Below are 144,179 nucleotides of genomic sequence, written 5' to 3'. Positions count from 1 at the left end.
GAGGAGGATGCAGGTCATTTCTTCTTTGATAAACTAACTGAAGGTACTATAATGGCGCATTTCCACTACACGGTCGGCCTCGGCCACACTCGGTACGGCTCGGTACGGCTTGGCCGCGTTGGGCCTTAACAGGGCCGACTCACTTCATGCTGCGCTTCCATTACAGTTTAGGAACTGGGGTAGTTACTATAGTAACGCAGTGTAGGCGGAGCCGTGACGTCATCTTCAATGAGAAATCCAGAAACACAACACAGCCGTTAGCTGTGAGCACTCAGAGCTCACAGCTCCTTATATATGTTCAGAAACTCGACAAAAGTTAAACAAGTACACACCACAGACTGCCTGTGTCATGGTGAATACAGTCGCTGCTTTATTTATGTCTGTATAGGCCGTTGTTGTGAGTGTGGACGGTCAGAGCATATACTGCGTTAGCTTAGCCAATCTCCATCTAGAAAAACACGAATTTTAAAAGGTTTTTCGCCTGCCGTCTGTCTGCAGACTTGACAAAGCATTAATTCATGGTTTTTTACTAACCGGTATCAGTATGTTGTTACTTCGGCATCATTTTGAAACGTGTATTACAATTAAATCACGGTCAAATATGTCCATCTTGTTGTAGTTCTAGCCCTCTTGCCAGCGCTCCTCTCTCTAGTTTAGCATACTCAGCCCGACTCAGCCCTGTTTGTTGGCCCCGATAGAACCACAATTTTCTAGGGCCAGAAAAGAGGGGAAAAAGTGGCCGCGCCGGAACGAGGCCTAGTGGAAGCACAACCAAAAAAGGGGACGGCACGACACGGCACGCTTAAAGCGAGCTACGCGCTGCAATGGAAATGCGGTACTATTGTCATGTTATAATTGGTAGCAGTTGTGGAGCAATCTGAATATTTAAAGAAGTACTTGAAAGAAAATCTCCTCTAAGCGTTATGGAGGATGGCTTTCATTAAAAAATCTGCAAGTTGCTACTGATAAAGTCACAATTTGTCCTAAAAATAATGCTGTTGTTCTTTCAAATCAAGAAAGGGAAGTTTAAACAGCACAGGGTTTCACTTATCTGTCTGTCTTCCGGCAGTTGTGAAGTTTCCTACAGCTTCACCTCTATTATAGCATTGATTTGAAAGAGAAAATGTGGACAAACTGTTGTCACGGAAAAAGGAGACGTGCGGTATGAAGTAAAAGCCTCAGGTAACTCTCTGCAAATGCCTGCCAACCACAGTGACGCAAATGCTTTAACACCGTACCATTTACAGAGGGAGGTAAAAAAAAAACACTTTAGAGAAAAAATTCAGCAGAGATTGAGTCATTACAAAACACTTTTGTCTGTCTTTCTCACCAGATGTGCAGTTTAAATGAAATTATTCTTAATTATAGGACTATTATGGCAAAACCAAGCACCCTACCTTCAGAAATATAGTGAATGATTGAAGATTAACTTCAGGCAATAATAAGAAACCGTAAATCCTGCAGAAGCTTTTACAAGAAAGCTGACCTCTCTTAAAAGTGTGTACATTCTGACACGTCTATCATTGTTTAACTCTGTCTTATATATTTTGTTCTATTTCCAAACAGTTTGAGCCAAGGCCGTAACCATGGAGTCAACATTGGGGGGGGACCAAACATTTAATTTACATTTTTTTACATCAGTTAGGCTATATATTGGGGGGGGGGGGACATTTTGAATTGTGTCCCCCAATGTATATGGTAAATTCGGCCTTGAGCCTCCTATCAGACAAAGGGTCTGCTAAAGAGGGTAAAGCGGTGGGATTTTCGGTGAGGCAGATGGAGGAATAGGGGATGAGGAGGATCAGTGGTGGGAAGACTACTCTCCTCTGTCTTTCTGTTTGTTCAGCGTGTTTGCTACTCTGCTCGCTGCAATGAGAGAAATCACACAGTCTCGTTGTCGTCCATCTCAGGCACTCAAGGAATGACTGCCGAGCTGAGGGTTCAAGACTTAATGTGCCTTTAACAGCCGTGTTAATGGTGGTATTGGGGCTTGTTAATAATCACTTCTCTCTCTCTCTATAACCAGACATTTATTTTCTTTACCGAATCAACAGTTCCTGCTCCTCAATGTTTAGTTATTCTGCTTTAATATGCTTGAGTTGCACATATACAATGCCAGGATCAACGTTAAAAATACAAACTTTCCACATGTTCAAAAGTCAAGATGACGGAGCATTTTAACTAGCTTTGAAAAAGTTGTTTCACCTTATTGTTCTTGGTATGCAGTGAAAATGTCCTCAGTGCACCGTGTAACTTGAACATAATATGTTATGAAGCGATGATGTACCTGCATTGTTAGTTGACAGGTGCGGCCTGAAAGAATCCACCAACATTGCGTCATAGCGGCGTTTTGAGATGGTTTCACTAGCTTGCAGCTGGAGGGTTTACATACATGTGAACTATACTGTACTTTTTTCCACCTGTGTAACTTGTGTATTTGTATATGAAAACCTCAGTTTTTTTAAGTTATAGAATCTGGAAGTCTGTTTTTTTTTGGCATGGCTGTCCATTGAGCATTATGACATAGTTTCATTTTCAAACACTGCTCTTATGTTTAGATATGCTGCCATGGTGTCTTGCAAACTTCCTTATTCCTTTATTTCCATTTTCACAAATGTTGCAGAAACGCCTGATCTTGTCTCTTTCACACAGTGGCAGCTTTGTGAAAATCATCTCACATACACTGACATTTCAATAAATTTTGTTTACAACGCTAGGCAATGCAAATGCCATCTATATAAAGAAGAATTTGTTTCACACATAATAGTCACTGTGGTAACCATTTTCCATTAAAGGCCAGGGGCTAAACAACAGGGCATTATTCGTACGCCAAACCGCTGCATTAGGGAGTGACGCAGCAGAATAAACAAACAAAATAAAATCGACATGATGAATAACAGCACTGATTAGGGACCCCTGGACAAAGTACGCCAGCTCCATATTTGAGCACTAATAGAATAATTGGAGATGACTCATATGATGAATAAAAAAAAAACCTGAACAAGCTTGATGGCAGCCTAAGAGAAGAGATAGCAGAAACACTTCAATCAAAGTAATGAATTTCTGCTGCTCCTGTGCCACAAAGGGTGCAATCAATGTTTTATCCAGATGTTATTAACGTAATTAACATGGATGATGTCTGCAGGCTGTCAAATATATGTCATCATGATGAAGTTGAACAAGAACAGGATTTTGTAGGTGTCCAGCTGCCATTATTCGACTGCAATAATGCCAGGAAAATAAGTACATTTTAACTTTAACGGTGACTTTAGGGAATCAGTACGAACATTTTGGGAGATACACTTACTCAATTTCTTGCAGTTGAATGAGGAGATCGAAACCACTCTTGTGTATGTACAATACATATAAGGCTACAGTAAGTTAGCTTAGCCAATAAACTATCAGGAAAAAGAACCCTTACATCTTTGCTTTAAGTTAATTTGATTTATTTTGTGTATTGAATAAACAAATGAGACATAACTTAGTGAGCTTTAGAGGGGATGGTAGGCTGATTTTGTTGCCTTCAAAGAGATTCAGACTAGCTATGCTACTGTTGTTAAAAGGAGCGATGAATACAGTGGATGAAACTTCAAAAACGTGAAGATCCAAGGAAAAAGATACACTGAAGTCTCACAAGCGACAATATTTCTTTCATCCTAAGCTCCAAAAACACACCTGAAATCACTCTTATCACCATAGGTGCCAACAAAGAGAGATTGAAACATAGATTGTAACTTTAACTACATTTCAACAGAAAAGAAAGTGAAGAATCATTGTCTTTAACAAGCTTAAGCTTCATCACAGACACATTTAAACACTGATATCAGGCACGCCCCCCCTCGAGAGTTCACCCTCTGTAGGTGGGTTCAACCTGGACTCGCATGAAACTCACCGAGCTCTCTGGAGACTGGAGACACAATTGCATGCTCTCCGACCTTCGATACTGCATCAAAATAGGTTTTCCCAGAAAGAGTCATCGCTGTGTGGGGGGGGGGGGGGTGGGGGTTGGGGAGACAGACAAACATCATCATGTTACTGGCTGGGAAACTTGCTGGTTAAATGGATGTTCTTGTAAAACTTTTTTCAAACCAAGATAAGGGAGAAGCTATATAAGTTGAGGTGCACTGAGGTCAAATTCAAAGTCCACATTAAGACTTATAGATTATTGAACGCTGTGTTTACCTGTGACTGATTTCTCATAGTTCTTCCCGAGGGTGACCAGGTGCCTCAGGCCTGGGTTGAACTGCTCCATCACATTCTGGGACAAAGAGAAAAGATCAAAGATTATTGAGAAAAGCGACAACACTCCTATCTATTTCCTGATCTCAATTAATACTGTAATCTCACAAACATCTCGAATTTCCTTTACAAAAAATAAACTTATACAACTATTTTTGAAGGAGTGGGCGGGTGAAACAAGTGTTTGTGCTGTCGCTCTATAAATATCGACATGTGAGAGAACAATAAAACGTTTAATCCTTAACTTGACCCCTCAAGTATGTATGCTTTTATAACTCAAAAGAGCGAAGTCCCACACAAAGTTGCAGCTATTTGCAGCATGAACCTCATAACTCTCCTCTCCCTTAACCCCCCCCTTTACTCTCTATTGAAAGTCCTCAACAATCAAGTGCTGTTAGCCTCCCTGTCTCTATTCCCCTGGCACGCCCTCAATGGAACAATGAAGGGGGCAGGTATGACTTTACATGAAGAAAAGGAGAGAGGAGGAAGAGAGAGAGAAATGGAAACAGGTTCCTTGTTTTATTTTCTCGGTCTCTCCCAGTGGCACACTGTACAGATACACAAACACACACACACACACTTTGCATTGCTAATCCAGGAAGGATATGTCACTCCAAAAAGTAATATCCAACTGTAATTCTACAGCTATTTTTGAAATTAAAGGAGCCCAAAAACATGAAATAACCGTTTAACTTCTTTTTTGGGGGGGGATTTGAAGACATGTTAATCTTACTGGAGACGGAAACACACACCCAGACACACTCTCACCTGCTGATCACATGAGAGTAAGAGTGTGTCTACGAGTAAATCGAGTAAATCCAGATTAATCCCATGATCAAACGACCATTGATCCAATCACTTCATGTCCATTGACAAGCTAGAGTAGGTCGATTGATGAGATAAACTCTTTTCATTCATCACATTCAGACAGACAGGAGACGGGCAGTGACTGTATGCTTTGTTTTATAGAATAGAATAGAATTGGGAGGGATGAAACCCTCTTTTAATGGTCACACATGCAGAGCACACAGCACACACAGTGACATTTGGCCTCTGCATTTAACCCATCCTAGTACCAGGAGTCTAGTACTAGGAGCAGTGGGCAGCTATTGTACAGCGCCCGGGGAGCAATGGGAGTGAGGGGGGAAGGGGGGTGTCCGGTGCCTTGCTCAAGGGCACCACGGCAGGGCAGGAGGTGAACTGGGACCTCTCCAAGTAGCAGTCCACACTCCACATTTTTAGGTCTGGTCGGGGACTTGACCAAGCCCCTACTGACTGAGCCACTGCCGGACACAATCACAATTATGATTTACAATTTAAAATATGACCCTTCACTTGTTGTTAGACTATAAAACTGTTATCAGATTACAAACGTATCCATTGTACGCAACAACAGGAAGTTTGAGTTGCTCGATCGGGTATTTTTGTGTGTGTTTATGATACAAAGCATGATAAATGAGAAGAAAGCCAATACAATTCACCCAAAAACAAGAACTGTCTACAGTCTTGTCATTTCTGTAATTTAAGACCGGGATTCATATGTCACACATCTGAATCACAATGACATCTATTTTCCCCACTTAGCATTCATTACCTTGCACATATCCTATTTTGAACATTTCTGCACAGTGACAGCTCTGTTAAAACTGCACTGCTGTATCAATTTAAATTTTGTCATACCAAAGAGATTTTATTTTTCTGTAACCTGTCATATTCTTGTTGTATTTACCTGATGGTATATCTGTATTTCTTGTCAATATTTCTTATTACTTAAATGTTTTTTTAACAGCTCTATTTGCTGCTTTTTAAAGACTTAATTCATCTTACTGTGTTTAAGTATGCACCATGGTACAGCAAAGAAACATTCCTTGTAAATGTAAACCTCAGTGGTGTTCAGTAATGAAGTACATGTACTCAAGTATAGTTAAGTACAATTTTGAGGTACTTTGAGGTAATTTATAGGTAAATAGTGTACTTTTACTCCACAATATAGTACCTTTAGTAACCTTGCAGATTTAGATCAATGATATCAACACATAAACGTGAATTCAATTCACAATCAATTGAAATTAGTTCCACCTTTACCAGCTTTGATAAACACATCAATACATCAATAATTAACCAAAACCATATAATTCTGAAATGGGCCAATCTGCATAATGAGTACTTTTATTTTTGGTACTCAAAGTATATTTTGATAGCAATACGTTTGCACTTTTACTTGAGTAACATTTTGATTGCAGGACTTTTACTTGTGACAGAGTATTCCTACACTCTGGTATTTCTACTTTTACTTAAGTACAATATTTGAGTACTTCTCCCACCTCTGGTAAACATACTTTGCAATAAACCTGATTCTGATTCTGATCCCCAACCAAAGATCTATCTATCTATCGATTAGTTCTCCTTATATTTGTTTTTAAAGTCTTACCTTGTAAGTATTCTCTGTGAGTTTGCTCACATCATCCGGAGCGCGAGACATGGTGGCAGGTTGTCGGTGAAATAAAAAAAAGGAAAACAAATATAAAATAGTTTATTTGTAGTAATCCAGGTGTTCACTCCGAAAAATAAATCCCACAGCAGCCGGTCCTGCTCCGTGCATGCGGGAGAGAGACGCTGAGCGGCCGGGGACAGACGGACTGACTGACGGACTGACACACCGGAGAGACTTCCCCGCGAGGAGGAGGAGCGCGAGGGAGGGCCCCGTGACGTCACGATAGGTGTTATACAGATTAATCTCCCTGTGTGATAATAAATGCTCAAATAAATACATTACAAATCGCAAAGTGTAACTCAGCCCTCAGGGAGATTCTTCTCGGCTTCACTTCACGTATTTGAATTGATATTGAATATTCGTGTAAAGAAAAACAGCACAAACGAAGCAACTTCAGGATGAGTAGATTGTTTACAATTATTAACTAATTTCATTTTAGGGAAAAATTCACATTCACATTAATAAATGGACTGACTCTAAACCTTCACATCTTTACTTAGAATTACAACAATATGGCACCACTATTCAAAATACTATAAATAAGAAGGCAATCAAAACCAAATGTGTATTTGATCAATATTTTTACTTGATATGAAATAAAAATGTTGATAATTGTTTCAAAACCAAGCATTGATATTCACTGCTAAATCAAGCCAAAAGAGGGCGCTGTAATACAAATGCTACAGTGAGTTTTTTTAATGCAAAGGGAGTTGTGTATTCAGAGCCTTTATTTCAGTAAAGTAGAAGTACTAACATTAAAACTAATCCTTTCAAGAAATTAAAAGCAAACATTATGTAAGCATTCATAATAAAATAACTAATTATGAAGAAGGCTTCAATATATTTTAGGTGTAATATAATAAAAATAATAATAAAAATAATAAAAAAAAAATAATAATGAAATAAATAAAATAGAATAATAGTAAAATACATAATACAATCATAAAAACTTGAACAAACATGTATAAAGACATTTAATATTTAAAAATGTTTTTACTAAAAGTGACAAAATAAAGAAATAAAAATAAGAATTAATATTTTTGATATGAAACCCAAAAAAAAAATGGAATTAACAAATGTTTTGCAAAAAAATAATAATAAAGATTCTCTGTTAAGAGCACACACAAAGGTACAGGACTTTTTATGTTTTCACTTCCTTTATTATCTTTGTGAGATGAGGAGGCGTGTGGCGCAGTGGGTTAATGCACTGATCTTCAAATCAGAGGATAGCAAGTTCGAGTCCCACTGCAGTCAGCATGTCGTTGTGTCCCTGAGACACTTCACCCCAAATTGCTCCTGTGGGGATTGCCCACAGTATTGAGTATGTAAGTCGCTTTGGATAAAAGCGTCTAACAAGTGACATGTAATGTAATAAAGGAAGTGATAAAGGCCATTTAAAAAAGTGGTAGGGATATGTCCCCAGTGTAAATGACCCCTATGACCCCAGTGTCTCAGACAAATAACTGTTATATATCACCGTTATTTATTTTAAGCAATAGTCACAATAATTGTTCACTTGGAACCACATGCTTTTTGGGTCATTCTTAAGTTGTTAGCACCACCATGTGGATGTCAATGTACTTCCAGTGTGAAATCAGTTTTTTTTTCAGTTTAATTTTTGTTTTCCAAGAAAGAAAACTGGTATAATCTGCCCTACATCACTGACGGGAATGTGACCCAGGCCACAGTAGCGTCTCAGAAGCTGATTGTTGTTGCAGAGCCACATGATTGAAACGCATGGTGGCGATTTCAAGCCTTTTACAGCAGCTCATCTGCATCTGAATGTCACAGGCAGTCAGAAGGTGCCACATTTCCCTCCCCATGTTCACACACTGTGCTCTCAGGATTAACTTTACTTCTACTTGAGGTCCTCCTGAGGACCAGCAGATATGGACAGGTAAATCTAAACCTCCCTTAAGTCATACATTTGATAATTTAGATCTCTTTTTAAACTTTGTTTGCTTGCAGAAATGTTGCTTGGATCCTGATGCTCCTTCCTCTGGTCGCCCTGGGTGAGGCAGAGATATCAGACCCTCTGACAGATTTGGGTAGGTTATCCATTTCCACTTTTCTAACATGCTTTATGGCTTCAGAACTAAGAAAATCTTTCTACTTTTTAACAGAAAACATTGCTGGGAAGCTGGTTTTCTATCAGATGGAGGGAAATGCCACCTATGTGAGGGACACAGGAGAACTGGCTTCAGATATTCAAACTGAAACCATGTTCGAACTCTATGATCCCCGGAAGAATTTAAGCAGTGCAAAGTTCACCTACACCTGGGACTTAGGGAACGGGTACGAGGACTTGTCATATTTGAAGGATAAACAAAGATTTAGGATGCTTTTCTTTGACTTGTATTCCTTCTTTTGATGCAGAGAGGTGATCCAGGGCACTGAGCCGGTTGTGCGCTATAATTACTCTGAATCTGGAAACTACACTCTGCGGCTGAAAGTGGGAGTTAAAGGGACCAAACTTGCACCTCTATTAACAGATGTCTACTCCACAGATGTCCAAGTGCTCGGTAAGTAGTTTTAAAATGTAGTTTATGTGCAGTTTACCTTGTTTAAAACTTCATACGTTACTTTATTTCCTTGATAAAATGATAAAATGATGAGGTAAAGTCTTAATGAGGCAGGTTACCTCTTGATATGAATCCTTACAAATCCCTAAAAGATTTGATCTGTAAAATGATCCCACAAACTGTCATTAGAAAGGACTCATGGACTCTTGGTGGTTTAGAGCTCATTGCAATGCTTTATGTTGACATTTACTGTATGTGTTATGTATTTAAGATAAGATAAGATGGAGTCATTATATAAATTGCTAATGTATGGAATGACGTGTGTTAGTTGTTTTTGCAAACCAAATTGCCCCTCTCAGACATTCAAGCCACTCTAATGAGTTTTTCAGTCTTAAATGACCTGTCAAAGTGTATTTATATGCAAAGTTGAGCCTTAATAAACCAAGAAAGTGATGAAATTATTAATATCTGAAATAAATGTGTAGATGCCATCAAAAACATCGAGATGAAGGGGCCGTCAGATTACGAGGTGTCGCAGAACACCAGTTTGGCTTTTCATGTTGATGGAAGGTAAGCTGCATTTTGTTTTGTGTGTGTGTGTGAAAGTGTGTGTGTGCTGTACTGCGATCAAACACAGGTTATCCTTTGAATTTGACATATGCCACACACCAATATGATCAATGCTTTTTAAAAGTTACAGTGACAAGGACAAGGAAGAAGATGAGTCTTGTGTATTTTCTCTTATTTCTTTCAAATTAAACCTATACAATTCAATTTAACTTTCCTCCCTGCCTGCAACATAATGACATCACTATGTAACACTCACGCTTCCTTTGGCTTGCGCTCCAACACATTGTATGTGATCTGTGATAGGCTAAGGGGCGGGACATCTCTAGGCAGTTAACCAATTACAACAGAGCCAGAGCAGACTGGGCTCTGGTTTCAGACAGAGGGTGAAAAGAGGTGCTGCAGCACAGGCAGTATGAGAAAAATAAAGAGCTTTTTGAACATTAAAGCATGGAGGCATGTCACATTAGAGACACTACAATGATATGAACCTGAAAATGAGCATAAATGGGCCCCTTTAAACATTATGACCCCTCTCTGTGTGCATCTCTGTGTGTTTAGTCCTCCCTTGTGGGTGTGCTGGCGCTTCCTGCCCAACTGCGTGCCGGACGTGGCTGGGGGCTGCACGCTGACCATGCTGTATGGAAACACGCTGCGCCTGAACCACACCTTCACCTCCGCAGGAGTCCACTGTCTGGACATCAGCGTCCGCAACGAAATCAGCAAGCTGCAGACCTCCTTCAGCATTTATGTCAAGAGAAACAGTGAGTGGAGAAACACACAAAAACAAACACACACACAGCAGGGGGATAAGGCTAACAAGCCAATTTGCATAACAAAAGCATAAAAGAAGACAGGGAAGGTTGGCAAGAAAAAAAACAGTCAGGGGAAAATGCAGATGAATGCTTTCTTGACAGTATATTAATGATGTAACACTCCAGTGATCATTATAAGTGAACATGCTTTTTTTTAAGGCTATAAAATTACTTCAGGGTTATGAAACCGTTCCAACATTTATTAGATAATGTCAAAAGTTCATGGTCATGAAGTTACACAACAAAACTAAGGCTCTCAGTTTGTCAAGATTCATCTTTTACATATTTTTATAAACATATTTTCTTCCAGTCAAGTTTAATTAAGAGGTTGGCTCTTAACTAAACTTGTCTGAAAGAAAATATGTCTTTCTAACATCCTCTGATAATCCAAAAATATATAGAAAAGTCTTGAGAAAGTAAAGTAACATTTAACAACAGCCAAACATCCATTGACCAATTCCTACTTAACTCGTGCAAGGTTAATAATGGCTCAGAGTGACACCCAAGGTCTCATGGCTGTCAGTATTGTAAAAACATGTTGTTGTATGCATACACGTAATATATACTTATATATTCTGCATTATCACAATACATATGATAAAAGAAAGAGTAGCTGGGTTTTGTGTCATGAGGTGCTTCAGATAAAATGTGGTGTTGAGCTGCGTTAGTTCCACGGGCGCAGAGGGAACAGGAAATTGAGGAATCGGGACACCACATGTCTGCTGTGATCAATCGATTTACCTCTGATGTTATCAAACTGAAACTCATACAGTAATAACCAGCTTTTAGAGTCAGAGTATTATTAGGATGGCATTTGGACATTCAGGACTTGGTGTTACAGGCTTCTGTTCCTGTGGCATTACAAACTGAGTGCTATACTAAACAAGGTCATACTTCAATAGAGAAAGTTATAAGGCAGGTCCAAGATCACTTCTCTCTCCATGTCATGTGTGACACTGTATGTGACATCAATAATTACATTACACACTTAAAGGTGGGGTATGTAATTTATTTCAGAAACACTTTTTGTTATATTCCATGGAATGCTCTTAACATCCCGATAGCAATGAATATATTAAATGCTTTGACAATAAATACATTAAAAAAAAAATTCATCTGTGGAAGCCGTAGCGCTGTAAAAAGCACGACCAATCATCTGAGCCAGCCCGGCTAAAATAACTGGATGGCCTACCTGCCTGTCAGCCTTCCATCTCGTGCGCAAACTTATCTCGTGCCCTCATTGGTCATGTGCGCGTTCGTGTGTGTTGGAGGAGGGGCTCTGTAAGGAAGTCTGAAGGAAGAGGCAGATTTTTTCGGCTGCGTACTTTCAAATTCTAGCGCACTCGAGCTGGTTTCTCCAAAATGACATACCCCACCTTTAATTTCACATGAGCTTTTTTCAAATCAAACCTTACATGTAAAACAACCAAACTAAATGAAGTGTTTTATAACAATGAGTTAAATAAGTATTTAATCAGTGAGAATGAGTACTCTGTGAATCCGTGAAAGGTGGGGCAAACAGAAGAAGAATTTCTCCATTCTTTTTTTAATGTAATAAATTAGGAAAATCATAAATTCAATAGTTTTTTCCCTCAGCCTTCCCTCAGACAATTTAAAGGGAATTGAAGAGATTCTCCAGGCAGAATAAATCAGAATTGTGTTTCTTCCTTTACTCTCATGGATTCTGTTTAATAGTTTTCTGATCAAAATGTTTCAATAAGACTTTGTACAATGCTGTTTCACTGTGACTTTGATAAATGATCACGCTCTCAACAACATGTTCTTTGTTCTGTGTGAATTGCAGATAACGCCCACATGTTCTTCATCCTGTCATGTGCTGCCATTCTCCTCGCTACCTTCTCCTTCATCGCCGTCAACGCCTGCCGCCCTCGTCGTCAAAACAGAACACAGGTACTGTACACAACATCTCACAATGACGACTAACTTTGTTTAAAGTATTCTTTTGTATTTCAGTATCTCTTTTATTTCCCATGGGTTTAAAGTGGTAAGAAGTGGTGACTGAGAGCTCAAAGAAAGACGTGAACACACTAAATCTAGTGTGATAATATCGTATTAAACTGGATTCATAATGCTAATAATTATCATAACCTTTATTTATAGGCTACAGCACATTTCAAACACAGGCACTGTTTAAGATGTTTTCCATTAACAACAGAACATATTTCAAACACACAGGGAGTTAAATTACCCAATGAAACACAGAGAGTAACCAATCAAAATGTAAAAAACTAAAAAAGAAATCAAATCACATAAAAGCAATTACTTGTTACTTCTGAAGTGGATTTTTATAATTTTAGTTAAGTAATGTAAAAAGTTATGTGCATATATTTTCCTTATTTGATGGATATACTGTAATCCAAACCTTCCTAAAGATTTGTAGTGTTTGCACTTTAATGCAGTTTATAACCACAAGGAGGCTGTCTATACCCAGAAATAAATCAGACCTGAGCAACAGATTGTGTGTGGCACAGAAATAAGTTTTGCATCTAAAATCAATTTTGACACACATGTTACATAATTTCTCTGGACCTATGTGATTTTTGCAGATTGCTACTTCCAGTAATGCTGTGTTTCTGAAGAACGACGACTCTGAAGGTCACAGCAGGATCTTCTTTAACTTCAACGCACAGAGGGGAGAGAAGGAGCCGCTCCTCCTGCAGTTGGGAGCTCCCTACTCCTCTTAACCCTCACATACTGCAGATATATGCACATAGGTATTTGGCAGCAGCAAATGCACAATCACACATTACATAACCATTCTCATCTCACCATGTATAAAGCAACTGCACAACATACACCTAATGTACTTGTCTAAATACGGTTTAGTCATCCTAGTGAAGAAGTTGTTCACATGCCTTCTGTATTTGCTATAAACTAAATGGTGATCGATGAATGAGTCACAGAGCTTGGGCTGACATTCACATGTACTCATAATAAATTAATAGCACAATTGCAGGTCATGATTAAGCAATGAGTGTTGATTAAAGCGTGCTGTGAATGCATCATTGATTTATATTTTATTTATATTGGTGTATACATTTGAGCCTTGCTTTGCATTCCAGTAAAAGAACATAATGTTACATTTTCTTCAAGTTCTCTTTCTTGCACTGCTTAATAGCAATAGCTCACGACAGGCCGTGGTATATGGTCATTATATCACAGTTAAGGGGCGTGGTTCAGCCCGACGCGACGGTTAACAAGTGTGGCAATATGAAAGAAAAATACACACTCTAATTTAAATAGTTTTTATTAGTAAATAATGATGTTCAAAATAAAATAGTCCCTCCGTTGCCTTCTGCACAAAACATGCAATGTGGTTGCTATGCAACAACACTAACAGCTAGCGAACATATTAGACAGAGAGCGTTGATCGATTATTTGACTATTTATTTACATTCATTTGTATGTTGCCGTTTATTGTGCACCCACTGAAAAACTGTCCAGCATCAGTAGAATGGCTTACGAGGTTACTTGTATAGGTTGAGGTTGTACTAGGCTGTTGGTTGGCGTAGCGAGAATATTGCTCCACTTTCTCCGGTCCACGAGATTCAGCTTCCAGTAGCTCTGGAGAGAGCTTTCGCACCTGTGGCCACTAACGGTCATCATTTCTCTGCTTTGTTTCAAGACCCGCATCAGAAAGCTTTTGAATGGTGCTACTTTTCCAGTTGGTCTATACCTGCTCTTCACGTAGCTCTGCATTTCGTCGTTTGGGTGCTTTTTTTTCCTGGAGATAGGCACTGGCACTGCTCAATCCACTCCTCCATAGTAAGGCCACTCCGGAGGTCGAAGTTAACCTTAAATGTTTCCATCTTAAGCTTTGTTAGTTAGTTAGTTTGGTAACGGACGTAATGTAACAGTTGTAACGGTTGTAGCTTTTCTCAGACGTGGAGGGAAACATGACTATGTGAAAAGTAACTACAATTCTACCCGTGATATACGCTCATTATATCACAGCTAAGAACCAATCAGATTGCTTGATTTGACTTGTTTTATAAATAAAAAATACAATATGATAGGTTTTGATCTCTGATCAACAGGGGTGCCAAACTCAAGGCCCGGGGGCCAAATCCGGCCCGCGACTTCATTTTCTGTGGCCCCACAAGAGCTCTGAAAGAATATAATATGTTTATTATACGGTTACATGGCGATTTACAGAAGCACGTTGCCCATAAACTACATGTCCCACAATGCATCTCAAATTGGACTTTTTTCTCAGAATTGGACTTTTTTTCTTCAAAATATACTTTTTTTCGAAGTCACGCCCATCTACTTCCGGTCCATGGGACCTTATTTCGGAAAAATAATGTATTGAAGTCAATGGAGAGAGAAAACTTATCTTTCGATCCCGTTTGAATTGTGCCATGAATTACACATATGATGTTTGTCAATCTTAAAAAATAATTTCCATGTCAAAAAAGTCACAGTTTGTCGTAAAACTGTTGAAATATAAGACTATGAAAAATATGCAACTAGAAAGACTACAAATCCCAGAGTCGCGTAAGTGATGTCACAATTGTTTTCCTCCACTAATATAGAGATAGCTAAGATAAGATAACGCCATATAGATATAATCTATCTATATGGCGCTGGCTAAGATAAGATAACTTTAACAAGATGCCTGTGTGCTTAGTACCAGGTTGTTATCATACCAGCAATGGGTCTTGCTCGTTCTTTTGCTTCCCGTCTGATGAAAGGACCAGGAGTGGCTTGATCAAGTTAGCTACCTAGCTAGTAGCTAGCACGTTAGTTAGCATTACAGCCTTGTCATTTTTATTAGCCTTAACATGAAGTAACATTAAGTAACCCAAAATGTTAAACAGTAAGAGTAGTAGTCATATTTCGTGAACCCTTTGAAGAGTACTGTCACACCGGTGTGGTCATTCTATAATACACAATTTAAGCCCGGGGGAGAAATGCTAACGCTAACGCTAACGATCTTCTTTACTTCATGCTATCTGCACAAATGGTTGACATTAAACATTAAAACGACCAGGCAGTTCAGAGAGAATCAAAGGAAGGCAGGCAGGCAGCTTTGAATGACATTCTTCAGGACGTGTTTCATTGTGGTGATAGTGAGGGCAGTCAATCGTTTTGTTGACAAGACAGTAGTGACGGCCATCTTGGTGACGTGTGTTGTTGACCAGAGATGTAGTTCATTGAGCGTTTCACACAAACAAATGTGTTACTTCACAGTTTTACAACACATTTTTTTTTTTTTGACTTGCAAAATTATCTTTTAAATTGACAAACATCATATGTGTAATTCGTGGCACAATTCAAACGGGATTGAAAGATAATCTTTCTCTCTCCATTGACTTCAATACATAATTTTTCCGAAATAAGGTCCCATGGAGGTCCACCGGAAGGGGAGGGACTTCGCCACTCTATAGAGTGGCGAAGTCCCTCCCACTTACTTCCGAGGTATGGGACCTTATTTCGGAAAAATTATGCATTGAAGTCAATGGGGAGAGAAAACTTATCTTTCGATCCCGTTTGAATTGTGCCATGAATTACACATATAATGTTTGTCAATCTTAAAAAATCATTTCCATGTCAAAAAAGTCACAGTTTGTCATAAAACTGTTGAAATATAAGACTATGAAAAATACGTAACTAGAAAGACTACAAATCCCAGAGTCGCGTAAGTGATGTCACAATTGTTTACCTCCACCATTCAGATACCTAAAATCAGCGCAATATAGATATAATCTATCTATATGGCGCTGGCTAAGATAAGATAACTTTAACAAGATGCCTGTGTGCTTAGTACCAGGTTGTTATTATACCAGCAATGGGTCTTGCTCGTTCTTTTGCTTCCCGTCTGATGAAACGACCAGGAGTGGCTTGATCAAGTTAGCTACCTAGCTAGTAGCTAGCACGTTAGTTAGCATTACAGCCTTGTCATTTTTATTAGCCTTAACATGAAGTAACATTAAGTAACCCAAAATGTTAAACAGTAAGAGTAGTAGTCATATTTCGTGAACCCTTTGAATAGTACTGTCACCGGTGTGATCATTCTATAATACACCATTTAATTCCGGGGGAGAAATGCTAATGCTAACGTTAGCATCGGCGATCTTTTCTACTTCATGCTATCTGCACAAATGGTTGACATTAAACATTAAAACGACCAGGCAGTTCAGAGAGAATCAAAGGAAGGCAGGCAGGCAGCTTTGCATGACATTCTTCAGGACGTGTTTCATTGTGGTGATAGTCAATCGTTTGTTGACAAGACAGTAGTGACGGCCATCTTGGTGACGTGTGTTGTTGACCAGAGATGTAGTTCATTTAGCGTTTCACACAAACAAATGTGTTACTTCACAGTTTTACGACACATTTTTTTTTTTTTGACTTGCAAAATTATCTTTTAAATTGACAAACATCATATGTGTAATTCGTGGCACAATTCAAACGGGATCGAAAGATAATCTTTCTCTCTCCATTGACTTCAATACATAATTTTTCCGAAATAAGGTCCCATGGGGCTCAACCGGAAGGGGAGGGACTTCGCCACTCTATTGCCGTTCGAAAGCGCTGGAGACGCTGTAGTACATATGCCAGGCCTCTAGATGGTGCTGTTCTCACAGAATCTGCCCTTGCAAAAACAGAGCTAAATAATTGTCAAATTGAGCAAAATGAGGCATGGCTAAAATGCATGATCTGTTTGGTATTTTGAAAAAAAAAAAGTATAAATATGCCTTATATAGGTATGGTCCTACACTATATTATTCAAATATAGCATGATAGGTCCACTTTAAGTATATACAGTCATTGTAACAAGTTGTACCAAAACACACTAAATTACTTGTAGTTAAGTAAAAAAATCAGTGGAAAAGTAAAATATGTTACCTGTGCGTGGCGCTAAAAAAACAAATCATGGGATAAACAGTCATTAAACCATGAATGTTTGTACAAAATGTCATGGCAATCAATCCAATAGTCGTCTTAATATTTTTATTCCAACCAAAATAATATTTCCACCCATAAAGCCACTCCTTCCACACCAGGCTCTTTAAAATGAGTAATGTTTAGACTGGTGTAAACTGTATAATACAAAGATGAAGAATGAAGACAAAACAAGTTGGAGTATGAGATAGATAATGAGTCATGGTTGGCACTAATTCAAATGCTAATTGTTGACTGAGAAAACATAAGCGTGTTGAAGTTGAATACAATTGAACTCAAAGTGAGTCATTGTATATAACAGCGTCACACAAAGACAAACCTTGAATCTCTTAAACTGTGCTGGCATCACTCAGATTATTTTCATCCTGATGGTGTTTAATGATAGCTCGTCCTCTGAGAGAGATGTCACAACATTATAAATTGAGAGTCTGTTGATGAATGCCATCTGTCACACACATTGTGGGGAGCGGCAGGTGTTGAGATGAAGACACCACTTAAATCAGACGTGAGACCTTGAGCTAAAACACTGCTGTGGTTAAGGTCAGTCACGTCCACTGTTTTTAGAAGAAGCTTATTTAACGTACCTGGCTTTTAAACTCTGGTACATTTCCTCACAACTACTGAAGCTGTGTGAAATTCAGAAAGCGCAAATCTAAAAATACATGCTGCGTGCATCTCCTCTCACTTGTGGGTAGTTGTTAAAATGAAAGTCAGACACATAACTTAGAGAAATTCAAGTAGATAGAATAGAATAGAATATACTATAATCCTTTATTGTCATTATACAGGTACAATGAGATGAGTAGAGCTACTCCTTTTTTTAAGGTACCATCAAAAATACAAAAACCAACACGAGACGTACAACATTCAGGAGGAGACAACATACAAACAACACGCATTCATACTTCAATATTCAGATAATGTTAAAGACTTACAAAAGTGTCTAATGTACCAGCTTCTTTTTTCGGGGTTGTTGTTGGTCTCACTCGGTGCAAAAGCAGGACAATCTTAGATAATGTTGCCCATATATATAAACCCCCAGCATTTCCCTCAACATACTCAAAAGTTAAAACAGCGTGGCTTTCTGATTAGAAATGTCTTACCTTGAATACTAAAACATAACGGCAGTATTTAAAGCAACGATTACAAGCAGACACTTCCGACACTAGCTACATTTCCATTAATTTTCAGTTGTGTTTCTGGGATCCTGATCAAGGTAAATTGTATGCATTTTTTACTATAAGCTCACCTTTAGTCTCCACCAACTATGTGGCTCTTAAGCTACTAAATGCTACATCACGCTCGTTGCTATCTGTGTCAGTCTGCAGTTTGATGCTGAGCAGGTAGAGTGCAGAGGATTTTTTAAAGCTTATTCGGTAAAAACAGGAGCCTGCTGTGTTCAAAGACAACTCAAATTTGCGGAGCAGTAAACCAAAACAACACGCTGAAGGACGCTTAAGTGCCACATAGAGCTGAGAGGAAGAGTTGGTTCATAACTCTTTTCTCATTGCACACATTGTTAATATGAAAACATTGATTAGTGCAGCTTTAAAGGATCAGTTTGTAGGATTTAGGGGGATAAATGGAATAAAGAAATGCATTAATTATATAAATCAATCAGATGAGCTCACTGAAAGTTAATGGTCAGCAACAACAAAACCTTACTCCTTTCTCCAGAGACCCACAGTGTAATCTTTTTTATTAAATAAATGAAGTTAATGTCACAAGTTATTTTCCTTATATAATTTAACATAGGAGAGGTACATTTGAACCAAAGAATATTAGTGTTGGGAAAATACTGAATGTACTCTAATATCAGAGTAGCACATGATAACAAAGGCCCTACGTAGCTGTGTACATAACCGGATGTATGATTACCTAGAAGAGCGTCAGGACTGTTTTAGGCATATGATAGCTATGTGATTAACATGATGATTCAGCCTCTATGGAGATAGACATATGACTGCATGTTTATTGCTTACGCAGGCCTTAGCTAATCTGAACTAAACATAGAATACTGCTTTGAACTGGTATTCCTCCATCTTGTGACTGTGTAAAAAGTCCAAATTTTGAGAGAAAGTCCGAATTTTGAGAGAAACTCTGAATTTTGAGAGAAAGTCAGAATTTTTTGATTTTGAGAAAAAAGTCAGGATTTTGAGAAAAAAGTCAGAATTTTGAGAGAAAGTCAACATTTTGAGAGAAAGTCAACATTTTGAGAGAAAGTCAGAATTTTGAGATTTTTAGAAAAAGTCAGAATTTTGAGATTTTCAGAAAAAAGCCAACATTTTCAGAAAAAACTCAGTATTTTGTACATGACAGGATGTATGACTACTTAGAAGAACCGGTATTCCTCCATCTTGTGACTGTGTAACTCCCTCTCTTGTATATCAGCATGCGAAGGACACTGTTCAGGAACTAGTTGTACCAAATGCTCTGTATGTGATGACTACTTCCATTCTTGAGAGGATAATAAATACATGGATCCTGAGATTGAAGACCAAGCCGGTGACGAGGGATATTTTTCTAACAATTAGGTTTCTAAACAAAAGGTCGTGTAGGAAGAGCTTATTTTTATTTTGCATTTTTGTTAATAAAGTTCAAATGTTAATGTCAAACATCAGTATATGCGCTAATGCTAGTAGTTTGTTTTATTCTCTAAAGTTCCCATGTGATGAATTTTTTCAGAGTTGTATTTGCACCCGGGAAATATCATTGTTCACTATAGTTGCCCGGGTACAAATAGCATTGTTGACTATAGTCACCTGGGTTCAAATAGCCTTGTTCACTATACTGTAGTTACCCGGGTGCAAATAGCATTGTTGACTATAGTCACCTGGGTTCAAATAGCCTTGTTCACTATAGTTACCCGGGTGCAAATAGCATCAATATTGAAAGATACGTTTTATACTTTTACATTTCAATTTTATTCTACAAATGCAAAACAAATGTATCTCCTTTAAACTGGCCTTAATGATCTTCAATATATATATACGATAGTCATATAGAAACAGTATATGAACACTTCTTTACACATTTTATTTCACTGTTCAGTTTTGAGTTCACAGGCTTATCCTGCCTGGACACCTTATTTAATTAATCTGGATTGAAGTGATGCCATTCATTTATGTTTTTGAAAATAGTCACTGCTTGAGGTGTATCCGGAGCAGAGTGAACTTGGCAAGAGCTGCTTTGCCTTGAGGGAGTATGTAAGTGATGTAACCCCTGACCTTTTGACCTCTCTTATCTGTTTAGTGTTGCTAATGCCACGGAGCACACCTGTTGTTTTCTTGACCAAAGCCACTTGAGCCTAAAGATCAGCCTGTGTCATTAAATCATGTCCTCCCTGTCACCAGCTTGACTAATACGGCTAACAAGAAACAAATGTATTTTAAACTGGTGTTGATCCAACAACAAACAAGAGTAACTGAATGCTTAAATAATGGATTACAGAAAGTATACTGATTAGCAGGATATCTAAGGGGCCTGGCAGATGAAGAAAACACGATTTTGTGAATTTATTTTGCAGTCATTTCCTTTATTTCCCACATTTACGTTTATTGGCAAAGCATATGGTTTTCAACACTTAGAAAACATTTGATGGCACTTAAGTCTGCATGAGAAGGCCACATGACAAGATCGACAATGCCTTACATTACTACAAATAGAGAGTACATTAAAAAACTATATTTGTTCTTGACAGATACCCTTGACAACGGACAGTGACACTACACAAGTACATTTATAATACATTATTGAGAGTGTGATTGGTCTAACGTGTTACACTTTCTGTCAACGAAAAATCACAAGTAAAGTTATATCACAACAATGACATATTTTTACAACATGATTCACCATTTAAACAGGTTTCATTCAGAAGAAAAGAAGGCAAGACAAAAAGCACTGTGATAGACTCCCTAGTATCACCGGTATCCGTATCCAAGAATAAAGCTTTACCAACAAGGTGAATTTTTTACTTACATGAAGGCTGCAAAATCAAAAGTAGTGCTTCTAGCATACAATAACTCTATTGCACAGAACTACAAGCTACGTGCACGTAACAGGTAAAGTGCCATATTTGAATCTCCCTAACATGTCAGGGTAATAGGTTTGATTGGTGTTGGCTTTAAGCCCATTCCCTAGTTAAGGAATAGACATAACATTAGCCAGACCCTTGATCTTTCCTCCCTTCACTCGCATGCTGCACGCAACATCAACTCACATGTCAGCGGCCAACAGTCTGGACCCTGTAGTAGTAGCGTGCGTCTGAGCAGGACTAGAGTGGATTTTCATTACTCCAAAGCTGCAGTGTGTGGGCGTCTGCGAGGGGATGAAGATGTACAGTAAGTGATGTCTTAGCACCAACACCTGAGGGGAACTTCAACCTTAGAGGTGGGTGTTTTGAAGGGTTTAAGTGCTTCTCAAATATCTTTCCTTGCAGAGTAAGAAACAAGAACATTTTCACACGCTGATATTCAACGTAAAGCCCACGAACTGCCAAGCAGACAATGAAAAAAATGCTGAATGGATGGAAACACTTGCACTAAAAAAACTGAAACGTTGACTTTAATTCAATGTATTATAACAACACATTTCACATAACTGTATTAGGTTAGTTGAAAGCAATTATATTAAAGGTCCCCTATTATACTGTTTTTCATCAATATATTATAGGTCTCAGATATATACAAAACATGTCTCTGAAGTGTTTGGCTCCAAACACCGAACAGATCATTGCAGCATCCCATAATCCCCTCTGTTTCAGCCCTGTTTCCAAAGTGCTGATTCTCTGTCTGTTACTTTAGATGAAAATAAGGAGACCCTCCCCACGCCCCTCTGAGAGAGATTTGGTTACAAAGAACACAATGGTGCTCTAGGAGGAGATTCAGGTGATAAGGTGGGGGGGTTACCTTGGTTGGTGATTGGCTAATGGTTACACAAGCCAAAAAAATCGTTATGACATCATAAAGTGACCAAAATCTGATCAGCTCATTTTCAGACAGGTTTTTATATAAATGGATCAGGACAAAAAGAGAGAGAATCTTTTTTCCTGAAACTTTCAGAGTCTCTTTCCACATGTTGATGTAGAAGAGACATGAAGAAGTGGATTTTGCATAATAGGTGACCTTTAAGTTTAACCTAAAAAATAAATTGTAATTCATATTATTGCTTTCAACTAACCTAATACAGTTATGTGAAATCTGTTGACATAACACATTTACATAAAGTCAACGGTTCAGTTTTTTAAGTGTATCTAAAGTGAGGCACGACAGTTTTTAAGCTTTAGGCAGGCGCTCCTGACACGTCTCCATGGGCCGCTTGAACGCTCCCCTCCCAAACACTTCCACGTTGGATGCTAGCCAGGAGATCACGTTCCCGGGGATGTAAGAGCTGCAGTTGGCCATCGACTGGATCTCCACCGGCTTCAGGACGCGGTCCCAAATGTTCACCTGACTCAGCTCGCCCACGAAGGCCTGTCCGGCATCGAAGCGCCCGCCCACCACGTCCTGTAAGAGCAATAAACAGCGGGATGGTAATTAAAAAGAAGCATTATGAACAATGTAATCAAACGTTAGGAGGAAGTACTTGGTGGGAATATTGGTGGACAAGACATTAAACATTTAATTGAGGTGTTTCTGTTCAATGCCATAAATAATGAAGCACATAACACTGCGTGCAAATGTGTGAAAATGTCTGTAAATCTTTAATATGCCACTGATAGGGTTTTAATTAGGATTTGTTTAGGAAACCAAAGAGTTTATATTTGTTTTATAGTCCTTATTTGTGGAAATATACTACAATGCTTGTTTAATTGTCCATATGCCACTCCATACACACAATGGTCCATCTGATATGTGATCAAATCCCAGCTATACATACGATCATTAGGTACTATTAAAATATAGAAGCCACCAGTATACAGTGTGTATATTGTACAGTCATCTGAGCCCCTTTTCCCCCTTATTACACCTCATTACCATGTTCACCATCTATCATAGTTAGTGCTAAAAAGTAAGTAAGAATGAGGTTGTTGTAGATAGCATTCGTGTTTTTGGTTTTCGGTCATAAACCAGTGTTGAACACATTTGACGTGACGATGTCTCTACATAGAAAGGTGAGAGGAGCATCAAAGTCACAATAGTTTATCCTGAGGGGAACATGAATGTCAGGACCAAAATTCACACATCAATCATTTCAATACTTGTACAGATATGTACCTTCAAATCCCAAATGTCATCCTCATATTGGCACTCAAAGAAAATGTCAAAGGATCAATATACAGCATATCATCTGGGAACCATGAATATCTTTAGACAAATGGATGGAAATCAATCTTTGTTGAGATATTTGTAATTAATAATTAAGATAGATAACTTCATAACTGCCAGGGAATCAACACGTCATTACGGTTCATCCTCTGGGGAACATGAATGTGTGCACAAAATTCAGTTAGACCATTATTAACATATTTCAGTGTAAACTAAAGTGGTCGACCATGAGAACAAAATGACTGTTCCTAGAGACGCTAATATGGCTAAAAACACATTCAAATGTTCCATGTTTCATACAAAAATATGATTTGTTGCTTTTCACTTGTTGTTTTGTATTGGACAAGATGATCATAATACTAAGAATACGTAATGTAATATAATTGACCTTGTTTATTAGCGAGTGTTGACTCTCTGTGTCTAATTACTGACAGTGTAACCGTGAGAGAACACTACCATCTGATCTTGCTTACGCACAGCACACACACAGTTTCATTGGTACCAATATGTCTAGTGACCTTCCCCTGAACCAAGTGTGTGTCTATTGTGTTGAAGCTTGTTGAAACCAGCTCTAACCCGAAAATAATGTAACATTTTATTTCCAATTCAGGACAAATGCTCTTAGCCTTTCTTTGCAGAAATCACAAGGTTGAGCTGTTTTTCTTTAAAATAAAGTGTAACAAATGTGAACTTGTTGCCCAGTCGCTGCAGAAATCTTCTGATTGTGCTCGGTCCCTCTGCAGAGGCTTTGTTATTTGCTATTTTCTCTAACAAATATGGAAAGACATTTTGTTTAAATGACAGATTTCCATCGAAGTTGCAGTAAACTACTAGGTAATGTACTGAAGTAAAAGAAAAGAGGTACTTGTACTTGAATATTTTCACATTATGCTACTTTATACTTTTACTACATTTTGTAGGCAAATGTTTCCAATTCCAAATATAAATCTACTAATATATTATCATATATTATTATAGGTTTAGCTACCCAGTAGTATATCAACTAATTTAAATAATACCCACTTTTACCAAGTGCAACATTAATGCATCAATAATTATAATAAAATCATTATCAAAAACGAAATACATGGTGTTTTGTTTCTGCATAGTGAGTCATTTTACTTTTGGTACTTAGGTACTTGAATGCAGGACTTTGACTTTAGTTTTTTTTTAGACTGTGTTATTGCTACTTACTTTTGTCATGCAACTTGAACATGTCATATAATAATAAGGGTTTCAAACATTGGTTTAATTTCCACAGAAGGTTTCTCATTCTTTTAATAATGCGCAGATTGGTCAGCATCAATGGGCAATGATAGGCTTTATTTTTTTACTATTATCTTGGTAATTGTTTTGTCATGATAACCTTACCTGCCACCATCTTATTTCTGCTTCAGGTGACGTTGATATTCCATCTGCAGTTTGCAAAGGTGTTCTAAAAAATAACCCTGCTCATAACAGAACCACTTGACATTACACCAAGAAGTGTTTGACCTGTGATACTGTAAGAAATGATGCTCCGTCATCAGAGGTGATTTCAGGTAAGTGCCTGCTATATTTGATACAAACGGCCTAGAATAGATAATGGCTGCGCTTTCTCACCTGCTCCTGCCCCAGGATGATGACCCCCCCGGGTTTGATCGGGTGCCAGGCTGCCAGGTTGTCTCCGCTTCCCAGCTTCTCTCCGTCTTGGTAAGCGTCCCATTGGCCGTCCCGTGTGGTCCAGGCGATGCAGATGTGGTGCCACTTCCCGTCCCGTACCTCCAAAGGAAGCTGGGCCACCTAGGATTCAAAAAGCAAAGCATTTAGCTGTGGTTAGCATCCATTACGTTTTGCTAATAATATGAAAGGAACAAAAAATAACGTGATAAGCCAAGAGGTGGGACATCTCTAAGCTGGTTGACCAATCACAACAGAGACGGCCAGCTAACCAATCAGAGCAGACTGAGCTCTGGTTTCAGACAGAGGGTGAAAAGAGGTGCTGCAGCACAGTCAGTATGAGAAAATAAAGAGGTTTTTGAACATTAAAGCATGGAGACATGTCACAGTAGGGACACAATATCCAATTATGTAACCTGAAAATAAGCATACAAGGGCCCCTTTAAAAATGCATTAGATTTTATAAGCTTATATTATGATATTTCATGTCAAATATTCAGTTGAAAGTAACTGCCAAGTATATTTTTGTTGAATTAAACAGAACAATAATAGACCTTGTAGACTGGGGCTGATTTTACTGATGAATAGTGATGGATATATTCTTTCAAATCCGGCAATGCAATGCAAACAAATTAGCTGTGTTTTTCTTCCATAAAACCACATGTATAGTATTGCTGCTGGTTGACTTGCCTTGTCGTTGATGAGCAGCTCTATTGGGTTATTTCCCCATTCGATCAGCACTATCTCGTTGGCCTGCCCCGGGACACCGTAGGAGAAGGGCGTCCCGATGCCAGGACTGGCGCTGGACTTGATCCACATGCAGAGCGTGAAAGCGTACATCTCCGGCAGGGTTTTGGTGACGCGGCCGTACAGGTAGTTGGTCCGCTGGGGGAGGGACAGCTTAAACTGCTCCGGGGACTTAAAGTCTCCTCCTCCTGTAATGAGACAGAAAGACAAGGAAGAGGAAGAGACACAGTGGGAAAGGTTAGAGGTGACCCAGGAGGCGTTTTAGAAAAGAAAGACAGGAATCAATAAGCACTTCTCCTTATCAGTTCAATAAAAAGACAAAGGGAAAGCGTACTTTAACAAGTATGAATGTAACTACTGCACAAGCTTTAATGTGAAATGACACAAAAATAAGAACATGTATTGCAATAGAATATAATGTCCTTATTGCACTAGACTAAGAATATGTATTGCACTGGAATAAATATAGACATTGCATGCGTATGAATTAAATGTTCGCACTAGAATAAGAGTGGTTATTGCAGTAGATCCAGTTAGTTTGCCCTTGAACAAGCAGACTTCAAATGACACATTAAGGGTCGTTTGATGTTTGTGGGAGTTAAGTTTGCTTATGACAGAAGTTTCTAAAACATGTTCATAGTTTCCTTGGAATTACCACAAGGTAACAACATCCCATCAGCATCACCTCCCTTTATGTTTGATACACAGATGTAATGGAAAACCTCAACAAAAGTGCCTTTTATGTCAAAAACGTCTGTCCCTTCGTCTCTGATTCATCAGACCCTCTCCACTCCACTCCTTTATTCCTCTGAGTGCCTTCCTCTGCCTCCTCTCCATTAGTGTAGTAGATAGCTTTATGCTTGATTATATGCATTTTCCTCTTGTGTGGCACCATGTACCATATTCCAGTTGGTGGGAGGTAGTGGAGTACAAATACTTCGTTACTGTACTTAAGTACATTTTTCTGGTATCAGTACTTTACTCCACTACTTATTTTTCTGACGACTTTTTACTTTGACTTCTTACATTTTGAACCCAAATACCTGTACTTTCTACTTCTTACATGTTGAACACAAATACCTGTACTTTCTACTTCTTACATTTTGAACACAAATACCTGTACTTTCTACTTCTTACATTTTGAACACAAATACCTGTACTTTCTACTTCTTACATTTTCCAAACAGGCTGGTTCCTTTAGTTTGAATGTGTGTTTGGTGGCGTGATCATTATTATTTAGAGTCATTGCGTGCCTATTGATTTGAACACGATCCGTGTATCCATCATTTCCTGGTCTTCTCTAAAGAAGAGGGACCAATGAAAACGTTGTCATGTTGCCGTTGTTCAGCATGGAAACATTCATTAGCTAACAATGACATTATTGTTCTGTTAATATAAAGGGAGGTCAGGTACTCTTTAAAACAGCTGCTAGTTATGGGTACTTTTTACTTAAGTACATTTCAAAGCCCATACTTCTTTTAGTCAGTACTTCTACTTTTACCAGAGTATTTTTAAACACGAGTATCTGTACTTCTACTTGAGGAAAGGATGTGTGTACTTTTGCCATCTCTGTCCAGTTTTGACTCATTTTACCAGATCATCCCAAAAAAACCTCTTATCTGGATTTTATGATGTGATTTTGACACTTCACCTTTCTCCAGCTCACTGATCCTGTCCACCAAAGCGCTCAGAGTACTCTCGGTCTTCAGCCTGTACTCGGCCGTGGCGTTGGACAGCATGCTCTTCTCCTCCTCCAGGTTGCTGACCTTCTTCAGGAGCTGCTTCTCCAGCTCCCCGAGGCGACGCTGCAGCAGGTCCCGCAGCTCGGTGGGGAACGACGCTCCGGATACGTTGGCTCTCAGATGCTGTTGCTAAGGAAGGACGGACGGGACAACATGAGCAGGAAGTGCACACCGAGAATCATCAGCCCCCATGGAGCTTACATCACCACTCTATGATTGACAGGCCCACAGCGTCAGGGTTGTATAACGCTTTGGTTTTCCAATTGTGTTGTTTGATTAAATGTAATTAGGCTTGGCTTGTTGAATTCACTGTGACACTTATTAACCACCTGTGTACTTTTCATGCTAATTTAAAGCGGAAAAGCTCATTAATTAATATTTTTGGACATGTTAACTCTCACTTGAGATATCTGCAAGTATTAAGTCCTGATGGGCTCCATAGACAATGAATGGGAAGGGGGTTGTTTGGATATGTGAAATCCAAATCTATAGTAAGATCCTCTGCCTTCTATCAAATCATATACATATTCCTATATTGCACTGCACTGTAACTTTGAATATTATATCTTATTCTATTTAGTTGGTTTCGATTTTAATTTGTTCTAGTTTCTTGGCTTTTTAACAGTTTTAAATGTACTTAAATGTCATTTTTCAATGTGTTTCTGTTGCACTATATCTTGGGGCTTTAAATGTTTCTTTATAAAGCCATTTGGATTGCCTTGTGTTGAAATCTGCTATATCTAAACTCGCCTTGCCTTGAAACCCAATATTTATGTAATCAGAACATTCCCCTGGGTGAAGTGTCGTCTATAAAATCACTCTAAATTCGGTTTCTTTGAAAAGGCTTCAGATTCTCATGTTTTTGATTTTGGTAAAGATTTGTTAATTTTCACATATAGTTCTGTGATGTCTTACACCATAGGAATGACGTATGTGTCTGACATTAAGCATAATTAACCTTTTAAACTGGAAAAACTAATTTTACTTTATTCTCGCTTAAGAACTTAGCTTAGCAAACTCCCAGGCAGCACAACTGGTCCTGCGTAATTGATTAATTAATCTCATCCTCAGAGATACCTCTGATTTGAACAGTGTTTAATGATTCTCAGAAGTGCCAACAATGTGCCAACTAAGTTTAACGTCACAGCAGTGTATAGACAATGTGTTGTAATCCTATAATTCCTAGAAGTCAAACTGTTCTTTTATTTATGGCTTTGGCACAGAGGCTTGCATTGCGCATTTCCTTACCTCCAAGTTCTCCAACCGGTCCTTCAGCCCTTGCATGGTTTTCCCCATACTGTCGATGCTGTCATTTGGATCTCTGGGAACATCCCCCATCGTGTTTTGCTTCTCTTTCCCCCAGGAAGCCCCCTTGTCGTACTTCCTATCGTCGGTGGTTGAGGCACAGAGGGACAGCTTGGTGGTGAGCTCGTTGATGGTGCCTATCTGTTTGGAAATCATTTCTTTCTGCTGTAGGATTGTCTCTCGGAGCTGCATGACGGTATTTCTGAGCTCTTCTTCCTGGCCCCCCACGTTTAGCTCGGGTAACAATGTCACCGGGCACGTGGGATCTCCGCTGAGGGGAATTGCGCGGCAGATGTACCGCTTTCCATCATCCAGCTGTTCATTAGTGGCTAACTGACCGCGGCCCAGGGCACACAAACTCACCAATCCGCACAAGAGTGAAAACATACCGGCAGAGTTACAATTAAAATTAAAGCCAAACCCTAAACACTCTCTATCAAAATCCACCGGTAACTTCGGTGCGTAAAAGTGCAGGTTTACCCCAAAAACCTCACGTATAACTATCTCTACTGGGTAGCGCCATGCTTGAACAGCAATATGAAGACAGGTCTGAGCAGACAATCCGATCAGGGGTGACTCGGTCACTGTAAGCCCGGTTAATGTGGCTTGTGTTAGAGGAACTATTTGTGGCTCAAACAGAGAGCACTGCGCGGTGCTGATCGGACAGCTCCTCTTAGGAAAGAGGATTACCAAAAAGAAAGGTGTCTGTGGAGCTCTGCGATTGGCTGTAGTAGGCTGACGTCAGCATCTGGGTCAAACATTTGTTGGTTCATTTATTTGCAAAGTGAATTATTAAGCAATGAAGACTAAGGAGTTGACTAATTACAACATTTAAGCTGAGGGTGGCTAACATTGGGAAGGTGTGATAAAAACAATGGAGTCTCAGTTTATTGTTTGTTTGTTTATGATGTTTTATGTTCCCATAATGAATGTATTGTTGTCTAGAGCAGTCCTTATTCAACATTAAGATTTGGTCAGAAAAGTACAGAAGAGGATTAGGGCCACATTTTTTTGGGAGATCTCACCAGAAGTGGGTTTTTTTGTTCTAACTTTAAAGCCAGAATTGTAAAGTCTGAACAAAAAAATCGTTACACATTTTTTAAGAAAACATGCCTTTGAATCAATAGTGTTATGTTTTCATTAAAGTACCAAAGTTTAATCGATATTGTCATAACATGCCAACTCTTTCTTTCTCTCCAACACATCAACTGAGGATTGGGGAACACTATTGGTAGAATGTAATGAAGAACAATTGCGGAAATTGGTGCTGCAATGTTGGTAAATAACGCAGAAAACGGGCCAAAAGGGGGTCATTTCACTAGATAAAAGTGATGCAGTGCTCTCTACGCTGCCAAAAACCCATTAAAAAAGCTATCTAATTCCAGCAGCATGCTATCAGCTGCTCCACATGATAAAACTGGTCTGGTTTACATGTTAGAACAATAATATATTGTTCAAACGTTGTATGAATTGAGCAAATGTCATGAAAGGTGCATGGTATGAGTGTAACATTGCTTCAGAACATCAAAATAAACTTAAATTAAACACCTTGCTAGAAAAATGAAAATGAGAAATGTATTTCAATTTAGTGTCAATTTCAGGCATCAATGTCGATTCAATACTTCTGTCTGATGATATTTCACTGTTGATTTAAATCCAATTATGCTATCCGGGTGATAGAAAACCAGGATCCTAAAATAATATAAAAAGAACGACCACAATTATTTTATAAGTTTAGTAACAATCAGAAAAGTAAGAACACAATATACAAGCAAGTAATTAAGACATTTTGTACCACTAATTAAGTGCGCCACTTGAGTTTTCCCAGCCATAACAAACATGAGAAATCGTTATGAATGCAGGTGAGTCCTTCAATAAAGGAAGCATTGAGGAAGAAACAGGATGTGGTGGTAAACAATTAGCCACAGCTGCCTGCCTGGCTGTGAAAGGTCAATACATCTCGGTGTGCAGACTGGAAGACAGACCACTGTGCTTTGAACACGGCTCCGAATCATTCAAGGATAATTCTTTTTAATGAGAGGAGAAACAGTTTGGTTTCATTCACTAAGAGCACATTGTTGAGCGTCTGCGTTTAAAAAACAGCAAGGAACACAGCTGCAGGACTTCTTTTTGGCTCTAAATGGATGATCAGATAGTGACACTTCCACTCAAGTGATTACACAGAAACGTTTGTTACTAGGCTACATCCCTACAGGCAGTTTCAGAACAACGTCAATGCAACACATCAGTATCTTGTAAAATAAAAACCATCTGCAAAATGAGATAGGTTCAACCAGTTTGTGCCATCTGAAATGGAAAGCATTTTTCATTAGCTTCTCATTCATCTGAAAATAATGGGGGTTTTTTTGCGGTGGAAGAAGGAAAAATACGAATTTAAAAACACATTTTAAACCGAGCAAAGGGGTCGGGCCCCATCCAAAAGGATGAATTAAACTTGGGATGTTGTGATTTAAATAATAAGACAGTAAAGAAGACAAAAGTTACGCCGTACGTGAAATATTTGGATAAATTGAGCTTCTTTTTGAACATAAATGATTGTTTCTGAGGGGAAATGTCCCTTTGTTGGAACCAAATCCCAAATCCCTGGCCCAAATCAGACACTGATTTGTCACGAGTTGTCATAAGCCAAACATGATTTGAACCACTGGTCTGCATGTTCTTTAATAAGCAGTAGTATTTTTTAATTTAAATACAGCTGAAAGTAACTACATCCGAGTGGAAGATAGGTGGAATATTTCCCCCTGAAATGTATTGAAAAGTAGTAGTCAAGTTTATGTAACACATAACTGAACTGAAGTTAAGTAATTTGATGAATACTTTCCATCACTGTAAGTGTAAGTGGTTTGGAAAGCAAAGGAAAAAGAAAAATACGAAACGTTAAGGACTGATTTCTCTGATAAATGGTGTTTGGATAATATCATTTGGCAATACTTTCAATAGATTAATTTCAATCAGATATGTTGTAAAATATTTTTGCTACTGTCGTCATAAATTATATTTGGATTTTACAACAGGACAACTTCCCAACAAATGTAAATGTTATCAAAATACAAGCTAATTTTAGCGAAAAGATTTACGAAAATATCACAGCACAGATTTTTGGTGAGTGGAGAAAGAAAGAAAGAAATAGGGGAAGCGGGATCTTGCTGTATTGTTTGGGCATCAACACCTTCAGTTTGCTGTACACAGGGTTTGTAGCTTTGCAAAGCTTGTGAAACATCAATTATCATCATGGGTAACGCACTCTGCCTCAGTTAAACCCAGAGTTTTGACATCACACCTTCTTTCTGCTACCGAGGTGAGAGAGACAAAAGGTATTAGCCAGTCCAATTTGAACTCATGCTGATTGTAGATGCTGATTAAATCACATTATAACAACAACCATATTCACAAAGCAAGGCATGGAGTCTTATTCACAAATGTTCATCCGGCTGGTTCGCAGAGAAAATGTCCTCTCATTCTGCAGACCTCAAGGATGGAAAGAGTGAATGTGGATGTGCGCATGAATAGATTTCCAGGGTATTGTTGATGATCAGGTTCAACGAAAGTGCACTTTTTTTTCTATATGAGAAATAATAATGCAGGGGTGATCAGGCTTCATCATAAGGTACATCAGCAGCTGCAGAAGTGCACACAAAAACACACACACACAAATCTAATGGACACATGAGTGGTTTCTGGAAAGCGGGAACTACAGCGTGTCATCCACTCTCAGGATAAAGCCCCTGTCACACAAAAACCTCACTAATGAAACGAACAGGACAGCGCAATAAGCCTGTGACAAACATCTTTTAGCAGATCTTTATTACTCAGGGAACAGAGAGCGAGAGGGAGAATGAGAATGTCACATTATATGTCACATTATCTTGTACATTTGGTATGATATTAACTGAAAGGGATATCATACTGCAGTATTTTGCCAGTGGGTTCACTCTGTGGAAAGAGGAGGCTGTGAATGAGAAAAATATCAATCAAAGCCATTAGTAATGAATCTAGGCGGGAGACAGGACATGATGAATAATTACCGTCTTTCAACCTGACTTCATTATTTCCAAAGCTATGGAGAAGAACCATTATGTAAACGAAAGAATGTCACATCTTTAGGCCATTTACACATTCATTTGAATGCATAAAAGCCACTTCATATAATGTCAATGACACTTGGGAACATCCTTTAAAATGATCATGAAAGATACTATACTTTAATTTGCACAAAGATCTATGAAAACCAGATAAAGCCATGTAAAATATTATTTGGCACCCATCATGTTAATATTTTCCAACATTAATAAAAGAACAACACATAAGACGTACAAAACAACAACCAATAATTGACCACTGCTATGACCTGTTATTTCTTAAGCCATATCCTTACAACATATTTAAAAACAACACAGTCTCTGGTGATTTATTAGACACCGAGCACTGAAGATTTCAGAGCAAGTGACTTTACCCACTTTCCTTCATTGGACTGCCATCTTGTGGTCAAAACAAACAATGCAAACTCATACAAGACATTTTAAACAGTGAATAAAGTACCTTTATTCCAGGGTTTGTGGCAGCAACATCAGAACTCTTCATGCATCAATTATCCAGTTTTATTTCCCACTCCTCAGTATCAGCTCTTAACGGTTGCCATGTTATGAAATATCCCTCTAAATTGACATTTGCATGGTATTAAAGCCCTAAAATGTATTAGAATGGATGAAAAACACATCCAACAATCAATCACTTAATTTAAATAATGTCCCAAGACCCATTGTACCACACTACCCATGGAAGTGACTGTGCGCAGTTACCTGCTAATTTACCTCCTCTGCAAACAACACAGGGAGCCAGAAGACCATCGAAAATGATGGTCATATAACCACTGATTTCCCTTGTGTATCGTTCCGCTGGTACTATAATTAAACGTTTGACCAATAAAACCCATTTTAACAAAACTGTTAATCAATTTAGTCACTTCTTTGTATATGAATTAGGCAATCAAACATCATGACGGTGTATTCATTCATAGAGGAAAATACATAAGGAAACTATGATGCACAATACGCGGAGGGATATCACACATCTTTGCTCGGCTCCGCAAACCCTCTACAGCAGTGTGAGCGCGGCGGATACCAAGCGACGGTTTCCTGTCTGTGGCGCTGGGTGAGTGCAACATTTTCGCTTTTTCGTATGAAATGTGACCAAATAGTAGGTGTTTTCCATAGCCTACTGTGAACGGATAACTTTTAAACCCGGTTTTGTCTGAGAAAATGTGCTTTCTCCCTCTGGTTTGAGTTTATTCCCTCCTTTAAGTTTGAGAGCAACGGGCGCTTTCTTTCTTTGGGAAAGCTAGCTTGTTAGCTCGCGGTTGCTAGCGTGTTCTGCAGATTAATATTAAATGTGCATGTGTTGGCTTCATTGAGTGGATGCATTAAGGTGTTACGCCTCTTAATAATAGAGTAGTTTCTACTTTGCACCTTAAAACGGTTTTTAATTCACAAATACGATCGGGGGATACAAAAGTCGTGCTAACTGATGCTTGTGATGATGTCATCAATGTGCGCCCGTTAAGAGGCATGTTTGTGGATTTGTTACATGATGTGTTTTGCTTATCAAACTCTTTAGATATACAGTCTATAGTCAAACTCTGACATTCTCTCGATATTAATGAGATTTTTGACGCCATTTTCAGCAAAAATCATGTTTAGATTGAGTTCAAGTCAACTTTATTGGCAACTTCTCTGTGTGTGTGTGTGTGTGTGTGATACAAACGGATCGAAATGTCGTATCTCATCGTCCCAAATAATAAAAACACATACATATAGATACACACCTGAACACCCACTTTAACATTATACGAGTATGTATAGTTGTTAGTCACATATCTATAAGTATTTAACTTGGTGAGATTGTATATTGTAGTGTACATTCAATTGTATTCAATATTTTCGTTATATTGTGTATTATTTAGATACTCTATTGATATATGTCCTTTCTATTGTGAATTTGTAGATACTAGCTGCTTTTTATTATATATATACTTGCCCCATGTTCCTTTTATTGTATTATATTTGTATCTTATTGCATCTTATACATATTTTTAACTCGTGTAATGCTTCGGAATACACCGCTGCTGTGACAATAATTTCCCAGTTTAGGATAAATAAAGTATCTATCTATATATATATATATATATATACAGATACACACATTAATCAAGATTCAAGGCTTTTATCGTCATGTGTACATAGCTACAGTGTATATATGACAATGACATTCTTAGGTCACAGGCTCCTCCAACAGTACAACACAATAAAACAGATAATAGTGCAAGTAAATCAAATAGAATATAGTAGAAACAGTGCAGAATAGTCTATATTCAGGGTGTCCGCGGGGTCTTAAAAAGTATTAAAAGTTGATCAATTTAGCGAAAATGAAGGCTATTAAAAAGTATTAAAACGGCATTTTCCAAGGTATTACATTTTGTAGCTTGTTTTCAATAAGTATATAAATTGTCCAAAGAGGTTGTATTCTACAGTGTGCCTGAATGTAATCATTGCGTAGGTGTGTAGTGTGATTCTGTGTAGTTTAGTTATGGAATCCCGTTGGATTTGACGTCATCTGAACAGGACATCGCACGCTCACTGCTTGATAGCGAGCGAAGGCCCGTTTACGCCGGTTGTTAAACAACATCGTTATGGGGAAATGCAAGTTTGCGTCCAAATGGTTGGAAGATAAGGAGGAAGGACAATCAATACTGTATATAGTCAATGTGAGGTAAAGTGTGTCGCCAATGTAACCGGTTAAAACTCCAAGTGGCGATGAGGTCTTAAAATGTATGGAAAGGGTCTTAAAAAAGGTCTTAAAAGGTTTTACATTTGACTTCAGGATTCCTGCATATACCCTGATATACAGTAATTGGAATATTGATATATATAAGTTGCAACCAGGTGAATGTTATGGATGTTCTTTCAAAAGTTCAGGTGTTTAAGCGTCTAATGGCCTGTGGGATGAAACTGGCCATATAAATAAATCCAATTTAATAAAACGGCTCTCATTTCCCCCTCTCTTTCCCCCCACAGTGTACATGTTATCCCTCTGAGATCAGTGCAGACTGCTGTCTGCCCCCCCCCCCCTCCCTGCTGCAGCCATGTCGGTCCCGTCGGCCACCATGGCCTTCGTGCCGGCCCCCAGCCCCACGGTGGTGGACCAGACCACCCTGATGAAGAAGTACCTGCAGTTTGTGGCAGCGCTCACAGACGCCAACACACGTGAGTTCATAGACCCTGAACTGTATTTGTGTACTTGATGTCTGAAATATTATTCATTTACTGACAAAATCTATCCATCTATAATCACATTTAATGTATAAGTGCATGTTTTTTTTTTTTTAATAATCTAGCATTCAAAACTATCTTTAGTGATTTAAAGCCAGTTAAAGTTATTTTTTTTTAGAACTTTTGTTAGTTAATAACTGATTTGTATTAATTAAAACATTTTATTTTACAATTGTAATAGTTACAGTTGGAGCTCATGTAAGGATGGATGCAGCTTTTCCATTAAAAACTAAAAAGTTCATATAGTATTTTTTTATATTTAAAGGAAAGCATTTTAATACACATTTCTTATACATACTTAATTGAATGTACCTTTTAATTATGTTGAAGTTGTTGAGGCTCTTGTGCTCAGCTGGGGCGATGTGATGAGAGGGATGTTCTTTAGTCCAGTCAAAGGTACCTGAATGTGAGAGCGCTTGTTTGGGTAAGTATGTGAGTGTGAGTGTGAGTGTGACGTACCCTTTGAACAACCTGGATGCTGTAAGCCAAACTGATAAGATCTGAGCGTCCCTGCTGAGCACAAGGAGACGGCCGTGAACGTTTAAACTGCATCTTTTAGCAAGTTTGATTGATGCCGACATTTTGTCCTTCAACTTCCAGCCGATGAAACGAAGCTGAAGATGATGCAGGAGGTCAGCGAGAACTTTGAGGTAAGTTTGATGAATGTTTTATCTCTTGTGATGTGTTGTGATGGATTTTAAGAAGTCTATTCAAGTGTAATTCTCTAGGGATGTGTTTGACCTTGGACAATACAGTAAGTGTTTCATGCCCGGGAAAAAGGCCTGCAGCAACAAAGAAAAGTATTTGATGACATTTTGCACATTGCCAACACCTGACTGCAGGATCGGCCGAGTTACTACATGATGTAACATGTCCTGGACTTTTCATTTCAGAATGTGACATCGTCTCCTCAGTACTCCACCTTCTTGGAGCACATCATCCCTCGCTTCCTCACGTTTCTGCAGGATGGAGAGGTGCAATTCCTCCAAGAAAAACCTACACAGGTGAAGCTTCAGACAAGAGTTGGGCTGATTTGGTTAAATGTCGAAACATCACTGTAGGGATTGACTGCTTGCTGTGATTATAATGTCAAACACCCTCTGAGTTAACTAGTTCATTTGATCATATTGTTATGGTGTAATCTTACGCACATTCGAATGGTCTGCTTTAAAATATTATCCATTTTTTCAGCAATTGCGGAAGTTGGTGCTGGAAATAATCCATCGAATTCCTACAAATGAGCACCTGCGACCGCACACCAAAAACATCTTGTCTGTGATGTTCCGCTTCCTGGAGGTATGAGTCCTATTCATATACAGAACATTTTACATTGTTTTGCATCATTCATTCATCGTTATTATTCAATTGTTTTTACTGCTTATAGTTGATCTGCCATACTCCCTTAAAGCTAATCAGTTTCCGACTCTCAGTAAATGCACTTAAATAGGTGGAAAACGTATGTTAACTACTACCCAACATTTTCCACGTACCAGTTAATGTTAAGGTAATACTTATTTTGAGCTTTTTACAAACAATTACAACAGCCACGGTTCCTACGGTCATTAAAAACCAAGTCATGGAAATTCAAAATGCAAATTCCAGGCCCTGGAAAAGTTCTGGAAAACAATATTTTTCCCAAAGTTTTGGAAAAGTCATGGAAATGTAACTAAAGTTGCATCAAATATAATTTATATTTTATCTAATCGCCGAAATAGTAATACTATAACGATAATAAATACTGTATTGTATATTAATGAAACGTAAAATGGCATTTTGCTGGTGAGAGATTTTTACAATCACGCCCTCTAGTCTACAGTGGCTTTAGTCTGTAGGAGCTAGTAAGCCTACTATTTGATTTGTTTTAGATAGGCACAACATGTTTCATATGCAGACCTTATTTTCCAGCTTACCATGTTAAAATAAAAATGTTTCAGTGGTACCGCTGAGAAAGAGTAATTTTTTTGGTCATGGAAAACGAGGTAAAGGTCATGGAAAAGTCATTGAAAAGTCATTGAAAATCATTGGTGAAAAAGTGTATGAACCCTGAACAGCTAGAGTTTATTGCTATGGCACAAGTAAGGTAGATAAGAAAGTTGTTGACAATGATAATTGATGATTTCACTCTGATCTGTTGGTATAAGAAATGTTTTACAGCTATTCTAAAGATACAGGAGGTTTTATTTGGCTATCTCACACTCATGCTGTTTTCTTTTCACAGATTGAGAGTGAGGAGAATGTGCTGATATGCCTCCGCATCATCATTGAGCTGCACAAACAGTTCCGCCCTCCGATTTCCCAGGAGGTGAGAATCTCAGCTTTATTGACACCCAAACAAATACATAGCTGTCCTCAAATAGTGTCTCTGTTTTGTACCTGTACTGAACTGGCGATTTGTTTATGGTATAAAGAAATTGTCAATATTTCTGTGATGCCAGAAAAGTCAATATCAATGATTGGTTTCCTCTCATTCATTATGAAAAGTGAGAGAGACATTGAACACTTTCTTGAAGCCTTGGATTCACACGTTTCCCCATAATCCTCTCTTCTCAGATTCATCACTTTCTGGACTTTGTGAAGCAGATCTACAAAGAGCTTCCCAAAGTCGTTGTAAGTACACCCTTCTTTGCAGGTTTCAGTAAACAAGTGGAGGACTTTGTCTCTCCTCTTGCTTGCCACTTGTGTCTTTTTGTTTCCTTTAACCACTGTTTCTTTCTGCTCCTCTCAGACCAGGTACTTTGAGAACCCGCAGGTGATCGCAGAGAACACGGTCCCCTCCCCAGAAATGGTCGGGATGATCACGTCGGTGTTGGTCAAGACGGCACCTGAGAGGGAAGACAGCGAAACACGAACAGTAAGACGACCAGGAGTTTATATTTCCACTTGTTTTAATCCAAACTGCTAAAGTACTGTCTCTAACCACAGGATGGTAGTACTGCACCACCAGAAACAGAAACCCATTTGTCCAACAGTTGGCACATAATTAACAAGATTAACCACAAAATTGCATTCTTACTAACCCTAAAATAGTAATAAAAGTTGTACTGGTGTATCAACTATTTATTTAATTGCACATGCACTTTTTGTCAGGTTAATATGATGCATTAACTTAATGTGGATCTAATGGGACGAGTGTAGAAAATCTGTGACACATTGTTATGGAAAATGTACACAAACTGACAAGGATTCAAGCCTGCAGCCCTTTGCTCAGAAATAGTATAACCCTTCTTTAAAACTTGAATTTGTGTACTTTTTTTTCACTGTGTACAATGGCATTCCTGTATTTATTTTAGAGTTTAGAAGCAAGTGGCATTTCGGTCTTTCCTCATTGTGTTTCTCTCCTTGTTTCTGCCTCCAGCACACCATCATCCCCCGGGGGTCTCTGTCCCTCAAAGTTCTGGCTGAGCTACCTATCATCGTGGTGCTGATGTATCAGGTAAGGGACATTAAAAACTCTCTTAAGTATAACCATAAAACATTTTTTTTTAATACATTTCTTCAGTTGTAACCATGAAGTACAGTTGGGGTTCATGTGAAGATGAATGCAGCTTTTTTTTAGAGATGTGGGTACGGAGGAAAAGAGAGAGGGTTTTATTTTCTGACGCTGCGTGAGTTCCCCATATTTATGTATAAAAGACATCAAGTGCATTTTGCATGATAGGTCCCCTTTAAAAACGAAAAAGTTCATATAGTATTTTTTGGAATTTGAATATTTAAAGAAACACATTTCAATACAATTTTCTTATACATAATTAATTTAATGTACCTTTTTTAATTATGTTGACCTTGTGCTCAGCTGGGGCACTGTGATGAGAGCGATGTTCTTTAGTCCAGTCAAAGGTACGTGAATGTGAGAGCGCTTGTTTGGGTAAGTATGTGTGAGTGTGAGTGTGAGTGTGACGTACCTTTTGAACAACCTGGATGCTGTAAGCCAAACTGATAAGATCTGAGCGTCCCTGCTGAGCACGAGGAGATGGCCGTGAACGTTTAAACTGCATCTTTTCATTTCTTCAGTTGTAACCATGCATGTGTATTAAAACGAGACTGTGTTTCTCCTCAGCTTTATAAACTGAACATTCACAATGTGGTGTCGGAGTTCGTGCCCCTCATCATGAACACCATCATGCTGCAGGTGTCTCCGCAGGCCAGGTGAGATGATTCTCAGTGCCTTGGATACGTTTGAAAGAAAAATGCCGTATAACAACTTTTAAATTTCACTTTACAGCCATAGGTTAAATAGAACAAATTAGATTCCTCTTCATCTTCCTCTCTGGTACTAAGTTTCTTGGTGCTTTTGCCTTTCCACTTCGCCTGACAAAGCCTGAGTTAAAATCCATTTTGGGGAAGTAAAAAGTGTAGAAATTGGCTTAGCAGGAGGTAAACGCTCTCGGGGTAGCAGGAGTGTTAAGCGTTCGCAACACGACAGAAATGGAGTTAATTTAACAACTCCTCAGGCAGGTATAGAGAGACGGTTCTCCTGATGTGTTGTACCAGCTGTGACGCAAACAAACAAATCACCCATCCAGAACCAAGTCCCATATGTAGACCAACTATATCAACCTCTTTAATCGTCACCTACTGCAGGTAGACAACATCATTAATGCCTTCTGTTACAAAAGTATCACTCGTCGTCACAGGCTTGAGCTTCAATCTCAGGATCCATGTATTTATGATCCTCTCAAGAATGGAAGTAGTCATCACATACAGAGCATCAACTAGTTCCTGAACAGTGTCCTTCACATGCTGATATCCAAGAGAGGGAGTTACACAGTCACAAGATGGAGGAATACCAGTTCTTCTAAGTAATCATACATACTATCATGTACAAAATACTGAGTTTTTTTCTCAAAATGTTGGTTTTTGACTTTTTCTCAAAATTCTGACTTTTTTCTCAAAATCTCAAAATTCAGACTTTTTTCTCAAAATCTCAAAATTCAGACTTTTTTCTCAAAATCTCAAAATTCAGACTTTTTTCTCAAAATCTCAAAATTCTGTATTTGTTTTCTCAAAATTCTGACTTTTTTTCTCAACATTTCAAAATTCTGACTTTTCATTCAAAATCTCTAAATTCTGATTTTTTTTCCCAAAATCTCAAAAAAGCAGTCATCACATACAGAGCATCAACTAGTTCCTGAACAGTGTCCTTCACATGCTGATATACAAGAGAGGGAGTTACACAGTCACAAGATGGAGGAATAGAAAGCAGTATTCAATGTTTAGTTCAGATTAGCTCCACGTCAGAAATGATCATGCTTGTCATATGTGTATCTCCATAGAGGCTGAATCATCATGTTAATCACATAGCTATCATATGCCTAAAACAGTCCTGACGCTCTTCTAGGTAATCATACATCCGGGTCACGTACACAGCTACGTAGGGCCTTTGTTATCATGTGTACTCTGATATTGGAAGACTACATTCAGTATTTTCCCTAAACCTTCTATTGGACTGACTGCAATGTGTAAATTGTGCCGTTTCCTTTGCAGACAACACAAGCTTTACAACAAGGAGTTGTACGCCGACTTCATCGCTGCTCAGATCAAGACTCTGTCATTTCTGGCCTACATCATCCGCATCTACCAGGTACACCTGTTGGATTTAAGCTTACACCGTCAATTATTGAGTTCAATGAGTAATCCTGCCTTACAGAAATATGTGTTTATTGTGTTTTAAGTCTCTTCTTGCATTATGTGCTTTCTCACCAGTATCTTTCAATGTGTACTACACACACATATCATTTTTAAATGCTTGTTTTCTTGTTGCATTCTCTTGTCAGACTCGGCTTGATATTATTTACAAGTGAAAATCCCCTGCATAAATATGTAGATATGGTAAATCAAGCCGGCGTGTTTTGAAGGATTCTTGATATATTTTCTCCTCGTGGGCGTCCGGTGATTGACAGAAAACAGAGTGTATTATAATGTGCTCGCTGATATAAAGACACTGACGCTCAGAAGAATAAAGATAAAACAAGACAATTAGAAAATGAAAATACGACTGTTTATTTACTGAGCTTTTAGATTGAGTTTTCACACTGCATGACAGCACAAATAGCTTCCTCTGAAGATAGTGTTAAAGGCAGTAAACAATCTGACAATTGGCTCTAACTTAAAAGAAAACATAGAAATAATTCAATTTGGGGTTTTAGTGAATAGTTGTTTGTGTTGTTATTGACACCCTGTCTGTCCAAATTAAATGAAAATATATCAAATTCAAAAATTATTGAATAATCACTCCAACATTTGACTTGATTGATGTTTTAATTTCTCTTGGCCGAGCATAGCTTGCCTTAACAACAGGACTACTATGAGTTAATATTGCTTTCACTCATATCTCTTGTATTTGCACCTGACCAGGACCTGGTAGGGAAGTACTCCCAGCAGATGGTGAAGGGCATGCTGCAGCTGCTGACCAACTGCCCCTCCGAGACCGCCCACCTCCGCAAGGAACTGCTCATCGCCGCCAAGCACATCCTCACCACGGACCTACGCAGCCGTATGTACTCACACTCACACACACACTCTCACACTCACACGGACACTGAAAAAACAGGAACATTAAAAGGCTGGAAGATTTGCACCGGTGACACAATTGCACATATCCCTTATGTTCTTTGAAATGTGTTTGTCCCATTCGCTTAAACGAAGAAAAAAAAGCTCGGCTCAAATTACTTGTATGTAAACTGGGACTATTTAGCAAACCTTACCTGTGTAGCTATAATTCTAGTTTTAATAGGAGTTTTAAATATTCTTCCCATTCCCAATTAATTCTTTCCAACACTTATTTTCTCCTCAGTAAAAGTTAAAGAAACTTTAAAGATAATATAGTTTAATATATTCCTCCCGGTCAAGACATTAGCAGCCTACATTATTGCAGAGAATGTCAAACTCTATTTTGCACATTTCACACTGAAATACATTTTTGATAAGCTGTGAACCCGGCTGCAAAAAACCCCCCATTTTTGATTCTGTGACTGAGCGGTGAGACTGAATGAAATGGAATAAAAGCTCAACCACCCATCAGGGGAAACTTGAGACAGCGATAACACATTTGGGACAATTTTCTGCCTTTATATCGTGAGTTACTTCTGGGCTCAAACCATTTTCAGTCATTTGGATCAATTTCTGCAAGAGATTTGACATTTTGGAGTTGCAGAAAACTGAGGAAACTATCTTACCATAGATAGGTGCTGCAGCCACTGTTCTGTCACTCAGGAAGGGGCAGTGATACAGTTACTATTATATTGAATAAAAACACATTTTTCGATATCTTCATGCACGTTTATTATTCTTTTGTCTTGTAAAAATGTATTTTTTAACACCATATACTGCAACAAGTGTAGTAGGGACGCAGAATTAATCAAAATACATCGAAATCGCAATATTCAAATCGCAAGAACCCCAATATTTTGTATATTTAGTTGTTAAAATACCATTTTGAAAGAAGTACTGTGACGCTGCAGCGATATCTTGACCTACTACAGACTTACTGAAGCAGACTTCATGAAGTCATATTCATGAAGACATATGAAGACATATTTTTCAATGATAATAAAGATGAGAAATTGATCAAAATATGCACCTCTTTTGTGAAGAAACATGTCTACCCCATTTTGGGTTTCACCTCAAATTTTAATAACAAAAATATATGTTATTGTTTTTCAGAGTTTATTCCTTGCATGGACAAACTCTTCGATGAATCCATCCTGATCGGCTCTGGCTACACCGCACGAGAGACTCTGAGGTGAGTTTTATACCATCATTTTCAATAGTGTCTGTATCTCTCTCTTTCTCTCTCTTGTGGTTGATTTCTCAGCCAGGTGCATGGTAAGTGTCCTAGCATATTAATCAGGCGTTTCTCTGTACGGCTGAGGTTTTCAGGGAAGCTAACTCGGCGCCTGCAGCAGATCTCAATGTCAATTTGTCACGTACACCTGCATCTCCGGAGGGCGTGCTGACATCCCTCCTCAGGTCGATTTCAAAGCCTTGTTGACCCTCTTCAGATGCCAAACTGGCTCACCTCATCAACAAAATAGCTGTCATTTCACATTAGTGCTGAATTGGAAACAAGGCAGTTGGCAGGACTATTAGTGTCAGTGATTAGCTCCCTTTCTCCCCTTTCTCCTCCACATCTCCCTCGCAGTTAGTTGCATCCCAGAGCTGCTTTCCATATCTGTCAAACCTTTTCCTGGCTTATCCTTTCCTAAAACTAGTTTTTTAGAAAATGTCAGGTCACTAGAGCCGGCTGTTCGGTTTCTACTACTATTAAGTCATAAAATATAATTAAAAAGAATATATATTCTGCTCATTTTTAGGTTCATATTTGCATTTAGTGTCTCTACTGGGACATGTTATCATGCTTTAATGTTCAAAAAGGTCTATTTTTCTCAAACTGCCTTTGCTGCAAGGTTCAAGGTTCTGTATTGTCAAACTAACATAGCTACAGAGTAATTATGTCGTTGAAAATCTTATGTCACAGGCTTCTCCAACAGTGCAACACAATAATACAGATAAGCAGACAATATTAACCAATATTAAAATATACTATATTAAAAGTAATACAAAAAGAAAAATGGTTTAAAAAAAAAAAAAAGTGAGAGTAGTAGTGAGAGTGAGCACCTCTTTTCACCCTCTGTCTGAAACCAGAGCCGAATCTGCTCTGATTGGTTAGCTGGCCTGCTCTGTTGTGATTGGTCAACCGATTGGAGATGTCCCGCCCCATAGCCACGTACAATGTATTGGAGCATCAGCCAATAGAAGTGCGTTTGGCTGTTACATAGGAACTTAAGGATTTGAGCCTTTGCAGACCATTTATAGGCACACAAACCAATATAACACACTGGAGCAAAGGGACATAATACCTTTGAATTGTGCTCCACGTGTCATAGTTACATGATTCCCTTTCTTTTCAGACCCCTGGCCTACAGCACCCTGGCAGACCTGGTGCATCACGTCCGTCAGAACTTGCCCCTGACAGATTTATCCCTAGCCGTGCAGCTCTTTGCCAAGAACATTGATGACGAGTCCCTTCCCAGCAACATCCAGACCATGTCCTGCAAGCTGCTGCTCAACCTGGTGGACTGCATCCGCTCTAAGTCAGAGCAGGAGAACGGCAATGGGCGGGACATCCTGATGAGGATGCTGGAGGTACGCAACACAGAGCATATCAATGATGCATATTACATATACTTTAAAGGGGACCTATCATGCAAAATCCACCTTTTCCATGTCTTTTCTACATCAACATGTGTCCCCTCTTCTTCATGTCTCTTCTACATCAACATGTGTCCCCTCTGTGTAAAGAGATTCTGAAAGTTTCAGGCAAAAAGATTCTCTCACTTTTTGTCCTGATCCATTTATATAAAAACCTGTCTGAAAATGAGCCGATCAGATTTTGGCCACTTTATGATGTCATAACGATTTTTTGGCTTGTGTAACCATTAGCCAATCAGCAACCAAGGTACCCCCCCCCCCCCCAACCACCTTATCACCTGAATCTCCTCCTAGAGCACCATTGTGTTCTTTGTAACCAAATCTCTCTCAGAGGGGCGTGGGGAGGGGCTCCTTATTTTCATCTAAAGTAACAGACAGAGAATCAGCACTTTTGAAACAGGGCTGAAACAGAGGGGATTATGGGATGCTGCAATGATCTGTTTGGTGTTTCAGCCAATCAGAGACAGGCTCTGTATATATCTGAGACCTGTGATATATTGATGAAAAACAGTATAATAGGGGACCTTTAATAAAGACATGTTGAGTCACTTTTTCACTTCCTGTCTCCTCAGGTCTTTGTGCTGAAGTTCCACACCATCGCACGCTACCAGCTGGTCTCCATCTTCAAAAAGTGCAAGCCCCAGTCAGAGATGGGTGTGGTCGAACCAGGAGTGTTACCTGGTGTACCGGCCACACCCACTCCATCCACCACTCCGGCCATTTTACCTCCTCCCGCTCCTCCCACACCCGTGGCTGCGGCGCCTCAACCTCCATCAACGTCCTTAGACAGAGCTGGTGAGAAGGAAGACAAGCAGACGTTCCAGGTGTCCGACTGCCGCAGCTTAGTGAAGACTCTGGTGTGCGGAGTGAAGACGATCACCTGGGGCATCACGTCCTGCAAAGCTCCAGGAGGTGAGAGGACACGGATACATTAGGCATTGGGCATGGCATACAAATGCATATCTATCTTAAATTGTTTGAAATGTACCCACATCAGTGTTTCCGCCAGACCAGGGCTGACGGCAAGACGCCCCCCCTGGCGGAAACGCTGACCTACATGCACTCTCTAACGTCTGTCTTTTTAAAATCTTCTTTTTCCAGAGGCTCAATTCATTCCTAACAAGCAGCTTCAGCCGAAGGAGACCCAGATCTACATTAAGCTGGTGAAATACGCCATGCAGGCCCTGGACATCTACCAGGTACAGCCAATGAATTGTGACTTTACCATCTCTAACTTTTATTTGTGCAATGACAAAATAGTTGTCTCGTATCGAAATTCTTCACATGTAAGTTCAGGAAGACAGGGCTCTGGTAATTACAGTGATTTCATTCCAGCAACATCCCAGTCTAACAGCGGTCATGTTTTTCCCTCTCCAGGTTCAGGTTGCCAACAACCAGCAGACGTACATCAGGGTGGCAAACTGTCAGACTGTTCGCATGAAGGAGGAGAAAGAAGTCCTGGAGCATTTTGCCGGAGTCTTCACCATGATGAACCCTCTCACATTCAAGGAGATCTTTCAGACCACTGTGCCCTACATGGTGGAGAGGATCTCCAAGAACTATGCACTGCAGGTACGTGATGTCTTGCACACAAACAAGAAATGGGGTGCTTTTTTTATTAAACAAGAAATTATCCATTGTGCTCATATTATATTTCTTGTTTTCTGTTGTTTCCCAGATTGTGGCAAATTCGTTCCTGGCCAACCTGTCAACGTCGGCTCTGTTTGCCACCATCCTCGTGGAGTATCTTCTCGAGAGACTACCAGAGATGGGCTCTAACGTCGAGCTCTCAAATCTTTACCTCAAGCTTTTCAAACTGGTATTTGGCTCAGTGTCACTGTTTGCTGCTGAGAATGAGCAAATGCTAAAGGTAGGAGGATTTATTGGGTCTTATTTTCCAAGGCTGTGTCATTTTTTGTGACTCTTCACTAATATTAAACTGTCCCTGTTTCTTCAGCCACACCTCCACAAGATCGTGAACAGCTCCATGGAGCTCGCCCAATCAGCTAAGGAACCCTACAACTACTTCCTGCTTCTCCGAGCTCTCTTCCGCTCCATTGGTGGAGGCAGCCATGATCTTCTCTACCAGGAGTTCCTACCGCTTCTACCTAACCTGCTGCAAGGTAACGCCTCGCATGCTCTGAATGAAACACGAGTTGTATTTGATGAGTGTTGAAGACGTACGTACGCCCCTCCATTAATACCTTCTCCTCGCCTAATTAATCCTTAATCCTTTCCATGCCATTAGGTCTGAACATGCTGCAGAGTGGGCTTCACAAGCAGCACATGAAGGATCTGTTTGTGGAGTTGTGTCTGACGGTGCCGGTGCGTCTGAGCTCCTTGCTGCCGTACTTACCGATGCTGATGGACCCGCTGGTGTCGGCTCTCAACGGCTCTCAGACTCTGGTCAGCCAGGGCCTCCGCACCCTGGAGCTGTGTGTGGACAACCTGCAGCCCGACTTCCTGTACGACCACATCCAGCCCGTCAGAGCCGAGCTCATGCAGGTGGGGGGGGTGTTCCTATGATCCTAATGTCCAATGCAAATATTTCTAAGCTGCCTGGCCTGACACTGATTTTATAGTAGCCCTGTGAGCTTTTTGAAGACATTATGGCAATCTTCTTTCTAAGTCTTATCTCAATGTTTCCTCTACGGTGTTGATCAAAGTACATCCTGTGGCGAGTAAAACACAGAAAATACCTGTCTATGCTGCCCCAGAATGCCTCGTTGGAGATTTCTATTTTTCCATTGTATGGTCACATCACTCCACCAATCCGTGGAGCTCCTCACACATACACACACTCTCTCAGTGGCAAAACTGTGATCCGCTGGGGGGGGGGGTGCTAGTGGACTGTGTGCGCCGCTTTTGGGGGTGCGGGTGCTAGTGGAGCCTCGCAGATGGGGGTGCTACAGCCCCCTTTAAAAGTAGGTGGAAACATTGTTTTCGGCGAGGATACACTTTTCAAGACTCTTGCATATGCTGACGTGCACCACTACTTTCTCTTATAAATATGGCTAAAAGCATTTATGTAGTCCCTGTGTTCCTCCAGGTTAGTTATCATTTCTCCATGGAAAAGGAACATATATTGTATTATTTCACCTGTTCTCACGGATGACAGAAAGGTAACTTAACACACTTGTCACACTTCTTCAGAGAAACTTCTGAAGGTTATCCTTGCAAAAAATTTTTTTTTCAAGAGTTAAGTCAACATAGAAGACAAAACAACTTTTAGATCAGTATTAAAATATAAATCACCAGCTCTTTTTTCTCACTTGTCTCTAAGGGTCCTCATTGATTTATATCGACTCATTAGAGCAGTCACTTAAAGGCCCTTGGCATACCTGCCCTCTAGTGGTAAACAGTGGATATTACAATATTTCCAGACATACACACAACCAGGATCAATCACACACACCACTTAACAACAATACTGCTGAACTGTGATGTGTGATTCATTACTGCAATGACAAGTCCTGTGCGACTTATAAGCTCTCCCTGCTTTGTGTTGACTTTATTGTGGTGTAGATTATCACATTACATCACATGTTACTTGTTAGACGCAAAGCGATCTTACATACTCAATACTGTGGACAATCCCCACAGGAGCAATTTGAGGTGAAGTGTCTTTCCCAGGGACAGACCGACATGCTGACTGCAGTGGGGTTTGAACCTGTGCTCCCCTGATCCGATCACCAACGCCCTAGTCCACTGCGCCACATGCCTCCCCGTAGATGTAGTCTTTCATGACTGTAGACATTGATTCCCTGTTTTAAATAGTTTACCCCCTTATTCTGTTTCCTATCAACACTGAGGCTTTTAACTCCTCTCCTTCTCCTCCTGTGCTGCAGGCGTTGTGGCGTACCCTTCGTAACCCGGCTGAGAGCATCTCTCACGTGGCCTACCGGGTGTTGGGAAAGTTCGGTGGCAGCAACCGGAAGATGCTGAAGGAGTCTCAGAGGCTGCATTACGTGGTGACCGAGGTCCAGGGGCCGAGCATCAAGGCAGAATTCACCGACTGCAAGGCGTCCATACAGCTCCCCATGGAGAAGGTAAGACCACCCTCTCAGTTATAACTAACTAATCAATCCAAAGAGTCTGTCTTCCCCCTTTTAACCATTCTATTTCAGCTCGACAAAAAGGAATTAAATGTAAAATAGCTAGATACTCTTCATTATTGTGCTCCATTGAGAGCAATACATCCTTGTCAGGAGTTTGCGCTCGTGTGTGAGAGTGAGTAGATGTGTGTGTCCTCTAGGTAATTAAATTCATCTCCTGTTTCTCCTCCTCATCCCCAGTCAGTAATCATCAATCTAGTGTGGGCCACCATGACAGCATTATTTACTCTCACTAATGGCTGCTCCTTCTTTCTGGCTATCCATCTGTGTGTTCGCCATCATCATCCTGGGCAAAGGCATCACACTCACACACACACACACACTCACACTCACACTCACACTCACACTCACACTCACACTCACACTCACACTCACTGCTCATGCTGAAGGCTTGAATCTCTAGGCTTATGATTCAGCCATATGGATAGTTGGCACATTGAGGGAGAGATGGTTTAATGTGCTGTAAGGTGAACGGAGAGATCAAATAACTGATTTGGAAAACTTGAATCTCTTTAGGGTAGCACAAGTAAAACACTGGATTTCAAGCAGCATACTTTACTTTTAAAGGGGACCTATCATGCAAAATGCACTTTTGTACGTCTTTTATACATGAATATGTGTCCCCGGTGTTCCAGGGAACTCACCAAGTGTCAGAAAACACAACCCTCTCTATTTTCCTCCATACCCAAATCTCTAAAAAAAGGGGCTGCAACGGATCTGATAAAAACTGATCCAGATTTGAACACTGTCCTGACGTCAGGACGGTGGCGCTACGGATATTGGGCCAACTCCACCAATCAGGAGGAGACAGCCACGGCCATTGCCGTTCGAAAGCGCTGGAGACGCTGTAGTACATATGCCAGGCCAGTAGGTGGTGGTGTTCTCACTGAATCTGCCCTTGCAGAGCAGAGCTAAAAAAAAAAGTGCAAATTGAGCGAAATGAGGCATGGCTAAAATGCATGATCTGTTTGGTATTTTGAAAACAGAAACGTATAAATATACCTTATATAGGTATGGCCCTACAATATATCATTTAAATATACCATGATAGGTCCACTTTAAATTCACATCTAAGTACGAGTAATAGAGTACTATTCATAGCCTTAGTCCTGACAGAAATATCCTAAAACACTGACAGGTCTACAACTTAATTCTGCTCTGCCCTTATCTCTCCCCTCACCCTCCCTCTCCTCTCCTCTCCGATACTCATCATCTTCTCCCCTCCGCTCTGAGTGGCATTAATTAGCTCATTTTCTCCCTTTTTAAGTGCCTGTGTGGGCTTGTCAAGCCATAATGTGGAAATCATAATGACCTTTGCTTGGCCAGATGGCGCCCTGTGTTACTTCCTTCAAATGAATCAGATATATAGCCGTGAATCGCAATTTAATTCCCCTATGAATCATATGGATTTTTTGACATTTTGCTACATGGGAACTCGTCGCTTCAGAATAATAAAATGGTTTGTCTTGTATGTTTCTTTCAAGGCGATAGAGACGGCTCTGGACTGTCTGAAGAGCGCCAACACGGAGCCGTACTACAGACGCCAGGCCTGGGAGGTCATCAAGTGTTTCCTGGTGGCCATGACCAGTCTGGACGACAACAAGCACGCCCTCTACCAGCTCCTCTCTCATCCCAAGTAAGTAAAACATCTGTCCTCTGACTGTGGCATGTGTCTGGATTGTTTGGTTATTGTGGTATTTGCAATAACCATACGGTATGTGGGGAATATCCACATTTTTATGGGCAGCCTCCTGAGCCATATAGTATTTGTCACCACATGTAAAGCAATGATGTCATTGGTAACTTTAAGGCGATAACGCAATAGACGGAAGCTTTTCTGGTGCTGAATACACGAACAGTTCAAATAGACACATGCATTTGCAATACAGGTGTAGGTGCACACATGCCTTGCTCAAGGGCACCTCTACAACAACCAGTCCACAGTCCATATTAGTTAGGTCTGATTGGGACTTGAACCGGTGTCTTGGCACCGGTTACAAAGCCAAGTCCCTACAGACTCAGCTACTAGCTATATAACGTTAATTTAAACAGTACCGTGCAAACAGAAGCACTGCTTGGATGCAAAATCCATTTATTTTGATTATAAACGTGTGCCAGTTTGTTATTGTGTAGTTTTAATGAATTATTCAAGCTAGATTTGAGATGTGTCAAATATATTTGAAGGCACGTCCTTTGCAGTGCATTTATCAACATACATTCAGTGGAAATTGCACTTCACAATTCGCAGAAGAAGATCGTATGTATCTGATCCCCTCTTTAACCTTTACTTGATTCATCTTGACCTTGAGATATATCCCCGCCAACTGCTCACTCCCCCACACCAGTATATCGTCACACCCCCACCCCCACCCCTCCACCTGCTGACGTGCCCCTCTTTCAGCCTCTCACGTCACGTCTTCACCTCTTTCCCCACCGCACACTTCCTCATCAATTCCTTCTCAGAGTTGCTAATTACACCCCCCCCCCCCCCCCCCCCCCCCCCCCCCCCCCCCCCCTCTGGCAGGCACAGACACATACATGAAGAGACCAACAGGAGAAAGGGGGGGGTTGGTTGTTGGCTGGTTTGTCACATTACCATCATTGATCCCCGGGCAGGGGGTTAATTGACTTTCCGCTGTCTGTTGATGCTTCACCATGGCCCTTACACTCTCCTGTCATTACGCACTGACACACACACATGAACATGAATGGGTCCGTGTGCACATTTCTGCGGGGATAATGAAGTGTGTCAGTTATGATCAGGAGGCCTGCCCCTTCCTCTGCTACCATCTTTCCATTTGCAGCGTCCTATTTCTATCTTTTGAAAGATGTTGTCTCCCTTTTCTCTCTCTCTCTGCCTCCCTTAATCTTCTTTACCAATCTCTGCTTCAGTTTGTGGTCACTCAGTATTTAGAATTTCAGTTTTAAAAGGAAAAATAACACAAATCATGAAATGCCATCTGTCTGACATCCTGTCAAAGTAGAGGGCGGCTCTACTTTCTCTGACCCACCAGCCTCTTCCCTCTCCTCTCACCTCACCCTTCCCTCACTTCCACTTCTTCTCCCTCCTCCTTCAAAGAGCAGGTCTTTTAAATGGCAATAATGAAATGAAGCGATCCATCAGGTCTGCCCCTGGCGTGTGGCATTATAAAACACAAGCTCAAGCATGGAGAAAACAGCTGCTCAATCACACCAAGGCCCTGTTGCCTTCAGCTGCAGTAAATAACACAAATACCAACGGGGGGACAAAGAGGGAGGAAGAGGAAAGGAGCTAAGGAAAGGAAATATATTAAGGACAAAGATAGAGTTCAGTGTTTCCCACAGAATTTGATTCTATTTGTGGGGGCACCGCACCCCCCCCGGCAAGAAAAGCCAAAGGCCCCTTAACCTATTCGGGTGGACCACGCATCCACCCCCCCTGAAAATAAGAAAATACATGCGAGTTCATGGCTACTGTAGACAACGTTCTTGTTGCTCTGGGTTGCTTTGTTAATGAGTGAGACACACCGGAGGATCTGTGGGGTTTATTCTCCCAAAAATATAATTTACAATTTAGGCATTTAGCAGACGCCTTATTCCAAAGCGACTTACAATGACCAATTACAGGGACATTCTCCCTGGAGTAACTGAGGGCTAAGTGCCTTACTCAAGGGCACACTAGTAGTGGTGTTCCAGGCGGGATTTGAACTCGCAACCTTCCGATCATCAGCCCACCTCACTATTCTGCATATCATGTATTTATTTTGCTATGTATATAAATGTCATGTTCTTAAATGTTGTATGTGAGGGACTACGGATGGAAACTAGCTCAAAGCTAAAATCCGGCATGTTTACGTTTTTAAAGCATTATTTGTTTTAAATGTTCATCAATGTGCACTGTCCCTCTTCAAATAAACGATTAAATGAAAAATGAAAATAAAAAATATAAATATATGTATATATCTTTTTTTATGAGACCCATTTGTGGCGGACAATATTTAATTGTGGCTGCCCGCCACACATAAATCAATGTATGGGAAACACTGGAGTTAGAGGTTTAGGGGCTGCAGACCAGAGGTGGAAGAAGTAAATATGTAAAATAAATGAAGTGGACTAAAGGGTATAACATTTCACCTACAATATGCAGTGAATTAAAGAAGTAGAAAGTAGAATACTCAAGCAAAGTACAAGTATCTACATTTTTTACTTAATCACCGTACTAGAGTATATGTACTTGGTGAGTTCCCTGGAACACCGGGGACACATATTCATGTATAAAAGACGTACAAAAGTGCATTTTGCATGATAGGTCCCCTTTTAAAGAAAGTCAAATTTCCACATAGTATAGTTCCCTTCTTAATATGTAATCCTCTTATTCATTGTGTCTTTTGTCCCCTGTTTAGCTTCGCTGATAAGTGGATCCCCAATGTCATCATCTCTCACCGCTACAAAGCTCAGGACACGCCGGCCCGCAGGACTTTTGAGCAGGCTCTGACGGGGGCGTTCATGTCAGCCGTGATAAAGGACCTGAGGCCCAGCGCGCTGCCGTTCGTCGCCAGCCTGATCCGCCATTACACCATGGTGGCCGTGGCCCAGCAGTGTGGTGAGGGGCCGCTGCTCTTTCTGCTCTGCAGCTAATATTAGCTCTCTGTTTTAGCATTAGGTGTTCAGTCCCAGCTGCACGGGAATATCAGTCACTTACTAAATGTGTCCTCTGGTTAAGATAAGATATACTTTATTGATCCCACATTGGGACATTGGGCATGTTGAAACACATCATTTGGAAAATAAAATTAGTAGAAAATAAACAATCATAAAGTATAAACATCTCGAAATAGAAAATAAATCTCAAAATAGAAAATAAAACCGAGCTAAAATTGTAAAATAAATACAAGTTGACCGTGAAAGATACAAATCTTTTTCAATTTGTATTAGCAGAAAATAATATTTTATTAAATACTTTTTTTTTTTTAGGACGATCTGTACTAAACAAGAATTTAAAATTAAGTTTACAGAATACCATTTGTAAAACCGGGACTTAATCACCATACTTTTAGATATTTTCACATTTATTGCCTTTACCAAATATTGTGCAGAGCAATTTACATCCATATATTTCAGTATACTCATCATTAATTTCCACTTGTCCTCCCCCCGTGACCCCAGGTCCGTTCCTGCTGCCGAGCTACCAGCTGGGCAGCCAGCCGAGCACCGCCATGTTCCACAGCGAGGAGAACGGCTCCAAGGGCATGGACCCGCTGGTTCTGATCGACGCCATCGCCATCTGCATGGCCTACGAGGAGAAGGAGCTGTGTAAGATCGGAGAGGTGGCCCTGGCCGTCATCTTCGACGTGGCCAGCATCATCCTCGGCTCCAAGGAGAGGGTACGTCACCGGGAGGAGGGGGAGAGGGGGGGGGGTTCAGTAGTCTGTCAATGTAGTAAAGACATTAGCACTTATGCTTAAACATGCTATCAACTAAGCTATTATTATATATATCATTACACAGCATTTTTTTTTACAGTATTTCATTTTAAATGCAGTTTTTATCTAATCTTGAACCATTTTCCATGTATATATTTTACTTATTTCTGCATTTTACTTGCACCACTGTGCCTCTTGCTCCATATTCTTGCTGTGTTTTATGTGTGATGTTGTATAGCTGGAGGAGACTTTAGATTTTCCTTGCCAACAACTACTGTGTAGCCATTGTGCACATGACAACAAGCCTTTAACTCTTTGAATCAACTGTTTTGCAACTATGGTAAACCAAATAGCCATTAATATAACACCTGAAATTATTATTATTATTTCAATCTTTTACTAGATCAACCCTCTAAAAATATTTTTTGTAACAAATTGATTACTTTTGTTCACATATTGAAGTTTGAGGTGAACTTCTGATACTCTATTGACAGAATTAAGATTTCGATTTTTGACATTTTCTAACTATTCTTGGACATTTCGATCTATGTATTCATATTTGATATTCCTAAGATGAGAATCAGTTTATCACCCTGTCCTCTCCTCTTCTTCAGGCGTGCCAGCTGCCCTTGTTCTCCTACATTGTGGAGCGTCTGTGCGCCTGCTGCTATGAGCAGGCCTGGTACGCCAAGCTGGGCGGCGTGGTGTCCATCAAGTTCCTGATGGAGAGACTGCCTCTGATCTGGGTCCTGCAGAACCAGCTCACCTTCCTCAAGGCTCTGCTCTTCGTCATGATGGACCTCACGGGAGAGGTGAGAGGAAATGACTGAAATGTCTAATATTCAGCAAATGTTTTACCTTTGTACTCGCACAATGTTTAACACAGGTGGAATTTAACAGCGTTCCTATTTTGTAGCACCACCATACTCTCACTTTATGGCATTTAACTTACCAATCTATTGATTTTCACCCCAAGGTGTCAAACGGAGCAGTAGCCATGGCTAAGACGACCCTGGAGCAGCTGCTGGTGCGCTGTGCGACTCCACTGAAGGATGAGGAGAAGACTGAGGAGCTGCTGGCCGCCCAGGACAAGTCCTTCCATATGGTGACTCATGACCTGGTGCGAGAGGTCACCTCCCCAAACTCCACCGTCAGGAAGCAGGCCATGCACTCCCTGCAGGTGCTGGCTCAGGTTACCGGCAAGAGTGTGACTGTCATCATGGAACCACACAAAGAGGTGAAACCAAGGACTACAGTTTCTCTAAAACTACATGTAAATGCTGTGCTAGATATAAAAACAGCTGTGAAATGATCTTCAACACAAAATGGGCTACAGTTAGGGAATGTGTTGGATCACTGATACATTCTGAAATCTCTCTAATTGTTTTCTTGGGATGTCCTTTATTCTTCAGGTGTTGCAAGACATGGTTCCCCCGAAGAAGCACCTGCTCCGCCACCAGCCTGCCAACGCTCAGATCGGCCTGATGGAGGGCAACACCTTCTGCACCACCCTGCAGCCCCGCCTCTTCACCATGGACCTCAATGTCATGGAGCACAAGGTCTTCTACACAGAGGTATGAAACATGTTTTTACATCATGTATGAGAGTTCATATCAAAGTATGGTTTTATTGTCTCGTGCTTTTACATTTGTTTATTTGTCCTATCGGTTTTGTCTAAATGTATTTATGCTACTTTTTATATATTTATTGATGTACAGCACTTTGGTCAACTCTGTTGTTTTAAATGTGCTATATAAATAAAGTTGGATTGGATGTTAATACAATCTATTTTTCTTTCTCACACATTTGTTTAAAAGTTCCGTTTTTTTATGGTTATTTAAACAAAGCTATTTGCCTTATTTAGAACAATGCAAAGGCACCCTAGGCCTAGATTTAAGATATTTTATATAACCGTTTTGCAAACATTGGACTCAATCAAGCTAACATCTGAAATCACTAGTTTCAGCGCCCTGATGTTTGACCTCTGACCTTAATGTTTCTCTTGTCTCCTTCCAGCTGTTGAACCTGTGTGAGGCAGAGGATGCTGCTCTGATGAAGCTTCCCTGTTATAAGAGCCTCCCCTCCCTGGTTCCCCTGCGCATCGCCGCTCTCAGTGAGTACTTCCTGCTCGACCTGGATATTCGTCCTTTGTGTTGATGGTCATCTTGTGTGTTAGTTGCAAACTATTCTGGACGAATATAAATCCTTAAATGTTGAAAACTGTCCATAATTAAAGCCAACTAAAATCCTCAACCTGGAAAACTAATACGACGAATTAGAGTCTGTTTTGATATTTATCGCTGACCATTTTTTTTATTTGTATCTTGTTTGTAAATAAGTTAACCCTTAGATGCACGAGTGACGGACCCTACACTCTTCCATAAGTGGGTCAAAAAGGACCCGTATTAGAATAATATGTGTTTTTATGCCATTTTTGTCATTTTGGTTAAGAGAAATCACTTGTATAATATTTAGTATTATATTTTGGTTCACACTAGAAATATTTAATTGTTCACTATTTAGACATTTTTACATTTTGAAAAGAAAACGAAATTCCATCAAATGCATGCAGGTCATTTTTGACCCACTTATGGAAGCATGGGGTAGTAATACAAAAACTACAATTTCTTAAAATGTAAATAAAAAATTTGAATGGCATGATATCCAAAACATGTTTTTTAAGGAATAGCTGGAATATGAAATGATAAAAAAAAGTAATTTCAAAGATACTTGAAGAAAACCACCTCACCGGGTCAAAAAAGACCCACTTATGCATCCAAGGGTTTTAACAACCATAGTAAAACAGTTTTATTGATTTACTCAATTGTCCTTTAATGAATGTATCTTTTCTTCCTGTTTAGACGCCCTTGCAGCTTGTAATTACCTGCCACAGTCCAGAGAGAAGATCATTGCCGCCCTGTTTAAAGCCCTCAACTCCACTAACAATGAACTGCAGGAAGCAGGGGAGGCGTGCATGAGGAAGGTCAGTGCAACACCTGATTGTTCTTGGGTAATAATACTACATTACATCATTATTTTAAGGCAATGTTTTCAATAATCTCTACCACATGTTGCAAGATGTCACCTGTCACTTGATTTCTTTCCTATCTGAGCGTCTTACATCAGTTCTTTGAAAACATTGATTTGGAATTTATTTCAAGACCGTATTGATTACTCAGAAAGCTCAGAGCTGTGTAACATCACTCACTTCAACAGCAACTCCCTCTGAGCGAAAAAGACAGACGTGACCTTTCTTAATCTGGATTAAATACCGTGCCCTTAAGCTTTGAAGCGATCCACCTCAAAATCAAACCAGGGAATTTGTTGGCACCTTTTAAATATTTTCTAAAAATGCACCCGTCACCCTTATGCTTCCCCTCTTAATTCATCTACTTATTATTTTATTCTTTCAACTGTATAACTCATGTCATTTGAGGCCCTTTGTTAAACCTCCCCTCACTCCATTCCCCCGCCCAGTTATCTTCACACAGACCTCCCTCCGCTTTATCATACCCTCCATGAACCGCTCGCGCCTATATTCATCAAAACATCCATTCGATCCATCCATCCACCTCCAGCTCTTTGTCCCCTTTTCTTTCCATTTCTGTGTCCTTCATTTTCTTTCTTTAGCACCATCACTCCTTTTCACTATCCTGCTATTTTTTATTTATTTTTTTGGCTAGCCATTCTCTAGCTCTCTCCATTCTCTCATCTCTGCCCTGCTAGTACTAATGAGCGTTGCCATGGCCGGATCGATACAGGATGGAGTGTTTGTTCTCAGCACTGAGAGGAAAATGAATGTGGCTGCCATGCATCATTCCCTCCTGTGTCTGTGTGTGTGTGTGTGTGTGTGTGTGTGTGTGAGGGTGTATGTGCGTCATCAGTGTTTGCTGTTAGCATGTGTGCTTGTTTATGACTGGTCATGCCCTCATTTGAGTGGCCTTAGTTCCTTAATGGAGACACAAGGGGTAGCGAGCAGTTCATGGGGCTGGAAAACCTGACAAGGCCAGGTCTAATGTGGAAAAAATATGAGGTGTGTCAGGGAAATGAAAATGATTAGGGTTTTAAACTATTTTTTTATGAAAGTTTGACGGCATCACAGCGAGGCACACGTTTGTGAACGTTTTAATAACAAAATTGGTGAATCGTTAAAAAAGACATTATATAGAGTTATAGTAAATTATCTTGTGGTCTGTTTATGTGCTTGTATGACATTTGTTTTCTGTGTTTGTTTCATTTTCTGTTTTGTTGTATTATAATTTCCGCCCCTGTACATAACTTTAAGAACTTGGAATATTTCTGTATTTTTTTTACATTTTAAAACTTTTTTATCATACAGTTTGTTGTTATTTTGCCAAAAGATAACTGAAAAACTCACGAAGCGGCTATTTATTTAATTAGTTATGATAAGCTGTTCTACCCCCCGATTAACTTTGTCTTCTCGTACCTTGACTGTATATACAAATGTTGAATTATTTCAATTATTATTGAAAGAAACAAATGTAGCTGACAAGCTCCATCTTGGATTTTTTTTTGTTGCCAAACTGTATTTCTAGAGTGTTACACAACTTTATTTAAACATCTTTCTAATTGCACCTAATGTTCCCTGTGTTTTATCTCAGTTCCTGGAGGGCGCGACCATCGAGGTGGATCAGATCCACACTCACATGCGCCCCCTGCTGATGATGCTGGGGGATTACCGCAGCCTGACGCTCAACGTGGTGAACCGCCTCACCTCCGTCACACGCCTCTTCCCAAACTCGTTCAACGACAAGTTCTGTGATCAGATGATGGTGAGGAACTCAGACCTCCTCATCCAACAACTTCAACTTAAAAACACCTGATCGCACAGTTGGGAAATTAGTGTGGCATCGAAAACGAAATCCTTTAAGTGTGGCGGTGTTTGTGCTAGGCTAACAACTTTAGATTTTAGGGTGTCTGACACAGAATTTGGATTATTGTGCAGATTTAACTAAATACAGTCAATTTAAAGTATGTGTGTAAGACACAGTGTATATATGTTTGAAATTCAAACACTTTTGTAGCATATTTGAATATTGTTGCTAGTAGTTCAACTGGTATGCTACTTGCAGATTTGATTCTTATTATTTATCCTTTTTTCCTTGAATCTTTTGAGTGAATATTCCGTCCTTGTTAGTCCCTTATTCTTTCTATTAAGCAGAAGTGCACACACACATAATTCACCATCACACACTCTCATTATTATCTCTCTGTGTCTCTCATAGCAACACCTGAGGAAGTGGATGGAGGTGGTGGTAATAACACACAAGGGAGGCCAGCGCAGCGATGGCAGTGTAAGTATAAAACACACACATGCACACCTGACAACACTGAGACTTTTTAATGCAAATGTGAAATTCAACTCCTGCGTTTCCTCCATTTACTTTAGTAGAAATCTTTTTATATTCTGTAGCAGCATCTGTCCACTTACACTTCTTTTGTTCAGTTAAATGTCCAAACACACACTGGAGGGAGCAGAGAAATGTCCCCTTATACACACAAATCCACAGTCACATGTAGTGAACACCTCCTCTCTGTGGCCTCCTCCCTGATGAATTGTGAGTGGCCATATTACAATCAATGATTAATTAGGCGCCAGGCAGGCGGTGGTGGGCCCAGCGCTGCGTCTCCTCATTATCTCCCCGACAGATAACCTTGTAAAGGCAGAGAAAAGGTGAGAGAGAAAGAGGGGGAGTGAGTCAAAAAAAACAAAACAGCTGCCTCTCCCTCACAGATTATTTTTTTTCCCCCTCCCTTCTCTTTATGCAAGTTCATCCTGTCCGGTCGCAAAATGGTGTTTAATTAGATGCAAATTGGCCCTTTTGTCTTTCCCTCCCTCCAAACCGGTGGTCTTTGTGCGTGTTGGCAGCGACAATAAAGCCCGGGTCGGGGGGGGTCAATTAAGCTGATGAAGACAGAAAGTGAGGAGGGGAAATAGAGAAGGCTTTAAGAGGAGGGTCTGAAGACATGTGGGCATGAAAGCAGGAGTTTTTCCCTATGTTCCTTTTTCCTCCAAATGCCATCGATTCAGACAATCCAATATGGCCCCTGCCCCGATATTCCCCAGAGAAAAAGTTCTCATAAAGGTTGCCGCTGTGTGTCCATTCACTTCATTATCACCCTGTCTAATCTACTCACACAAAAATACACACATACTGCTCTGCTGACTCTGACCATTGTCTCTCGTTCCGGTACAGCCTGCGTTGGAGGGCGTTGAGGTGAGATGTGACCCGGTGTTGCGCCCCCTGTTGGTGACTCTCTTTCAGTGATTGTTTTTTTAGTCAAACCAATAGTAGTAGTGGTGCTGTTGGAGTTTCCCTGCATCTCGTTGTCCCTTGTTTGTCTTTAGAAATGTCATCTCAGCCTCTCATTTTGTTTTAGAAATGTCCAACCCTCCACGTTTCCCTTTGCACCTTTTTAAGATATCGCTAATATAAGATTTAAGGAAATTCTCATGTCCCTTATTATTTGTTTGAATTTAATCCAGGAGCTCATGCAAAGTGTTCTGTGGGAAGTAAACCAAACACAGGTTGCATTTTCTGACTAAGATTGTCTCTCCACAGTTGGCTGTCAATCAAGAAATGATGTCCCTGTCTACTTCCTTCATGCTTCCAAAAAATTCACCTACTCCTTTCTTTCCTCTGTTCTTTCTCTCTGACTCTTTCTCCAGGAGATGAAGATCTGTTCGGCCATCATTAACCTTTTCCACCTGATCCCAGCGGCGCCTCAGACTCTGGTGAAGCCTCTGCTGGAGGTGGTCATGAAGACAGAGAGGGCCATGCTCATCGAGGTAGGACACCAGTATTATCATGGTTGTGTTGTGTAGGTAAAAGAAGCAATACAAAAACTGGTTTATTGGTCAAGTAGAAATACATATTCTCATCGAGGTAGGACACAGACTCTTGGTATTACTACTGCTGTAGAAGAGTTTTGTCTTAATAGCCGCTTTCACACCAAGTACTTTGCCGTACATCGGTGAAGTAGCAACCAGTAGTAGGATACAAAAAGTTAATATTGCAGGGTGTTATTTAAAAACAGATTATTTTCAAGTTAGAGAATTACTTGAATACCATATTTATTTTTACATCCTGCTATAAACATTTTAATCCTTATTGATCTAGTTTATAGTCTTTATAGAATTTAAACCTCTGTTATTCAGCGCAGATCCTCATAAAAAAGTGCTTTTTGCTTTCATTAAATCAGAACTATTGCTCCTTTTTCTAATTTCTCTTCCCTCTGGTTCCAGGCTGGCAGTCCTTTCAGGGAGCCTCTGATCAAGTTCCTGACGCGTCACCCATCTCAGACGGTGGAGCTGTTCATGATGGAGGCTACGCTCAACGACCCCCAGTGGAGCCGCATGTTCATGGTCAGACACCGGCAGCTTTTATTCGCAGTCTCTGAACGCTTTTATTGACACGTTTTCCAGGCTCAGTGGCTGTTGACATCAAAATATGACAATTCATTTACTGAAAAGCTATTAATCCAATGCAGTAAACTATTTACTCTTACTGTATGTTGTACATTTTCTAACTGCATTTAGCTGCTTTAGTAATAGGCTATAATCAGGGATATATTGGCCTTTTGAGCCACTGTTGTACTGTTAACACCAAAATGAGACGAATAGTAACAGTTCTTAATTTTCTGTATCATCTTTCTTTAAACAGGATTTTACAGCTGTTGCTCCAATGCCATAAAGATGGTTCTCTCTGCCACCATTACTACATCTCTTTTTGTGTCATATTTACAGCATGTGTTTGTTTTTGATATACAGAGTTTCCTGAAACACAAAGATGCCAAGCCTCTGAGAGACGTGCTGGCTTCTAATCCGAACCGCTTCGTCCCCCTGCTGGTTCCCGCTGGCACTGCAGCCACGGTTCGACCCGGATCGCCCTCCACCACCACAGCCAGACTGGACCTGCAGTTTCAGGCTATCAAGGTAAACAGTTGTATATATTTTCATAACATTTGATCAATTTATACTTCCACACTGCCACAAAGGGCTGGGCCATATGGAGAACATCAAATATGACAATATTTCTGATCAAATACCTGAATATTTAATCTGCTTAACATAGAAAATGACATCACTTCAATGTAATGCAGCCTTTAAAACCAGGAAACACTTATGCAGTATTACAATATTCAGACGATAGTTACTCCCATATTGATATAATATTGACATTGCCCATTCCTAACAACATTTCTTGTCAGGTCAGATGTATATATTTGTAAAGGTTACCCTTAGTCCTACTCTGAACACTGCATAACTCTCAGTAGATCCATCAAATTAACTGTTTCCTTCTCCGTCCCCTCCCCACAGATCATCAGCATCATAGTGAAGAACGATGAGGGTTGGCTGGCAGGGCAGCACTCCCTGGTCAGCCAGCTGAGACGAGTGTGGGTCAGCGAGGCCTTCCAGGAAAGACATCGCAAAGACAACATGGCCGCCACCAACTGGAAGGAGCCCAAGCTGCTGGCGTTCTGCCTGCTCAGCTACTGCAAGTATGTACACTCATTCAAATAGTTGGAAAAGCCTAAATGTTGGACAGAATTGATCTGAAAATGGACTTTTGATTTGGAAATCTGGGTTGGGCAGAAACAACAAACCCTCTCTCTCTCGACTATTATTGCTGATGAGCATTTGGGCCAACAACTACTTCTACTAAATGAACAATGCTACCAGTGAAACATGATGACTGAAGTACCGTATTTGAGTTATTAGCTTGTGTAAGAACGACAAGCTTTTAAGGCCAGTTTTTTAACGTTTCTTTTAAGGTTAGTTTCTTACTTTAACTAACCTACTATAATGGCATTCCTATCATGTATGACCTCTCACCCCACCTCTCTGTCTGTGCACAGAGAAAGTGCTAAACTCATAGCAGATGTTTAGTTCAGACCCTACAATTAACCCTGACCTCTCCTGCCACTGATGTTCGAGCATGTGTGTTCATTTAACCTTCTTAGGATAAAAAAACAAGTTGATTTCCAAGCATAATACCGGCTAATTAACCCAACTCACATTAGATGTTTTTTAAACTCCCTATGTACAGGATCGTTGTTGACACATCTCTTTCCGTACACTGATCCTATTGACCTTCTGTCTCCTCAACAGGCGTAACTACTCTGAGATCGAGCTGCTGTTCCAGCTGCTGCGGGCCTTCACAGGACGCTTCCTCTGCAACATGACCTTCCTGAAGGAGTACATGGAGGAGGAGATTCCTAAGAACTACTCCATCGCCCAAAAGAGGGCCCTGTTCTTCCGCTTCGTCGAGTTCAATGACCCACACTTCAACGATGAGCTTAAAGCTAAGGTACGAAAAGAGCAGGAAAGTCAATGTATGACTACATGCTACAGGGACCTGAAAACAACGGCTTTTGACAAACTTATTTTGAATAAAAGTCATCATCAGGGGTATAATACACAGTCCCACTAAAACCGTATATGTCTTATGGGTTGTGTGAAAAAGCCAAAACCAGCAGACCCCAAAGATTGAATGGATGGATATATTTTAATCTCTGTTTTCGTACAATGTGTAAAAGGTCAACATTTGGAAATGGAGTTCTTACTTCCAGTGACACAATTACATTTTCAGGGAGGGATTATTTTTAGCGTACAGCTTGCTAGCACAGCAGTTATTGCTCTTTTTTGGTTTTATATAGCCTGCTTAAGAAAACAAATGTTATATGAATATGATAATTTGAAACCGGGGCTACATTCTGGCCTTAAAAAGGGGAAAACAATTTGCATTGTGCTGGAAAACTAGATTAAATCTTAGATTGTGCCTAAATATACAAAGTTTATTTTTGGCCTTGTTGCCCAGTCCTATAATTAATAATGAATTATAATTATATGGAATTCTTAAAGCTTCTCCTCGGTGTGGGCCCTGATCTGTGTGTCTTTTCTGGTTGGTGTGTTTTGCACCAGAAGTTTTTTTGACAGAGTCATGAAGGTCATTGTGTGTGGTGTCAGACCCTCAGAGGCTCACAGATGAATGCTTCTGTCCCCTCCACCTGACCGGCTGCTGCTGCTGCTGCTGCAAGCATTACAATCATTCAGGCTGCTTTTTAATTAAGCTCATTCTCCCTCATACACACACACACACACACTCAAACATATGCACACACACACACATTTTGCCCAGCTGTAATAGGCACACAACTTGGCACAGAAGAGCAACAGCACTGCTGTTAAGTACAAACGGGTCAGTGGGGAAGGCCTGGCCTGGCTGCCACTTACTAGCACAATGCCAAATGGCTGTGTAAGAACACACACACACACACACACACACACACACACACACACACACATACACATACACATACACGCACACGCACACGCACACCCTCCCAAATCCAAGGACATACACTTATGTTTAGGTTGCTGTTCACTCCACTCTACCCCTTTTTTGCTCAGTTTGCCTCAGTGACATATGGACAAGGGGAGAACAAACGACAATGAACTATGTTGTATGATTCCAATACCCAAATGCTGCGTGTGACTTTTTAGCAGAGCAGATTTGAGTCCCTCAGATAGCAGACCCTCCATCAGAATGTTGCTCATATTGTTGTTTTTCCCTTAATTGTCCTCCTCTGGTGCACAGCAGATGCTCGCTGTGCATGTGAGGCTGGGAGACCGAGGATATGTTTGTGTGTGAATGCGTTTGTGTTGATCGGAATCGTGAGCAAGAGTGTGGTAGTCATCTGACATTTGAGTAATTGCCTTTAGCATTTTCCCGGGAGCATAATATCACAGGAAAGTGTGTGTTTGGGAGTTAGATAGAGGCTCAGGTTCTTGCATCACGGGGTCTCCGAGAATATTTCACTTGAAGGCAGAGAGGAGTGAGAGAGAGAGAGTAGAGCGACGGCAGCAATGAATCATCTGTGGTGGCGCAGAATGACCTCACGCTGCTCCAGTATTGTCTCTTTTGTTTCATCCAAAAAGTTCTCACTGAAAAAACTGCTTTTTTGTTTAAAAATGTTTGACAATCCACGGAGTTGATTCCAAGCAGACAGGTAAACAAAGAAGTGGATGAACTTTATGAACACAGCGCGTCTCTTTCACATTCTGTTACTCCTTTTTATGTTCCCGACATGATGCACAGTGCAGCAGAAGTTTTCTACTATATAGAATGTTAAATCGGCCTTCATGCTGTGCCAGTATCCGCTCCTTTCTGGAGAGTGAAATCAAACGGTGTTGGTTGAAACAAATGAATGTTTTTGCACTAGTTCTACACCTCTTCTAGCATTTGGGAATTCACATTTACAAGCAAAAACATGTTGTTGTACACAACCAACAGCTGTGCGTGTTAGGTGTGTGTGTGAAGAGGGAAAAGGTTTTCACATTAAATACTGTTTTTTACTTCTTTGCAAAAATAATTATAGAGACTAATGTTCTTCTAAAACATGTCTTAATAGGAGGTGCAGCAGATTAACATCTAAGTGCATTTTTATTAACACAAATTAATTGCCTTTTATATTCTTGTCCAAGCATTAAACAAAATTAACTGAATGAAATCACATTATTGATGCAGATTTCTCCGCAACTTACCTTAAAGTGGCCCTTTTTATGCTAATGTTCAGGTTTAAACGAGTATTTTGTGTCTCTACTGTGACATTTAATGTTCCAAAAGCTCTTTTATTTGTCTCATGCTGCCTGTGCTGCAGCACCTCTTTTCACCCTCTGTTTGAAACCAGAGCCCAGTCTGCTCTGATTGGCTAGCTGGCCGGCTCTGGTGTGATTGGTCAACCACTTAGAGATGTCCCGCCCCATAGCCTCACGTACAATGTGTTGGAGTGCTAGCCAATAGAAGCTTGAGTTATCCATAGTGATGTCACCCCGGAGGGAACTTTGGGATTTTAGCGTTTGCAGACCATTTACATGCACACAAACCTATATAAAGGCTCAAAAAGCACAACAGGGCTGCTTTGAAGTTTGAATCCAGTGAGATCCAGCAGCTCTTCACCTACAGTATGTAAAACTTGTGTACTGACTACAAATAGACAAATTACTCTAAGAACGATTGATATGATTCAAGAATGCAAGTGGTAGTTGCTCAAGACATCCAGCGGCTACTTCACAATCACATCAATTATTTGTACATTCTTGGAGTGAATGAAGGCATACTACTACTGCTGCTACAACACACTCATGCTGTTTGTTTTAATGTATGTAAATATAATTAAAGAAAATTAAGACACATGCAGAGCCAGATAGTGTGTGTGTGTGTGTGTGTGTGTGTGTGTGTGTGTGTGTGTGTGTGTGTGTGTGTGTGTGTGTGTGTGTGTGTGTGTGTGTGTGTGTGTGTGTGTGTGTGTGTGTGTGTGTGTGGTGTGTGTGTGTGTGTGTGGTGTGTGTGTGTGTGTGTGTGTGTGTGTGTGTGTGTGTGTGTGTGTGTGTGTGTGTGTGTGTGTGTGTGTGTGTGTGTGTGTGTGTGTGTGTGTGGTGTGTGTGTGTGTGTGTGTGTGTGTGTGTGTGTGTGTGTGTGTGTGTGTGTGTGTGTGTGTGTGTGTGTGTGTGTGTGTGTGTGTGTGTGTTGCAGGAGCCTAACAGCATTATAGAAATACACTGCCGTGATTGATGTCACAGAGCTCAGAATGAATAGGAACAGATGAGGCTGAGGAACAGACTGGTGCTCCACGCTCTTTCTTTGTGTCTTCATTTAGTTGTGTGTGTGTTTCTGCATGCATGTATGTACACTGTGCATGTGAATAATGCGCTAATGGAGAAGCTTGAACATATGCTGCCACAGCTCGTTCTCCGCTGAGCGATGCCCTGTCCTCCCCAGTGATGGATGGAATAGAGGGTTCATTAACAGATAGCGGCTTCTTTATGAAATGCAGTCGTTAGCTGTGTTGTCGCCGGGTTATTCTGCTTTTTACTAGCTAATCAAGCCTTTCTCTTCATTCGTAGATAACAATCCCTTCAGTGTTTAAATTGCAATTTGAGCCTTTCTTTCTTTCAGCAATATTTTACTTTTGCTTCCAATTTCTTGAAGATGTATTAAAGGTAGGTTAGAATGGAGAAACCAGCTCGAGTGCGCTAGAATTTGAAAGTACGCAGCCGAAAAAAATCTGCCCCTTCCTTCAGACTTCCTTACAGAGCCCCTCCTCCAACACACACGAACGCGCACATGACCAATGAGGGCACGAGATAAGTTTGTGCAGCAGATGGAAGGCTGACAGGCAGGTAGGCCATCCAGTTATTTTAGCCGGGCCGGCTCAGATGATTGGTCGTGCTTTTTACAGTACTACAGCTTCCACAGATGACATTTTGTTATGTATTTATTGTCAAAGCATTTCATGTATTCATTGCTATCAGGATGTTAAGAGCATTCCATGGAATATAACAAAAAGTGTTTCTGAAGTGAATGACCTACCCCACCTTTAAAGGCTGTTGTATTTGGTGCCTCTACTGTGACAAGTTAACATGCTTTAATGTTCAGAAAGGATTTTGTTGTTGTCTTTGCTCCCAATTGTTATGGTTATAGGGAAGATGTTAAGCGTATCTGAATCTGATTCTTGAAATGACACATTTTCTATAACCATTGTATTGGGTGGCCTTTGACTGTGCTGTTCCTCAAGTGTGTCTTTATGCTCCAAGTCATTTCTCACTCTCAAAAAATCACATCCTCTGTTATCATCAACTTGAAAAGGGACTCGTGTCGCTCTGATTTTTAGAATAGACCTGAGAGTAAATCAATATTTAATCACTTAATCATTTGTCATGAAGAGTTGAGAGTGCAGCTTTTGAAAGACCATACACGATAACTCACTGATTTTGATCCTTTGTTTAATGCTGTGCTGTCAGCGAAATCACCCATTGTAACTCTTTAAAAACCTGAAGGACTCCAGGTCGCATGTTCTTCGAGGTCAATGGAATTGATTGAAAAATAAATAGTGTGTTTTTCTTGTTTCTCAGGTGTTGCAGCACATCTTGAATCTAGCCTTCCTGCACAGCTTTGAGAAGGGGGAAGGGGAGCAGCTGCTTGGACCCCCCAACCCTGAAGGAGACAATCCAGAAAGCATCACCAGTGTCTTCATCACTAAGGTACACACACACACACACACTTAGGCTTGCAGGTATTCTCTTCAAATTCAATCTGCTCGCTTCTCCCCCTTCTTTTGTTCATTACTCCCCAGCTTTGTCTCTCTATCCATCTCCCAGATTGAATTATCTGCTGCATTTCCTCTCATAATGTCTTATCAGTCCAGCACATCTCCATACTCTCAGTCATCATCAACTACATCCCACTTTAGTCTTTTTCTCCAGTGGCCTCCACACATTACTCGACTCCTTAATTTCGGTCGTTCTATCTGTCTCTTCCGCCTCTTTTTTTCCATCTGTCTCTGTTTTTATCTCACCCTCCCACCATCACATTTCATTCGTCAGGCCGGGCTGTAATTCCTGGTGTAAATGTCATGTTGTGACCATGCGAAAGGTCAGCATGTTTGTTTGTGCTGTGGCGGATCTCATCACTGACTAACACCAGGCCTAATGGCTGCTAATGGCTCCTCTACGTGCCGGTTGAGACTCATTTCCTCCCTCAGCTGCCTCTATCCCTCTTAGCTGGGTGTGCTGCGACATCATTCAAATGTTATTTAGTGAACATCCGTCAGTGCACTTCAGGCAAATGGTATGTTCACAAAAATGTGTTTCTCTTTATAACGCCTTATGGTGCATTAAGCAATCCAAGACATGTCTTTTCTCTGTCTGCACATGGTACAACTTAAACACTCAACAACAGGTGTGAGGCATTTTGGTTTCTACGCTAAAAAAAAAGTGTTTGGTTTCACACACAAAGCATCTCACCACCTGGAAAAAAAATAACATTTCATACATTTAGGGTCGTGCATTGAGTGAACTCGAAATATGTCCTAGTGCAATGAAATTAACCTGAAAAAAATGTGTGTAATATGTCCTCTTTAAGACGAGGGAAACTGAGTGATAAAATGCTAACTCATTCCCAGACATAGGACTCATTCCTGCACTACTCACTCTCAATCCTGGATTTTTTTATTTGTAGTGTTTTAAGTAGGCTGGTTGGGGAACAAAATTATATTCAACTCATATTTAGTGCATCATTTGGTAAAGACAAAATATGTACAAATATCTGAAAGAAGTATTATGGTTTTGAAAATAAGTCCCCGGCCTACAAACGGTATTCTACAGACTGAATAAAATAGTATTATTTTGTACAAATCTGATTAAAACAATCGCACAATGATCATCTCATCAATACTTTTCAATGATAATGTGAATAATGTTTCAATAGTGATCATTATCCCCAATAAAGTAATTGCAATATCAGCCAAAAATAAGCGCACTTATATCCCTAGATCCATTGTTATTGACTGCTTACATACACTGTACTCACTCTGTGCTATGGAGTGCAAAAGCTCTTGTTTCCCTCTCACTCAACCATCTCTAACCCCACGTCTCTTCCATCCCTCTCCAAGGTTCTGGATCCAGAGAAGCAGGCGGACCTGCTGGACTCTCTGAGGATCTGCCTCCTGCAGTTCTCCACCCTGCTGGTGGAGCACGCCCCCCACCACATCCATGACAACAACAAGTCGCGCAACAGCAAGCTGCGGCGCCTCATGACCTTCGCCTGGCCCTGCCTGCTGCCCAAAGCCTGCGTGGACCCCGCATGCAAATACAGCGGACACCTGCTCCTGGCTCACATCATCGCCAAGTTCGCCATCCACAAGAAGATCGTGCTGCAGGTGAGGAGACGTGCAAAGAGAGAACAAGAACTACTAAATGAAGTTCAAAAAAAGAATCCTTGTATATCAGGCAACTACAATGTTTGGAAAATAGATATCAAGATATGTTTAGAGTATCAGTTAGAAGGACTGGACATGTGTGTGTGGTAGACGGAGAAGTTGGTATGCACTTTTTTAGGAGTGTCATTTTAGTTTTCCTATTCCTTTCCATGTTGTGTTCCACATACTATTTATAATAAATGTTTTGTTGAGTCTTTTTAAAAATATATCGATAAGCATCAATGCTACACAACATGTAGATTATAGAATGATAGAAAAACGACATAACCTCTCCTCTGTTCAGGTCTTCCACAGCCTGCTGAAGGCCCACACCATGGAGGCTCGGGCCATCGTGCGACAGGCGATGGCCATCCTCACTCCAGCTGTTCCCGCCCGCATGGAGGACGGCCACCAGATGTTGACGCACTGGACTCGCAAAATCATCGTGGAGGAGGGACACACTGTACCACAGCTGGTCCACATACTGCACCTCATCGTGCAGCACTTCAGGGTGAGCAGATGTAACAGAAATCAGTTTTGTCAACACCACTTTCTGTCAGCCCATCACTCCGAGTGGTGCAGTGATTTTTTTTATAAGCCGACCCGGAAGTTAGCAACAAAGGGACAAATGGACGACAAAAGTGATTTTCAAAAATCAAACATATTTTTTTTAGTGCAATCGCCAGAAGTGAGAAGCAAGTCACCACCGCTAAGCTAACGGCAGCTAATGTACAGTTTCATTTAGCAACTTTTTAGGAAACGCCTTCTTTAAGATGCGACAAATCTTAAAATGTTGTTAGCTTGAGTTAATCACAGATCTTAGGTCAGGCATCGAACCAAAAAACTAAAATGCTAACTAATTCCCGGATTTAGGACTCATTCCCGGGTTAAAGACTCATTCCTGCACTCTGTCTTAGATGTATTGATACCCAGCGGTTTTCATTTGGCTGGGTGGGCCATACGGAATAATCAAAACAAATGCTGCCCTATGTAGACCACCTTTTCAAGGATAACTAATTACTGACTATCAAATGTCACTGTCTTATACTCATTTCCTGTAAACCAGGGTTAGCTGGGAAACATGCAAATCCCCGACCATTTGTTGCTGCTGCCAGCCTCCCTGCTCAGTGTGGCTTCGGCAATTTCAGAGAACCACATGTGGGGGAAAACAGCTGAGGAGCTATTTTGACTGATTATCTGAGTGCCCTGAATTAAATGATGCCTCTTAACCGGGCCTAATGGGAATGGAGCATCATCATTAAAAGTTGGATCATCTTGTCTGACCCAGTTTATCGTTTTTTTTGGACTAGTTGATTCACCAAATTTGAGTTTGAAATCAAAAACAGGATCAGATCTAGGCAGCAGTGCTAACAGTGAACCAATCGTCTTAATGCAGGCACTTCCAAGTACTCAGATCTTGTACTTAAGTAAAAGTAGGAGTATCACAGTGCACGCCTACTCTGGCACCACCAGCTAAAGGATGGTTGGCCTTTTTTTGTTGCCTGCCTCCTCAAACTTCACACACACTTTCTGCCCTCTCGCTCGTCTGGCTGCTGTCCGCTGCCTCTCCGGGTCAGAGAGCGAGGGTCTCTCAGCAGAAGACTGACGTTCCCTTCAGCTCCCCTCTGTCTCACTGACAGGCTGCTCTCACTGGGCCAGATGACTAATCTAATGTAATCACATCAGCATAATTACGCTGGGGAGCAGATAATGACAGACAGATGAGAGACTTTGTGTGTGTGTGTGTGTTTGATAAAGAAATGGCGTTTGTGTGTGTGCACACGTGATAGACAGGGCTTAGCCACGCTGTCATTAAGGGCCTGTGAAGCCGCGCTCTATCGACTATAATTACCCTCAAAGTGAGAGGCTTTAATATTCTCTGACACTGGCAGATAGACATCTCATCTCTTGCTCTCTTGTCAGCGCGTTTGGAGAGTCCCGGTTCAGTTTGCGATGAAACTAAGTGACTCTTGAGTGTGACTCTTGAGTGTGAATTCTCAGGGCTAAGTGTGTGTCATCATGTCCTTGAGACTAAGTGGGAATACAACTTCAGAGTTTTGCCTCTTCTGACTCAGTGGCTCAAAGTGATTGGGAATTATCACCCTAACATCTGGAGCGAAGAATTGGCATTGTTAAAAAATTCAATTCTCCCCAAAAACAACAGCAGTGGCATTTGGAATCACGTTTATAGCATTCGTGATTATGGTGCTCCGTGGGCAGGGTTGGGAAGCAAAACTCGGTTCCAAGTAAGAACAAATAACAATTGTCCGGTACCGGGATTAATAAGAGTTGTGAGGACAGGAGGACTGCAGCTGTCTCCGGATCAGCTGATCGCTGCACGGTGCTCAGCGTCTCTGCATCTCTCTCCCTCTCTCTCCCTCTCCCTCTCTGTCTTTGAAGTAAAACAGCCTCCCTGTCTGTGTCCTCGCGCTGTCCTCACATCCCCGGACTGTGAGACAGACTCGGAGGTGCACAGGGATGTCAGTATTGTTTATGAAGCAGGGTAAAGAAAGTATTGAAATGAAAATACTATTTATTTACTTTTACAAACAGTGAGCATCCGGGCAGCTGCAGCATGTGTGTTGCAGGACATGTGTTGGACATGTGTGGTTGGACTCTGTCTCTCAGGTAGGTTGCAGTGTAACAGAGACTTGGCCAATTGTACATTCTCAAACTGCACCATTTAGAACTAACTAAACAATGCAGAGATTATTTTAATATAATTGTATTCAATAACCGCAACAAAATTAAACGGTATGAAATTATTTGTAAAAATAGGAATACAGATTTGACTTAATGTTTTCATAAATATATTTTTCTCCCAGTGAAATTGGCATGGGACTTATTTTTTACCCTCTCAAAGAACCGGAATCGAGAACCGAAAATAACCGGAATCGAAAAGCAGAACCGGAATCGTTAAAATCCAAACGATACCCAACCCTATCCGTGGGCCATCTGACCTCTGATTATCTGGCATTTAGACGAACAATTGCTTGGAAGAATTACTCAAAAACACCCCTCTTAATAATTAGTTTTAGGATGGTTGCTAAGGCAGTGGGAGCTATTGTAATTCATATGTGATAAAACTGGTAAAACAGTCCATTTAACTCGAAGCTGGGGGAAGTCAGAGGTTGCTCCCAAAACAAGTTTGCCAAACCAGAAATAGCAAACCAATGTGAATTGAATATGCAGAACGTGGACGCTTCATTTCATCACATTTTGGGAAACGTATGCAGTGTGTCTTTTCAAATCTATTTTGCAGTGTAGACGTTTAAGTTGTGCCTGTTTGTAAAGTAAGGAATATAAAATAAAAAATGTCCCCAAGCTACAGTTTATGTAAAGGGTTTGTGTTCTTTAAGTACTGCTCGGTCATCTGTTCAGCCTTTCTCAATATCCTTGCTTATTCACATCCTCTGTTTCTTTTGAACTCTGCCATCGGCATCACTGACCATCTGGCATCAGAGCTTTAGGAGAAGAAAAGGCAGTCAAGTCTAACAAGGCACTCTGTGTTTAGAATACCAAATATGGAAGCTTTCACGCAGCAGATTGTAATATTCTTGAAGTTTAATCACTTTTTATTATTATTTTATCCGACTGATTTAACGTATAATTGATTCCTCTGTTATTAATGCACTGCTGTCTCCTTCCAGGTGTACTACCCAGTGCGCCACCACCTGGTTCAGCACATGATCAGCGCCATGCAGCGTCTGGGCTTCACCCCCAGCGTGACCATCGAGCAGAGGAAGCTGGCCGTGGATCTGGCTGAAGTCGTCATCAAGTGGGAGTTACAGAGGATCAAAGACCAGCTGGTGTGTTCATGGATTTATATACATTATTATTATTACAAACATTCAGGAGGCTGTTTTCATACAGTTTGTATTTCCTTACGAGTGTGTGAACAACAGCAGTGTTTTAAGGCGCCTTGTTGAAATGACTATGCCACAGAATGAATGCCTTAACTTCTCTCTATTCTTTATTCTAAGCGTTCCTAATGAATCACTGCTGACATGCTTATTATTTCACAAGAAAGGGCCATTTATCAAAGAGATTAAAACATGGTCTTAGTCCATAAGTACTGCTGTGGTCAGAAACTACAGCACATATACTCTTTGGTTTCATTCTGTCAGCTGTAATAACGTAATGCTCCTCTTCACTTCCTCTATATAGACTTTTTGCACTACTTTTTATTTAGTTTTTTGTATTTTATTATATATGTTGGAGCAGCTCAGGTCAGAAGAATGTCATTGCCATTTCTACTCAGTACCTTATGTGCATATGACAACAATAACACCTTTGAATCTCCTGACTGTCCAGCCGGAGTCGGATGCTGAAGCTGTGGCTGGTGGTGAGGGGACGAGCGGGGGGGCAGTGAAACGAGCTCTGTCTCTGGAAGCTTCTTCTTCCTCTGCTGTCACTGCTCCTGGAGGAGGAGGAGCAGGAGGAGCAGGAGTAGGAGGAGGAGGAGGAGGAGCTGCTGCTGCTGCAGGACCGGACGCCAAGAGGTTCCGCACGGCAACAGGAGCTCCATCAGCGGTGAGTTTGTTTAGAAAAAGAGTTTAGGACAGGATCCAGTGGCCGGTCACTTTGTCCATGGATTCGCTTTATAGTGGGTAACTCTCTGGCCTAATTCCAAACTGTCCCCTACACACTCCCACTCTGTGAAAGAGTGAACTCCATCTGTAGTGACACTCACGGCTAAATGAGGCTCCTTCTTCAAGAGGTAGTGTGTACAGCAGCAAGATTTAGGGCTAGCTTCCCTCCCTCCGACAGAAACAAAAACATATGTTTAGCCTTTAACCCTTATGTTGTGTTCGGGTCTCCGGTGACCCGTTTCAAGTTAAAATGATATATTAACTACGCTCTAGTTTTTTGTATCGGAACGAGGCTTCATGATATCCTCCACAACAGATATATAAACACTACAAAACAGATTTTGACCATTTTTGCCAAGTCTGAAGGTCTCTAAAAAAAAAAGTGTATCATTTGGTGTTGGGGTCTGGGGAGACCCAGCAGAATTGTTGTGGGTGACTCGGGGTCAAATTTGGCCCAATCAAGATCCATCTTTGACTTTAGACACCCCTCCCCCCCCCCCCCCCCCCCCCCCCCCCCCCCCCCCCTTCATCCACTGTAACAATTTATTTTCGCAACATGCACCTGGTCTCCCCTCCCTCTGGCCCCCCTCCCCCCACGGGAACTCGACCTTTCTCAAAGAATATGCACACTAACACTTGAACCTGAACACACGCATGCACAATATGTGGTGTAATGTGTTTTGGGGCCATAACATTAAATAACAACAGGATTGTACGGTTATGAATGCATTATAAGTTAGTTATGATGGAGTTAAAACAATATTGGATGATAGTCATTTTTTGTGTGTGTTTTGGACTGAGATAAATCATGGGTCAAAATTGACCAGCGAGCACCATGAACGGTAACAGCTTTTGAACACAACACAAGGGTTAAAGGAGAGTTGAAGGGGGGAAATAGGGCTGGTGACATTTACATGGTTTCCTATCAGCATCTCTCAGACTAATAATAATAAAACTCCCAAAATAATCTATTTTTTCAAAACCTTTTCTTGCTTTAATGCTGGTGTTCATGCGCCGCTTGGTTATTGTAACAGTCCCAACATAAACAACCTTATATTTAAATAACCCATCTACCATTTGCTATGCTAGACACAGGTATACATGATCCTAAGTATAAAAACTAAAAAACAATGTAGCCTCCAAGTAGTAACACCTGTAATATAAAATGTCTATCTTAATTTGCACAGTTTATTGTAGATTGTTGTGGGTACGGAGAAGTTGTGGGATTTAATTGAAGCCTTTGTGTTATTTGTTACCACCTCCAACATTTACAAGAGCGTCTTCTTAGCCTCAAAGTTTGTTCTGCCTGTCCCTCAGTTCCCCACTTCCCTGAATGATCGCAGAGCGGTTTGAAAGATACTTTGATCAAACAGCCATTTTTCATCTGTCTGGAACAAAAAACTGCCGACAGGAGGTGACAGCGCGGTTGTTGTTGCCTTAATACATTTTTCCTAACAACACAAATTCAGCCTCACATCTGTCTCATCTCCAATCCCTCTGTGATCTGTTCTTTGAGTTCCTCAAACGCAAAGATGAGATGCCTTTGTTTCAAGAAGAGTTGTTGAATTGCAATATAGTCTGTCTGTAATACATATAAAGTTGATTTATTCCCCATAACTATTGTAGAATACTTATCCTGGTGATTTTCAGTATTCCTTGTTTAATGTGATGTGAACATCCTTTTTTATACATTTTGAACAACTCATCAATGATTCAGGTGTAACTCAAGATATTGTTAAAGTTTTTTTCTCTTTTACCTAAAAAAAACAAACGGCACACATTAATCTTGATACTTAAAGGTCCCATGTCATGCTTTTCCGGTTATTACCCGTCCCCTTGTGTGTTATGTAGCTTTTTCTGCATGTAAACGGTCTGCAGAGTCACAAACCCTCAAAGTACACCCTGTAGCGAGTAAAACTCTAACACAGAAAAGACCTGTCTATGCTGCCCCAGAACGCCTCGTTGGACATTTCTCTTTTTCCATTGTTTACTTATTGGGTATAGTGACGTATTTCGGGTATAGTGACGTTACGTTTGGACCAATCCGCGGACTTCCTCACACACACACACACTCGGAGGGACGTTGCGAGGCTCGCTGCTGTGAGGAGCGGGACACTGTGAGCTGGCTCACTGGTGTGGGGTCGGCGAGCCACCGCGGAACTCAGCCCGAGCACACACACAAACTCCCAGCCAGGCTGCGGGTGTGTGTGTGTTTTGGGCTGGGTTTCGCTGTGTCTCGCTGTCTCGCAGACGGCCACTGGGCTCACAGGGAGGGGAGGGGGGGGGGGGGGCAGGAGCTCCAACAAGCCGTTTAGGACAGAGAGTGAATACACATACTATACAGAGATGCTGTATGAGAAACCAATGAAAGTTTGGAAAATTGCACAATATAAATATATGACATGTGACCTTTAAAGAATTAGTATTCCAAAACTTGAACCGTGTTTTTGACCGTGCATACATCTTGTTCAATAACAGGTTGCACATTTTAAGATGGATAGTTTTTTATTATTAAGTGCTCAAAATTGCTTTTATACTGAAAGCTATTTTACTCTGTAGCGCAACTCTTAATAGTAGCAGTGTTTTTTTTCTTCTTCCCGTGTTATAGAAAAATGCAACAGCAGCATTTGTTTCTGCTTAAGATGAAAAAAAAAGTTAATTAGTCAAACAATGTGCCAGGATTATTTTCAGAAAGTCCTAGTTGCAGCCTACTTTCCACTCTTAGAAATGCACAAAAAACCCTCACTTTGTACAGGCTCTTTGATATTCCCTCCTAAATACAGACCATGCAGCGTCTGCACTGCTGTCCCTGAGTCTGTTTAGTTTTATTATTACCCTTCACACTGTACATTTTACATGTATAGTTAATGTAAAATGCTATTCCTTGCACACTTAAAGGGGACCTATCATGCAAAATGCACTTTGTGATGTCTTTTATACATCAATATGTGTCCCCGGTGCGTCGGGGAACTCACGCAGCGTCAGAAAATAAACCCCTCTCTCTTTTCCTCCGTACCCAAATCTTTTAAAAACGGTTGTACAACGAGCGGATACTGATTTGCTGCCGATATGACGTCAAATCGGCGGCGGACCCACAGAAAGTTGCTATCAGAAACAATGCCTGACGTGTTTTGGACGTAATCTCGTCTTTGTTTACATTAGCAAGCCTCGCTAACACTCAGAGCTAACCTGTCCTAGAGAGCACATGTGTTTAAGAAGCAGGAAATTAAAAAAGGAACTCACCTTGTGATAAACCCGCAAGAGAAAAAGCATTTGAGCTCCATACTGTTTCAGAAATAATCCTTGATGTGGTTTAGAACAGGATGGCGTTTTATCACAGCAGAATTTAACTTTATCTCCGGTAGAGTTCTGATCAGGCATTAGCTCTGCCTCCTCTTTCTTTTCTTTTTTAAGCTAAGGACCCAAAATCCGCGTTTCTCTAACAGGGCTGCAATAGAGGGGTATGAGCAGTATGAGGCATGGCTACAACGGGTGATCTGTTTGGTATTTTAAGCAAAAAACTTCACAGACATGTTTTGTATAGGTATGGCCCTACAATATATGTTTCCAATATAGCATAATAGGTCCACTTTAATATAAAAAATATCGTACTTTAACATTTTGCTAGCTGTATTTTGACCTTTCATAGTGTTTATGAGAGAGACATTCTACATATTTGTATCTTTCACTGTCAACTTGAGTTTAGTTCTGCTATATATTCTATTTTTAGATTTTATAATTGTTTATTTTCTACTCTTTTAATGTTCACATTATGTGCAATGCCTTGTTTTAACATGCTGCTGTGACAAAAACATTTCTCAAACTGGGATCAATAAAGTAAAGCTAATCTTATCTTTAAAACTAAAAAAATATCTGAAATATTAAAACCCTCAAATGTTTTTTTTATGTGTTTTTCAGGTGTTTGGCCGCAGCCAGTCCATGCCAGGAACAGAGACCCTGCTCACAAAGCCTGTCGAGAAACAACATACGGACACCGTGGTCAACTTCCTCATCAGGATCGCATGCCAGGTAACACCTTCACACACACACCACACCTCAACTCTCTCAAATACACACACACACACACACCACCCTCCAACTCTGACACACACTAGGTTCAGTTCTGCCATCCGTAGTGCCTGCCAGGTAGGACACAGCCATCCTTGCCCCTCTGTTGTGAAGGTAGGACACACCTGGTGGCTGTGTGTGTGTGTAGAGATACGTTTAAACACACACACACACACAGTCCTGTATGCGTCGCCTCACACAGCTGTCCCTTGGTTTAGTGGCAGTGATGACCTTGCTTGAAATAGACTGCTGAGGTTTCACTCACCTTGACTCTTTCCTACTTTCTTTCTTTCTTTCTTTTTCGGGGCCAAGCTCCTTTCTCACTGCTCATCCAACCATCTCTGTTGATTATAACCTTCTGTATAACCGCTGGGGATGAATCGCTGCTCACTGAACAGTCTAAAGAAACATAATCTTCTCTTTGTATTCCGCTCGATAACAGTGTATTGTGATACTGAATCGATCCCTGTAGGAAAAAATTGTATCTTTTCCCCTCGGCCCCCAGAGGATTAACATCCACCAAAGAACAGCACACCTGCAGCTGATAGGGATTCATTGACTTGATCCAGGATGCTTCTAAACATGAAGCTTCTGCAGGGCTCCCTCCCACTGTAGCTGCATGAATAAAGTCCTGAGGCCTGTACTACGAAGCTGGTTCAACCTAACCTGGATATGTTGGAGTTAGCCGGTTGGCCCAATCCAAAACATACGTGCTCTGGCTAAACTGTACTACGACGCTGGTTATCAAGTGGATCGCTCAAGCCAGCCGTGTCCTATCTAGTTAGGTGCGCGTTCACATGAAAGGGGTGGTATTTGGAGCATTCGACCAATCACAAACATGGACAAGCGTACTGACAGCGCAGCGTCATACTTCCTGAATGAAAACTGAACTTTAATATTAGTCAAATATGAAGAAGTTAAACTTTAAACATCCATGACTTAAACACTTTATCCAGGATAAAAGCCACATAGCTGCACCTGCAAGGTGAATACAGCTGGTAAAAGAAAAAGTGTTTGAATGCGTACATTAACAGGTTTATGAAATCACTGCCCCGTCCAAGACACGAGTGGATCTGACTTTAATTAGGAGAATTTGACTCGAGTGTTTCGTCAACTTAATGTGTTGCTTAAAATAATACTTCTGCATACAATGTGACACTGTGAGTGTTGCACGGCCAGATACGGCTCAAGAAGCTGACTCAAATAAGGAAATATATGATACATTATGATGTGATATGATATGAATGATAATGGGACACATCCAGGTCTGCACTCACAGTGCCGCGGACTGTACTTAATGTTACTCTGATCCGGTTACTTATGTTGTGGCAGATATTTAAGTAAGCTTTCTTAACGCTAATGTTATAATAGTCAGATTGCTCTGAAGATGGGAGGGGATATTCTATTAAATTTCACGTTCACACAGTCAGTTGATTTTGGCCGGCCGTCTTTCCTGCAACGGCAATTTCCTCTATCCTGTAATATGACTTGATAGCTTTAAACTCCGCACACGGAGCTCTGATTGGTCAGCAGGCGGTGCTTTCACTGAGTTGATCTCTTAGCCTGCCACCTAACCTCCTCCGGAGCAGGTTTGCCGCTCAGCATAAGTTACCATGGAGATCTAGCCCGCTAAAAAGAGAACCAGCGTCGTAGGACCGGAAAGCCCGAGTTTTCCCTGAAGTCAGCCGGCTAAGAGAAAATCCGGCTTCGTAGTACAGGCCTCTGGTCTCTTCTTGCTCTGTGTTGTTTATCACCCCTTTACGCCATTATATGTCTTTCAATATTTGTATTTTTAGCACTAACAATGTGACTATATAACCACCACGGCCCCTGGTAGACCCCCACACACAACAACACAGACTATAACACCTCTTGTTGTTAAATACCAACTATGTGCTATATATAAATATGCCGTTAAAAACTGTGCAATATATACCTGGCTGCCAAATCCTCAGCGCTGTTACAGGATGTGTATTTTGTAAAATATGTAACTTTTTTAATTTTTTTATTTGATATCTTTAATACTTTTGTATGCATGCTTAAGTAACATTAAGCTGTCTTTGGCTCTTTTTCTGCTGTAACAATGTAAATGTCCCCTCTGTGAGATTAATACAGGGATTCTGATTCTGAACATTTAGGAAACCATCAAAATACATTCTATCAGAGATGAAGACACTTGTCACTGATAATGATCACCAACTTTTGTCTTCGTCTCCTGTCCAGGTGAACGACAGCACCAACGTGGCGGGGTCTCCGGGGGAGCTGCTGTCGCGGCGCTGCGTCAGCCTCATGAAGTCCGCCCTCAGGCCCGACATGTGGCCGCGCGCAGAGCTCAAGCTGCAGTGGTTCGACAAGCTGCTTATGACTGTGGTAAGAACGCATTGTGCACTTAAGACCTGTGTTGGTAACGTTTCTGGTGCTAAACTGACTGCTGTGTTTCTGCACTGCAGTCTCCAGAGGTCACTTTTCCTTGGCTTTTCCAAAGATTCATTATTAGTAAAGGGGCCCTATTCTGCTCATACTAGTTTCATATTTGTATTTTGTGCCTCTAGTATGACATGTTTCCATGCTTTAATGTTCAAAAGGTCTTTATTTTATTCATACTAGCAGCTCTTTTCACCCACTGTCTTGAACCAGAGTACAATGTGTTGGAGTTCTAGCCAATAGAAACCTGAGTGTTACATACTTATATCACAACAGTGTGTCGCAGAGGTAAACAAATGAGTCAAATGGAGGCGTTTTCATCAATTACATGCACAAAAAAACTATATAACGCACTATAGGAAAGGGAAAACCCCAAAAAGCACAATAGGGCCACTTTTAACTGCCTTTTTTGTATTTTGCAATGTAGACCATTCATGTCTTTCCAAAGAATACAGTACTTGCCTTTGAAAGCCTTCCACAGATTCTTCTGAAGTCGCCTGTGCATGTCAGTCATCAAAAAGTGTTTTTGGGACACAAGTCTGAATAAAAACGATTAATATTCATGCTTGTTGTTGCAGCTTCAAGCAATAATCATCAAACAGTAAAGGATAACTAATGCGTGCCTGCTGTACGCTTTCCCAGAGAGCGCAGAAGTTTCCCCTGCCTCCGCCTAAGCTCTGTCTTAGTGTTTGCTCTAACGCCTCCAAGTCCTTTGTCTGTTATCAGCAAGACATGAAGTGAGGCGCCAACCACCATAATGACAAAATAATGACAGTGGCGAGATAACAGGAGTCTATCCGGGTTGGCCTGTGCTTCCTCATTCAGCCCCTCCGCCCTTCTCCATCCCAAAATCCTCATCCTGTGCCTCTCTGCATCTCCCCTCTGTCTCCTCCGTCCTTTTTTCTTTTCAGCATCTTATCTTCTTCTGTTTTTTTTTTTATCCTCTCCTTCTCCCCGCTCGGATTCAGCGCCACTGTTCAGACAAGGTTATCGCCACGCACCGGCAATCGTCACGTACTTCCTCTGTTCCCGTTTGGGGATCACTGCTGTGCGTTTTTCTCTAGCTACACTCACTCAAACCCAATCAGCCCCTCCAGGTCCCATGGGGAAAATGGTCTGACAATACAAGGCTTTCTGCAGGTTCTTATGCAGACGCAAACTCACGGGCCCTTTCCCCCCTGGGAGCACGCTCTACCTGCCGAGCCGTCTTACTCCCACTAATGAACAATGCTTCAAATCGGATTACCTTTTTTTATCATCTCATTGTACCGACATGGCAGTGATTAAGAGTCGGCGTGAGAGGGCAAACGAGCACGTGCAAAAACATGCGCACACAAATCAATACCAGCCTAATATCTACCAGGGGCCTTATCACTAGAGTCACCTTGTTCATTAGCAAAGATTAGTGCTATGGATCTTTTCCAGATTATCCTCTTGGCCCCGCCGTCGTTGTAAACCTTGACTGCAATTTAGACAAAATTAGGCCCCGATGTTGTCTATTGATCTCCAGTTTAACAGCGGTGCTTTTGTGTGAGAAATACCTCTGTGTGTAGAATATTGATTTCAGAGTTGTCTGGAGTTCATGTTTAAAAAAAAAACTGCCATGATTAAGGCATCATCTGATGAATTTGCACAATATATTTTCTTGCTTTGTTCTAGGGTCGTACTCTAATGTCTAGACTTATAAGCCTGGATATTTACCTTGATATGAAGACCAGGATACAAAAGGCCTTTGTAACATGATTCATGTACTTATTTAACTCCACTGACCTCCTGTTCTCCGCTTTGTTTTCCTCTCAGGAGCAGCCAGCCGCGGCTAACATCTCCAACATCTGCACTGGACTGGAGATCCTCTGCTTCCTGCTCACAGTGCTGCAGTCCCCGGCCATCCTGGCTCACTTTAAACCCCTCCAGAGAGGCATCGCTGCGTGCATGACCTGCGGAAACACCAAAGTCCTGCGGGCTGTCCACTCCCTCCTGTCCCGCCTCATGAGCATCTTCCCCACAGAGCCTAGTGAGTGCAAAATGCTTTAATTTGAACCGTTTCAATCCAGCTTTATTTATAAACTCAGGAAAGCACTGCATGTCATCATCTGTGTAAACTTGCATCACTCTAACCTGTTAAGCCCCAAAGACCCCGTCGGCGGGTCTTTTTTTTTCTCCACAAATTAAAACAATTATTTTTTATTTTTTTATTTTTTATAATTTTTTTTTCTTTTATTTTTTTTTTTTTGGATGGAATGAATACCTATGGTGATAATTCAATGTAATACACAATTTGTATAGTCTGGTACCTGAAAAAGGTCAAATGGCACTGATGGAACCAGATGTACCCAAATGTGCCGAAAGCTTATTCCACCTGGAACCTTTTTTGCTAAACCTCTCTAAAAAGGTCAAATTTAACTTGTTTTGCCTCAATCTTGATACAGGGTACTTATTATATGTTATAGTTTGGATTCCTAAAGCTTTTAGTCTACTAACCCATCATCCAAGGGTGGTTTTCACTATAAGTAATGTTTTTTCTTTAGGCGGAGGTAAGAATTTAGCTTTTTTTGCTATGTTCCATCTGAATTTACTCTGACTGAGAAAAATCTATATTGATTCTGACACTTCTACATCCAACTCACAGATGTAACCTTGCTTTGATAAAAGAAATTATTCATATAACCCTTTTAGAAGTTAAGTTGTAGTCATTTGTTTTGGGCATGTCATTTTCGAGCCTGAAACCTGAAAAACAGGCTCGGGGCTTAACAGGCTAACTAGACGCGCTGACGGGGCAACGGGGCTTATCTCCATGTAAACACCAACTAAATGAACATGTTTTACCGTGATGTAATTGTAATGCAGGTATCACAATGATGCTGAAATAACATCATACTGATACCGGTTAGTAAAGTCAATGCTTTGGAAAGTGTGCTTACAAGACGGCTGGCAAAACCCTTTAAAATGTGTGTTATCTGAATGGAAACCGGATCGACCAGCTAGGCTACGCTACAGAGGAGCTGCTCTCATCGACAGTCACAGTAACGTCATACAGACATGTAGAAAGTAGCGTCTATCCACGTCTTTGCACTGAATTGACATGTTATCGCGCCGCGCAACACATTTGCTTAGTGTGAACGCATCTTAACAAAGTCTGTGTTTATGAAAGATGTGTGGAAATATGTGGACCATTGATTGATTGATTTACGTTCTGATTTTCACACACTGCTCTCTCCTTCTAGGCACGTCAACAGTGGCATCTAAGTATGAGGAGTTGGAGTGTCTGTACGCTGCTGTGGGCAAGGTCATCTATGAGGGGCTTACCAACTATGAGAAAGCCACAAGCAACACGAACCCCACACAGCTCTTCGGTAAGACCTTTACCTCTCTACGCTTTTTCCTTCTTCTCATTTATCCCTCGTGCTCTGTTACCTTCCCTTTGTTGCTCATAAACTCTGCGTTAAAAAATTATAATAATTTTCACACTCCCACTCTATCCCTACAATACCAAGCCACCTTAGCAATTAAGCCGCTGAGTGGGTCGTTAAAATGCGAGCCGATGAGCCCTGCTGCTCGGGCTAACATCTGGTCTTTTTAAACCCAGGCCACAGTCCAGCGGTTCGGGGAAGGTTGTCCCGGGTAGGGTTGCTGCTTCTGGCTACCCTCCCTGTTCAAACATTACTGTTGTCTTCCCAGATGTCAGAGTATATATATATATATATATATATAGATATTACAGCTTATTCCAAGGAGACAGTTATGAGATATCTCTTTTCTTTTTATTTGAAATATGCTGTAGCTTCCCAAATAAAGGGCCCTCAAGGTGATGAATGGTTATTGGAGAGGACCGTGAAGGTAATGCCATTTTTATAGGGTTTCCCAAAATGGCAGTCAATAAAACGCATTTGGTATCCTGCTGTCACAGAGAGGTAGAGCTGATGTGATGGGCGGGGGGGGGGAGGGATATTTTAAAGGGGCCCTATAAAGGTTTTTTTGTGAATGGTCTGCAAAGGCTAAAATCCCAAAGAAGCTTCCATTGCACTCCTTTGTTTACTTCTGTAACAAGTCACATCTTTATGAAACAATCAAGCTTTTATTGGCTAGCCGTTCCAACACATACGTGATATGCTTAGGGGCGGGACATCTCTAAGCGATCGACCAATCGGAACAGAGCTAACCAATCGGAGCAGTCTGGGCTCAGCACAGACAGTATGAGAAAAATAAAGAGCTTTTTAAACATTAAAGCATGGAATCATGTCCGAGTAGAGGGTGTCCGAGGGGTCTTAAAAAGTATTAAAAGTTGATAAATCAATTTAGTGAAAATGAAGGCTATTAAAAAGTATTAAAGGGCATTTTCCAAGGTATTACATTTTGTAGCTTGTTTTCAATAAGTATATAAATTGTCCAAAGAGGTTGTATTCTACAGTCTGCCTGAATGTAATCATTGCGTAGGTGTGTAGTGTGATTCTGTGTAGTTTATTTATGGCATCCCGTTGGATTTGACGTCATCTGAACAGGACATCGCACGCTCACTGCTTCATAGCGCGCGAAGGTCCGTTTACGCCGGTTGTTAAACAACATCGTTATGGGGAAATGCAAGTTTGCGTCCAAATGGTTGGAAGATAAGGAGGAAGGACAATCAATACTGTATATAGGAAATGTGAGGTAAAGTGTGTCGCCAATGTAACCGGTTAAAACTTGAAGTGGCGATGAGGTCTTAAAATGTATGGAAAGGGTCTTAAAAAAGGTCTTAAAAGGTGTTACATTTGACTTCAGGATTCCTGCATATACCCTGCAGTAGAGACACAAAATACAATGATGAAACCTGAAATGAGCAGAATAAGGCCCCTTTAACGTAAGTATCCCTTCTAGGTAGCAGGCTCTGTAACAAACTTCAAATTCCAACCTTAGTTGTCATGCTGTGTGAATGAACAGCTGACTCCAGGTGTGTGTCTGTTACTTTCCCCCCGGAGCTTCTCTTGTCATATGTTGTCTTTCTCCATTTTCCCCCTTCTTCATCCTCCTCTCTCCCCTTTCATTCGTCTTCCAGGAACACTAATGATCCTGAAGTCGGCCTGCAGTTACAACGCCAGCTACATCGACCGGCTCATCTCGGTGTTCATGCGCTCGCTGCAGAAGATGGTGCGGGAACACCTGAGCCCCCAGGCGGCCACCCCGGGGGTCACTGAGACCAGCACAGGTACAAAACACATCCTGACAACTCACCTTACTTCTTCAGTTCACAGCACCATGAGTCACCATCAGTGCACCACACACCAATTACCATATCAGCTGAGTGTATTCTGCAGTTACAGCTGACATTATCATGAAAGCTAGTGTGTGTACTTTCCCTAAACCTGATCCAAGGGGTTTTCTGTGTGTGAGGTCAGTTGTGAACAGCACACTCTTATGTTGACCTTCCTCAGAGTCAGTTAGAGCTCAGATATCCCAGGTTCCTCAGCAGTATCAGGCTCCATTCAAAGACCGTATCAAAAGTTTTTGAATCACTGATCCCAGCTCTGTTCTCAGTAGCTGTTGTGGTCAGAGGAGATCCTCTCTACAGATACAGTCTGGTTTCACAGGGAACGCTCCTCCGCTCTGGTTCCCACCCTGTATTGTCTCTAAAGCAAACAGATGGTGACCTTGTGCCGTTTTGCTACAAGTTTAAAAAGAGTAGACACTGTTTGAAGCATGGCACTGAGCCTTGTGTGTCACACAGCAAAGGCAGAGAGCTTCACAAATGTCGTTTTTTTATTACAAGAGTTCATCACGGTTCATTGTCTTCACTAGATTTATAGAAGTCAGTCTGTAAATGCGTAACTCCTGTTGCTTCTCAGATGGAGGTAATGGCTGTAAGATGCTATCGGGGTTTTAAATTGGCCCCTAATGACTAAATGAGAACACAGACATTTACCCTCCACCAGGCGCAGTTAAAAGACCAGAGGCTATCTGACCAGAGAGGCTGTTCCCTGTTAGGATTGTGCCTGTATTGCTTATCTAATTAATTTACCTAAAGTTACCTGCTCTGTTCCCATAGTGACCAGTGAGCTGGTGATGCTGAGTCTCGACCTGGTGAAGACTCGCCTGTCAGTCATGAGCATGGAGATGAGGAAGAACTTCATCCAGGTCATCCTCACCTCGCTGATTGAGAAGTCACCTGACCCCAAAATCCTCCGAGCCGTCGTCAAGATCGTGGAGGAGTGGGTGAAGAACAACTCTCCCATGGCGGCCAATCAGGTAAGAGGAGACTGTAAAAAAAACTTCAAATTATATTGTGTTTTCAAACAAGCATAAAGTTGAGATTCAGCAGATCGTCGCATTATGTCTTTGATACTAGCAGGTGGGAATCAGAGAAGCGAATCAGCAATTTTCCAACGTGTGAAACCTTTGGACAAGCAAAGCACATTTTCTCAACCCAGCGAGGGTCCCATTAGCATAATACCCTCAGAGGTGTCTTTATTTTCTTTAGAGCTTTCAAAGGACAGTAAATGGCCGAGCTGGACCCAGAGATGCATTTACATTTACAAATAGATTATCTGTCTTTTGATCCTCCTCCCCTCTGTCACCTTTCCTCTGTGTCTCTTTTCTAATCGACATCTCTCTTCTAGATGCCCAACCTCCGAGAGAAGTCCATCTTGCTGGTGAAGATGATGACCTACATAGAGAAGCGTTTCCCCGATGAACTTGAGTTAAACGGCCAGTTCCTGGACCTCGTTAATTACGTCTACAGGTAATTACCGCCATTCATCACATGGCCAAATGGCCGTGCCGCCGACGCCTTGCCGCCCTTGCATCCATCTTCACGGGAGGGATGAAGGTCGGGGGGGGGGGGGGGCGTGAGGCGGGTAAAGACGCGGGAGGTTGGAGCGATGGAAAATGGGGAGGGGGGGGGGGTCAGTTGGAGTCATTGGTGTTTCATCACTCATCAGTACTCTTTTTATCTGGAGGAGGTAAGGTTTAATGACAGTTACTTTATTTTAAAATTAAAGAATTTATACAACCGTAAGAAGTAATTATATATAGTTATTGCATACAAATTATTTGGGAAACATTTTTAAATAAATATAAAAATAAGAACAAAATATAATATGTAAAAGAAATATAATACAATTAAATTATAGGAGCATTAAATAATTAGAACAAATTAAATCAAAGTAAGAATGTGCACTAAAATAACAAATAAACATCAGAAGTTTAAGTAAATATAACAACAATACATACAAATATGTATATTAAAATATTTGCAGTGGTTCGGATAAGATATTCGTCCTAAATTAGGGTTTTTCTTTTATTTACTATAATAAATTGTTATTTTTAACTAAGATATTATTGCTGAATTGCACAGTTAAAGAGGGTTTTAGCTGCTGATGGTGATCAAAGCAGAGATGTATTAAGTTAATAAGAAAAAGATGGAGATGTGGCATCGTGCAGAAAGGGTCAGACAGACAGCAGGTGGAGATGGAGACGGATAGATAACGTGCCAGGCTTTTCCCCAGCGCTACAGTAGCGTGAGGACCAACTCCTGACAGGACACCCAGCGGGGGGGGGGGGGGGGGGGGGGGTTAGAGGGGAGACACTGCCCTACTGCCCGCTATTCATCAAACCTGGCATCGCTTTGTCTTTCCGTCTCACACACGCACACACACACACACACACACACACACACACACACACACACACACACACACACACACACACACACTTAATCAGCCAAATGCATCCCTCTATCCCTCCACTACATCGGCTCTTCATGTCAGAAGATTTAGAAGGAGCCGTAAAGCCATGATGGACAGCGAGTAATGATGGAAATGAAAAAGCAGCTGTGCCGGAACAATGTGTGATTAAAAGAAATTACAAATAGGGACCACATGCAGCGCTGCCTTTGTTGTTGCTTTTATCCCACCTTCACTGTCTCCTCCTGTTACGTTAATCACATCCAAGAAATTATGTTATTTAAGTGTTTAATGTATGACGGTTTGGGCTATACTAACAGTACATTATCCACATGAGAAAGTCTAAATATCACCGAATATTCAGTGTTAACTGCGGTCCTCACACACTTCAGTGATGGTGCACGACACAGCTGTTAAAACATGCTGGCACCTTGTTGCCATGGAATCATTTTCTTGTGCATGTGATATGTTTAGATTCATACACGCCTGCAATATTAGTAAATTAGCGCTTAATCACAAACAAGATTGCATTCTGCTAATATGTCGTTTGTGTAATTAGTTTACATTTATACAGCAAAGCAAGAAACATATCTGTAAATATAACTAGTAGTAATTGTAAAGAAACAAAAACATACATTTTGAGGAATATATTGATTTGCAAATGTTAACAAAAGGACAAAAACATAAAGTCAAGTGCCACTGGGAGTGAGGATTGTCAGTCCAGTTGCTGCAGCTTAAAAAACAAGTTACGTAACCAAATGAAGCTCGGAGAAAGGGGAGAGTTTGAAGAGAGGATTTGTAATAATCAACTTTTCAAAGGAAGAATAATTGACCTGAATAAAAGACATCTGCAGCAGAGATGACGGCTTCAAACTGGCCAAAGGGTCAGCACACATCTATAGAAATACTCAACAATAACTGAATATTATAGGCTTAAAAACTGTGGCCTTTTTGCAGAGTTTAGGTGCTCCCAATTTGTATTATATTTCTGTGGTCGTTTTAGCTTTTGCATCACTGCCTGCTCAGTGACTGCTGTAAAAAATTGATGAAGTGTTTTATCATCAAAAGAAGTCAGTGTTCAGCTGTCATCATCATCATCATACCAGTTACATTGTGTACGAGTCAGCATGTGAGCTCTGTCCGATAAATGTTTTGCCCGTTATCCAGGGATGAGAGCCTTTCAGGAAGTGACATCACGTCCAAGTTGGAGCCCGCCTTCCTCTCGGGGCTCCGCTGCACTCAGCCGCTGATCAGAGCCAAGTTCTTTGAGGTGTTCGACTCCTCCATGAAGCGGCGCGTCTACGAGCGGCTGCTCTACATCTGCTGCTCTCAGAACTGGGAGGCCATGGGCAGCCACTTCTGGATCAAGCAGTGCATAGAGGTAACTAGGGCTGCACGACGATGGACTAGTGCAATATTTCCTTAAAGGGGGCCCTGATATGCTTTTGGTGGTTTTCCCTTTCCTGTAGTGTGACATGTTGACATGATTTAATGTTTAAAAAGGTACAGGAAAGGGAAAATGAGCATCATATGGCCCCTTTTTAAAGGCTAAATATGTGAAAACATCATGCTATATTTTTATTTTGGTACTCCAGAGAAGTCCTGGCTACAAATCCGATCCTACAGACCTCATTAAAAGTCCTTGTTTGGTACAGATAATCATCTTTAATATGTGTTTTAATGAGAATAGTGATGTAAAAATGATCAATCCCTTGAATATTGTGAATCATATCGCAACTTTAATACAAGTAAAATAGTTATTACTAAGGACATAATTCTCCATCATCTTATGTTTCTTTATCTGTGATGTTTTACCTTCACACTCACACAGTGTCAGTCGGACAGTGTCAGTGTGTTCCTATGTACAATTATTTTTTGATATTGTAACTACCGTGTGTGTGTGTTCGTTCTTATCAGCTGCTGCTGGCGGTGTGTGAGCGAAACACCATCATCGGCACCAGCTGCCAGGGCTCCATGCTGCCGTCAATTACCAACGTCATCAACCTCGCTGACAGCCACGACCGCGCCGCCTTCGCCATGGCAACGCATGTCAAGCAGGAGCCACGTGAGAGAGAGAACAGTGAGACCAAGGAGGAGGTGAGACACGCACACACACACACAAAAAAGACACGTTTACAAACATGAATGACAATTTTATTGCTTGGTGTGTTACCAAATGTTGATGTGAAGTATTGCTTCTTTGCTGCCGAAGTTTTCTGACAATACACACTTCCTTCTCTTCTCTTGTCTGGCAGGATGTGGAGATAGACATAGAGTTGGCACCAGGTGATCAAACAGCCATCCCAAAGAGTAAGGAGCAGGCGGAGAAAGACGCAGGAAACCAGCTTCACATGCTGACTAACCGCCATGACAAGTTCCTCGACTCACTACGGGAGGTCAAGGTACGTTTGTCTCTCTAAAGCCAGCTTCTGATCTGTTCTACAGTGAACTGAGGGGCTGATGAAGCTGATTTGATCTTGATAAAACTGCAAGGATTGATTTATCTAACCGTTGTGGAGTTTCCAGAATTACCCGAATTACCCAGGGGCTACTATAAAACATATTGAACATCATATTCATAAAAAAACAGTTTCAATGTATGCTGTGCAGAAGTTTTTCATGATCCAGAAACCTGCTGCTTTTATTCTTGCTATAAAATAAAACTCGATTTAACCTGGAAGTTTATTCGAATACAATTAACCACCCAGTACGAAAGTAAATCAGCAGACACGGATCCAGAGCCTTGCTGAGTCAGCAGCTGTCTGTGTTTCAACAGTACCATCACTACATGCTTTTATCACATGGCAATACTTATGTTGATGTATAATTGTTATGCTGTGACGTGTGTATGTTGTCTTTGCTTTTCGACAGCCCTTTGAGGCATTTCTTGTGATTTGGGGCTATAATACATTTTGATTTGATGTATTTCTTTCAGACGGGGGCTCTGCTGAACGCTCTGGTGCAGCTCTGCCACATCTCCACCCCGCTGGCTGAGAAGACCTGGGTTCAGCTCTTCCCTCGCCTCTGGAAGATCCTCTCCGACAGGCAGCAGCATGTGAGTACAACTTACTGGTCTTTATCTAGTAATTACCCAGAGTATACAAGCAAGTAGGGCTGGTAACTTCAGCTGGATACAAATCAAAGTGTATTTATATAGCCCAATATCACAAAACATGTTTGTCTCAGTGGGCTTTACAGATTACCAAACACGAATGAAAGTATTACAAGAGTATAATTTAAAAGACAAGATAACAAGAAGTTTGTTCGAAAGAAAGTGAGCTTGTTAGCGGAACGCTCTGACTCCTAATCTACTTTTAAGGACTCTAGGAACCACTAAAAGTATATCAAAAGTATATTAATATAATGTACCAATTAGTTTGAAGCTTCATCCATGACCATTGACATTCAAATGCCAAACTAACATTTGAATTTGAATATTTAAACCCTGTATTTCTGCTCAGTAGCAGATTTAGATTAGGCTACACTAATATTATTAGTATCATACTATTAGGAGAATTAGATCGCAGTTTTGTAAAGACCAAAAGTCAACATTTTTAATGATTAAGTCATTTCCAAAATGCTTGAAAAACTCTTCTTTACCACTTTCTATCTACTATGTTTTCTGCCTTAATCCATGTTTTTGGGGGGTTTTGCCTTTTCAAATGTTCACTGCGGATCGTAGTGACATATTATATTAAAGAAGAAAAAGACGTCCTCCTTTAATCCGAAGAATCTCTCTGTTCAAATTGAGGATTTTGTTCTAGTATTAAAAAGATTAGGTCGTGAAAAAACAACGGACTTCATCATAAAAACCTCAATAGAAGCTTTTGATGTAAAAATGGACATCCTGAGCAGCCGTAACAGGAAACATTACTACAGCATGGTTCTGTTTTACGGCCCTGACACACCAGACTGACACCAAAGAACACTTCCCGACGAAACACGACTGTTGTGTCGCCTCACGTCTCTTGGCCACGTTTCGCCCCTGAACACACCACCAAAGACTTCAGCCGACGGCCAAGTAGCACGTAGGAACTGCGCATGTGTGAGTGGCAATAACTCTCCTTACCAGCAAGCGGCGGTAGTGTGTATTTGTCATTCAAAAGAGGCAACCGGAAGACAGACTGCGTGATACACAGAGAGAAGAAGAACAGATTGCGCGATATAAACAAACAACAAATAGCGTGTGCGTTCCATTTTCACTCTACAGCGAGAAGCTCATGGGGCTTTCCCGAACCTGTGTCGAGAGCTGGAGTTAAATGAAATCTCAGATTTGCCTTCTTAAAGGTGGGGTAGGTAATTTTGGAGAAACCGGCTCGAGATCTCTAGAATTTGAAAATACACAACCGGAGAAAATCTGCCACTTCCTTACAGAGCCCCTCCTCCAACACACACGAACGCGCACATGACCAATGAGGGCACGAGATAAGTTTGTGCACAGATGGAAGGCTGACAGGCAGGTAGGCCATCCAGTTATTTTAGCTGGGCCGGCTAAAATGATTGGTCGTACTTTTTACAGTACCACGGCTTCCACTGATGACATTTCTTTTATGGATTTTTTGTCAAAGCACTTAAGATATTCATTGCTATCGGGATGTTAAGAGCATTCCATGGAATATAACAAAAAGTGTATCTCGAGCCGGTTTCTCAAACGTACCTACCCCACCTTTAATAGTTTGTTTGGGTCCCTCACTTCCGTTTCGCTTCTCATGCACTGATTCGCTAAGCTGAACAGCCCATCAGAGTGCGGCGGAAGGTGTCGGCACGCCCGAAAAGACACGACGGTGCGGGACACAACAATCTGAGTAGGGCGACAGGACGCTCATCGGCGGCCAGACATCTATCGATGGCCAAAATCGGGTTGGTGTGTCCGGGGCCTTTACGTGAATTCATTGATAACTCATGCCCTTTACTACCGTCGCCAACTGCATTTTGTTGTACTGTGGAATGACAATAAGGTTGAGTCTTGAATAAGAAAAAGAAGTGCATGCTTGACGAACATTTGCATCATAAAAAGATGCCCATCTAGCCTTGTGGTACATTTTCACTGTTAGGTATTTTATATTTTTTCATGCACAGCTTGTTTTTCTGTACGGCTCATACAGCATAAAGACAGGTGCACACTTATATCCTCTCCAAGTATTTGTATCTTGCACATTGCTTATTTTTTTCTCATTGTGTACAAACTCATCAAGTCCCGATTTCCCTTTCAGCATCTCATCAGGCAGAAAGTAAATCTGACCTTGGCCATCCCAGTCCTGTCTCAAAACAAGCAATTCCACTTAATGAGAACAGATTCATTTATGCTAAATACGGCGACGAGAAAGGACAGAGAGGAAAGCTGTAATGAGTTTAATGAACCAGATGCGTATAGAGTATTTTTGAGACTCGTTGGAAGGCCATGATTTGAAGTGATTGAGCTCTTAAACATGCCGTCAATAGACAGACGTCTTCAAAAAGATGATATTTTCCTCCTGTGACAGACATGGAGTCACAAATATGTCACATGTGTTTATCCTGATGCCTGCGTTTCATGCCACTAATACACTTTATGAATTAATGGTGAAAATAGAGTGATTACTGGTGCTCAGGCGCTATATCTCTGGGGGGGATTATGACATGGTGATGATAGAGAAGCATATTCTTCTGAGGAAGGAATTTGATGACTTATTGGCCTTCTCCACCACCAGGCTAATTAAAGTGACCATCAAGGCGTTAATTACACTGAGCCGTGGACGGGCAGTGGAAATTATATTCATTACCAGTTCATCATTTATTTCTGAGTGTGTGTCAGTCATAATTATCAGAGCACCAACTCGGCGGCCATATTTTAAAAGTCTGTATGTCCAAATGTGGCCGTCTGAGAGGCTTTGATTGCGTAGAGCAGGGGTCGGCAACCTTTTTGATATGAAGTGCCATTTAAAAAAAATAAATAATTGGGATCGGTGTGCCGAGGATCATGAACTGTCAACGGGGGGGGGGGCGCTCGTGAACTGTTGAGATAATTAATGAAAGAGGGAGAGAAGCAGGAATAGTCACATATTTTTTTTTTTATACCAAATACCAGTAACAGTTATATTCTTGGCACATTTCTGTATGTCGCATCATTTTGGAAGTGTTTTTTGTTTGTCACTTCCCAGCCATGTCACCTTTTCCCCCTCACCTCTCTTCTTCCAGTTTCTTACCATATCTCTGTTACTGGAAAAGCGCATCACATTGCATCCCATACATGCAACAAAATGCCTTTATCAATATGCCGTATCAGTGCAATGCCACTTAAGTGAAACTGTGTATTTGATGCTCTCTCTCTCTCTCTCTCTCTCTCTCTCTCTCTCTCTCTCTCTCTCTCTCTCTCTCCCCTCCAGGCTCTGTCTGGAGAGATGAGCCCCTTCCTGTGCAGCGGCAGCCACCAGGCGCAGAGGGACTGTCAGCCCAGCGCCCTCAACTGCTTCGTGGAGGCCATGTCTCAGTGCGTACCCCCCATCCCCATCCGCCCCTGTGTGCTGAAGTACCTGGGGAAGACTCACAACCTGTGGCTGCGCTCCACCCTGATGCTGGAGCAGCAGGCCTTCGAGAAGGGCCTCAGCCTGCACAGCAAACCCAAGCAGAGCACCGAGTTCTACGAGCAGGAGAGCATCACACCCCCGCAACAGGTAATGTGTTTGGATATTGATTTTTTTTAGAAAGCCTCATTGCAAATAATTGCTTATATAAAGTTGTATTTTCTTGTCATGTTTAAAATGGCCTCATTAATAAAAACTGCCCTGATTCAATCTACAGTTTCATCCCTTCTAACGGTTCTATTTGTTCTGCTTCCATTAACCTTTGGTTCTCCCTCTCTGCAGGAGATCCTGGACTCGCTGGCAGAGCTCTACTCTCTGCTCCAGGAGGAGGACATGTGGGCCGGTCTGTGGCAGAAGAGGTGCAAGTTCCCTGAGACCGCCACTGCCATCGCCTACGAGCAACACGGCTTCTTTGAACAGGTGAGAGAAAGCTCGAAAAAAAGCCACATTAAAATATACAGTATGTATGATTCTATTAATCACAGTTTCAAATGTATTGGGTTCACCGTAGGGCTGAACAATTCATATACAGTTTATTGAGTAAAATATATATCATTTTAATAAGGCCTGATCCGCATATCGTATTTTTCTCCCCAAATTGTGCAGCCTTAGTCCCTGCAGATTAATCCCACCTCCATGAATGTGTTATTTAACTTTATGGGCTGTAATTTGCGTGGCAGTTAAATGATATTGAGTTTCACTAAGAGGTGTTTTTTTTATTTTATATCGGGCCCATTTATATATAAAAATGTAGCCGATAGTTAAACCATGCAGGAATGTTCCACTGATCTTTTCACTAGCTTAAAAAAAACGTGCATTTAAATGTTACGCGTGTGTGTTCAGGCCCAGGAGAGCTACGAGAAGGCCATGGAGAAGGCGAGGAAGGATCACGAGAGGAGCAACGTCTCCCCCGCCATCTTCCCCGAGTACCAGCTGTGGGAGGATCACTGGATACGGTGAGACTTCTGGAGTTTTGTGTCACACCTCGTGTTTCTGCTTTAATACCCTCCATATATATCACCATTGATCGTTCAAACTAGATCAAATTGATTATATTTATTGCAGGAATTATACAGCAGGGAATACAGAAACCACCATATTAGAAGAATGTAATGACTTCCTTCATGATATGTACATTTTTACTTTTAGAATCTGTCCATGTCATCTTTATCTTTGCTGGCTTGAATCTTGAATCTAATGTGTCTGCATATAAGGATGCTGTTTCTGGGAAAATATGTTTCTGTCAGCAGGGAAACTTTCCATCAAACCCGTTTTTGATGTGTCTGAATTTAGGACAACCTCCCTGCAGAACCAAATCACTCTCCCAGCTAGGGCTGCACGATATTGTAAAAAACTGACATTTTTTTCCCCCCTGTGATATATATTGCGATATGAAAACATTGAATTGAAGAAAAGACAGTTTTCTTCCCCGCAAACCATCCTTTCTTGAACTTTAATGCTATACAATTGGTATTTTTCTAACTATATTTAACCGGATGAAGGATTTTAGTCACAGACGTCTGGATCTTAAGTTATCAGAGCAACAAGCTGAGCTAGCTCGGTTAGCAGTGCCGAACTGCCCTGGAGAAACACATGAAACTACTTTATTCAGTGTTTTTACCTTTTAATCACCGTGTCCGCTTGCTTTGGAGATTTGATTGTGATTGGTGGTTTGCTGTCACTCACTCAAGTACCCCTGACATGAGAGCCGCGCAAGTTTTCCTTTTGTAGCAAGCAGCAAAATAATTGTAACATGACGTGTTTGAGTTCATTTGCCTACTTAATATCGCACGTCCTAAAAAATTAAATTAAAAATTAAAAAAAATCGTACATCCTGCGATGTGAATATCGCGCATGCGCATATCGTGATTATCGTCACGTCAGCTGTATGCCTGCCTCAGGGTTCTTACGGTCATTAAAAACCTAGAAAAGTCATGGAAATTCAAAAAGCTAATTCCAGGCCCTGGAAAAGTTCTGGAAAACAATATTTTTCCCAAAGTTTTGGAAAAGTCATGGAAATGTAACTAAAGTTGCATCAAATATAATTTATATTTTATCTAATCGACGAAATAGTAATACGATAATGATAATAAATACTGTATCGTATAGTAATGAAACGTAAAATGGCATTTAACTGACGAGGTATTTTGCTGGTGAGAGATTTTAGTTGCTTTAGCGTGTAGAAGCTAGTACGCCTACTATTTGATTTGTTTTAGATAGGCACAACATGTTTCATATGCAGACCTTATTTTCCTGTTCCATGTTAAAATAAACCATTTTCAGTGGTACTGCTGAGAGAGTAATTTTTTTGGTCATGGAAAATTAGGTAAAGGTCATGGAAAAGTCATTGAAAATCATTGGTGAAAAAGTGTATGAACCCTGTAGCCTGTTAAAGACCATTATTGTCATTTTACTGTGTCCACTATTAAGTGTATTTTGCCTCCATCGTTGGGGTATTTTACCATGCAAAACATTCAGAGGAAAAAAAGGTCAAAATGAAAAGCAGTGAACTTCTATCCGTGTACACCTTCTCTATTGGGCTTATAAAAGGATAGCATGTATTGTTTCAAGGATATTAACCTAATTTGTGACCCACTCCTTTAAAATCAGTCTGTACCCCCTTAATATTAAGTTTGGTGGTCCCTCTTAAAGGGGCCCTATTATGCCTTTAAGGGTTCTCCCTTTCCTTTAGTGTGTTGTATGGGTTTGTGTGCATGTAAATGGTCTGCAAAGGCTAAAATCCTTCTGCTCGCTCTAGATGGAGTTTCTCTCTTGTATCTCATAATGGTGGATCTGTAGCAGTCATTATGTTTTGTGTTAAGATAACAATGGAAACCTAGGATCTCCTGTTTCTGACAGTGTATACAAGTTACAGCATGTGTGGCATATTTACGAGAAAGAGCTGTTTAAACTCGCCTTAACTTTTCATGTCCACAGCTGTTCTAAGGAGTTGAACCAGTGGGAACCTCTGACTGAATACGGCCAATCCAAAGGTCACTCAAACCCTTATCTCATGCTGGAGTGTGCCTGGAGGGTTTCCAACTGGGCCGCCATGAAGGAGGCTCTGGTGCAGGTGAGAAGTGCTCAGTCCCCATACAGCATATATTCATGTATGGATTTCTACTCTCATGAAACACACGACAGAAGTGCTCTCACTGTCTCCCAGGAGTTGCAGACACCCTTTTTTCTGTCAACAGTTTGACCGAAAATAGAAAGTACGACCACAAGTTCCTCGCTAACACAATCACAGACACAGCGGAGCCTCTGGGGTTGAACTCAGTGAACCAGAGCCTCAGCTGTATTTCTGTTTTCCGGTACAGTGCTGTATATTAAGCGCAGACCTCGTGTCAGCATATGGTAACTTGATATTCTCCTGCCCCTCAACTCCCACAGGGGGAAGAGTGGCCGTGAAGAAATGGAAATGCAGCTAGCTGTTAGCGCTGTTAATTGATTTGCCTAAAACAAATTGTAGACGGGTGGGCAGCGCGTGATAGTACCTGACGTATAACAAATACTCCTGCTTTGCTCTTTCGAGGAGACTTGGAACCAATCCATTGAGCCGCTCTGTCCTGAGGTGACACCTAATTAAATTGTCTGGATGGCAGCAGCAACTCCGCTTTACCTCCATGTTTCATTCCTTCCTCCTTCTGTGTAGCCATTTCTTTCTTTTGTCTCTTCTTTTTGTCAGTACTACCTCCTCTACTTTCCTCTTCCATCCCTCGCTCCGCAGTTCTGGTTTTAGCCGTTAATATTTACGACAACTGTGCGACTGAATAATTACCCGGGCATCTGCTGCGGGGTGATTTGTTTTATGGAGAGGAGGGGAGCGAGGCTTTCAGTCGCCGCTCACGAGCTCTGAGAGAAAGTCCAAATGTCCCCCCTTTCAATTAAAGCTTCCTCTTGATAAGGGCAGCTCTGTCTCCAGGATATTCATCAAGTGTCACCTCCTGATAAGTGTGCTCCGACCTATAACTGTAATTCTCTCTGGCATCGGAAGAGCATACGCAAACACTCACATATTAGTCTGTTTGCCAGTCCTATTGAGAACCCGGAAATGTAGCGTACACCAAAGTTTACTGTTAGAAATGTATCGTACGGGTCCCCAGCACATAGAAACTGCCAGATGCTAACTTGTATATGTTGGGCACTTTGCACAATTAGCATAAGATTAGCATTAATTAGCATATGCAGACAATAGTTTTAAAATGGTTTGGCCGATTTGGACACTTTTGGTGTGGTTTTAGATGTTATTCATGGTGTTGATTCAATTCCTGACATTTTCAAGATAAAAAATGGCAGCTTGAATCAGAAAGTGGCCATGTTCGTACTCCCAGTGGGCTGATTTTGATGATTTTGGGTCTATTTTAAATTTATATGGGACTCAAAATGACATTTTTGATCCTTTTAAATGTCAGAAATTGATTCAACATCCTAAAAAACCACCCCAAAATTGCCCAAATCAGCCAAGCCCTTTTTTCTCTCCTATTGTCTGCATATGCTAATTAATGCAACACTGTTAATTGAGGCAGTTTCTATGTGCTGGGGACCCGTACTATACATTTCTGACATAACACTGGCACTCGACATTTACAGGTTCACACAAGCACGCTATATGCCTTCTCATTTGATTTCATTTCTACCGGTTTCCCCCTCTTATCACTCTTGTCTTTCTCTCCTTTAACCTATAACCACAAACTGCAGGTGACAAAGCAGCTTCCTCCAGGCTATTGTTTGTTTATTGTTAATGCACTCAGGGTTTTAATCAATAGCCGAGCCTTTTCCTCTGCTCCGCCTGCGTGTCAGACTCGTCAGGTTGATTTGTCATTAGCACAAAAGTCCTGCTGAAACCATTCAGAGAAGGAATTGCAAACAACGATATTGTGTGTTTGTGCTAAATTATGCAAGGGAAGTGTGATAGGCCCTTTCCCCTCGGATGTTTTCATTTAATTAAAACGACCACACTCCCAGCGCTGTGAAGAATGTGTCTGCTTGACATCATGCGGACAAACACGCACCGGAAAACACAACAACAACTGTGTATCAGTTTTAGTGTTAATCTTTTCTAGCTGCAACTAGCATCTACTGTCCGCCAGTGATTAAGGTTTTTATTTAAATGGAAATGTACAGCTAATATCCAACAACACAACATAGATACAAAACTTTTGATCAAAACAAAACAATTATTTGAAAAACCTGTATAATGACTTCATTATTATATATTAGAGTGTTTGTCCTGTCAATATTTGATCTCTATCCTGTGTGCTACTACCAGTATGGATTGCTTTATATCCTAGAAAAGCAAGATTAAGCTGTTGTTTGCAAACACAATTACAACTGAATTGCATAAAGACTGCAGATGGGAGAATAGGTGAAAAGACTGATGAGAGAAACAAAGAAATTGGACTCTTGCTAAACTTTTTAAAACTATCATTTTTCACGGTGCATACCAGACATGTTTACAAACCAAAAAGTATTTACAACCAACAGAAGTAGTACGTGCACATAAAATACAGAAAGATAAATAAATAACAGGGAAAAGAGACAAGTGGAAAGAATAGTGTGCTATTTTATCACCTTGGGGACAAAGAGTCTGGCCAATCGGGTGTAAAAAGGAATCGGCTCTGGATGTGCTGCAGGGTCAAGAAATCACAGCACATTTATCAGGGTGTCCGCGGGGTCTTAAAAAGTATTAAAAGTTGATAAATCAATTTAGTGAAAATGAAGGCTATTAAAAAGTATTAAAGGGCATTTTCCAAGGTATTACATTTTGTAGCTTGTTTTCAATAAGTATATAAATTGTCCAAAGAGGTTGTATTCTACAGTCTGCCTGAATGTAATCATTGCGTAGGTGTGCAGTGTGATTCTGTGTAGTTTATTTATGGCATCCCGTTGGATTTGACGTCATCTGAACAGGACATCGCACGCTCACTGCTTGATAGCGCGCGAAGGTCCGTTTACGCCGGTTGTTAAACAACATCGTTATGGGGAAATGCAAGTTTGCGTCCAAATGGTTGGAAGATAAGGAGGAAGGACAATCAATACTGTGTATAGTCAATGTGAGGTAAAGTGTGTCGCCAATGTAACCGGTTAAAACTCCAAGTGGCGATGAGGTCTTAAAATGTATGGAAAGGGTCTTAAAAAAGGTCTTAAAAGGTCTTACATTTGACTTCAGGATTCCTGCATATACCCTGTGTATGCTCCTCAGATAAATATACACTAGCAAAACTTCCATTTAAATAATAAATATAGATAAACATTCCTGTTGTCATCTTGCAATATACTAATTTATATAAATATCACCGCTATAAACCGTATTTAATTTAGTCTTAATTTACATTATTTAATTTCATATTCTGCTCTTGTACATATCCCATATTCTATTGACGTATATACAGACTTTTTGCTTAATTTTTGTATTTTATTATATATGTTCAGGTCAGAAGAATGTCTACACTGCATCTTTGTGCATATGACAATAAAACCTTTGAATCTTTGAATTTCCGTTAGCAGCTGTATTCTTATGAATCATCTCACCGTAACCCTGGTATATTAACATTCTGGTTGTGTTTCAGGTGGAGCTGAGCTGTCCTAAGGAGATGGCGTGGAAGGTGAACATGCACCGCGGCTACCTGGCCATCTGCCACCCGGAGGAGCAGCAGCTGAACTTCATCGAGCGGCTGGTGGAGATGGCCTCCAGCCTGGCCATCCGAGAGTGGAGGCGGCTGCCGCACATCGTGTCCCACGTGCACACGCCGCTGCTGCAGGTCAGTACCCGCTCTGCTGTCTCTGTAGAAGCTTTTAAAAAAACAACTGAAGACATATCTTTTTACATTGGCTTTCGTTTATACTTGAGATGTGTGTGTGATTTGTTCTGTTCTTATGTTTGGTCCTTTCCGGACTCTGCGTGGACTGTGTTTCGTTTTTATGTTGACTTAACCCTCTGGTATCATTCAAATGCACTACCATAATTAGTCATTCGAGACAACAATTTCCACTGCCAAAACATTATATTCAAATATTTTTTTCACCATTCTTTTGGGTTCAATCTTTAAAGCAACTTCAGCCTTAATCCAAAATATTACTTTAAAGTTGCATTATATTTGTATTTCTTTGCTTATAGGATCAAATATACCTGTTTTTAGTCTAGAAAACAGATATAAGTGTTCATTTTGTATTTTATAGTACATGCATATATTCAGGGTCTGTTGAAAAAACAGAGCAGTTTAGGAACATCAGATTAACCAAAAGGGGTTTCACAAAAAAACGAAATGCAACTTAATTTTTTTTGTATTATTATTATTTTTTGTAATTAGAATTTTTTTGTATTATTTGAATTATTATTTATAATTTTTTTTACTATTATTATTATATATTTTTTTCGAATTATTTTCTTAATGTTTATTATTCTTATTATTTTCGGCAAAAAGATGCTAATACCAAACTATGATTACGAAAAGTGATGTCAGTTCCTGTGAAGTCCTGAAGTGTCCCAAAGCTTAGAACTGTTTTTACAGCCTGCACCTCAAAGAAGGAGCTTCAGTCAGCTGTACATATGTGACTACAGACGGTGTTACCTCTGGTGTGTGTGTGAGAGTGTGTAGGGGTCAGTGTGAAGAGTTGTCAAAGATCATCAGTAGCCCGGAGAAGTCGTTGAGTAACGCCAATAATGCCTCCCTCTCGCACTTCATTTTGTAAAAATTGTAGATGGATGATTAAAAAAAAAAAATCAAAAACCCTTTAAGCCTCTTTGAGTCCCCCCGGAGAGATTACAATAGACAGGGGCAAAGATGAAAAAGGAGAAAATTGAAAAAGGTAGAGTGAACAGAAGAGAGAGACGACGTGGAGGAGGAGGAGGAGGGAAGAAAGAGTTAGTTTAGAATAGCTGTAATTACTTCCCTGCCATCAGATACCATTTGATTAAATACCTGCAGCAGAATTACATTTACATGATGAATGGGACGCTCTGAATAAGGGTTAGAAACGGGCCATCAGCTGATATTAACAGATAATTGTGAAAAATATTGTATTGCCTAATTAATTTTGTTTTGGGAGATTTGACTCCGGAGCAAAAGGGGGGTTAAGTCTTCAGCACCGCTCCGATTCACTACATTTATCTTTTCAAAATGGGTATTTGAATTGGGGTGACTACTTTCTTTTCTTATTGTGTGCGTGTGTGCAGTCCAGTTATTTACCCTCACCGAAAGAAAACAAGCTATTTATTCCTCCACCCAGCCGAGCGGCCGGTTGTAAATCTCCAACCCCCAAACTCTCTACATCTCACATTCACGGCTTCATGAGCCTCGGAGAACGAGAAGCCCGGACTCTGCAAATACAGGAGGGTTCAGAAAGCATTTGGATCAAGTTATCATCAAATCCCAGCTCTTAGCAGTGACTGACGATCAACGGATTATCAGCCGCGCGATCGATGACGAGGCTCGGCATTAATATTGATTGATGAGCAGTTATAATGGAATGATTGATTATATGTTCACAAAGCGGCTTTGGGCCAATCAATGAGGCTTTCTTTTTCATGGGGTGAGATAGAAGCCCTCGCTTATCATTTTCACATTTCTCCATATTATATGGATATATAGATATTGAATTAACGTAGAAAGATTTTCCACTCCAAATTATTTATGTGGCATAAAATCATATCGACTGTTTTTTTAATGATGTTGTGTGTTTGGGTTTCTTTTAACACACATTCAATCAAATTGTCCTAAAAATTAGTCCAAAAAAGTTAAGAATAATGGTAAATATGTTTCGTTAGAAGGGGGCTATGAAGGCATTGCTGTTTCTCCGGGTAATGTTAGAGAGGTTTCCGGAGAGGTACATTTGTTTTGGTTTCTTTGATCCATCTCGTTTGTGCAGGCTTTCAGCAGCAGGATTGTTGAGTCTGAAGCCGAGCATCATGTTTAGTCTTCATTTCTGTCATTACCCCGACAGTAACAGTCCTCTTTTTCTCACCCATTTCTTTCTGCCTTTTACTTTTGTTTTGATGCTTTTGATGCTTTTACCACACAAGTCATTTGATCCATTACAGTCACACTCTGTCTTTCTTGCTATTACCTTTCTTCTTCTTCCTTCTATATACCTCCTAATCCTTGTTCTTTACATCTCTTACACCATCTGTGTTCCTCCGTCCCTTAACTATAGCCACACTCCAAACATGTTAAGTTAAGATAGACCTTTGTTGATCCCCGTAGGAAAATTCTGGTGTTTTTACAGAATAAGAGAGGTATCTATTATAAGTTAGCCATAATTATAAGTTAGCCATAAGTTAGTCTCTGCGTCTGTGCGCTGGGCGAATGCTAATGCTAATGCTAATAATGCTAATGCGAGGATAATAAAATGGCGGCTCTACAAAACATTTCAGAGTTTTACGGGGCGTGGTTTGCAATTCGCCCAGCCAATCAGAACTAGGGCACTTTTTTCCCCCAGGAAAGTACCATCTCTCAGCAGGCACTAAAAATGGGGGTAAAAGTTAAGGGGTACTAACGGAACTAAACGCGAAAAGTACGGGGAAAAGTACTCCGGTGTGAACGCGGCTATTGATAATAATTATAATAGAATAAAAGAAATGGAATGTAAAAACCTTTTTTTTTAAACTGCAAGTCCAAGTTTTCCATCTTTTTTTTATTATTAAATCAAATTAAATACTTACTTTGCTCTAAAAAAAACATAGTATTTGTAACATATTGCAAGCAAAGCGGTATCAGCAACACACCATGAGATATCTAAGTGACCAGTCTCTGTCTGACAGCAGATGGACGGTGATCATTTTGGCTTGCAGCGTACATTTCTATGTTGACAAAACATTACCAAGATGAAGTGCAGATGGCACACAGTCTGGACCAGATCTTTGTCTGGGAACACCAAATGTTAACTGTAAATAAAAAAAGCTAGCCTTTGCAAGCATACGAAGCATTCAGCTGTAATTCAGCCACCTTGCATGGATCATAAAAGTTTGGAGTCAAGTGAGTGTGGTCAAGTCACCCAGACACTATATTAAGACTATAAAATGGTCAAGCGCTGATTTTTTTTGTACTTTATTTTCCCCTTCAGGCGGCGCAGCAGATCATCGAGCTGCAGGAAGCGGCTCAGATTAATTCGGGGCTGCAGCCGGCGAACCTGGGCCGAAACACCAGCCTCCACGACATGAAGACGGTGGTGAAGACCTGGAGGAACCGCCTGCCCATCGTGTCCGACGACCTGTCCCACTGGAGCAGCATCTTCATGTGGCGCCAGCACCACTACCAAGGTATGTGGTGGAAACTTACTGAGACAAACCGGAAACCTTTCCGTTATACTGAAATGAAGACGGTCTTTTACGGAGTTTATTCTTGCAAGAAGGTAAATCGTTACAGAGTGTCAAGCAGTCTGCAGCGAAGTACAAAAGTCAGAAGGTCTGCAGAGGGTCTTATATCCACATTTTCACACCAAGAATAAAAGAGGGGGGGCAATGACAAACAGAAAATATAAACATACTATATATAGGATTCTTTAAAACACATCTTCGAGCAAATGGAGAAACATGTACACTCCACAAAAGGACAAGACCATTAACCTTACAACACTAAATATCCCTAACCCTATTTACGACTCATTTAGGACATTTGTTGCTACCTGTTGAGAGACATAGAACAGATGGTGAACTTTAAATGCTCCCTTAGTATGATACCATTTTCCATACAAGGTACCACACACACACACACACACACACACACACACACACACACACACACACACACACACAGACACACAGACACAGACACACACACATGACTTTTTACTCATTGTACGTTAATGACAACTTAATGCAGACACTTCCTCAGAGTGCTGCTTCCACTAGTTCCAGGAAGAAGTCTTCTTTAAAAGGCCACGAGTTGCAGAACCCCCTCAGGGTCTCTCTGCATTTCCAAAATGTCAGCTCGCTAAAGCACTCCCTCTTTGCTGCAGGACATAACACATACTGACACACACACACTGACACACACACACACTCTCATATTTACCTTGCTCAGTGCTCTCTCCCGCAGTGACTTTGAACCCATTCGCAGACGCAGCCACTGCAAAATGTGATGTCTCAAGCAACTTGAGCTCCAACTCGCACCGAAGCAGCACCAATAAAAAAATCACTTCATTTCTACGTGACAGCCTTCAAACTTATGTTGAAGTGAAATGGAGTTTTCTTGATGAAAATCACCACCATGGCCCATTTATTGTTCAATACGTTCAGTGTCCCCGATGCCCTCCTCTGCGTTACGACAGCTTTCAGAGAACTAGAAAATCCCCAGTTTTGTACATGCTTAACTTCTATTTGCTAACTTTCTCAATTCTGACATCTCGATCATTTAACCATTGTTTATGTGTTTGTCTAATAGCCATAGTGACGGCGTATGAGACGAACACACAGCACGATCCAAACAACAACAACGCCATGCTGGGAGTTCACGCCTCGGCCTCTGCTATCATTCAGTACGGAAAGATCGGACGCAAACAGGTACTGGTTCAGAATAAATGTGAATCCTAACCTTCAAACTGTATCGTTCTTAGATCCTGTTATAATTGTGTTTTTGATCCCCCCCCCCCCCAGGGTCTGGTGAATGTGGCGCTGGATATTCTGAGTCGTATCCACACCATTCCCACCGTGCCCATCGTGGACTGCTTCCAGAAGATCAGACAGCAGGTCAAATGTTACCTGCAGCTGGCGGGCGTCATGGGCAAGAACGAGTGCATGCAGGTACAGTGGGAACTCTCTACTCGACTATAATATATACTTTCAATTAGAGAATCACATTTATTTGCTTACTTACTTGCTATCTTACTTGCTAACTTGTTTGTTTGTTTATTTGTTTATTTATGTGTTTGACCATTGCAGTGAATATACATGCATTTACAGGCATTAAAAGTAGGGCTACACAATTCAGGAAAAAAAATGATTGCAAATATAAATTGACTGATACAGCAATGCCGATATGATTTGCGACATCGGGGAAAATTAAACATTTTTATTACTATGATTATTGATTTTTTTAAAGATTGGTGTCATTCAAAAATGTTATTAACTCCGCCGTTTATAGCCATCTCCACAATACCTCATTGAAAGCGTATTTTGACTTCACTAAATATTGCTCCTACTGCAATTTGAGTACAGCACTAGTCCATATTACAATTTCTATTCCTTCTGCCGTCCTAATTAAAACCCTTATATGATGCTTTGCTAATGAAAACATGTTTATTCAGAATACTTTCCATAACAACGGCAATAGTTGTAGCCTCAATACATTTAAGCCCCAGGGTTGTTTGGTGGAACTCATAATTAATAACACTTTACAAATGCCAGTGTGTTAACGAGTGTGTTTGTCATGTTTAAAATCACTCTCGGTTTTATAAGCTTGTAAGTAACTCATTAAATATTTTATTAGCAAAATCACTCTCCACGGAGTTTGTACCAATCTAATTACGGCTGTTCCAAACATGATAAATATATCGTGCCCATGCAACACCTTCACCATAATGCAGTGCAGCTGCTTGGACCCTGATTCAATTTGAAATATCTACTGAAGAAAAACAACACATTTTATGAATTTAGTGTGATTTAAGGACTTGTGTTGATTCTGCTGCAGGCGTAGTTAGCGGTACTCGGAGTGGGTGAGGTAGTAGGGAGTGTTTGGGGGAAGGCTCTAGGTGACAACTTATAGCAGGGAGACTTATAAGAGAGTGTAACTCAGGAGCTTGCTCTTAAGCCCATGGAGTACTCTGATTAATAGAAGCAGTTCAGCACACCACAAGTCATTAAAAGTGCCAGTAGACACTCTTCTCTCTCTCCCTTTCTCTTTTCTATCTCATCTCCTCTGCTCCTCTCTCTCCGGCTACACATCGTTTGTCACGGCAGCACATAGGGGACACCTAATCAGAGGCTCACCATAATGGAAGTTTAGTTCCCTTAACACCTCTTTTCTTACTTCTTAATGAACACCGAGCAGACTGTTTGTTTTTCACCTGTGATTATGGCCCTGTCCAAATCGGAAAGGTATCTTTTTTTTTTGCGCGATTCTCCTCTCCCCTGTGACGACAACAGTTTCTTTGCTGGAGTTCGGTGTGAAGTTAAACTTCTGTTTGTTTGTATTTTAAGGGTTTGGAGGTGATCGAGTCGACCAACCTGAAGTACTTCACCAAGGAGATGACTGCTGAGTTCTACGCTCTGAAGGGCATGTTCCTGGCACAAATCAACAAGTACGTCCATCTGTGCTCCAGCTGTCTTCTTTTTGACTATCTTATCTAAGCGGTTGACCAATCACAACAGAGCCGGCCAGCTAACCAATCAGAGCAGACTGGGCTCTGGTTTCAGACAGAGGGTGAAAAGAGGTGCTGCAGCACAGGCAGTATGAGAAAAATAAAGAGCTTTTTGAACATTAAAGCATGGAGACATGTCACAGCAGAGACACTACATACTGATATACACCTGAAAGGAGCATAACATGTCTTTTTAAATAATTCTCATTGAGTTTGAACTTATCAGTGGACATCATGACATTTGAGTCTACCTAGTTTAGTTTTTTTGTACCTGTCCTCCTGTCCTACTTTTTCTTCAACCTCAAACTGTGTCAGTGGTCCCTTAACACTGTGTGTGTGTTTTTATATTTTTATATTTAATCACCACTTCTTGCCTCAAGCCAACTCACCTCTGAGAATGCATCGCTAGGTAACCCCCTGTGACGTTGTTTAGATGTGTTTTCTGCTGCAGGGCTAGGCCATGCACACCCACAACACCCTTTTCCCCTTCAGCGCCCCCTTTACACCCGTCAACTTTTGAGGTGACATGTCTTCCTGAGGGGTGAAAGACAAATTAAGGAAGGCTTATTAAATGTATATGCGGCTCAATAATTTGCTCGAGGCAATTTGCAGGAATCTCCGCGATCAGCAGAACTTGCCTCCACCTCAGCAGGGTTTATTGCAATCATTAAGTTTCCCCTACACCGGGGGAGAATTAACAGCAGAGTGGGGGTGAGGGCTTGGGAGAGGCTGTGTGCGTGTGCAACCACATGTGCAAAGGGTTTTGGGATCATTCAATTAAACGGGTGTCAGAGATTTGACAGTCTGCTGGGTGCCGGTGCTCCTGTTGAGCCGGGTAGTAGAAACTGTTAATGTACTTCAACAGTGACGGAGGAAACCCCATTAAGTATTACCGCGGGGTCCCGGCTCTCACTCCCATAGCAATCAAACTCCCATTTCTTAATCATATGCCAAAATGCCTTTTATAATAACACTTTTTAATTGATTGGCTGGGGAGAGATGTCACCGTAAAGTAATCCAGAGAGGAGTTTTGGAAGCACTCCTAAAATCTGAGCTCCATTTCCCAACTGTTGCTCGTCGACATCTCCTGTTCCCGACTGCAGGGTGCATCTTATTTATTAATCAAAGGCTGAAAGGTGTACTACAATTATTCAGATTGCGTGCCAAAGTGAGGTTAGGAGCTGTGGTGAAAACCGCTGATGATCCGGAATATATTTCACTGTCAGCATAAACGAACAGTCAAACCCCCGGGGTCTCCTGCCACATTTCCTGTGTCTATTTCTCGCTTGCTATTTTCTGAATCCAATATTCAAAGTGCGACTTCTAGATTGCTGTACCAAGACAAAAACAAATCCCAAAATATTCTTACTTTTATCAGCTGGTACAGTTACAGTGTCACGCGAAAATGGCACAGCAGGTAAAAAAAGGCAAGCAGTTATATTTAATAAGTTAACTTGTTAAATATAGAGAAGAAATAGAATAAGTAGTACATATCCATGGCTTAAAAATGAGTAATAGCAATTTAAAGAAAATGACATAAGTAAGGTGTTGAGGTATTATAAAAATGTATGTTTTTTTTTCGAAATACAAGTGCAGGTTTATTGCACAAGATTGTAGTTCTTAAAGTGATTTATACCAATAGAAATGTGCGATTCTTTTCACCTTGCTGCCGCTGTCGTTCCTGAGAACACGTTAAGCTCCTATAATGTCGCCCAGCATTACATGGATTGATCTGCACAGTATGATGGCGTTAGGTTCAACTCCAACACAGGAAGACGCCTCGGTGACATTAATTCATGCTGGGTTAAACGCTCACTTTGTAAACTTTGAAGTTTACAGCAAAGGAAATATGGTGCTTATTGATGTGTAGTACATCATTCAGAATGTGATCATCATAATCTGTTTCTCCCACACTTCATCTTTCTCCTTTTCTTTCGCTCCTTCCTCCCCCCTCTCTGCAAGTTATGCATCCATCTCCTCCAACCCCTCTTTTTTTTCTGATTTCACTTCCACCCAATCCTACCTTGTCTCCTTCCTCCCTTTGCCCTTCACTTGTCTGTCTGTCCCTCCCTCTCTAACGCTTCTCTCCGTCCCTCAGGTCAGAGGAGGCCAATAAAGCCTTTTCGGCGGCGGTTCAGATGCACGACGTCCTGGTGAAGGCCTGGGCCATGTGGGGGGATTACCTGGAGAACATCTTCGTCAAAGACCGGCAGCTCCACCTCGGGGTCTCCGCCATCACCTGCTACCTGCACGCCTGCCGCCACCAGAACGAGAGCAAGTCCCGCAAATACCTGGCAAAGGTGAGGAGGGACCTGGGAAAGAGGGTGTCAGGGATCCATTACACTTAGTACAAACACAGACACCAGCATAAGAGACATTCGTCAAGTCAGCCAAGAGTATAGAAGTAGTTCAGTAGAAAGTAGTAATTATATTGTCAGCCAAACTGCATATTTACATGTCGAAGTGGCACTGTAGCATCAATGCTTTTGTCAACCATTTGCAAACTTCAGCAGGAAACACACAAGTATAAAACTAGACAGTCATGATACTAATCTAATCCTATATGAACTGATTATTAAAATAACATTATAGATAACATTTACAAGGATGAGGTAGGCAGAATGTGAAGACGTATGGTAAAAGATAACCACTGGTATTTATTTATCTCTTGTCCTCAGATGTTGAGGATTTATGAATGAGATGTGTGTTTTTGGTGGTGTTTGCTTCTAAAACTAGCATGTCAACAAACAATCCTGCAACTAATAGCCTCAATCAAGGCGAGGCAAGATTATTTCTACAGCATATTTCAACAATTAGGCAGTTCAAAGTGCTTTAAGACAAATGGAAGACATTATAAAATTACTTTTAAATGCATTTAAAACAGTCTTTAAAATGCCAAGAGAATACACATTAGAACAAGTTAAAATAAAATAAGACGGGTATGAAAAACAAGAATACAATTTACAGTGCAGTGTACATTTTCCGGGAGTTTGTTTGAAATATATGGAGCATAAAAACTAAACTATGCTTTTCCATGGTAAGTCCTCACAGTATTTTGGCCCTTAACTATTCAGTGCTTTAAAAACCCACTGTAGTATTTTAAGGTCATTTTTTGACAGACAGAAAGCCAGTTTAAAGGCCTCAAAACCAAAGTGATGTGATCCACATTTTTCAGGTATAGTCACTTTAAATTCCCTACTTCCCAAACCCCCTCCAGTTTGCACATTATTATTTCTGATGAGGGGACAGAAATTATGTTTCCCCCTCCTCAGATTGGGCCACAGGTACAGGAAGAGAGCAGTGATTCATTACAGGTGCACCTGGACGGTGTGATGTGTTCCCACGGCAGATCAATGGAGGAGTGAAGGCCGTCCTCATGCAGTGGGGGGGGGGGGGGGTTTAACAGACTAATGGAATGGTGTAGTGGAAACGCGCCATTATAGCCTCCCCTGATACTTCAATCTGTCGACCCTCTACAAGGACTGACCTTTCTCTAGCAGTCAGACCCGTGCTGCCATACTTACCAGTTGATGAAGCCCTGTGTGGGAGCTAAAGAGGGGGATCCTTGCTAACAAGCAGCCCACCTTCTCACACACACACACACACACACACGCACACACACACACACACACACACACATAAAAACCCTCCAGTCTTTACAGAGGTTAACAGAAAGACCTTTAGTTGCTCTTATAGTTACGATACAATACATGAAAAACAAACTACAAACATAACAGTACAATCACTGAGAGTTGGTAAAGACCTGCTGTAGGATAAGTTATCCTTGATATCCGATGATCAGAGCACAACATTTAAGAAATTACAGTGGTGGAAGAAGTAACCAGATATTTAAAAGTAAAAACAGTGGTGGAAAGCGATTTTACGTAAGTACTATTTTGACATAATTGTACTTACACATTTTCATGTTATACTACTTTATACGTCTGCTCTACTGCATTTCAGAGGCACACGTAGTTATACTTTTCCCTCCTACATTTATTAAACCCTCATAGTTACTTTTTAATAAATAAAAACATGTAATATGATTGGGTGATAGGATGGAGTACTGTCGATATGATTATATATTGGTTTAATTGTATTTTGAATTGGCTAATAATCTGATTCTATAAAGTAACTGGTATATGGTAACATACAAAGTGTACTTAAGTTCAGAACTTGAGTAAAAGTACTTTAATACAATCCACCAGTGGACAAATTATCGCAAATTAGTTTTTGCTTTATTAGAACACTTTAGCAAACTGGATATCTTCTTACATTATTTATCTATGAGCTGGAAGAATCTAAGACTCCACTGCCTGCTGGGACTCTGATTTCTAAGTCATAGTACAGTCAGATTAGAGGGACTCATCCACAGAGCAGCTTCCTCTAAGACTCAGGCTTGGTTAATAATACATGTGAACGCATCACTACCATTATCTGCTCTAATAAAAGCCACCACCAGCTTCACATCCCAGTTAAATGTTTATTTTGGAGCCCCTCCCCCACCCTGGTAATGTGCTGGCAGGCCCGGTTGGCAGTGCTAACTCCTGGGGGGGTGAAGTGAGATGCCCGGTCATTATCAGTAATTATACACAGTCTGTGTAGAGAGCCTGGGGGGTTCGAGTGGGGTTAATGTAGTCATCATGATGTAGATGCACACCTCCACATTGGCTCTGCTTTGATCAGAGAGACGATGCCAGGATGTTTCTGCTCTCCTGCTGTGACGGAGCCAGAGGGGGGGCAGTGAGGGTCTGATGGATGATAGAGACCTTACCTCTTTATACATGGTGTCTAAAAGTATTTTACTCTGTTGAGACATTTTTAGAACATGTTAATGATACTTCCTTGAGAGCTGCGGTTGTTTATTCCTTTCATTCATATCACAAGTGGGTGTCAGTATGGGGCTCCATGTGCAATTAATTACCAAACAAAACTCCATGTTTCCTTGTTTGCTAAGAGTTCAAGGGCTTTTGGCTATGGTTTTATTCAATATTCCAAACAAACCAGAGGTGCATACCCCGATAACCGGACTGAAGTGTTGTATAGGGCTGCACAATTCATCAAAACGTTATCGAATTCGCAATTTTGACTAGTGCAATGTGAAGAGAAGTCCCAACCTACAAACGCTTTTCCACTGACCTCCATCAAAATCCTTGACTGGTTAAGATCCTCTTAAAAAAAACACACATCATGATCATTTTAATATATTTTGTAATGGAAATGGATAATAATCTTTTAAAACGAATCAGTCCCTTTTAATTTTGCAAATCATATGGCAATTGCAATATTTGTCAAAATACTCCAAAGCAGTGTGGAACGAAACGCGCTAACGTCACAAGGACTAGTCCGAAAATGAGTATCCTTCCTTTCCTTTCTCACACAATTGTGTCTTCTCCCTTCATCTGTAGGTGTTGTGGCTGCTCAGCTTCGATGACAAGAACACTTTAGCGGACGCTGTGGACAAATACTGCATCGGGGTCCCGCCTATCCAGTGGTTGGCATGGATACCGCAGCTCCTGACCTGCCTGGTGGGATCAGAAGGAAAACCTCTGCTCAACTTAATCAGCCAGGTGAGGCTTTCACAAAATCACATAAACAGATCTAGATGTCCATTACGCTTAAGCCAAAAACGCTCTTGGCCCTGATTTTCAACACTTTATCAATTAAAACACAGCATTGAAAAGTAATCTCCCCTTTGTTGCTTTTTAATTTAATTTTTTAATCCATTTGGGGCAACACATGAGGCCGCTGTGTGTGCATTAGTGCCCATGCACGTCTTTCTAATCAACATAAACGAACTGCATTCACGCCAAAGTGGCCTCTCCCCTGCTTCCTATTTACCAAAGGAAGCATTCAGATTCTCTCACTGTCCCTTTTACAGCCATTCATTGGCTTCCATCAGTCCCCCCCCGGCGAATTGCTTTTTAAATTATTTGTTCAAGAAATGATTATAAAGTTAATATGGTACACACCCGCACTGCAGGAACAGAGCTGGTAATTAAACCGAAGACTAATTTGCTTTGCTTAATGGAGTATTATTTCCGCACAATTTGAAGAGGGTGATCTTCAAAGTGTAGTGTGCTAAAGCAAACAATCGTCCTCTCAGCAGAGCAGGAATATAGTGGAGAGGATGAGAAAGAGAGAGAGAGAGAGGTGGGGGGGAGGGTTGAGAGAAGAGAGAAGCGGTTTTGAAATACAAGTGCGAAATGTACAGTAAGAGGTGGATGTAATGCTGCACAACATATAGTAGAGAAACACTGTAGGAGCCAATTGCAAGGTTTTTATTATTGACATGTTGTATTCATTATTGGTGGTGGGCGTACACTGGAGCTTGTGGTGGAGTTAGTGGTGTTTTAACTTGGTGTATTCACCTGCTCACTGGTGGTTTTGTATGGATAGACAGAGAGGGTGAGACAGGAGGCATTACCACATATATAACGCATTTTCTATCGCAATTTCCTGCCATTTTACACTGCAATCTCATCACAATGTCCATCGCAAGGCAATAATACATCAGATCCACACACTTAGATGAAAGAGTAGAAAATGGCGTTTTCATATACATGTGTATTTATATATATTATTTTTTGTGTCAGTTGGAATGTTGGAAAACATTTTTTTAAAGCAAGTAATTTGTTATTATATTTTTATTATATGTATAAAAGCAGTGGAAAAACACAACTGAGTTCTTAAATTGGTTTATTTTTTGATATTTGACATCATTATCGCATTTTTCTGCCCCATATCGCGCAGCTCTTATTGAATAAGACTCATAAAAAGATGGTATAGATAGAACGTTTATCATGTTTTATTTAGGAATTCCTCTCAACATTTTAGCATTCAGATAAAGAGGAAGCATCCCGCTGATGGTTCGATAAGTTCATTGACAAACAAGCTTAATTCAACTTTGCATTGAAATAAATAAACACTGGTAAAACATACTGAATAATTTGCAGTTGTGTTTTTATCTTTGCCATTCATCTTGTGTGGGGATTGATCCATCTGGAGAACCTTTAACTAGGACACATGGGCCGTTTCTCAATCGCGAGGATATTGGCTTCCAAGCCAATATTTCAAGGATGCTACGTCATCAAGTGGCGCAGCAGGACCGTTCCAATGTCCAGCATACTTGGAATTCCACCGAGGCCGCGTCCTTGGTTTGGGGGAAATTTCGAGGCTGCACATGAGTAGACTTCGCGTCCTTAAAATCCCCACAATGCTTTGCGCACGGACCAATTTCCCCAAATCTGTGGCGGAAAATGTAAGGCGGGGCCTCTCATATGACGCACACTTGCTAGCCTGTTCCACTCTTCGTTTTCCGAATGCCAGGAAGGATTCTTGCCTAGCTTCTGAAGGAAGTGACTCGGAAGACATGCTACCAAGCAAGCGTACTCGCGATTGAGAAACACCCATGGTTGTTCCAAGGCTCAAAGGTGTGACCTCTTTGTTACAGCGGAGTGAGATAACCAGCACCTGCCTTTCTACATATTTATGAATGAATGTCAATGGGTGACTGTAGAGATTTTCCCTCTATAGAGAAACCCGTCCTTCCTCTGGTCTTCCTCGTCACCCTGTAATGAGTTGAGGTTAAAAGGTTGACACGTCTTTCTTCTTCCTCCATCTTCTTCCCCATCTAAAGGGTAAACCACATCTTAATGCACGGCAGGCTTTGTCTCTGCCTTCCCGTCTGAATTATTTACAGTTTCTCTATGGCGGCGGGATGTTTAAAAAAAATTGAAATATTGATGAAGGTGAGAAGACAAGCGCCCGGGGGCAGGCGGGGAGATGAATCAGAAGTTATCGTAGTATCTCACCCAGCCTCTCTCGCTGTCTACTGCTCACCCTCTCCCCACTTCAGCTGTGCCAAAATATGACATTTCTTATCTTCCCATTAGCGGGTTGATCTCTGGTTCCTCCTCTTCCTCTCTGCCTCCCTTCCTCTTTCATCTTTAATGCTGCCGTTAGCCGCCACACAGAACGCCCCGGTACTCCTGACTCTAGTCCTGCATTTTTTTACTTTGACTTTATATGCAATATTTAAAATGTAAAGATATTAGGGACAGAAGTGCGGGAAATTGTATAAATGCATAGGCTGATCAGCTGCGGCTGGTAGTCCCTAAAACCAAGAAAAAGACCAGGGGAGACCGAGCCTTCTCAGCGGTAGCCCCCAGGCTCTGGAACGACCTGCCCAGCCTCCAAACTTTTAAGTCCCGCCTAAAGACCCACCTCTTTCCCCTCGCTTTCGAGTCAGTTTGAGCGATGTTTTATTGATTTTTATGCTTTCATTGTCTGTCCATAGCCTTGTATTAATTCTTATGTGTGCTTTTTATCTATTATTGTAATATTATCAAGGTTCAAGGTTCTTTATTGTCAATCTGACATAGCTACAGAGTAATTATGCAGTTGAAAATCTTATGTCACAGGCTTCTCCAACAATGCAACATAATAACATAACATAATAACAATAAGAGCAAGAGCAATACAAAAATAATAATAGTTATAAAAATGAAATAAAGTTATGATGTGGAATAGTGCAGTATGAGTCTATATACAAGTTATTGGAATGATATATATATATTAGGTATTAGATACATACTACTGAGTAGCAGTTGAAGTTGAATGTTTGAAGTCTTTTATTATAATGTTATGTTTGCTGTGAAGCACTTTGGTAGTGGATTGGATTGGATTGGACTGTGCAAATGTCCCTATATTTACCTCACAGATGTGGGTAGCTTATACATTTATGCAAATTTGCATTTATTTTATGACCGTTGCTTTTTCTACTAGAAGCTGTGGCACAAAAGATCATTTAACCCTGACATGGTTTTGTGTGTCCTGGGGGAAACAATCATTTGACAGCCTGTCTTCATGTGTACAATTGGTTTAATAACAGTCTAAGAGGGTTGTAATATTGTTGTTACTTGGGTAAAATATGGGTTTCATACAAGTGTAATAACAGTGTCACATTTGTGTAATTTGGGTATAATAATAATAATAATACATTTTATTTGGGGGGCGCCTTTCATAGCACCCAAGGACACCTTACAGGGCATAGGGTAATATAGGGAAAATTAAAACAGTGGATTTAATGAAATGTCAGCCGGGGTAAAACAAGACAAACAGGAAATGGACTACAAAAATGCCAGTTTAATAATGGTGTAAAAGGGTTGTTATAACAGTCTAATAAGGGTTTAAAAATAGTGTAACATGGGTATAATACCGGTGTAATAATAGTGTAACATGGGTGTAATAATGGTGTTATGGGGTGTAGCGATAGTGTAATAGGGCTGTATCAATGTGTAATATGTGTGCAATGTAGAAACTAGCAATCAATTCATGTTCCAAAATATGTATGTGATTGCACATTTAATGGTTGAACCAATTTGGTGATGGCTGAAGGTGCTCCACAGCTGCGTTAACTCCCACTAAGTCATAGAAAATGGTTTCCTAGATGGAGGTCAATAGTTTTCCCTTCTCCATCATCTCCACACTGCCAAGGCTTATTCCTACTAGAGCAGTTAGTTCATCCCATCTGTCTCCTGCTGACTCTCCATGAACAGTCCTGAGTGAGATGAGGCTCTTTAACACAAAATTGAGACCTGCCGTGTTGATTTGTGCAGTTTGAGACTTCGTCTGAAGACCTGAGATGGATGTCAGAGAAAGATTACAGGTTCCAAAAATCCATTTAGCCTCAGGCGGAAATATGAAGAAAGCAGCTTCTCTGTCTTTCTCCTTCTCTCTCCTCCATCACCACCATCCACTTTAAGTCGTAGTGAGCTCAGTGTTGTTGTTGAAATGTTGAGGTATCTCTTTCTTCCCTGCAGGCGCACAGAGGGATCAAGTAGCTTTGTAACTTCAGCCAGCCGCACAACCTGAGAGACCGTGTGGTTTGGTCCTCGTGGGCTTAAAACCAGGCTAGAAGGACAAGAAATAAGATCTGCTTTTATTTATTTTTTACAACTTGCTTATTTGTCTTGTCATTCCACTCGTCATTTCTGAGATTTGATAACATTTGACATCACTATCACATGGTGTATCATGTCCAAAAGATATGTACATTGTCAGGCAATCCCACATTTGTATATTGCCATCCCACATGTTTTAAACAAACCTTTCATAAGAATTTCTTGGATATGACACTTAGCATTAAGTACGATTATACTAATTTTATGCTACATACTAAGCTACATGCTAATGATAGAAGCACAAACAAGAACACAACAATATTAAAAATAACAAAAATAACTCAAAAAACGAAATGCTAATTTCATGCTACATGCTAAACTATATGCTAATACAGGAAGCACAAGCAAGAACATAACAATATTAAAAATAACAAGAATAACTCAAAAAAGAAATGCTAATTTTATGCTACATGCTACGCTAACAGGCTAATGCTACTTCCACATTTCTATATCCATGTCCCCCTTTAAATCATATAAATATAAAAAACAATTTTCTTTAAGACCAGCGCTTTTAAAAAATGTTATAAAAGCTTTTGCTCGAGCCTGCTTTACCTCTGCTTACAGTTTCAAAGCATATCTCTGTGTTCGCCTCTGTTGAATTTTAGGGATCTCTTGTCACAGCTCATGTTCTTCCTTTAGGCTCTCGCTTTGTGCCGTCGCAGAGATAGCCAAATGTCACACACACACAAATGTATCAGTGTCGAGTTGAGTCTACCTCTCATATTCAAGAGGTGATTCCTTTACAGTTTCTGTGTGCGATGTGTCGCAGTGGTCGCCCTCTTATGAAATTGAATGTCATTTGGTGACAGGTTTAGAAAGAATTGGTATTTACAGCCACGTAAAGCATTTGGGAATCTGTTCAGAGCTACTACTGCATGTTCAAGATGGTTAAAGGGGCCCTATCATGCTCATTTTCAGGTTCATATTTGTAGTTTGTGCCTCCACTGGGACATGTCTCCATGCTTTAATGTTCAAAAAGATCTTTAATTTTCTCATGTGCAGCACGGGAGAGAAACTCCCTCTGGAAGAAGTTTTGGATTTTAGCCTTTTCAGACCATTTACATGCACACATGTTTGAACTAAAAAGGGCTAATTAAAAAACTAGAGGAAAACAGTTGAATTTATAAACCCTCTTCCGTACCTAATGTAATGTTACACAGCCGTTCAGACTACAGCATGACAAACTGAAGAAGAAAAGAAAACATCCGCAAAGTATGCTTGCTTACTTTCTTTGAAACATTGAAGTTTAGTTAATTGCTTGATATACTTGCAGAAGATCAGAATACCTTTATTAGTCCAACAGAGGGGACATTTACATTGCAGACATCCAGGGGGTCCGCGGGGTCTTAAAAAGTATTAAAAGTTGATAAATCAATTTAGCGAAAATGAAGGCTATTAAAAAGTATTAAACGGCATTTTCCAAGGTATTACATTTTGTAGCTTGTTTTCAATAAGTATATAAATTGTCCAAAGAGGTTGTATTCTACAGTGTGCCTGAATGTAATCATTGCGTAGGTGTGTAGTGTGATTCTGTGTAGTTTATTTATGGCATCCCGTTGGATTTGACGTCATCTGAACAGGACATCGCACGCTCACTGCTTGATAGCGCGCGAAGGTCCGTTTACGCCGGTTGTTAAGCAACATCGTTATGGGGAAATGCAAGTCTGCGTCCAAATGGTTGGAAGATAAGGAGGAAGGACAATCAATACTGTATATAGTCAATGTGAGGTAAAGTGTGTCGCCAATGTAACCGGTTAGAACTCAAAGTGGCGATGAGGTCTTAAAATGTATGGAAAGGGTCTTAAAAAAGGTCTTAAAAGGTTTTACATTTGACTTCAGGATTCCTGCATATACCCTGCCAGTGGAAGCAGATTTCAGAATATGATCTAGTTTAAACGCTGTCCAACAGGCTATGCAGCTAACTAATCCTGCCTTCTCAATGAACTGTGATCTGCGTCAGATTTATGTAAATCACTCGGCACACGGCACGCACCTGCTGCTTCACTTATCAAAGGAACCTCCTCCACCAAGTTGGAGAGGTGATTTTGCAATGTGTTGCCAAACTTAAAATCTTTTATACGCCCTGACTTCAACCATTAAGCCTTCCACCGCTGTCAGTGACTTCTCGTGAAAGTCCTCAGGGCAATTTCATCATCAAGCACATTCAGTTTTTTTTGTAATTCATTCATGGCATGTTTTTAACTCCCCTGACTCTGAGCTTCAAACACTGCGTGTGTTACAGCAGAGTCTCTGGCTGTATCAGTATGATCTCTCTCTGACACACATGCACACACTGTATCTCCCTCTCCCCCCCCCCCCCTCCGTTGTGGTCCCGAGGGGGAATCTTTGAAATGTAATCTGTGACCCTCTTTTATCTGCTAGGTGGGACGAGTGTACCCGCAGGCTGTCTACTTCCCCATCCGCACCCTCTACCTGACGCTCAAGATCGAGCAGAGGGAGCGTTACAAAAGTGGTAAGCTAACACGGCCGACTGTAATGTGTTGACTTTTCACCGATCTGAGCATCTATTTTCTCCCATCACATTTTATTACATTTGTATTCATATCCCAAATTACACATTTGCTTAGGGGGCTTAGCGCTGTACACACCGTTAAGTTAACGGTGTGTACAGCGAACTGCACCCTCTTTCCTTAGACCCTCAGAGTAAATCTCCCAGAAAACAAAAACCAAATTTAACAGAAAGAAAATAAATAACATTGGGGTGAGCAACTAGTAAGGATATTTTATTTTAGCTTTACAATAGGTTTACACGTATGAGGAGTTTGACTTATGGTGCATACATAAAACATAGCATTAAAAATATAGCAGTATTTACATAGGAATAGAATGGAATAAAATTCGGCAGTAATACAAAAAATAAAACAACCTAACCTACCCTATTGAGTTATCCCGTCACATCCCTTTCTCCACCGTTCATCCTTACCTCCTCTTCCTCCCCAGATTCCTCAGGACAGCAGCAGCCCAGCTCAGTGGGGGCCCAGCCTCACTCGGGGGCCTCGGACCCCGGACCCATCCGAGCCACGGCTCCCATGTGGCGCTGCAGCCGCATCATGCACATGCAGCGCGAGCTCCACCCCACGCTGCTCTCCTCCCTGGAGGGCATCGTGGACCAGATGGTGTGGTTCAGGGAGAACTGGCACGAGGAGGTGAGAAGAATAAAGCTGCTGGTTTTTCTCTGTGTGTCTGACAGCGCGTGGGTTTTCAGACGGTGAGAAGACAATACAGCAGGTTGTGAGACTTGTAATGCATGTGTGTGTATAAGTGTGAACGCAGGAGTGTGTGTGTGTAAGTGTGTCACGCCAGACGACCCCGCTGTCTCTCTGGTGGGCCGACACATCTGTCTGATCCGAGGTGTGATCCCGACCTGACTGTTCATAGGTCCTCGACATCTCACATTCACACACTGAGCTAGTGTTGAACTCGTTAACGGCAGGATATGTTGATTCATTCATTATTTCTTTGCTCGTATATTCTCAAATCCCTTTTTGTGTTGGCTAGTCAGCTTAAATTGCCCTTTGCCTTTCTAGCAGATTTTTTAATAGTTTTATAATAAACATATTGATAATAAATATATAATATACAACTTTATTCATCTTACTGTGTTTATATATGCACCATTGTACACCAGTGGCAATAAAGGCATTTCAACACGAGGCAATTCAAAGAAAACACATCAAATGACATTTAAAAAAATTATTAAAAAGCCAACAAACTACTTTAAAACAAGTTGAAATAGAATAAGATGGGTATAAAAGACCAACCAAAAAAGTTACTGAGCATTGATAATGTGAATATGTATTATTGATTTATTTATTGATTTAATACAGTGGCAAAAGACAGTGGCAAATAAAAAATAAAAAGTCTTCTGCCTGGATTTAAAAGAAGTAAGCGTGACATCATACCTTTACTTTACTGGGAGTTGTTTCCAGATGTATGGAGCAGATGAACATCTGATTTTGTAGGATGCAGCCCGGACACGATGGTCACAAATGAGCTTGATGCTGTTGCTAACTCTTAAAGCCATGCTCGGCAGAATACATGCAAGGTGTCTGTTTTCTGTGGGTGGAGGAGAGGACTGGGAGAAGGAGGAGGCGGCAGGCTGAGACAGGTGATGGATGGTGGCGGTGAGAGTGTGAGATGGGGAAAGGGATTTAGGGCCGGAAGTTTGCTGGTGTGTGAGTGTGTGTGTGATTATCTGTGATGGTTTGGGGCACTCGGCAGCAGCTGCAGGCTCTATGCTTGGTTCCACCGGCACACGGGCCTGAGAAGCCATCATCACCTACCCTGAGTCCCGTGTGTGTGTGTGTGTGTGTGTGTGTGTGTGTGTGTGTGTGTGTGTGTGTGTGTGTGTGTGTGTGTGTGTGTGTGTGTGTGTGTGTGTGGTGTGTGTGTGTGTGTGTGTGTGTGTGTGTGTGTGTGTGTGTGTGTGTGTGTGTGTGTGTGTGTGTGTGTGTGTGGTGTGTGTGTGTGTGTGTGTGTGTGTGTGTGTGTGTGTGTGTGTGTGTGTGTGTGTGTGTGTGTGTGTGTGTGTTGTGTGTGTGTGTGTGTGTGTGTGTGTGTGTGTGTGTGTGTGTGTGTGTGTGTGCTGTGTGTGTGTGTGTGTGTGTGTGTGTGTGTGTGTGTGTGTGTGTGTGTGTGTGTGTGTGGTGTGGTGTGTGTGTGTGTGTGTGTGTGTGTGGGTGTGTGTGTGGTGTGTGTGTGTGTGTGTGTGTGTGTGTGTGGCGATGCTCTCTTTATCTGGAGTCACATAGTTTAAATAGAAACTGAGAAAACATTTAATAAGTATACAGGCTTTTTTTTTTTAATTGGAAAAACAAATCTGACAGTGTACATACGGTAAGTTAAATCCAACAAAGGATGGATGTCTGTTTTTTTTCAATGTTTCCTCGAATTAAGCCTCGTGGAAAAAAGTAATTCTATCCATAACAAATATTTAACGGATTGTATCAGACCAGATGTCAAGCGATAGGATGTTCTGGTTTGAGCCGTTTTCTAGTTATTGCTTTTTTCTGCAGCTCCAGTCAGAATTCCAAAGAAGTCACTATATATTTGTAACCAAATCTCTCTGTTTCTCTTCCTCCTCTCTGCAGGTGTTGAGGCAGCTCCAGCAAGGTCTGGCTAAATGCTACTCCGTTGCCTTTGAGAAGAGCGGCGCCGTGTCCGACGCCAAGATCACTCCTCACACTCTGAACTTTGTGAAGAAGCTGGTCAGCACCTTTGGAGTGGGCTTGGAGAACGTTCCCAACGTCTCCACCATGTTCTCCAGCGCCGCCTCCGAGTCTCTGGCCCGCAGAGCAAAGGCCACGGCGCAGGACCCCGTTTTCCAGAAGATGAAGGGACAGTTCACTACAGGTTGGTCGGCTTTTGAATGAATATAAACCTAAGGCTGGACAAAAATCTAGACTAAGGTATGTTTCTGCAGAGGTATAGACCTAAAAGCAGTATTTTAATATATTTTTAAATAATTTAAAAAAGTGATCATAGATGAGACACATGCGTCACTTCCAGGCAAAAATGACGGCTCCGCCCACTTTTGGGGGAAAACAAAGCTGTAATTTGAATGGCGGTCAATTCAAATTCTGAAGTTTTTGCCAATCCGATCAGAAATGTAAGAAAACGGTGGATTTTTGGATCTTCAAAGAGCCCGATTACAACGGCCAGACAGGCAAACAATTACATGAAATCATTGGAAATCGACGAGCGGGCTCGATATATGGTTAAATATAGCAGTAGGCGATCGATGTCCATAGATGAGAGTAACATCTACGTCACTTCAGGCGAAAATTACAGCCCCGCCCACTTTTGGGGGAAACAACGCTGTCATTTGAATGGCGATCAAGCCTGAAGCCACAGAACTGTTCTTCTACTGTCCTTTGTTCTTAGAGGAAATACATAAAAACTTAACTCTGGATTTGTTTTAATGTTTGAGGTGCAATAAACGACACAGCAGCTTTTTGGCATGATAAAACCATTATTTCCCGCCTCGCTCATGAGAGTAACAGCTGGCGAAATTACGGCCTCGCCTACTGATTTTAATTTAACCATATATCGAGCCCGATCGTCGATTTCCAATGATTTCATGTAATTGTTTGCCTGACTGGCCATCGTAATCGGGCTCTTTGAAGATCAGAAAATCCACGGTTTTCTTACATTTCTGATCGGATTGGCAAAAACTTCAGAATGTGTATTAACCGCCATTCAAATGACAGCGTTGTTTTCCCCCCACAGTGGGCGGGCCCGTAATTTTCGCCCGGAAGTGACGTAGGTGTTACTCTCATCTATTTGCTTTTGTATCGCCAATTATACCACAATTGCAATATCAGTCAAAAATAATAGCAATCAACAATTGTTTCCAAATCATGCAGTCGTAAATGCAACCGTACAAAAAGACAGGAAGAAGAAAGAAGAGCCTTTATTTTTTATTTTCTCTGTTTACTTTCTTGTTTTTAACACTTTAGTTTCATGAATGTCAGCTATGTTAACTTTAAGCATCCATGCTTCACCTCTCTGCATCCACGTCATACAGTACCACTTGGAAATTGGAAGAGACAGTCGTACGTTTTCAAACAACCTAAAAAAAGGCTGTGTTTTTTTGTGTTTGACAAGGTGGGACAATGGCCCAGGTTGTGAAATCAGCAGCACCTATTTGCCTTTCACCCTAAAGCCACACTCCAGCCACCTCACAGTTAACCAGAGCAGTGTTTGTGTTATTCTTCTAACTTTGTTTGGTGTTTTACAGTGGGGAAAGCGTAAAACACGTCACTCTCATGGTTAACCCAAAGTTGATGAGACGGGTACCCAAATGGCATCTGTAGATAATGAACTGGTTACATTATTCCTGTACTTAGCTCAAATCTGTACGGCTTTGTTGAGAAGCTGGAGCTTTGGTGTGCTGCAACGTAATTAAAGTTTCCAACCAGATGATTTGATTTAGCGATGGGTTAGAGGTGGTGACTGGTCAGAAATAGGTATACGTGTGAGTCAGTCTGTGTCTTTATTACACTGTGTTTGCACACGCCCACACTGGATTTGATTATACTCCAGTCAGCTGCATTTCTACGCTGCTGCAGCTCCACAGTGATCTGTTTGATGAGTGCTCTTGGCTCAGCTGAAATGATGAAACACTGTTGTAAAAGTCTTCAGGGTTTAAAAGTCTGTAAAACATTATTTCTTACAGCACATCTCCATACTGAACTGTAATGAAATGTCTTGGCAGCTGCTTATATAACAGTAAAATGGTTTCTCAAAGCAGGTTTTATAGACTTAGAGACTGAGAACAATGACTTCCACCATATTGGCACTGGGCTTTTTTGGCCCTTTTTATATTGAAATGTAAATGTAGTGAAAGCCCAGTTAGGCTAAGTACCACTAGCACCAGTGAAGTGCCGTATAACTGTGGTTGGAGCTGGATGTAGCGCCTACAATTTTGATCCTCTTTGTCAGGGAACCAAGCATTGTTAACGGGCTGTTTGCTGTTCCGAAAGTGAATATAGCTCATAAAATATTGGAAGAGAATAACATTTGAGAGTGTATTGCTACTAAAGCTACCGTGGCATAGAGACGACACACTTATCCTGTCGTATGTTAGTTCACAACAATGGAAGGGTATCTATTATGTTCTCGTTACAGAGAAAGCCATTGCATTGCCAGCATTAACCACCCATGTCGTTGTAGTCATCACTGTAGATGCCTTGAGTTGTTAGTTTAATGTCAAATGCCATGTTGCCTTTGAGGTGACCCTTTGACAGTGTGAATTAAAGATAGCCTGTGGCTTAAATTAGCTACATGTTTAATCCTGATAGCTGAGAAAATCCATAATAGCGCACCTCGATCTGTTATCAAAGAGCTGATGTTACGTTGAGTAACCCAAAGTATCACTATGTCTACACTTTAGATATTTAGACGTTTAAATAATGCGACAGGGGCCTTTCTTGCTATATATTGAACCAGTATTTTTTATCTTGTGCTGTTCATATCTGTACTTTGTTGTCTACCTTAAAATGAAGTCACCGATGCATTCAGAGCTGATGTAACCTAAAAAATGTGGATTTGGAAAACACTCTGGATGGAAAGGCGGTCTCTTGATCATGCCCAATTCTGGATGAAACATTTGAAAATTATTTGTCATGTCTTTGCTTGTAAGCCATTGATAAGGCCTTGAGTCTTTCTGGCCTGTATGTTCAGATTCATATTCAAGCTGAAGAATCCAACAGGACAGGTGCAGCTCGATCCCAGCCAAATCCCCCCTTTGAGACATTTTCCTCTCCACAATCATTCCCCTGTTTTTGGAAGCCACGTGTCTGTGTTCCTACATTACATGAGGGAGTTGAACCACAGTTCACTAGACTGGGTTTAAACAAGAACCGTCTGCAGCTTTTCAGCGTTCAAATAAACGTTGCTCTCTCCTTTCCCCTCCCACGGACTGACTGCACATACAGTACATGTTCGCTGGATTACACTCAGGCCGCCTCCTACTTTTTATTGCATTTCCACACAGACACTACTCCCTTCCCCTTCCCCCCCCCCTCCCCTCTGTCTAATGCTTTCCACCTCTACTCGTCTTAAAGTGGCCAATAGAGCTAATGTGTTTGGCCCTGGGATAGCAGAGGACAAGGACTGAGAGTGAATGAAAAGAAGCTAGGGAAAAAATGATCTAGTGACGTAGAGAAAAAAGCCATTTGTGTGTGTACCAGAGCTGGTAATCATATACAATTACAGAGGAGCCTAAACGATGATAGAGGGGAGATTAACAGATAGTAATCTATGGGAATGACAGTCTCATATAGACAGGTGTTGCGGTATTTGCGAGAAAAAAACATGGAAACGGCACGTGCAAAGAACAACACAAACGATAGTGATCGTCCTGCTGGTGAATCTTCCCCAGATGTTGCGGTGCCAGCTGTGCTCACGTCACCAGACCATCGCTACCCAGCTGCATCATGGGAGCAGGGCCGAGAGAGACAGAAACCACACAAGCCTCCCGAGCGGAACAAACAGGGTTTACAGAGCCGAGCAGCCCAGCTCTCATTCCCCCGAACCGACTTAGTGGCTCACGCGCTTTCACAGGGTTTGTGGGCCGGAAAATGTGGGTTTATGTGTGCACACATAACGTTTGGCAGCAGGGAGGCATTCAAATCCAATTACGGCGAATGCTATTTGCATGAGTTACTGTTTTAGCAGCGGATGTGTTCCAGAGCTTCTTCTTGGCTTTTTACTTCCGTGCTTATTAAATAGTCATTTGTTATGCTGAAATGACATTTCCCATAGTTACATGTGATTCTGTTAAGCAGTTTGGCTAAGCACCTATGCACCTTCAGCCGGTTGTTATTCCTAAGGTTTTAATTCGAACCAGAAAACCTACTTTCTTCTGCCGCGATGACCTTTGTTGCACTCCAAACTTCAGCTCACCAATCAGATAAAGTTGAGTTGAATCCGTCCCACCACACACATTCACACCACGCCACACTGAGTGAGGAACCAGGGCAGTACATGAGGGAATGATGCTTCTTTATACAGAGGTGACCCACCTCCAGAGTGTGGATTCATAATTTGCTCCTGAAGTGCAGAGCGTCTGCTGTGGTCTATCAGGTAGGGCAGAGCAGCAGCGCTGGTTTCTGCACACAGGTCAGAGGTCAACCTGGAGGCTTCCCACACTACGCTGTGTGTCTCAGCATCCTATTCCCACCGCTCACTCATAGAGCAGGGGTCAAATACGAGTTGAGCGGGACTGAAAATAACTGTCTTCTGCTCCTGTGGCTGCACGGGCACTTTCAACAAAACACCTCTGTATTTCTTTTACTCAGAAACTTTAGTGTTTAACCTCATATTCTCACACTATATTAAGTATAGTTAAAGCTCCAAAGAAGGTGAAATCATTGTTAGGACTGCACAATTATTACAATTTTATCGAAATCGTTATTCAGACTACTGTAAAACTCAAATAGCAGCGAGCAAAATAAATGTCAAATAATGATGAACCTGAACATGAGCACAATCGGGTCCCTTTAAATGTGAGTATATAAGTATTTTGGAGCTGCAGATATATCCGGGGCCTACACATTTAATACTATGGACTAAGATTCTTAAAAATATTCACTATATTAGATTCACATATGTTTCACTGAGATATATGATTCTAAACTATCAATCCCTCGAATGCCATGAATCATATCTGAATTGCAATATCAGTCAAAGTATTAGCAATGTAGAAGTTTTCCCATATCAGGCAGCCCTACCATTTACCATTTGTTTACTAAAAGGCCTTCTTTGCTCTTGTTTTACAGCATGTTTACTGCTTTTAATACATTGTATTTTTACGAGTTGTAATAATGCCTGAGTCCTACGTGCAGCCGTCTTTAGATTTAAACAGGTAACATGCTTTATATCTGATCGAGACGGAATGATATTACTTTCTTCCTCCAAGTCTCGCTTTGTCTATTTGTAAGCATTATACCCTTTTATGGTGCCGAATTGTTGTCGGGTTGCAATTCTTTAGGACCGTTTCAATTTTCCCTCCGCTATCGAGGCAGGAGAATTGCAGGCAGACGGATAGCGAAATAGGGTCGCGCCGAAAAGAACATTGGCTGTTTTAAAGGGCTTATTTAAAGTATTAGGAGGTCTCACTCTGGGAGAGATTGAGCAGGTTTGAAATGGCAAGGCCTTGCAGTTTCATGGATTCATTGTGTGTGTGTGTGTGTGTGTGTGTGTGTGTGTGTGTGTGTGTGTGTGTGTGTGTGTGTGTGTGTGTGTGTGTGTGTGTGTGTGTGGTGTGTGTGTGTGTGTGTGTGTGTGGTGTGTGTGTGTGTGTGTGTGTGTGTGTGTGTGTGTGTGTGTGTGTGTGTGTGTGTGTGTGTGTGTGTGTGTGTGTGTGTGTGTGTGTGTGTGTGTGTGTGTGTGTGTGTGTGTGTGTGTGTGTGTGTGTGTGTGTGTGTGTGGTGTGTGTGTGTGTGTGTGTGTGTGTGTGTGTGTGTGTGTGTGTGTGTGTGTGTGTGTGTGTGTGTGTGTGTGGGGGGTCCTGGGGGCTTTACCCTAAAATGGAAAACCTGCCTGGCTCCCCTCCTTCCGTTGTTATTGCTGCAGCCCATCACAATACGTTACGTGCAATATGAGTAGTGACTTGAAACAGGAATTTAATACTTTAAGACTCTCATTTTTATAGCCCTAATTTAATCAGCTCCCAGCCTGCATCGGCGGGGGGGGGGGGGGGGGGGGTTTAGGTTGATGGAGAAAACCGTTTCTCCTCGAGCCTGCAATGAATAACTTATACGTGGAGTTCCCTTAAGCAAGGCACTTCCCCACCCTGCTGCAGCGATGTGGCCCACAGTGAAACGGCGTATTTACATCAGACATTTCCCAGATGTGAGTTTCTGAAAAGCACCTCCCTCCCCGAGGCCATCACTGTGAGAAAAACAAGGTGTTCTTCGTCCATCTGACTGTGTAAATAACGCTAAAGCAAACACCCGGATCTAACTTGAATTAATCTTTACCGGTTTCACACAGACCCTGCAGCGTTTGCATTTAAGTGTCACCTCACCGATAAGCGTTCAATTCTCTTTTACAATATTTATTTCGGTTCTGTTTTGCTTAATCATATTTGACTCGCTTTTAAATCCTGTCCCTTGTGCGTACAGTATGCTGCTTGCATGTGTTTTAAAATGTATGTTATTTGGCAAGGTTACCTAGAAACACATTGGTAGTTATAGCACAGCTCTGGGAGCGCATTGCCACGGGGCAGGTCAAAGGTCAAACACACACAAAAACACACATGGGAGCTGCTGTTAAAGTGCTGTAATGTTGGCAGCTAATGCGGCTCCACTGGGTCATTTTATGGGGTTAGTGTCCCGCTGAAGGGCATTTTAAGAATAGTTGATTGGGGAGGGGGAAGTGTAAAACGTTGACTCCCCCTAAAAGTCTTTGAATTTCAATCACTTTCAAATGACTGGAACCGGCATATGCTTTTGTATTTTTTGCAACAAGTTTCACATTTATTTTCTATCTATGTTTTTACAGTTGAATATCACAGTGTGCTTTAAGCCATTGATACTTAATCATCAAGTTCACTAGGCCAGGTTTGGGCTTTTGGGGAGCTCAGTGTTTACAGCTGGCAGCCGAGGTGCAGAGTCCGCTGCCAAGTACACGCTTTTCAATCCCTAGCCATGGGAAAAAACTCAATCTCCCCGTTTCACCACTGTATCGCCAATACAGCCACTGTCTAGCCCAAAAAACTACTTGGAAAAAGAAAAATCACTAGGCCACTACTCTTAAAATATTGGGTCTATTTCTACCCCTTCTTTTGGGCCATGCTATATGTCGACAATAGTGCGATATCGTGATGTGAGTCTAGAAATTGATTAGAGCATAGGGTTGGCTTTTGTCACCTGCAGAGAGGAGGAAGGAGAAATGGTCTATAAGTTAAACATATAACAATGCTCATTAAAAACGTGTCTATATTCTGGATTGGTTGTTTTAAGGTATCTGTTGAAGCTTGATCTCTGACATATGGACATGTTTGTTACTCAAATTCAGGCACTAGCAATACATCGATATAATATTGATATACTGTAGGTATACAAAACTAGATATCATGTTACATTTTCAATATCGTAATATTTTCTTTAGGTTGTCTATTCCTGGTCGTAAAGGCTACGGTTCAATTAATGTAATTTTTTGGGATTATTTGTCTTTACCCACTAAAAGAATAGGGTTAGTTAAATCATCAAAGTCTCATTGCGTAAATATTTAATAAATGCATCAATAGTTACACTTGTTAAGGTTTGGAGGGAATAAGGAGTTTCTTGCTGTAACATCGACTTCTCTCTCCTTCCCTGGCAGACTTTGACTTCAGCGTGCCGGGCTCCATGAAGCTCCACAATCTCATCTCCAAGCTGAAGAAGTGGATCAAGATCCTGGAGGCCAAGACCAAGCAGCTGCCCAAGTTCTTCCTCATCGAGGAGAAGTGCCGCTTCCTCAGCAACTTCTCCGCTCAGACGGCCGAGGTGGAGATCCCCGGGGAGTTCCTCATGCCCAAACCCACACACTATTACATCAAGATCGCACGGTAAGGGACTCTTTACAAAAGTGTATCAAGTAAAAAATACTTGGTAAAAAAGGTTATCTGGAAGTAGAATCATCCCTACATATTATTTCTCCCACATCATGTCATCTCTTCCCTCTGCTCCTCTCTCCAGGTTCATGCCCCGGGTGGAGATCGTTCAGAAACACAACACGGCGGCGCGTCGTCTCTACATCCGCGGCCACAACGGAAAAATCTACCCGTACCTGGTGATGAACGACGCCTGCCTGACGGAGTCCCGCCGAGAGGAGAGGGTCCTGCAGCTGCTCCGCCTCCTCAACCCCTGTCTGGAGAAGAGGAAGGAGACCACCAAGAGACACCTCTTCTTCACCGGTACGACCAGAGTGAAAGACGCAGATGCATTGGGTTGAAAGTCATATAGCAGGGCTGAAAAATATACGAAGGGCTGGGCCCACTCACTAGAGGTATACTGCCTCATAAGTTCAGTTATAAGTTAGCTAAATCAATGAAATGTAGGTACATGATGCTGGTGAGTGTTGGCAGCTCATCCCTTACAACAGAAGCCTCACATTGATTATAATAAGGAGAAATAGGAAGGGTTTATTTCAAGCTTGTTATGTAAATAAGTTATTGGGCTTTTTTCTTAAGATTTGTTAGAAAATGTTTCCAACTTGAACTGACTGAATTTATTTGAAAAGTGGTTTTATTAACACATGAATACAATGTAATATATGTTTACATTCATATTGAAGAAGTACGATATAAGACGAGCACAAGTTTCATTTGTGGGCCGTATTTCATTATACTTTTTTTATTTGATGAGGGCCGATTCAAAATGGTCCGTGGGCCGCATTTGGCCCCCGGGCCGTAGTTTGGACACCCCTGTCATATAGGATCTAGGGAGGACTTTGACTAAAATTATGTTTTTTTTGGTATGTTTCACTCTTTTTTTACGAGTTACTTCCTCCCCATGTGAGTTTTTGGTCAACAAAATAGGAAAAATCAGTTATTTTTGAACACATAGTTGTCCATATGTGTTCTTCTGATACCAGCTTCCTGTGTTCAGTCCCCTAAAGTGTTGCTGTAAACTAAAAACAATTGTCAGCGACCGTATCATTTTGCTTCCCTTTGTTACCACACAAACACAATTTCAATCCCCCTTTCAAGCTCCATTTCCTCTCCTGTCATCCCCTTGAGGTTTTCCTCCGCCCAGATGTTTGCCCACTCTCAATTTATGCACTTGATTGGGTTTGGGGAAATATGGACGGGGAATTCAGCGGTCCCTTCCAACCCATTTCCTCCCAACTGGAATGGCTGCTGCTATAGATTTGATTCTTGGTGCCAGTGTATGTAAATGTTTAGACTGCGTTCACGGAGAGACTGTCTTTTTTTTGTTGCTCCTTTGACCCTGGTTGTTGTTGAGTGATGGCTCGCCTTCACTGCAGCTGTTTTTACCAGCTCTGGAGTATTTTAGATGTAGGTTTAGACCGGTGGTTCACACTGTGGTAAAACAGGCACGAATGTTTACAATTGTGTGACTGACTTGCTTGTTTTTCATCTCCCCCCCCTACTACCACTCCTCTTCCCTCCTCTCTCCTCCCTCTCTCCTCCCCCCCCTCCCTCCCTCAGTGCCCCGAGTGGTGGCAGTGTCGCCTCAGATGCGTCTGGTAGAAGACAACCCTTCGTCTCTGTCTCTGGTGGAAATCTACAAACAGCGCTGTGCCAAGAAAGGAATCGAACACGACAACCCCATCTCCAGATATTACGATCGCCTGGCCACGGTGCAAGCCAGAGGCACACAGGCCAGCCACCAGGTACACACACACGAGGATCATAACAACACATCTGCACACATTTGCATTATGCAGCACAAGTGTGACTTAATTTGATGGCCCGCATTGACATTCCTCCCAGGTGATTGAATTGTAATTAAACGGTAGCTTCATGCAGCCGTGTCATCAAGGAATCAAACTATGTCCATGCCGTCAGCTTTTCATTAGCTGAGGATACGAGCTTTTATTTAGTCTAAGATAAAGAATAATTTAATAAGGAATATTAACAATATTTAAACATGCATGGTTTTCAGTGTGACAAGGACAGTTTGCTAGTGGCTTTGTCTGGTCAATCAAAGTGAATTTGCATGCTGCTATACAAACCAGTCACAGATAATAGATGCGTTCTTTATTAAAATACAACATAAATCCTTCCTCGACTGATTGGCTACTACTTGATGTCTTTTCTTCACGGTGGTGAACTGTAAGATAATGATAATTGTCACTGTTAATGACCTAAATTATCCATGAAAAGGAAAAAAATGAACCCATCCAGACCCCCCCAATATAGTATTATAAGCTTTTAGTGGCTGCATTGCATACATTGTTTTAAGACTCTTTGCACTCTGACTGTAACATACAATAACCTAAAAAAAATATAAGCTGTAAATTAGTCATCTACTCTTGACCTCTGCATTAAAATAACCCACTGTGTACATGAAATAATGTCTGAAGTGCCATTGGAGAAGAAGATTGACTGGTGGAATACACACAGTTACAGTATACACATGCATTTTCAGCGAGAGGGTCATTGGCAGCTCTTTGTTCTGTAAAGTATTTAGTCAAAATGAAATGAAAGCTCAAAATCAGCTGCTGACCTCCCCCCCCCCCTCCTGTCTACCACCAGGTCCTGCGGGACATCCTGAAGGAGGTGCAGGGGAACATGGTGCCCCGCAGCATGCTGAAGGAGTGGGCTCTGCACACCTTCCCCAACGCCACCGACTACTGGACCTTCCGGAAGATGTTCACCATCCAGCTGGCCCTCATCGGCCTGGCGGAGTTCATGCTGCACCTCAACAGGCTGAACCCCGAGATGCTGCAGATCGCTCAGGTAGGAGAGACAGAAACATGTCCGACTCTCTCCGTCAAGGGCGAGACGCTTCCATGTGACGGGGGGGGGGGTTAATTCAGTAGATATACACCCTCATAGATGCATTAAGAGATCACCATTACCGTCTCCGTATCTGGCCGTGTGAATTACCATTCTCCCCCGTGACATTGACGCTCGGCCTATCAGTCAGAGCCGCTGTCGGGGCGCAGGATGTTTTGACAGAACGCTGTATTCAGTCCCTCTGCTCTACAGCTATCAAAGACGTTTCAATTTGAGACGGGCCGTGTTGGTGCGCGCCTCCGCCCGCCGCAGACAGCTTTCTGAAAGTCATTATGAAAGATGATTGTGTCAGTCGGCCACCCCACCCCTCTGATCCTAATCGGCCTTTGCTGACAGGCGTTCCTCCGGGCAGCTAAGCGCTGGTATTAAGCCCCCTCTCTGCCTGTTCCACTCCGCAGATCCCATTAGACACAGCAGGATTACGGTGCACACACACAAACATTACACACAAACAGAGAGAGTGCAAGGACAGGACATCACAGCAGCAGCACTGAGCCCCACCCTGCCTCCAGAGACCCTCACTTCCTTTAGCTGCTGCTATGAGAGCTCTCTGATGTTTGAGGCATCGATTAGAAAGTCCTGCTTTATCAGGCTGGAAGTCAATCAAAGAATTATGTTGTTAGTAAATAATACTACCTGTAAGGGGTTTTCTTTTATGCACTCAAAGGGGTCATATAGGGTGTACATCATAATAATAATAATAATAATAGCAATACACCCCTGTATATATTGCATGTGCATATTGCTATATTCCCTGTTATATTTACTATGTATCTTTTTCTCAATTATCTATTTTAATTCTTTATATTCTCGCATAGTATTTATATTACGCTTGGCTCAGTCATCATCAGTTATTGGTAATGAAACACATAACCAAAAAAAAACGTTGTATTTTCTATTTAGAAATTGTATTTTCTATGAATATTTGTGAAATATCTGGTTCTTAAGATGCTAAAGGTATTTCTTCCTCCTTTTATGTCTATTTTTTGTGAAACGGGGCAACTGTCATGAAGCCTAACTTCCTCCTAGATATATAAAGTATTAAAAAGACATACTTTATTAATCCCCTGGGGGAAGTTCAGTTAAACGCCCTTCCTCCTAAACCATCATCTCGAGAATTCCTTCTGTAAGAGTTTCTCTATCTCCTCTCATATCATTGCAGTATCTTCTGAAAATCACCCAGTATCTGTCATTTCTCACACTCAAGTTCACATCCCCAAAGTCACAGAGAGTGTCTCGTTAACGTTGTGTCAGTCAGTTCACACCGGCCCCAAAATGAAGCCATCGCTGGCCAGTAGCGCGGAGATTTAGCATTCTGAGCGCTGCCTCCACAGCCAACTGTCTGCAGGCTTATCTGAGCCTCGGGGGGGCTTCTGGTGTCTCAGCCCAGCGCCTCGAGGGCGTCCGCCGGGCCCAGAGGAGCAGATGACAGTAGGAGAGAGAGGGGGGGAGGGGGGAGGCGGGAGGCAGAGGAGAATTAAGGAGAAGGGAGGGAAAGAGGCGAGGCGGAGGAGAACGAGGAGAACGAGCTGGGATGAAACGCCGGGCTATAAAGCTGTCAGAGCCGCTCACCTTTTCATACGAGGAGCTTATCTTCCTGCAGTGGCTGCTCCAGAGCCGTCCTCTCGCACATAAACGCAGGCTTAAAGATGAAAACGCGCCTGTATATATTTAAGTCAGCGGGGAGCGGGAGTGAATTGAGGATTATTGATGTCCTGCTGCTGATAGTTTGACGTGTTACTGTGTCTGGTCCACCCAGATCAATACATGAAGCCATTTTGTTGGGAGAGCTTGTTTTGTTACTCCCCCTTCCTGAAGGAGAGCTATTTGTTGCTGGGCTAATGTGGTCTGAGGACTGTGGGGAACGGAAAGGAGTATATATTTATTTTTTATTTATTAACTTATATCATCCATTCATGTGCTTGTTCCGAATTTTTTTTTATTTACAAACAGAATAAATAAACGTATAAAGCCTTATTGTTTTTTCCTTAAAGGGGACCTATCATGCAAAATGCACTTTTTCATGTATTTTATTCATAAACATGTGTCCCCGGTGTGTCGGGAAACTCACGCAGCGTCAGAAAATAAAACCCTCTCTCTTTTCCTCCGTACCCAAATCTCTAAAAACGGGGCTACAACGGAGCTGATCCAGATTTGCGTCCGATATGACGTAATATCTGAAATGTGGACCCACGGCCCTATCAGAAACGTTGCTATCAGAAACAATGCCCGACTGTTTTGGACGTAATATGGTCGGTGTTTACATTAGCATCGCTAACACTCAGAGCTAACCTGTACTGGAGAGCATGTGTGTGAAGAAGCAGGAAATAAAAAGGAACTCACCTTGTGGTATAACCGGCAAGAGAGAAAGCCTTTGAGCTCCATACTGTTTCAGAGATAATCCTTGATAATCCATGATATGGCGTTTCATCACGGCAGTATTTAGTTTAGACAGTAGCTGCCGGGTCCCGCATGAGCTCAGCCCCCTCCTATTTTTTTATTATCCAATTTTTTTTAAAGCTTTATACTTAAAATCAGCACTTTTGAAACAGGAAGTGAAATAGAGGGATATGAGGCATGGCTAGAATGGGTGATCTGTTTGGTATTTTGAGCAAAACACTTTTCATAGACATGTTTTTTATATATTTTTATATATCTGAGACCTATGCTATTGCCTAAAAATAGCATGATAGGTGACTTTTAAATCTGAAAGCACCTACATTTGTTCACTATAAATATTTTTAATCTATTTTATTAACATTTTTACTGCCCACTTTTTGGTTTAACACTTTGCATTTTTGTTTCTTTCTATTTTAAGATGGAGCAACTGTCAAAAAACAAATTTTCTGAGATAAATATAGTATTAAGAAGACATACCTGATTAATCCCCTTAGTTTAAATTGAGTAATTTTGTATTATTTTACGTGAACGAAAGAAAAAAAAACAGAAACATTTAAAAAGAATTCTGAAAATAAATTCAAAACCTAAATAATGTTCTTAAGGGGGATTCAAATAAAAACACTTACAGATTAAGTATAAGATTCAAGCTGATTGCAAGACGGTGACATATGAAGGAGGCTAGGATATATCCTCTTCATGACCGCACAGTGATTTTTGATTTCTGACTTCATCCCCTTCTCTGTTTTCAGGACACGGGGAAGCTGAACGTCTCCTACTTCCGCTTCGACATCAACGACGCCACGGGCGATCTGGACGCTAACCGCCCGGTTCCTTTCCGCCTGACGCCCAACATCTCCGAGTTCCTGACCACCATCGGGGTCTCCGGCCCGCTCACCGCCTCCATGATCGCCGTGGCTCGATGCTTCTCTCAGCCGAACTTCAAGGTAACTCATCGGGTCTACGAAATGTTTACTTTCTGAAGATTATCCGGTGTTTTCAAATAAACTACAGCTCGGAATAGTAATATTTTATTTTACGGATAAATATTGCCGATAATATTTCCCATTTCTTTTGAGATATAGGGTTTTGAACATTGTTTTAGATATGATTTTTAAACTGTTTCTAATAGCAGTCACAATACTCATTAGCATCATATAGACAAAACATTGATAGATCCTGACTGCTAACTGCTTAGCATCACACAGACAAAGTTAGCGACTAGCATTGGAACACATTGGAGAATTTAGTACAAAAATCATCAACCATATTTACACAAACATTTGTAATAATTACACATAATGAAGGAACAAAAATAACAATACAAAAAGGAAAGGAAAAGAGACATTCAGCAGATTCAAAACCATACATTTCTTCATGGAGATCAAATCAAGTTTTATTTATATAGCACATTTCAAAACGATTTTTGGTCGAGCCAAAGTGCTGTACATGTAATAAAAACACTTTACTACAATCACAATAAAAGACAATAATTTACAACAGAAATATAAAAAACAAAAACACAGGGAATAGTCAGGTATCATGCTCCGCTCTAACTAGAAAGCCAGAGAGAAGAAGTGTGTCTTCAGGGAAGATTTAAAAACCCCTAGGGTCTGGGCCGACCTCACATGGAGGGGCAGAGTGTTCCAGAGCCTGGGGCCAGCTGCTGCGAAGGCTCGGTGCCCTCAGGTTTTGAGCCTGGTCTTGGGCACTATCAGCAACAGCTGGTCAGCAGACCTTAAAGCTCTGGCTGGGGTGTAGCGCTGGAGGAGTTTGGCTATATAGGCCGGAGCCAGCCCATTTAGTGCTTTAAAAACAAATAAAAGGATTTTAAAATCAATTCGGAACCGAATTGGAAGCCAGTGCAGTGAGGCCAGAATTGGGGTGAGATGGTGGAGACCAAAAAGGAGACTGAATATTGGACTTTATCTGATGTAATAAAATGTCATGTTTCTAGCTTGTGTCCATTACCCTCAAGTGGCCAAATAATGAGTTATTGTAGGTTTAGGGAAATATCTTTGTTGATCATTTCTGATTAAAAAATACTTGCTCAAATTGACCAAGATGGCTCTACTCTTGGCAGGGTTTAAGGAGAAGTGTTTTCATATTTGGCAGCGAGGATACACATCATTCTGTAAAAGTATGACGTGGTTTGTTTTGAATTCAAGCTGCTGCTGAGTCCTGCAGATTCTGTTTAGCACTTAAAGGGGACCTATCATGCAAAATGCACTTTTGTACGTCTTTTCTACATGAATATGTGTCCCCGGTGTTCCAGGGAACTCACCAAGTGTCAGAAAACACAACCCTCTCTATTTTCCTCCATACCCAAATCTCTAAAAAAGGGGCTGCAACGGATCTGATAAAAACTGATCCAGATTTGAACACTGTCCTGACGTCAGGACAGTGGCGCTACGGCTATTGGGCCAACTCCACCAATCAGGAGGAGACAGCCACGGCCGGCCATTGCCGTTCGAAAGCGCTGGAGACGCTGTAGTACATATGCCAGGCCTGTAGATGGTGCTGTTCTCACTGAATCTGCCCTTACAAACACAGAGCTAAAAAATGTCAAATTGAGCGAAATGAGGCATGGCTAAAATGCATGATCTGTTTGGTATTTTGCAAAAAAAAAAGTATAAATATGCCTTATATAGGTATGGTCCTACACTATATTATTCAAATATAACATGATAGGTCCACTTTAAATAAACCCAGAGAGGAAGTTCAGCAAAACAAAAACAATGCAATCAAAGCCCGAGCAGGCACTGGTTGTATAATCTGCAGCATGGCTGTAATTACAGATCTGTGCTGTCTAAATTTAGGTCCGACTCTAAAGTCTGACTTATGTGGAGGCAGCAGGAGTGCTTAAGATGCATATAAACAAAACACTCAACCATGTGAACTAGCCACGGCCGAGAGCCAGCGGACGTTTCCAGGAAACACAATAAAAACGTAACAATCATACACTCAGATATATTGAAGCCGTATAAAGGCTTACGGTAAGAAGGAGCTCGTTAGGAGATGATTGGCGGTGTTGTGGCTCCATCATGGTTTAGATGGTGATGTGTTTCACTTCAGTGTCACCATAATGGGCTGCTAACAACACGGAGACATTTCCTCCAGATGATTGGCACACCCTTAATTGGAGCGAACAGCTTTGCTTTATGAGGTCGGCAGAGACTCGATATAAACTGAGGTTTTACTTTGCTCTTATTCCCAGAACGGACACTTTCAGCAAGACTGGCTTATTGTGTATAATTTACTCAAATAGATGCTTTGTTTATCTAATGAGCCACTCAAATCTGTCAACTACCCGCTATAAAATGGTTTATACACCAACTTTGCATCGTTTTTCTTGCAATATAAAGTAAATGAAACACGTCTGGGAAGTCTTTAAAAAGATATACAAATTTGACAAAACCAATACTAACACTGGGTTTACTTGCATACTTTTATCAGGCACTTCATTTCAAATGTTTATTTATTTATTTTTAAACACAAAAACAATCCAATTAAATACTTTTGCACTATTTTGGGATTTTTTACAATTGATTTTCCTTTTGTCAAAACTATAAAAAAGTCAAATAAAACAAAATAAAGATGTTTTTTTTTACATATTTGTGTTTTCATCCAGAGGTAGTAACAACAAATAAATAAAAATGTTTAACGATGTTGTAAATTAAATCAGTTCGACAAGATAACACATAATATAATCATTATATTTTTGCTCTGAATTCAATCTAAAAAGGTCCTGATATTTTTTAACAACTTCTGTACATTTAGGGAGGTGCTCACACGAAACTAACCACAATTATCTGAGAAATATCTCAAAATAAAACCATTAGGCGCTTTCACACTGGAGTACTTTTCCCAGTATAGTTCCGAAAATGTGCGTTCACACCAAAAAAATCCGGAACTAGAACTTAGTTCATGAGAACCTTTTCACCCCCTTTTCCGTCCCTGCTAGAGAGCAGGGACTTTCCTGGGAGAAAAAGGTTCCCATTTCTGATTGGCTGGGCGGATTGCAAACCACGTCCCGTAAAACTCCCAAAAAGTGTTGTGAAGCCGCCATTTTATTATCCTCGCATTAGCATTATTAGCATTAGCATTAGCCCAGCGCACAAACGCAGAGAGACTAACTTATGGCAACACAAAAGAAAAGAGTGGAGATGAGGAGATGGTGTTCTGGCGATTTACTCTGAAGGCTTCAGTAGAAGCTGCTGGGAGTCCCAGCAGCTTCTACTGAAGCCAGTCCCTAACTCCGGGGACTTCCGGCCGGGGACTTCGGGTGGCAGTATACGCCGTGAAGTTGTTTGCGGCCTGCCAGTAAACCCAAAGCAGAAGAAGACGAAGTGACGTCAGCGGCTTCATTTGACTAATCCTCCCTCAGGGACTTATTCCGGTGTGAACGCGATCTGTACTTAGTTCATGAGAACTAAAGAGTTCTGATGAACTAAGTTCTGATGAACTAAGTATGGCAAAGTACTTGGTGCGCCTATTGGTTCATCCAGTTACAGACTAAATCTTTCATATTTAATTAAAAATGTTTTCTCCCCCATTGATTCACGAAACTAACATCTTCATTTCCTCCGTCTCCTCCAGGTTGACGGCATCCTGAAGGCGGTGCTCCGCGACGAGATCATCGCGTGGCACAAGAAGACGCAGGAGGACACGTCCATGCCTCTGTCGCCCGCCGGCCAACCGGAGAACATGGACTCCCAGCAGCTCGTCTCATTGGTCCAGAAGGCCGTCACCGCCATCATGACCCGCCTCCACAACCTGGCTCAGTTCGAGGGGGGGGAAAGCAAAGTGAACACACTGGTTGCCGCCGCCAACAGCCTGGACAACCTGTGCCGGATGGACCCCGCCTGGCACCCCTGGCTCTGAGGAGTCATGTGACGAAGAGGAGAAGAAGAAGAAGAAGAAGAAGAGATCCAGGGATTTGTTTTTGTTTACGTTTATCTGAAAACTATCACAGAAAAACCTGAAGGACTCTCGATCAAAGTACACTGAAAAAGTTAAATCAGGTGGAAACAAACGGCTGTCACATTGATAGTTATATCTGGATTTTTTTTTTTTTTTAAATCAAACACAATTTCTCCCCCACCTTCTATTTATTTTTATAATTCAATGACGGGGACTTTCTGTGTGATGCCGGTAGAAATACTATTGTTGGTGTCAAAATGAGCCACTCACTCAATCTGTTCGGTCTGTGTTGAATTTCACCCGCATCAGTTTGATTGTTCTCCTCCCAAAACAGCCATTTGTCCTCTTAAATGTGTATTTAAGCCGACAACTGTGTCGCCTCTTTTCTATTCGTGCACATTGAGGGATTTTATTGTCCTGTGAAACAGATTATGCTCTTTATTTTCTATTCCCAAAGCCATGTTACTTTATATTTCTTTTCTCCCCCCCTCAGCCCTGTTGTAATGTAACAATGTGAAACTTCAGGGCGTAGTGACACTGTAAGGAGCTGTAACGGCTTTAAAGTCAGCTGTGTATGCATATCCTCCTCTTTTTGTAAAGGTACAATGCTTTTTCAACAGAAGTGTTATTTCTTCCCATGTAAATAAGCATTTTGTTTTAATAAAATGCTCTTTTTTAATACAGAATCTGCTTATGCTCTTTTATGATAACCTCACGCACCTTCAAAATCTATTTAATATGTTTAATTCCTATCATGCTTTTTGGGGTTTTCCCTTTCCTGTAGTGTGTTATATATAGGTTTTAGTGCATGTTAATGGCTAAAACAACACCCCCCCCCCCCCCCCATAGGCTAAGGAGCGGGACAGCGGTTGACCAATCACAACAGAGCCGGCCAGCTAACCAATCAGAGCAGACTGGGCTCTGGTTTCAGACAGAGGGTGAAAAGAGGGCAGTATGAGAAAAATAAAGAGCTTTTTGAACATTAGAGCATGCAGACATGTCACAGTAGAGACACTAAAAACTGATATGAACCTGAAAATGAGCATCACAGGACCACTTTAGATTTTTTTAACCAATAATTCTAAAACTGCTAAGTTCAATAAAGTTTGTATTCCTGAATTGTATATTTTAGCAGCTGTAAAGCAGCAATAATAGGC

General features: G+C 41.1%; 4 protein-coding genes across 5 annotated transcripts in view; 2 read left to right on the top strand and 2 right to left on the bottom strand.

Moving 5' to 3' along the window:
- baiap2l1a (BAR/IMD domain containing adaptor protein 2 like 1a) overlaps positions 1–6,880 on the bottom strand; it is a 29,564-nt gene extending 22,684 nt beyond the window's left edge. The window contains 3 exon segments of the mRNA XM_034119778.1: positions 3,893–3,979; positions 4,183–4,258; positions 6,671–6,880. Coding sequence (XP_033975669.1) covers positions 3,893–3,979; positions 4,183–4,258; positions 6,671–6,721 — 214 coding nt within the window. The 5' untranslated portion in view covers positions 6,722–6,880.
- Positions 6,881–8,579: 1,699 nt separating this feature from the next.
- Positions 8,580–13,644, top strand: tmem130 (transmembrane protein 130). The gene is made up of 8 exons (XM_034120059.1): positions 8,580–8,630; positions 8,702–8,781; positions 8,857–9,028; positions 9,110–9,255; positions 9,741–9,825; positions 10,384–10,586; positions 12,442–12,548; positions 13,205–13,644. The coding sequence occupies exons 1-8, from the start codon at positions 8,623–8,625 to the stop codon at positions 13,340–13,342; spliced, it is 939 nt and encodes a 312-aa protein (XP_033975950.1). The 5' UTR covers positions 8,580–8,622; the 3' UTR covers positions 13,343–13,644.
- A 9,063-nt stretch (positions 13,645–22,707) lies between these two features.
- On the bottom strand, positions 22,708–29,872 carry nptx2b (neuronal pentraxin IIb). Its single transcript, XM_034119903.1, has 5 exons — positions 29,227–29,872; positions 27,888–28,107; positions 26,180–26,424; positions 25,433–25,612; positions 22,708–23,068 (listed from the first exon to the last, which is right to left on the bottom strand). The coding sequence occupies exons 1-5, from the start codon at positions 29,668–29,670 to the stop codon at positions 22,838–22,840; spliced, it is 1,320 nt and encodes a 439-aa protein (XP_033975794.1). The 5' UTR covers positions 29,671–29,872; the 3' UTR covers positions 22,708–22,837.
- A 4,563-nt stretch (positions 29,873–34,435) lies between these two features.
- trrap (transformation/transcription domain-associated protein) lies at positions 34,436–143,708 on the top strand. 2 transcript variants are annotated; one of them, XM_034119319.1, is made up of 73 exons: positions 34,436–34,455; positions 36,375–36,563; positions 37,230–37,279; positions 37,523–37,633; positions 37,821–37,925; positions 38,848–38,931; positions 39,180–39,236; positions 39,355–39,480; positions 39,985–40,062; positions 40,687–40,775; positions 42,114–42,210; positions 42,984–43,122; positions 44,292–44,370; positions 45,539–45,773; positions 46,412–46,751; positions 46,941–47,038; positions 47,217–47,411; positions 47,518–47,709; positions 47,797–47,962; positions 48,088–48,344; positions 49,688–49,888; positions 51,439–51,590; positions 54,337–54,536; positions 55,100–55,317; positions 55,971–56,168; positions 56,333–56,593; positions 56,769–56,930; positions 57,373–57,469; positions 58,218–58,366; positions 59,979–60,149; positions 60,603–60,671; positions 61,575–61,595; positions 62,048–62,167; positions 62,624–62,743; positions 63,149–63,313; positions 63,698–63,879; positions 64,490–64,688; positions 69,296–69,424; positions 70,834–71,100; positions 71,444–71,650; positions 74,790–74,948; positions 75,454–75,672; positions 79,650–79,760; positions 82,023–82,169; positions 84,024–84,237; positions 85,448–85,576; positions 87,256–87,405; positions 88,243–88,442; positions 88,814–88,935; positions 91,046–91,259; positions 91,796–91,975; positions 92,134–92,280; positions 92,814–92,933; positions 96,244–96,531; positions 96,724–96,861; positions 97,285–97,397; positions 99,379–99,514; positions 103,014–103,205; positions 106,507–106,702; positions 107,826–107,944; positions 108,038–108,184; positions 109,580–109,680; positions 111,839–112,040; positions 115,149–115,310; positions 122,088–122,178; positions 122,667–122,872; positions 124,817–125,078; positions 132,558–132,783; positions 132,914–133,131; positions 134,389–134,573; positions 135,439–135,642; positions 138,852–139,046; positions 142,699–143,708. In XM_034119319.1, the coding sequence occupies exons 2-73, from the start codon at positions 36,443–36,445 to the stop codon at positions 142,981–142,983; spliced, it is 11,685 nt and encodes a 3,894-aa protein (XP_033975210.1). In that variant the 5' UTR covers positions 34,436–34,455; positions 36,375–36,442; the 3' UTR covers positions 142,984–143,708. The 2 variants fall into 2 exon arrangements, with proteins under 2 accessions (XP_033975210.1, XP_033975211.1); XM_034119320.1 differs by having other exon boundaries at positions 58,218–58,339; positions 142,699–142,983.
- Positions 143,709–144,179: the final 471 nt, after the last annotated feature.

Source organism: Trematomus bernacchii, unplaced genomic scaffold (genome assembly GCF_902827165.1).
Source record: "Trematomus bernacchii unplaced genomic scaffold, fTreBer1.1, whole genome shotgun sequence".
Lineage (NCBI taxonomy): Eukaryota > Metazoa > Chordata > Actinopteri > Perciformes > Nototheniidae > Trematomus > Trematomus bernacchii.
The sequence above is the reverse complement of the archived record's forward strand: the minus strand, read 5'-3'. Positions and strand labels throughout refer to the sequence as shown.

Excerpts from the sequence above, each read along its gene's own strand:
- tmem130 (XM_034120059.1), top strand. Across the intron at positions 8,782-8,856 it reads AGACCCTCTGACAGATTTGG|AAAACATTGCTGGGAAGCTG; the intron begins GTAGGTTATCCA and ends ACTTTTTAACAG. Across the intron at positions 9,826-10,383 it reads GCTTTTCATGTTGATGGAAG|TCCTCCCTTGTGGGTGTGCT; the intron begins GTAAGCTGCATT and ends CTGTGTGTTTAG.
- nptx2b (XM_034119903.1), bottom strand. The coding sequence starts at position 29,670 with ATGTTTTCACTCTTGTGCGGATTGGTGAGTTTGTGTGCCCTGGGCCGC. Across the intron at positions 26,425-27,887 it reads GATCAGTGAGCTGGAGAAAG|GAGGAGGAGACTTTAAGTCC; the intron begins GTGAAGTGTCAA and ends GTCTCATTACAG. Across the intron at positions 23,069-25,432 it reads TCATCCTGGGGCAGGAGCAG|GACGTGGTGGGCGGGCGCTT; the intron begins GTGAGAAAGCGC and ends TTGCTCTTACAG.
- trrap (XM_034119319.1), top strand. The coding sequence starts at position 36,443 with ATGTCGGTCCCGTCGGCCACCATGGCCTTCGTGCCGGCCCCCAGCCCC. Across the intron at positions 56,594-56,768 it reads TCATGGAACCACACAAAGAG|GTGTTGCAAGACATGGTTCC; the intron begins GTGAAACCAAGG and ends TTTATTCTTCAG. Across the intron at positions 122,873-124,816 it reads GGGAGAACTGGCACGAGGAG|GTGTTGAGGCAGCTCCAGCA; the intron begins GTGAGAAGAATA and ends TCCTCTCTGCAG.